We start from the raw sequence: 121,896 nt of genomic DNA, 5'->3' as shown, positions 1-121,896 counted from the left end.
TCTCAGGTGGAGATGCTCCTCTGTGTGAGAGTTTTATGACGCTGGTTCTCGCAAAGTTCTTTGACTTTCCCGGAAGTGATGCAAACAATTCTTGTGACAGTCTTACAATCCCTTTCATTCTTTTTATTTTCAAATAATTTTTAATAACCTAATACTAACCACCAGCCATAATTACACTGAAGATGGAGCGTAAAGTTTTAGTTTAGCAAATAAATTTGTGAATGTGCTTTTGCTTTGTTACAACTTTTGAGAACATTGATTCACATTGAACTTTTTGTGACATTGATTCACAAATATTACTGGTCTTGTCTACCACACATGGATGGTGTTTGTAATGCCAAAATTGCAGGAGTAAGAAGTTTTAGGTGCCTTTTCATTTCACTCAGAAACAGATAAGTAGCGAGTAAACACACACACACACACAAATCATATCAATTGTCATATTTTGATCCATTAAGCAAGTTTTCTTTAATGCATTTAAGCAACATTATGTCAAAATGGTACCAGTTTATCCTACTCAAATGCATGTGACATCAAACAAACAAGATCAGAAGTGGTGGTGGCATAGTGGGCTAAAGCACAGAACTGGTAAGCAGAAGATTGCTCGTTCAATCCTCACAGCCACCGCCATTGTGTCCTTGAGCAAGGCACTTAACTCCAGGTTGCTCCAGGGTGATTGTCCTTGTAAAAAGTGTACTGTAAGATGCTTTGGTTAAAAGTGTCTGTGAAATGCATAAATGTGATCTAATCTACCCAGCATTGATTAGACAGTACCATAAAAATCATATAAACAAACAAAACGACAAAAAATTCTGAAAGTTTTGGATAGATCCAATATTAATTTATGATGGTTTTACAGTAGCAACAATAATTCTAGTAACTATCTTATGGTATTTTGCCTGAAACTATGGTTAGCATGATACATTTAAGTAAGGGTGGGTGTAAATAACTCACTGCTCTGAGAATGAGAATGACATTGCTCAAAATTCAGCAAAGTAGTCTTAATAACAAAACAATAGCGCCTCCCTTTTTTAGTCATCTCTATTTCATTGAATTAATCATAATTATTAAATTATTTAAGTGGAGGCAGATTGGGCAACTGATTGGAATGAACATTAAATCATTGTTTTCTAAGTAGTTTGTGCTACTGTAATTCTTGTCAGTGCTGTGTGGATTACTTGTGAACTGTAATCAGGTACTGATTACAAGTTGCATGACAAAAAAATGCAATCAGTAACGTAATCTCATAGATTACATTGTTGGGGTAATCTAATCCAATTACATTTGGATTAATTTGGGATTACTTTCAACCTAATTCTATTTTATTTTGTCACATGCATTTGAGTAGGATAATCATTTTAACATAAAAGTACATAGAGAAAGAAAATGTATTCCATTCTTTATTACTAACAAAAAGAGCCTCACAAAAAAAGCTCATGACATTGTTAAAAAGTGCATTACATATTAAATGAATGAAATAAACATTAAATATAAAAAAAAAATGGGGGGCCTGGGTAGCTCAGCGAGTGTTGATGCTGACTACCACCCCTCAAGTCGCAAGTTAGAATCCAGGGAATGCTGAGTGACTCCAGCCAGGTCTTCTAAGCAAACAAATTGGCCCAGTTGCTAGGGAGGGTAGAGTCACATGGGGTAACCTCCCCGTGGCCGCGATTAGTGGTTCTCGCTCTCAATGGGGCACGTGGTAAATTGTGCGTGGACCGCGGAGAGTAGCATGAGCCTCCCGTGCTGTGAGTCTCCGCGGTGTCATGCACAACAAGCCACGTGATAAGATGCACGGATTGACGGTCTCAGAAGCGGAGGCAACTGAGACTTGTCCTCTGCCACCCGGATTGAGGTGAGTAACCGTGCCGCCACTAGGACCTACTAAGTAGTGGGAATTGGGCATTCCAAATTGGGAGAAAAGGGGATTAAAAAAAAAATAAAAAATGTATATATATATATATATATATAAGCCAAAGTTATAATAATAAAAAAAAAAACCCTGAGACGTCGTTTATTTTAAGTGCATAAAACAATAGCAGCATTACGAACATTAATGACCATAAAGTCAGCATAAAATGATCATGAAATGAATGAAATGTAATGACCATGAAATCAACAGCAACAACGTTGCCTATGTCAAAGCTTTCGTCTAAAAACACTGATAAACTTAGAGTAGAGTTCCACTGAGTCGCACAAGGAACAATCGTGTCAAGTTTTGTCAAGTTTCATGCAGTGGACTACACTGCATTATCAGCAACAGTAGCGCAATGGGCTTTGTTCCATATTACAAGTTACAAGTACTTGATTTTTGTAATCGTATTATGTAACCAAAAATTACATGTAATCCGTTACTACACAGCACTGATTATGGTTTATATTTCTGACCATTTAATCACCAAAGAATGAGTTATTTGTTTTGGGTAACTGATTACTTTTACTGTCTTCTGTTTCCCTGATACATCTCATCTCATCTAGTCCTGTAACATTGTCAGAATTCTACAGATTCTTTAAGGCACGGTTTCTTATATTTTGAATCCTGTGGTATACCCGGTTTTCATAACCTACTGAACAAATTAAAAGTTGTTTTTCCTCTCTCCCATTTATATTTATTTATGGTTGGCAAATAATTATCACGAATCAATACAAATAGCAAAGTATGTGTTAGAATGTGCTTTATTGAAGGACCACAGTTTCACAGCGCCACATCACACACTTTCATTTGCAGCAGCGCGTCTGGCACGATTTCTCCTTGTCCTTGCCCGCGCTCTCACAGCCCTGGTGTCCTTACTGCATCCAGATGCAGTACTGCAGCAACCTACAGGGACGAAAAAGGGAAATTTATGCAATTCGGCAGAACCTTGAGTGAAGGGATGTTTAATAACCCGACATATCTGACCCACTTTTCTTGCATTGTGAGCTTGTACAATTGGTGCATTTGCAGTTTTGCCCGCAGTTACAAGATCCAGCTGCAACACAGAGAGGTCTCACATTTACCAGAGATGCGCGCCACTGTCATCGCATTTTCTTGTTAAACTGCTACATTTCTATGCTAGAGTTACTTCGACTACACCTGGTTTTAAATTTAGATAATATACTTACTTTTAGAACAGTCACACTTCTCCATTATTTCCCACCTCAATTCCAACGAGTTTATTATGCTTCGTGAATGAATCTGGTCTGTGGAAATAAATGGAATCGCTCGTATGTGCGTCACACTCTACAATCACGTGCAAACGTCATATGAACTGTGTGAGCTGATGGATAAAATGGTAACCAGAGAGCTTGTACACATGGTGTAGAACAACCTCCGCGTTTTTAACAGAGAGAACTAGCAACTAGCGTGTTACGACAGTAAGTCACCGTTTGCGGATTCCATTTAAATGAATCGGGAGAGCCGTAAACGCACACCTACTTGTCGCAATATTCTCTGCGTCTTCTCTTATAAAACAGCAATTTTATCGTTGTAAACTCCACACATAGTTCATTACAAAAGAACGGTTTAGTGTAAAACATCTTGAAGATTAGCAGACAGGCGGTCAATTCATTAAGTGATGAGCTGTTTCCTCACAAAAGCAGTTTATTCAGCGTACTGAAGCATTTCCGCCATAGACATCCATTAAAAATACGGCCTCTTGTCTCCTCGACAGGGTACCGCCCATAGAATGCTACAACTACGTTTCCATCCAAGGATGTTTTTTTGCGAAAAATGTTTTAGCGCATCAAAATAAAGCTGATGGAAACGCAAATTATCGCTAAAATTTCACAAGTGTCGACATAATATTTTTCCGTTTAACTCTAGCGCATAAACTCTGTCGATACTTCAAATGTCGTGAAAAACTGGTTTGGAAACACTTTTTGTGTTAACGGCATTAACGCAAAAATGTAGTCTCACATGACAGAATTTGCCCCAATCATTAGCCTGTGTTAATCATGACGACGGTATACAGCCTTGAAAGCCAATTTATTGTACGTGATTATGGATTGATCTTAACGGCATAAAGATCCGATGCTGCAAACACGTCATGACACTTCCAGGAGTCCCAACACAAATATCTCGTATCATGCACATCGACAAGTGCACGGAGAACAAATGAATGGCCACTGTTTGTGATTAATTTAATCGCGGTAGACATCCGTTTATTTATTAAAGTTGCTTTTCCACACCATTCAAAATAATAGACCACACAAAAAAAAAAAAAAAAAAAAAAAAAAAAACATCATTTCTATGCACAAATACGTTTTAAATTAAAAATAAATACACAATACTATGAGAAAAGCTTCAGTGTGCTTTTTTGGAACACTAACATATAGCCCAATTCTATTTAATTATTGTTTAGCTTACTTTTGAAAAAATGCCGGAAAAATTTCCTGTATTAAATCAGATAATTAATTACCAAACGAAAAATATAATATTTTAGACATATAATATATATATATATATATATATATATATATATATATATAATATATATATATATATATATATATATATATATATATATATATATATATATATATATATATATATATATAATATGCCTTTTCTTTACACGAACTTAAATTAGCCTTATCCTGTTCTGTAGGCGAAATAAGTCGGCTGAATGACATTCTCAGAATGTTCTACACTTTTTTCAAGACTATAAACTATCAGAACTATTTGTCCAATGAGTTCACTTTCAGAAAACCAGCTTTTGAACATTTTAAAACATTTAAATATTTTAAATATAACCCTCTTTACCTCGGATCGCATTTGCTGAGCTTCTTCAGAAAATGTCAATTGAATTATGATGCTAAAATTAATTATAGATGACAATCAAGTTCAGTTGGTCGTTAAAAGTTGCGGGACATAATGCAGTTGTGATAGCAATGCTTTAGATTAGATGACTGTTTAAAATAGCCTACTGAATATCAGGAATGTATCATATGTAAACCCTGAAATTACACAGCATCAGTTTTTCTTTTATAGCTGTGCACACAGCATATACACATCGATGGATGGTCCTTATACTAAGACCGAAAGTTCCCTCACTAGTTGGTGCAGGTTGCCAGCTTGAACAGGGCCATGATGACTCGCTTTCGGGTCGGAACCGGTAGGCGCAACATCAGGACCAATATTATCATCACCATCAGAAGGGCAACTGTTCGCTTTTGATTGCAATTCATCCTCTTCTGATTGCTTTTATTTGTGAAATTAAAATGACAAGCTGGTTAATTTCATGAATTGTCTCAATACTCTCCCCATTTTACCAAAATTTAGGAAGAAAAAAAATAGGGACATCTGGGAGGTGAATTAGCGATAAACACACATTTCTGTATGGAAACGGCTTAAGGGTAGATTTATTTTGCGATGAACCAAAACTTATGCGACAAAGTGTTTTTTTTTTAGGCATGACGTCATCACGCAAACCATTTTTATCGCACTTTTTTTTTTTTTTTACACATTTTCACTTTGTCGGTAACAAAACAGCGCGAAAAGTGGATGGAAACTATGACTAGGCTATGAGACCGCTGCGTTATAATTTCAGGCAAAGATCATTTGCAACATTTATAGAAGGGTTCTACTGGTAACCCTTCGTTTGCCTAGTCTCGCGAGAGTCGCATGCGATGTTTACACGCTGTCAATCGGTCTTTGTAAAGTCACGTGTTTTTACTATGTGTGACGTCATAGAGGCGCCATTTTGAAGGTTTCGGCTCTGTCTGCAGAGAATTGAAGAAAAGAGATTGCATGCACCTGCCAGAGAAGACAGTTAGATCTGTTCTCGTTGTTCCACCTAAGCCTAAGCAGCTGCCTAGCATGTTAGATGTTTCAATTCTAGTAAAAACGATTCTTATTTTTACTTGTTGATGCTGCGCATGTTACACAAACATGTATCAGTTTATCTTTGGCCTTATGTGCCCACACAGCCTGAGGGCAAGAATTGCACATTGTTTACTTTTGCCCAAGTTGTACATTGGTAATGTTTACTTTTGCCCAAGTTGTACATTGGTAATGTTTACTTTTGCCCAAGTTGTACATTTGTAATCTTTACTTTTGTCCAAGTTGTACATTGGTAATGTTTACTTTTGTCCAAGTTGTACATTTCAAAAACATGTTTGTTCTAAAACATGGGATGTTACAAAGGGATGTGATGTTATTGTCTCTACTTAATTCTTTGTCAGTATTTACTTGTAAGTAAAATTTTCAAGTAGTTGTACGTGTATTTAATTATAGTACTTGATTACATGTTGTTTTTGTCTACCACTGATTATTATTATTAAATGTATTATTACACATATTAATATGATAAATATTACAAATATTGTATTAAAATATGATTATTATTGCAGTTATTATTATTACGACTATTGTAAGTAGTTGTCAACATGACTTCTATGCCTCTAACATTAAACCTTTACCCTGTGTGTACAACATTTGTTTTCCATACTTCATTTGGCTGTCAAAGTGTTGATAACAAGGAGACAATCAAGAACACCAAATTTTTTTTAAATGCCATAGTACATACTTTATTGTGTATGTAAGACTGGGTGAAAAAGTAGTTTTAAAATGCATAATAAGAGATGTGGCAAGCAGGATAAAGCATCAGCACAAAATGTATTCTTAAACTGTAGGTGGACACAGTGGAAGTAGTAGAAACAAAGTTGCATAAATTGAAAAACATATTTATGCATCAGATAGATCAAAATACATCAGCACAGAATGCATTTCTACAATACAGTTGGACATAGGTTTGTCAGCGCACAACACAGTGACAATCTTATTCAAAAATGTGACATCCTCACCTTCACATGGAAGTATCATGTTGATGGGTATGGTTCCTGTTAAGATTTTATACTTCTGACAAACATTTCCGATGACCCTCTCAAGTGGATTCTTAGGTGTGCTATTTTTCTAGTCTCCTCTACATATTTTGCAGCTAGCTGACAACTGCCTTTTGTAAAGGCTGGGAGTTTGACCTCTGCACACAACATGCCAACACTTTCCTGTATGTCAAAACCTCTATCAGCCAAGACAATGTCACCTGGCAACAAATTGTCAAGAAAACCGCTGTTCTGTGTTATATGTTTCTCACTTGTATGGCCTCCCCACCTTTTTGATTTGAAACAAATAGATCCCTTGGGTGTAATACCTATCAAATACTTCATAGTGTGATTGTGCTTGTAGCTGGAAACCATTTGGGCACGTGCTTTCAGACTGGATGGTTTCTCTGTGAAAATCTCAAAACAATCAAAAATCAATGTACACTGTCTTTGAGGAAACATGAAAGAGATGGGCCAGGTGTTGTGCAGGCAGATCCAATCTGAGGCGCAAAAAGGTTAACAGTAGCATTTGAAATGGAATGAGAATTTTCTTTTGGTCTGACATGAGAGGCACCAAAAAATGTAATAAGGCCATAAAGGTTCCCAGGTTTGGCAGACTCGTATAGTACTTTACTTTTTCATCTCCAAAAAAAAATCAGACATCCTGTACTCATCGAGTTCACGCCGCAGCTGTCTGTTTTCTTCCAACAGGCGGTTTACTTCTGCACATCTGCGCACACACAAGTTACATTCAGTCTGTGCCACTGCCACCTCCTGAGTGGTATCATGTGTCCCCTCCTCAGTGTGTAGCTGACCATCTCCTACAGCTTCCTGCTCTCCCTCCTCAGTGTGAAGCTAATAACTTTCTCCAGCTTCCTGTTATCCCTCCTCAGTGTGTAGCTGACCATCTCCTCTAGCCTGGTGGGCCATCGTATCAGCTGGCTGTAGTGTGTGTTTCCTTAATTGTTCCCGCTTACTTCATCTTGCAGAGCATGCAGTGTCCATTTGTGTAATGTCTGTGTGGCCCAGATGTAGGGATGGTGCCCAGTCTGGGTCAGTCTCATCATCTTGTATGCAGGTTGACCTGCAATAACATCAAAATTTTTTTTTTTTTTTTTTAACTAGCTACATAACATAGGACTATAGGTATAAAAAGTACTCAGAAATTATACTTAAGTTAAAGTATGGATACTGAGTGAAAATTATAATCAACTATAAGTCAAAGTAAACTCAGCAAAAAAATAAACGTCCTCTCACTTTCAACTGCTTTTATTTTCAGCAAACTTAACATGTTTAAATATTTGTATGAATATAAAAAGATTCAACAACTAAGACATAAACTGAACAAGTTTCACAGACATGTGACTAACAGAAATGGAATAATGTGTCCCTGAACAAAGGGGGGGGGGGTCAAATACAAAAGTAACAGTCAGTATCTGGTGTGGCCATCAGCTGCATTAAGTACTTCAGTGCATCTCCTCCTCATGGACTGCACCAGATTTGCCAGTTCTTGCTGTGAGATGTTACCCCACTCTTCCACCAAGGCACTTGCAAGTTCCCGGTTATTTCTGGGGGGAATGGCCCTAGCCCTCACCCTCCGATCCAACAGGTCCCAGACGTGCTCAATGGGATTGAGATCTGGGCTCTTCACTGGCCATGGCAGAACACTGACATTCCTGTCTTGCAGGAAATCACATACAGAACGAGCAGTATGGCTGGTGGTATTGTCATGCTGGAGGGTCATGTCAGGATAAGCCTGCATGAAGGGTAGCACATGAGGGAGGAGGATGTCTTACCTGTAACGCACAGTGTTGAGATTGCCTGCAATGACAACAAGCTCAGTCCGATGACGCTGTGACACACCGCCCCAGACCATGACGGACCCTCCAACTCCAAATTGATCCCGCTCCAGAGTACAGGCCTCAGTGTAACGCTCATTCCTTCGACAATAAACCATCACCCCTGGTGAGACAAAACCGCGACTCGTCAGTGAAGTGCATTTTTTGCCAGTCCTGTCTGGTCCAGCGAAGGTGGGTTTGTGCCCATAGGCGACGTTGTTGCCGGTGATGTCTGGTAAGGACCTGCCTTACAACAGGTCTACAAGCCCTCAGTCCAGCCTCTCTCAGCCTATTGCGGACAGTCTGAGCACTGATGGAGGGATTGTGCTTTCCTGGTGTAACTCAGGCAGTTGTTGTTGCCATCCTGTACCTGTCCCGCGGGTGTGATATTCGGATGTACTGATCCTGTGCAGGTGTTGTTACACGTGGTCTGCCACTGCGAGGACAATCAGCTGTCCTTCCTGTCTCCCTGTAGTGCTGTCTTAGGCGTCTCACAGTACGGACATTGCAATTTATTACCCTGGCCACATCTGCAGTCCTCATGCCTCCATGCAGCATGCCTAAGGCACGTTCACGCAGATGAGCAGGGACACTGGGCATCTTTTGGTGATTTTCAGAGTCAGTAGAAAGGTCTCTTTAGTGTCCTAAGTTTTTATAACTGTGACCTTTAATTGCCTACCGTCTGTAAGCTGTTAGTGTCTTAACGACCGTTCCACAGGTGCATGTTCATTAATTGTTTATGGTTCATTGAACAAGCATGGAATACATTGTTTAAACACTTTACAATAAAGATCTGTAAAGTTATTTGGATTTTTACAAAATTATCTTTAAAATACAATGTCCTGAAAAAAGGACATTTCTTTTTTTGCTGAGTTTATTTACACCCCTGCATTGGATGATTGCATAACATTTTACAGTATTAACAAGACTAGATTAACCCGTTTCTGCTCTCCCGCTCCCTGGTTGTCTGTTGTTATAATAGCATGGATAATCCAAGACAACGCATGTATATAACGTTAGCTACTCTAGAAAATAGAAAGAAAGCACATCTGTAAACATTACTTAAAAAAATCTTTTACTTACCTTTATGAAAATGTAGAGAGCAAACATACATAAACTGAGATATCTTGACGAAAGTGATGTTTTTGCGTCTCACCACTGCAACCCATGCCATCCGATGCCTCTTTGTTATCTCTGCTACCTGCTGTCCATAGCCCTTTTTCCAGGTCAAAGGTCAAGTTTTTGACCTTTTCTATCATGACTTATTAGTGCAGCTTTTCACACAACGCGAGCGTACCATTTCAGCAATGAAAGAAAGCGAACGAAAAGACAATGCTCCAACCACAGAATACCTCCAAAATGGCGGTTACACCCATAATGCACTTCAGTTATCGTAAGTTTGACATCATCTGTCAAAGACCGATTTTTTATTTGGATTCCCACAGAAACCCTAAACCTACCCATACCCCTAACCTTAACCCTACCACTAAATCTAACCCTTAAACTAAACTTAGTTACAGCCAATGAGACTTTCGCGAGACTTTAGCTGCAGGAGGGTTACCTTCTAGACACAGCCATGAACTTAGGTCCCCCGGAGATAAAATGCACGAGAAAGCATAATATTAAAGCATAATATTGTCTTAATCTTTCTCACTAACAATTGTATCTATTTATTAAACTTATTTTTCCACTATTCATATTCATGTTGCTGCAATCATAACATGTCGTATAATTATAATTATTAGCCAAGCTAATTGTACTATACACTATTTAATACACTATTAACCATGTTAAATGTTGGGACAAACCATTACACAAACAGTAGTTGGTGCTAAAGTGTTTTCTTTTTTAATGTAAACATTTCATTGGTCATCATAAAATTAAAACCAGCAGTACAGTGCAGTATACCCCAAGGGAGTAAAGAGAACATTCAGTGCACCAAACAAAAAATCCATCCAGAGTGGAGAAAAAGAAGAGAGGGATGGGAAAATAAATCTGGGTTAAATAACAGATCATGGATGAATAGAAAGTGTGCATGCATCACACATGCACACATCTGTACACACTCTCACACATTACATCATCAGATAAAGAGAGTGAGATAAAAAGAAATGACAGCTCATTCATTCAGTAATTCAGTTATGTATGAATCCAAATTACTTTCTTGATATTAATGCTGTTCTCCATCCAAAGTCTGTTAGCTAGTTTGTTTGTATTCATAGCTCGACATTGATAGGATGCACAAAGTGTGGAGCGATACAAAATATGTAAATACATGCGCTTATAATTATATAAATAAATAAACTACAGAATCATTTGTACAGAAATGAACAGATTTTGATCTACTTGTGCTCATGTAGAGTGAGAATGTTGTCAACATTACACTTTGTAAGAGGCTTCATTAGCTGAAAGGCATTTTATGTCACAGCCTGAAGCCAGTGGGCAGAAACCCAATAAGGAGCGATGCTCAGTTCACAAACAACTTTGGCTTTAGAGCTGCCCCTGGACAACATTCAGTTTCTGCAATGACATTCAGCTCTGCCAAATGATTAGTCAACCAATGACAATAACTCTCAGTCATTTAATATTTCACACATATTACTCGATGAAAAAAGCCTGCAAGAGACACTGATCCTTCTGGGTTTTTCAGATCATTTTATTTTAGGATTGTGTCAGCACTTCAAAGTCTCTGCCATGCGGACTTGTGTGTTATCACCTGACAAACACTCTCACTCATTGTGACTAACACTCACACACATGCACTCATGCTTAAAGCATCTATGCCCGGCCACACACATTTTACACTATACATGCACACCCGTACATTATTAGCTCCAGCAATGTGTTGACAAACTACAAAAGAAAAACAAGGGATAAATATTATGAACAAAAGACAAAATTGACAGTGAAATGAAATAAGGGAGTGCCTTGGCCAAAGTCATAGGGGTGTCAGTTCGGTCACTTGTTACCATATTGAGGTGCAACAAGTGGATTTGGAGCTCAGTAGAGGCCACACCCACGCAGGTTATTGGCGATGATGATGTCAGTGACAGCATCAAAAACCACTTGGATGTTTCCTGTGTCGGTAGCGCAGGTTAGATGACAGTAGATCTCTTTATTAGGAGAGCGATTCTTACTCTCAAACTGAGCCTGGATATATGCAGCTGCGGCATCAAATGTATTTGGGCCTGTGGGAAAGATTTAAGAGTCAAACACTGTTGTGTGGCAGTATTTTTTCATATCTCTACATTTCTTTGTACAGTTTATGTACCTGTATATTCTGGGAAGCAGATAGACAGTGGAGATTTCGTGATCTTTACTCCAAAAAGGTCCTTCTTGTTGAGGAAAAGGATGATTGAAGTGTCAACAAAGAACTTGTTATTACATATAGAGTCGAAAAGCATAAGAGACTCGTGCATACGGTTCTGCAGAGGAGAAAGAAATAAGATAATGAGTAAAACATGCTGTACTGGATGCGCTTTTAAGTTCACTAATGAGAAGCTTGTGGTGGGTGAATAAAGTAGTATTTTTCTGTAACCGGTGATAGCAATTTCAGATGTACCTTAAAGTTAATAATTTACCACTCGATGTAGTTTATATATGAGACTATAGTGTGAGTATACAAGCTGTCTGAGAGAAGTAGTTCACCGTGGTCTCATCTTCGTGGAGCATTTGGTCGTATCCACTCATCGCCACACAGAAGATAATGGCTGTCACATCCTCAAAGCAGTGAATCCATTTTTTTCTCTCTGATCTCTGTCCCCCCACATCAAAAAGCCTGGGGCAACACATCACACACTTTTAGAACACATATAAAGCCATGTGTGCATACACACACAAGACACTTGATCAGATCATACAAGTCAAACTCACAATGTACATTAAGAGACAAAATAGGTTGTCCAAAGCTTCAGCATTTCATTTCATTTTTTATTTTTATTTTTGCAAGTCTAAATACTCAAGGAAATAAATATTTTCCTACTCCTCATGCTATTTAAAGACAAACATATTGAGGAACTTTTGACAGTTTTCTGTTGATTCCTGCTATTTAATAGCATGTGTGAACTATTTTATTTAAAGGGATAGTTCACCCAAAAATGAAAATTCATCCTCATGCCATCCCAGATGTGTATGACTTTCTTTCTTCTGCTGAACACAAATTAGGATTTTTAGAAAAATATTTCAGCTCTGTAGGTCCATACAATGCAAGTGATACCGCACCAAAATTTTAAAGCTCAAAAAAGGACATAAAGGCAGCACAAAACTAACCCATATGACTCCAATGGTTTAATCCATGTCTTCAGAAGCGATATGATTGTTGTGTTCTTTTTTTACTATAAATTCTTCTTCTTGCCCAGTAGGTGGCGATATGCACAAAAAAAGAAGAATGTGGAAGTGAAAGTGGGCATTTACAGTAAAAAGGACTGAAATATTGATTGTTTCTCACCCACACCTATCATATCGCTTCTGAAGACATGGATTTAACTACTGGAATCTTATTGATTACTTTTATGCTGCCTTTATGTGCTTTTTGGAGCTTCAAAGTTCTGGCCACCATTCACTTGCATTGTATGGACCTACAGAGCTGAGATATTCTTCTAAAAATCTTTGTTTGTGTTTTGCAGAAGAAAGAAAGTCATACACATCTGGGATGGCATGAGGGTGAGTAAATGATGAGAGAATTTTCACTTTTGAACTATCCCTTTAACAAAAGATGCCCTGCAATATGCTACAAGTAAAGATCAAACTTAAAACAGTAGCACAGGTATCAAACTTCACATACAACCTAATTCTTTTCTGGCTTTTATAACTCCAGCTTGTATGAAGCTCTGAGATTTCCCTTCATTTATTTATTTTTGTTAAAAGATCGGATAATCAGGTCAGGTTTGATTGTGTGCTAAAACATGCCTTTAGGAGGCAAAGAAAAATCCTTATTTGGATTTTATTTTGAAATTCAACACATGAGTGGGGGAAAAAAGTCTATACCTAAAGTTGAGGTTCTTGAAGCAAAAATTTGTTTCAACAATGCCAGTAGTTTTGACTCGGGTTCTGAGGATATCTTGTTCAGTGGGAAGGTAATCTGGAGATCCAATGCGCTGCAAACTGTCTAGGTAACTGAAACACAAAAAGCATAAACTAATTTTTAAAGGTTCATAAGTATAACACCATATGTGCATGAGAGAGAGCATGAGATTTGTGTTCTCCAGCACATGACCTGACTGTGACATACTCATTGCATCATCTCATTGCATGCAGGTGGACATAACAGAGAAACTCACTATTGGGCAGAGTCGTTGAGCTGGTACTCTCTTGAGCGGCTGAAGCAAACTTGAGTTCCAGCATCAGTCCACACACGCATCATGGCAGCCAGCAGCTCTGTTGAGAATGACTCAGTGTCCTCCATACGAGTGACCACATCAAATACCAACTTACCGTCTGCCTATAAACGTGCAAATATCATAAATATACATTATATATAAGGTTATAAACGTATCTTTTTCAATGCATACTGTAGGATATGCAAAGGGGGGCCAAAGTATATTACACTCACAATTACAATGATGTTTTATCATTTCATTCACTAGATGTCACTGTAGCTCTGTGCATCCTCTAAAAAGTCTCTTGAGTAGGCTTAGGTTATGCAAGGTATAGTAAATCATCAGAAAAATACAATGTGAATAATAATGTGAGATAATCTAATGTGAGCATCTCTCACACCACTTATACATGACTAACTCTTTGTAGTGGATTGCCTTTTGACTTCAGTATTTTCAGTTCTCTTGATTGATACTCATTGCATGCATGCATGAGTGTGTGCATGTGTTTATACATACAGCTCTGTCCTTGTCTGCGTAGTCTATACCAAGAGTCTCCATGGCTCGCAAGATGGTAGCAAGGCTCTGAATAGTGTTGCTATAGACCACAGGTTTAAACTGCTTTACATCATCTCCAGAGAACCCATCTTCATGGATAATCCTGACGCAGAGACAACATATAACGGCCATTATGCGCGCGCGCTCACACACACACACACACACACACACACACACACACACAGTAGCATAATTAGGGAGGTAACACTTCACAATAATGTTCTGATTATTAACATAAGTAAATGCATTAGGTATCATGAGCTAACAATGAACAAAATATTTTTACAGCATTTATTAATCTTGGGTAGGGTTCATCTATTAAAATAAAATTGTTTATTGTTAGTACATGTTAACTTATGCAACTTTTCATGTATTAGAATATGCTGAAATTAACATTAACCAAGTTTAATCCATGCTCGTTAGTTCATATTAACGAATGTAGTCAACAAATGTTAACAAATACAACGTTATTGTAAAGTGTTACCACTGGGGATTAGGTTGAGGTTGCATAGCTCAAGATGTTGGACATGTGTACTATTTTAAGTGATAAGTTCAACTGTAACTATGTAATAACTGTTTTACTGAAATAAAAGGTTAAACTTTAATCTAGTAAGAGTGTAGGCATTTACAAACTCAGAATGTATTTTAGCTGTTGTGTCTGATCCTTTATAAATATTAATCGAGTGTTTAATAGTACAACGAATTGGTAAAACTGTAGTGTTTGGGGGGTTTCGTGTAGTTATGCGTGTTTCCGTAGTTATGAAAATGTAAGGTTGGGTGGCATAGTCCCGGTAAATCCCTTTAAAGGGCGGATAACGCTGAACGAGACTGTAGGGATCAGGCATTAAAAGCCACCCATTAAGATTAATACAGAGTCTAACGCACACACACACACAGATGAGCCATCATGCAGAACAAGACATAACACACAAGTAGCTATTAAATGCGCATGCCAAAAACGTGAAACATTAAGGAACCTTGGAAGATAGTCCAGCAGAAACAACAACAACAAGGTAGACGCACACACTCAAGACTAACATACACAGTTATTCACAGCGGGACAGACAAACGTAAGCGCTGTCTCTTGGGATAGCTTGTTCAGCACTACCACACTGAACAGCGCATGCTAAACACCTCTCTGCAGCGTTTACTGCTCCGTCCAGTGGAACATGGCGGAACCGACATGAAACGACCCTGGATAACGGCACACAGAATCAATGAATGTCTTAAAAACGCACTTACTTCATCTGTTTGACAATGGTGCTCTTCCCCGACTCCCCTCCGCCTGTGAAGACAGAGGCTGTCAGTGCGGTCTCTCTCTCTCTCACATACACACACACACACCTGGCCCTTTACAAGCACTCACGCGCACCTGCACAATCTGAGCTATTAGGGATCATATTTTAAGTCTTTTTCTGCGTGACCTACCGAGCAGCAGTAATTTGACTTCTCTGGCTGCGCTTAATCCGTCTTCTTTGAGGTTTTTCTCGATCGCTCTGCTCCGGTCCAGAGCCGCGCGCTCTTCTGCGCTTAACGTGCATCCCATTGCAAGACAGAGAGTCGGGACGCGCGAGAGCTGTTTCCCAAATATCCGTCGCTGTCCCACACTCTCCTCTCTTTCTCACTCAGCCGTCGCTAAAGCATCCGAACCGAATTGAGGTCAGGGACAGGCTCGCACTCCGGCCTCTTGATCGGGAGGTGGTCGTCCTGCTCGCGCTCCGGATCGCGGGTGTCTATTGGGCGGCGGCAGTGACAGCCGGCACCAGCTCTCATCTGAGGCTGTAGTTCCCACCTAATGCGCGAGGGGCAAACCCCTCTCATCGCGCTGACGTCACAGACAGAGCAGCGCTACGAGAACATCTGTTCGGCATTGATTTTTGTTATGTATCTGTGTCGATAACGAAACAATAATTTGGATCAATAATTTGCTTTAATACGAGTTAAACTAAAGCAACAGCAACTGTGGCATAATATTGATTACCACAAAAAATAATTTGGACTTGCCTATCCTTTTCATAAAAAACAAAACAAAAAAACAATTGGGTTACAATTAGGCACTTACAATGGAAGCTAATGGGGACAAATCGTAAACGTTAAAATACTCACTGTTTCACAAGTAAAGCCACAATACGTAAACAATATGCGTGTTGACATGATTTTAGTGTGATAAAATCACTTACAAACCTTTTCTGTGTAGTTATAGCCAATTTTACAACTTTGTTGCCATGACGATGTCAACAAACCCAAAACGACTGCAAAAATGACGATTTAAACAACTTTACATCTCAAATAATACATGAGTTTGAATAAAATAATTAATGTAAGTGCTTTAATAAAATTATAAGCTTCACATTTTTGCCTTTAAACCCTCCAAAAAGTGGCCCCATTCACTTCCATTGTAAGTGCCTCACATGTAACCTCGGTTTTTACTTTTTTCAAGAAAAGGACAGACAAGTCGAAATTATTTTTTGTGGTAATCAACATTATGCCCCAAATTCTGTCGATTGAGTTCAACTTATTTTGAACCCGGAACATTCAATTAAAGAAATGATGCATTCACACAACGAGGGAGCACAAATACACTAATATGCAATACAAATACTTTCTCAATGTATCTACTGTATATAATAGATACAATTACCCCTCCCCACACACACAATCTTACAGCTCAAAGATTTCTGTGGATTTCTCTAATGCTTAACCCCTGGCATATGAGCCAGATGTTCTGCTGCTGGATTTTAGATAGCAACATAGAGTATAATAACGCTTTAAGTGTTTGTGCTTTAGCAACTACTCAGAGCTCAGTGCATTTTAAAGTCTGCTGGTGCAAATCTCTGAAGATGCTGATCTTGGGATATCCCCATTCATTCTAATGCCTTAAAATGTATTCATACACATGCATCATTTCACACTAATATAAAAAGACTCTTAGAAACTTCTGTTTGTTGAGCTTACCAAGGAAACAGATATTTGCACAGCAGAATAAACTTCAATAAATAATTGTGCATTTTAACAGTGTGCACAAAGGTTAAAACACAAATATACAAACAGAAAGATGCACAAGCTGCTGTATGAAGATGAATATCTGATAGAAATGTGACCGGGGGAGGGGAGAATATATATAATACATAACTTTTTGATTTCATGCCAAGACTGGCCCTCACTACAAAGAACTCTTCTCTTTCCGAACACACCAGTGTCACACACACACACACACACACACAGGTCACTGATGGATTACTTTCCTAAGATAAGAGCAATATCGCACCACACAGCCTGCTTAACATGCTTTTAGCTTTATTACCAGGGTGGGGAAATATCATGGAACCACCTCCATAAGCTGTAACATCACAAGTATGTTGAATATCATTACATAATAATAATAATATGCAAGTAGCACATAATGTATATATTGAATTAACTATAATGAGGAAACATCAATATTTACGATATCATTTAAAAAAATAAGTAGTTAACAAAACATTTCTCTGGCCAGGTGGTAACGGAACTGTTGATTAACATTTTCTCTGGTATTTTAATCACCAGGTTTTCATAAATGAAAATGTTAGATTTCACTCTAGAAATCAACTAGGAGCTTCTAAATCCCCATAACTAAAATTAATGATTACCCCATAACTCTTAACCATCTAATACTTTAATGGAGAAAGGCCTCATCCATTTCATTAATCTGACCGCCCTCAATAGATACCATTAAGCTAAAATTAATTTCTAAGAATGGCATCTCATACCGTATTAGAACACAATCAGATCCAGATGTTGACTTGTTTCATCCCCCCCCCCCCGATTATTTGACTACTGACACAACTTTATAAACACCTACACCCTTTTCTCAAAAACTGCATTTTTTTTATCTAAATATGGAAAAATGTAATATTTGTGTTTATTTATTAAACCTCAAAATACGTTATACTGATTTAGGATCAAAGTTTATGTTTTTCCTAAAGCATCATCTATTCCAGGAGGGTTCTTTAATAATGCCTCATGTCATTTTATCTTGTCTAATCTCTTAAAAAAAGTGATCAATATAGGTGACCTATACTCATAATAATCATATCAAGCATGGTTTTGGTCTGGAAAGCAGCTTATCTTGAGATATTATGAAAGTAATCTATAGTTTAGTAGTATCCTTAATATGCATTAGAGAAATTTGCTCTTAACAATTTAAGTTTTGAAATGGTATCAAGCACTGTATTTCCAGTTGTCTTTGAGTGAATTCATGGCCTATTAAAAGTAAATCCACATTAGTTGTAGCTGCAGCAGTGGTCCTGCTACACTAAATGCCTTCTTGCAATAACACTGCACTCATAAATGTTGAAGGTAATTTAATGTTCAAAAACAAATTCTCACAAGTTCTGAAATTCCAAGTGAAGTGCTTTTATAAACATCCTAAGTAAGATTCACTATACCTATCCCTGGCATCTTTCCCATCTGTGATGATAAGACGCATGCAGCAACATAAGAATCTGAAGTTCTACAAAATATGTAAGGAAAAATGTGATTATTTAAAATGTATTTAATTTTGGGCTATGACTGGTGGTTGCGAAACAATTTCAAAGAGAACACAGAGATAGAAATAATAAGGTCATGATGAAAACAAAGATATCACAAAAATGAGAGTTCACACAATTGAAATTTGGCTGTATATCTTGGTAACACTCACTCACTCACTCACTCACTCACTCACTCACTCACTCACTCACTCACAAGCAGAAACATATCATTCATTCCGTAAATGTCTCAATCCCTTGGCTGAATGCCCAACATGATCTCTGCCATGCTGGTCAGTTTAGTCTCCTCCAGTGCGCTGATAAGACAGCCCAGCTTGGCACTCCTGCCCTCTGATTGGATGAAACGTCCAAGCAGTTGATAGGCCTGTTCATAAAGCCCTTCTCTTTCATACTCATAAGCAAGATTGTCGATAGCAGGGCCTTTCAGGGCACGGCAGTTCTTCTGTAAAACCCTTCCCACTCGTTTCCAATCCCGTCCCACATGAGCAGCAAATCGTTGCTGGTCTGCAGATGTCAATGGTCTATCGTCTAGGAGCATTGTATAAGAAAGAAGAAATATTTTCAAAAGTCAGCTTGTTGATAATGCAAATACATGTTAAAACTAGTGCTGTCAGTCGATTACATTTTTTAATCGAGATTAATCGAATAATATTTTTGTAGTTAATTGTGATTAATCACAGATTTTGAAAGTGCTGAAATTTGACACTATAATATTTTCTCCCCCTATCAAAATGCATTTAATTCCATTTTAGGAAAAAAACAAAACAGGCCGCGGGCCCGGGAATCGATTTGGTCAGAGAGATGCGGGAAATGCGGCAAGAGATGTTGAACATGTCGGCAATGCTGACGAAGATCGTTGCAAACTTGGAGGATCTTGCTGTGATACATCGATCGATCACTGCCATGGAGGCGAAATTCACTGATATGGTTACAAGAGTGGGGGATGTCGAGAAACGGACTGATTATCTGGAGTCATCGGAGAGGGAATGATCTGTTAATCCGCTAGCAACCAAGGTGGATTTGGAGCGTGTCTGGGAGAAGTTGGAGGACATGGAAAACTGTAGCAGGCGGAATAACGTCCGTACTGTTGGAATTCCTGAGGGCGAAGAAGGACAGGATATGGTGAAATTCCTAGACGGGCTCTTTCCGAGTCTGCTCGACATAGTAGGCCATAAGCTGGAAATCGAGCGAACTCACAGGGTTCCGGCTCGGCGATCAGTGGAAGGACACAGGCCCCGATCAATTCTGGCCAAATTTCTGAGATCAACTGATAAAGATCTTGTGTTACGCGAGGCGAGGAGTAAAGGAAGGCTTTCTTGGAAGAACCACAGCATTTTCTTATTCCCAAACTTTGTGAACTCGACAAGAGAGAAACGTGATCAATTCAAGGAATGCTAGAAACTTTTACATCGACTGAAGTTTGCACTGATTTTGCACTGATATTCCTGGCCAAACTGAGAATAGATGCCAAGGATGGCCGTAAAACATTCACATGCCTACAACAAGCAATGTCCTTCATAGAGTCAATGGAGTGAGTAAGTAATTTGCTTGCACTCATGTTGCAGCCGAATGGACTGGCTCACTGAACATAAATTTGACTGTCTGAAGAATCTGCGTGCTCTTTTTGTGCTGGTTCCGCCTAGCGGCTGGAGTTTATTTTGTAGAATAAAACACCTTTAGGACAGTTTTATGGATGAAGCTACACGTTCTTTGCGTTTATTCTGCCTATTGGCTGGAGTTTGTTTTATAGATTATCTTTTGCTGTGTAATTCTCTCACAAAAATTTTATAGAAACACCGGACTTGAGCAATCCAATGGCAAAGTTGTCGCAGGGGTTCTCGTAGGCATGCATGGACTGTTTGAGTTTGGAGGGATGGATGCCAGTTGGCGCTGTCATGCGTGGGGTTAATGCGCACGTTTTTCTTTTTTCTGTTTGTTTGGTTCTGGGGAATGTTTGGGGTTTGACCGTTGCACTAATGTTAGAATGTGGTCTTTATAATTCTATTTTTGACACACAATCTATTTTTTCTTATGTGTCAAAATGTCAAATGTTAATATGAGTGGATTGTCTTTCTCCACGTGGAATGTGAATGGGCTGGGGCACCCCATAAAAAGAAGGTTATTTCTCTTCTTAAGCATAAGAAATATGATATAGTGTTTCTTCAAGTAACGCACCTTTCCCCGCAGGAAGCTAAAAAATTTGGAAAGATATGGGGTGGACATGTTTTCTTTAGTGCTGGCTCAAGTAAGAGCAGGGGAGTCATTACACTGATAAGTAAACATCTACAATTCAAATGTCTCAAACAGAGTAAAGATAAATTAGGAAGAGTCATTATTGTTTTAGCTGAAATTCAGGGACAAAGTCTTATTTTGGTGAATATTTATGCACCTAACATTGATGATCAGGGCTTTTTTATAGATCTTGAAGGGATGTTGCAAGTCGCTGGCACCCCTCATGATATAATATTGGGAGGAGATTTTAATCTTTTGATGGACTCAGTGCTTGATCATAGTGAAGCATAAGTGTGCAAGCCCCCTAAAGCAACAGTGACGCTTCACAGGATGTGTAAAAATCTTGGTCTTACAGATATTTGGAGACTTTTGAACCCATCTGGTAGGGACTATAAATTTTTTTCTTCAGTCCATAAGATTTACTGTAGAATAGATTTTTTTTATATATATATCCAAATCCCTCATTTCATCTGTTGTTGAATGCTCAATTGGAAACATTGTTGTCTCAGATCACGCCTTGGTGTGTTTAGAGGTGTTGCCACATATGGAGAAAAAGAAACCATATAGTTGGCGCTTTAATGTATAATGTATCTTACTATATAAGATGACTGAGCAAAAAAATTCTCTTGATTCTGAGGTAATCTTGGAGGAGCTTGGCAAGGTAATTAAGGCCCTGCCTACAGGCAAGCTGAATTTTTTAGATCTTATGCTACAGAACTGGCTCCACTTTTGCAAGAAGTTTATACGGAATCATTAAAGAATGGAAAGCATGCGGCATCAGTGTATTACTCCCTGCTAATTCAGAGTCTGGAGGATGGAGCTTTAACTTCTATCAAGAGATTATGGGAGAAAGATTTAAACTTGGTATTGGACAAGGGAGTGTGGGCTAGGATTCTAAAAAACATCAAGTCTACATCTAGAGATGCAAGGGTGCGCCTTATGTTATTTAAGATTTTACATAGATTCTATTGGACCCCCTCTACATTGTACAGGCTTGGTCTTAAAGACAAACCCACCTGCTGGCAATGCCAATCAGAATCAAGATCCAAGATTTTTGGTTGAGGATTCAGAGTTTTATGTGTGACGTATTAGATAGTAAAATTTCATTTTGCCCCAGACTCTGTATTTTAGGCGATGGGGCGGTCATTAATATATGGGATAAAAACATAAAAAAATTGGGTCCTAGCCAGTGTTATGATCGGCAGACAGGTCATCCTTAGGGGATGGAAGTCGGCTGGAGTGCCCTCATTTCAGGAGTGGTGCATAGAAATGGGCAGGGTGGCGGCATTTGAAGTAATGCCATATAGATGGCTGGGAAACTTGGGAGTTATTTAATAAAAAATAGGGCAGTTTTTTTTTTTTTTTTTTGTGTGTATTCTCAAGTTGGACCACAGGGATATTTGTTGAGGGTCAGGGTGGGGTTGGGGATTGGGAGGGCGCAAGGTATTAATGGGAGTTAAAAGTTGATTTGGTGTATATATGTTTGCTTTTCTATTTTATGTGTCTGAATCAGTAAAAAGTGTTAATCAGAAAAAAAATTTTTTTATAAGACGTTGTGTGTGTATGTGTCTTGAGACTCACCAAACACTCTTTTCTGAAACAGGAAGCAGTTCTTAGGCAGTTCCTGTGGTGGCTGACTGGGAGTACCATAGCTGTTCTGCAGCTGCTGCTCCAAACGTGTGACCTCGTCATCTCGCAAACGCACAGGCTACAAAACAGCCATACCTCAATTTAACAAACAGCACCATATTCAAAACAGCTGTACATTAAAATTATATTATAACCATATTTGTACATTCATAGAAGGTAAGTCTTGCCCAGAGCTGAGGTTTTGTTCAAAGAAAACAAATTTTAAAGATTTAATTCCTCCCAGATCTCAGTTCTTTAGGTATTTACACTGGGCTCCAGACAAAAAAAAAAAAAAAAAAAAAAAAATGACTTAGGAGCCATTGGCTCCTAAACTGAAACATTAAGGAGCCAAATGGCTGTTTTAAGTTGCCAAATCACAGAATTGCTCGATTTAGATTGCTATTCAGAATCAAGATAGAAAGGGTGCCTGGGTAGCTCAGCAAGTAAAGACGCTGACTACCACACCTGGAGTCGCAAGTTCGAATCCAGGGCTTGCTGAGTGAGTCCAGTCAGGCTTCCTAAGCAACCGTTTGGCCCAGTTGCTAGGGTGGGTAGAGTCACGTTGGGTTAACCTCCTCGTGGTCGCTATAATGTGGTTCGCTCTTGGTGGGTCACGTGGCGAGTTGTGTGTGGATGCCGCGGAGAATAGTGTGAGCCTCCACATGCGCTAGGTCTCAACAAGCCACGTGATAAGATGCGTGGGTTGACGGTCTCAGAAACGGAGGCAACTTATATTCTTCCTCCACCACCCGGATTGAGGCGAGTCACTACACCACCACGAGGACTTAGAGTGCATTGGGAACTGGGCATGCCAAATTCGGGAGAAAAGAGAAAAAAAAAAAAAAAAGGAAAAGACAGCTGATAACCCATTAATCGGGGGTTTAATAAACAATATATATAGTTGAGAAGATAAGTTTGCATCCCCTTGCATTTGTTTTACAGTATTGCCTTAGTCCTTCTTTGCTGTGACTAGATGGCCCAGACACAGAGACAACATGAGTGCAAATTGAATGAAATCCCAGATGCAGTTTATTGTGCTACTCCAATCCCAATCAATAATTACCAGAAGAAAAAAAAACTGGTATACAATATGTGACTTTTAATTATAAAGAAGCCCGAAATACACATGGGACTCTTATTTTGAAATGTCTGCACTCCCAGTTGTGAGTTCACTGACGGCTGATTCGCTGAGAAAGTAAATCTGATTCAAACTGCTAACCTGAGCACCTAAATTCAAACCCTCAATTCTTTTCGGATGATTCATGAAAAAGACCCGGTTCAAAAGAGTCATTTGTTCGACTCTCTCGCGCTGGGTTTTTTGTTGCGTGTGGTGCAGCAAGCTTGTCAGAAACAGAACCGGTGAAAAGAGGCGAGAGACACACTGGTTGTGCGCATTCTAAAAATTTATTTAATAACTCACAAGATAATATCTGACGAAACCGCATATTAACGCCCACAACCCGACTGTCACCAGTCGCAACTAGATTTTAAATTATTGTCGCAATCAATTATTTTTGGTTGCATTTGCGACCATTTTAGTCACAGTCTGGAGCCGTTACTGCTGCGCCATCTGCTCTGTACTATTTTTGAGAGTAGCATACACCCCCCTAAAGCGGCAGATACTCTGGGAGTGGGGATTACTGCTTTTGGAAAGGGTCATGAGGCATCAGTGCATTACTCTCTGCTAATTCAGAGTCTGGGGGATAGAGCTTTAACTTCTATCAAGAGATTATGGGAGAAAGATTTAAATTTGGTATTGGAGGCTGGAGTGTGGGCTAGGATTCTAAAAAACGTCAAGTCTACATCTAGAGATGCAAGGGTGCGCCTTATGTAATTTAAGATTTTACATAGATTCTATTGGACCCCCTCTAGATTGTATAGGCTTGGTCTTAAAGACACACCCACCTGCTAGTGATGCCAATCATAGGATGGAGACACAGCCCATGTTTTTTGGTGGTGTGTTGAGATCCAGGAATTTTGGTTGAAGGTTCAGAGTTTTGTGTGTGACGTGTTGGGCACTCGGGTTTCGTTTTGCCCCAGACTCTGTTTTTTGGGCGATGGGGCAGTCATCGATATAGGGGATAAACACAAAAAATTGGGTCCTGATCAGTGTTATGACAGGCAGACAGACTGTTTTAAGGGGATGGAAGTCGGCTGGAGCGCCCTAATTTCAGGAGTGGCGTGCGGAGATGGGGAGGGTGGCAGCTTTCGAGGAGGTGTCATGTAGAAGGCTGGGGATCTGGGATTCATTTGATGGGAAATGGGGCAGTTATTTGGCATTTTTGGGGGACTCTAGGAGGGGCTGTGGAGAGAGGTGTAGTTTTAGATGTGTATGATTATTATATATATATATATATATATATATATATATATATATATATAATTTATTTTTTTATTTTTTTTGTGTGTGTGTATACTTATGTGTGACCACGCGGATGTTCGTTGGGGATCGGGTGGGGTTGGTGATTGGGGAGGGGTGGTAGTGGGAGTTAAAGGTTGATTCAGTGTATATATGTTTTGTTTCTCTTTGTCATCTATATGAATCAATAAAAAATGTTAATCAGAAAGATTTAATTCCTCTCCAAAAGATAATAAATAATAAGTTTTATTTATATAGCGCCTTTCTAAAAACCAAGGTCGCTGTGCAGAATCAATCACAACAAGAAATGAATCACAATCAATCTCAACAATACAACAGACCACAACAAGGAAGGGAAAAAAAATTCATGGACCAAATGCAGGGGAGTAACAGAGGAAAAGGTGTGTTTTCAGCAGTTTATTGAAGATAAAGATGTCAGAGATGTAAAGCTGTAATGGCTATAAGAGGATGTGACACCTAACACCGAAGGATAGCAAGATGACTACAGTTATTTGGTGAATTAACAACAACAACAACAAATGGGTTCAGAGGATACAAAAAAAATTACAAACCTGAATTAGTTCAATACCTAAAAATTACACATGGATTCACATCCACAACTCTGAAAATTCAAACACTAAAATGATTTTCAGGTGTTTTCACCATTATCAAGACCGTATACTACAATTGTGAACTGCAGTAATGTACAATTTTTAATATCTGAATTTAAGGTGAAAAAACTCTCCTTTCATTTTTAGAAGCTGCAGAAAGCACATCTAATTCACCTACACAACTTGAGTTATTAATAAGAAACAGTGTGTGATTTGATCTAGCATTTAAGAAGGGGAGTGAAATGATTAAACATGACGAACATGGTGATTTTTACCTTTCCCATTTCTTATCCTTACTTAAGCTTTGATTTTCCATCAATATCAGGGCCTTTTGAATTAAATCTGTCTGATCTACACACACAACTTACAAGGGTGCCATTTGAACGAGTCCTGTGTAAAAATGCTAAAAGTATGCCTGCAAGCAAGCAAGTCCATATATATATATATATATATATATATATATATATATATATATATACAGGTGCATCTCAATAAATTAGAATGTCGTGGAAAAGTTCATTTATTTCAGTAATTCAACTCAAATTGTGAAACTCGTGTATTAAATAAATTCAACGCACACAGACTGAAGTAGTTTAAGTCTTTGGTTCTTTTAATTGTGATGATTTTGGCTCACATTTAACAAAAACCCACCAATTCACTATCTCAAAAAATTAGAATATGGTGACATGCCAATCAGCTAATCAACTCAAAACACCTGCAAAGGTTTCCTGAGCCTTCAAAATGGTCTCTCAGTTTGGTTCACTAGGCTACACAATCATGGGGAAGACTGCTGATCTGACAGTTGTCCAGAAGACAATCATTGACACCCTTCACAAGGAGGGTAAGCCACAAACATTCATTGCCAAAGAAGCTGGCTGTTCACAGAGTGCTGTATCCAAGCATGTTAACAGAAAGTTGAGTGGAAGGAAAAAGTGTGGAAGAAAAAGATGCACAACCAACCGAGAGAACCGCAGCCTTATGAGGATTGTCAAGCAAAATCGATTCAAGAATTTGGGTGAACTTCACAAGGAATGGACTGAGGCTGGGGTCAAGGCATCAAGAGCCACCACACACAGACATGTCAAGGAATTTGGCTACAGTTGTCGTATTCCTCTTGTTAAGCCACTCCTGAACCACAGACAACGTCAGAGGCGTCTTACCTGGGCTAAGGAGAAGAAGAACTGGACTGTTGCCCAGTGGTCCAAAGTCCTCTTTTCAGATGAGAGTAAGTTTTGTATTTCATTTGGAAACCAAGGTCCTAGAGTCTGGAGGAAGGGTGGAGAAGCTCATAGCCCAAGTTGCTTGAAGTCCAGTGTTAAGTTTCCACAGTCTGTGATGATTTGGGGTGCAATGTCATCTGCTGGTGTTGGTCCATTGTGTTTTTTGAAAAGCAAAGTCACTGCACCCGTTTACCGAGAAATTTTGGAGCACTTCATGCTTCCTTCTGCTGACCAGCTTTTTAAAGATGCTGATTTCATTTTCCAGCAGGATTTGGCACCTGCCCACACTGCCAAAAGCACCAAAAGTTGGTTAAATGACCATGGTGTTGGTGTGCTTGACTGGCCAGCAAACTCACCAGACCTGAACCCCATAGAGAATCTATGGGGTATTGTCAAGAGGAAACTGAGAAACAAGAGACCAAAAAATGCAGATGAGCTGAAGGCCACTGTCAAAGAAACCTGGGCTTCCATACCACCTCAGCAGTGCCACAAACTGATCACCTCCATGCCACGCCGAATTGAGGCAGTAATTAAAGCAAAAGGAGCCCCTACCAAGTATTGAGTACATATACAGTAAATGAACATACTTTCCAGAAGGCCAACAATTCACTAAAAATGTTTTTTTATTGGTCTTATGATGTATTCTAATTTTTTGAGATAGTGAATTGGTGGGTTTTTGTTAAATGTGAGCCAAAATCATCACAATTAAAAGAACCAAAGACTTAAACTACTTCAGTCTGTGTGCATTGAATTTATTTAATACACGAGTTTCACAATTTGAGTTGAATTACTGAAATAAATGAACTTTTCCACGACATTCTAATTTATTGAGATGCACCTGTATATATATATATATATATATATTACAAATATGGAATGGACTCTTTGTGCTACCCATTAAATAAACAAACAAACATATAAATAACTGAGTACTAATAACTGATTGGTAATTGTGACAATGTTTACATTTTTATCACAATATCTACCAGGCCACTCTGAACTTTACACTTTCTTAAAAACAATAAAAAAAATAAAAAGTATATTTTTTTTTTAGCAGCAGTAAAATGTCATTTATTTCTGCCCATTTAATGTTTTGTGCAATTCGCTGCTCAATACTTTAAGGACTGTGTAATTAGCTTTAATGGCAGTCATAATATATACAGCATCGCCTAGACCTAGGATACATTCACACTGCAGCTGTATGTGACCCAAATCTGATTTTCACATGACATTTTAAATGCAGCCCATATCAGATACTGGTCTGAACAGCCAACTCTCCTAAACTGACATGTGACATGTTTGGCACGTGAAACAAAACTCCCTGAGCATGCGTATAACAAAATCTGGCATGTGCATGAGACCCGAGCGTGACTGCTGTGTGCATTTTTTCATTTCCCTTTTTGATTTGTAACTAGTAGCACCTTATATACATGCAAAAAAAAAAAAAAAATAGTTAAAAAAAAAAAAATAGAGCAAATAGTTTTCCTATAAATTGATGGCAACATACAGTATGTGGACAGCGGAACTAAGTTGTACATTTTTTAATAATAACAGCCTATAGAAAGGAGTGTTGGTTCAAACATTACAGCAGATTTTCTGTAAAGCTGTTTTGGAGCAACATGTATTGGGAAAAGCACACACAAACAAAAAAAACTATACAAATAAAATTATTTGACTTGATAATGTTTTTTTCTACTTTGGCAAAAAAATCATATCGCAATAATGTTCTCTCTTTGCACTGTCAAACAAACAAGTGATAGCCAAGTGAAGCGTTTTACCAATCAGAAATTAGCATAAATAATTAAAAAAATTTAAATGGCAAATCGGAAAGTAGAGACTCTAATCTTTTGAATCAAATTAGGTTTCTTACCAGAAGTAGTCTTGTTAGCATTTCTTCCAAAGACAAAATCCGCTGTGATCAGCGCCATGTTGTTTTCACATGACTCCGTGTTGAAAGTTTAACCCTATACTGACAGCACAGAGTCTCCTGAACTGAGATCATGTGTACGCGGGGTCGCACAAGGTTAAAATATGAATAATGAATTAAATTTAATTAGTTAGCTGTTTTTTTAAGCGGATAGGACACTTAATGCCAATATGTATAATTATATGTTTGCAAGTGATGAAGAAAGTCTTAATGGATAAACTATTTTTAAATGAAGTAATTTGCCTTAGTATTGCGCAATGTAATTATAATTGAAGCTCAAGAGTGGAATATTACTTCAGAGCAAATCACACCATAAAATTGAAGGACAGCAGGAAAAGCAGCATTACATATATGTAAGTTAAGTAGAGTTGTTATATATAATTATTTGAGATTTCCACTGACTTGCATTCACATTTTGATACAGTTTGAGAAATACAGAAACTGTTTTCTGTGCGAGTGACACGAGCAGTTACATAAATCTATCTCTGCATCTTTTCATGCACCGAATTTACTTTGTGTGTCTAGGGCTGGGTATTGATACAGATTTCATGATTCGATTCCGATTCACAAGCTCTTGATTCGGTTCAATTCCGATTTCAATTCGATATTGATTCATATGGGTATATTTCATTAATAACTAAGTACATTATTAAAATATTAATTTTAATAATTATATTATTATTATTTTAACTAATTTTATTAGTTTTTCATCATATGTCACAAATGAACAAATCAATGAATTCAAGCACTGAATATATTATATTGCATATGTTATATTTTGTAACATGTTTTTGTTTAATTGCATAATTTGTACTAACATGTGCTAAAAACTGGTACTGTCTCTTTAAGAAAATCTGCATTTCTGTAAAGAGTGTCTGTAAATGAGCGCATATTAACGAGAGTGGACTCGATTGACTTTCTCATCTGTGCTATGCATGATTATTAATTTTAACATCTACTGACTGTAGAGAACAGAAAGAGTATTAAAAGAGACATTATTTAATGACAGATTGGTTCCGTGGATCTCGTCTTTGGACATGGCACAACTTTTACTCTCAACACGCAGTAAATGATATCGCTGCTGAATACTCCACTACTATACAACACAATTACTGTTAAGTGAAATCTAAACACTTACCAGCTAGTTGCCAATATACATTTTAGTCGCATTGCACGAAATTTTGTTGCAAATGCAAGTGATTTCCTCTCACTGTAGTGGAGGGTTGCGCATAAAGTAAAAGACTGATCTTGGGATTGAAGGATCGATATCGAGATTGTTTATGAAGATGGCGATACATCGGGAAATCAATATTTTTACCAACCCCTAGTGAAGTCCAAACAAATCGCTGAACCCAACTAGGGCAGTAACTAACGATTATTTTGATAATTGACTAATCTAAAGATTATTAGAATGATTATTCGACTATTTGGGCGATTATTGCAACGATTAATCATTATACTCTAAACCGACTATTCAGCTTGTGCCCTGACTTAAAAGGTTGTATTAAACGTGCTTGCTAACAATACAGAGGACAAAATCATCTTTTAAAAATACCTCTAAATGACATTCACTAAATTAAAGGGAAACAATACTTTTAAGTTTAATTCAGTAAAAAATTCACTGCAAAAAATCCTATTATCATCAAGTGTTTTTGTCTTGCTTTCCATTTTAAAATGGTCTAAAAATCCTTAAAACAAGATACATTTACTTGAGAAGTAACATATAAGATATTTAGACTTGCTTTAAGAGAATCTTAAATAAGTGTATTTTGTATATAAGTGTATTTTTTCACTTGGTTATACTTCTGTGAGTACAGTAAAGACAAAATACACTTATATTCAAGATCTATTCTCTAAATGCAAGTCTAAATATCTTATATGCTGCTTCTCAGGTGAATGCATCTTTTTTTTTTTTTAAAGGATTTTTAGATATTTTAAAATATTTGTATTTTTAATATTATATTCAACATTCTCAGATGAAAAAATACAAAAACAAAAACAAATAAAAAATGTATTTTTTTGCAGTGCATAATGGGGCGAAGACTACCCTCTCTCACCTTTTTTCCACTTCAATCCATCTTTAACTCACAAAATAATTTTTTTTTTAATCTTATTAATAAAGCTGCAGTTTGCCAATTTTCTTCATGATAAGAAATGCTCAGTGACACATACAGTATATTACGATTCAATAACTTGCCATCGCGTTATAATCTAGCTGCATTAGCGCGTGCACTCGAGGGATGAGGGTCCCCGCAACAGAGTGTGCATCAGCCGGGTGCAGTTTCAATCTCTCCCCCTTAGATCGGGACACTTTGCGCAACTCATAGAACAGGCGCTTACCGCACAGAGAAATGCCAGTTTCCTTATTATTTTAACTTTAATAAAGCTATAACGCATTAAATAGAACTGCATTAAAGATGTAACGCCGGGGTGTTTCCTTTAAAGACGCTCGACACGCAAGTTTTGCTTCAGCGGAGCGGCAGCTCCTGCTCCACTTATTCCACAATGAGAGTGTTTCTGTTTTTACTTATTTGGTATTTGTGCATTATAATTCCCTCATACTTTGCGATCTACATCACCTGAAGCTGTTTGGAAAGTTTAGAGTGCATCTGGACTGTGAGCGGTGTAATTCTTCCTCTCCTCAGTCAGGAGGGAACTGCAGTGCTGCTCTCGTGCATCAACGTTAGAGTTTAATGTGATCTCATGTTACGTTAAATGAGATCAAACGACTATTCAACAATGAAAATTTTTGTTTACAATTTTTTTATTGTCGACGTTGTCGATAACGTCGACTAATCGTTTCAGCCCTAAAGACAACTGTTGAGCCTATAGTATTGTTTACTTAACTGAATGCATTAACTAGAAAAGATATGACTCGCATTTAAAATATTTAAACAATAACACGTGCTCAAAAGTTCGCATACCCTTGGAGAATTGGTAATATATGTACCATTTTTAAAGAAAACATGAGTGAGCAGGCAAAACACATTTCATTTATTTCTTATGGGATTCATATTCAGCTGTAGGTTATAACAGAATGGCACAATCATAAAACAAAACATGGCAACAAAGAAAAAAATGAAATGACCCTGTTCAAAAATCTGCATACCCTTAGTTCTTAATACTGTGTATTGCCCCCTTTAGCATCAATGAGAGCGTGCAGTCTTTTGTAATAGTTGTCTATGAGTCCCCAAGTTCTTGCAGGTGGTATAGCTGCCCATTCGTTTTGGCAAAATGCCTCCAGGTCATGCAAAGTCTTTGGTCATCTTGCATGAACCGCACGTTTGAGATCTCCCCAGAGTGGCTCGATGATATTAAGGTCAGGAGACTGTGATGGCCACTCCAGAACCTTCACCTTTTTCTGCTGTAACCACTGGAGGGTCAACTTGGCCTTGTGCTTAGGGTCATTGTCGTGCTGCAAAGTCCAAGAGCATCCCATGCGCAGCTTTCGTGCAGAAGAATGCAAATTGTCTGCCAGTATTTTCTGATAACATGCTGCATTCATCTTGCCATCAATTTTCACAAGATTCCCCGTGCCTTTAGAGTCACACACCCCCAAAACATCAGTGAGCCACCACCATGCTTCACAGTGGGGATGGTATTCTTTTCACTACAGGCCTTGTTGACCCCTCTCCAAACATAGCGCTTATGTTTGTGACCATAAAGCTCTATTTTGGTCTCGTCACTCCAAATTACAGTGTGCCAGAATCTGTGAGGTGTGTCAAGGTGTTGTCGGCATATTGTAACCGGGCTTTTTTGTGGCATTGGCGTAGTAAAGGCTTCTTTTTGGCAACTCGACCATGCAGCTCATTTTTGTTCAAGTATCGTCGTATTGTGCTCCTTGAAACAACCACACCGTCTTTTTCCAGAGCAGCCTGTATTTCTCCTGAGGTTACCTGTGGGTTTTTCTTTGTATCCCGAACAATTCTTCTGGCAGTTGTGGCTGAAATCTTTCTTGGTCTACCTGACCTTGGCTTGGTATCAAGAGATCCCTGAATTTTCCACTTCTTAATAAGTGATTGAACAGTACTGACTGGCATTTTCAAGGCTTTGGATATCTTTTTATATCCTTTTCCATCTTTATAAAGTTCCATTACCTTCTTACGCAGGTCTTTTGACAGTTCTTTTCTGCTCCCCATGGCTCAGTATCTAGAATGCTCAGTGCATCAAGTGAGAGCTAACAAACTCATTGACTATTTATACACAGACACTAATTGCAATTTAAAAAGCCACAGGTGTGGGAAATTAACCTTAAATTGCCATTTAAACCTGTGTGTGTCACCTTGTGTGTCTGTAACAAGGCCAAACATTCAAGGGTATGTAAACTTTTGACCAGGGCCATTTGGGTGATTTCTGTTATCATTATGATTTAAATAGGAGCCAAACAACTATGTGATAATAAATGGCTTCATATGATTACTATCCTTAAATAAAATACATTTTTTTTTCATGATCAGTCATATTTTCAAAATCAATGCCAAAATTTCACAATTTCTGCCAGGGTATGCAAACTTTTGAGCACAACTGTATATGCCGGAAATCAAGTGCGCAAATGTTGAGTTAGTTTGATGTAAAAATCACATTAAATCTGACCTGGCTGTTTATGACATTGGAAAAAAATCTGTTACATATCAGATTTATTTTCACATATAAAAGTGGCTTATGGCTGTTCACATGGTCATCCAATTAACCGATCTTTATCATATTTGTGTAAAAAAAATCAGATTTGGGCCACATTCAGCTGCGATGTGACTGTAGCCCTAGACTAACCCTTTTACCTCAGACATCATGTCTGTAAGTACATATTTAAAAGACAACAACTATGAAAGAACTGCTGGAACTAACAATATTATAATTACAGTAAACATACTATAAATAAGTGGACTGCATAAGGACCAGAATTAGAACATAAAATATAAAAAGCTGTCCACTTGATTTTGAGTGGACAAAACATTCAACTTACACTAAAAAAAAAAAAACAGACACACGTACCTGTGATTGGTGTATATGCTTTAGGCACATTTCTAGGTCTGGTAAGCTTTGGTCCAGTGTGTGTATTCCCGCTTTCAGCTGTGTTATCATGACAACCTCATCGGGAAGTGCAAGAAGACGTGAGGCATGATGGGACAGAAACTGTGCGAGCAAACCACAGGCATAGCTCTCCAGGAATCGCAGACAGGGAGGCATGGCCATGAATTTCAGTTCCACCCCAAGAAAGGGATCAGCATCATGCAGTTTTAGGATTTCATACCCTTCCAGTCCGCCAGCTGAATCTGATTCAAAGGGCAATTAGAAGCATATCAAACGCACCTTAAGAACAACCAAAGAACTGACTCAACCTGTCCTAAAGTATGAGGAAACAACTCAACTCAACCCAATATCTATCTCAAAACACATCATACACTATTCTATTCTCAATGTCTTTGTAATTCCAGTAAACCAATAAGCACTTAGTGGTGACAACACTTACCTGTAAGGGTGAGTTTAATAACCTTGAACACACTGAATTTCCCTTGCTCGTCTTTGTAAACCGACAGAAGGTTGTGTGCTGGACTGTTACACCCCAAGAAGAGCACAAAGCACCCTGACCAAGCACCATCATTGGAGTTGGTTTCGTTTAATCTCTGGAACACAGAAGAAAAATCACACACAAATAATGTTAACCCACATGCACCAACACAGACACAAATGTAAACACAAGGCAAACGTGTAGTACCTTTGTGTCTATACTGTCCATCTCTGTTCAAACTCGAACTGTCTCAAGTCCTGTGAGTGTGAACAACAAAATTACTTCATGCAGAAACACACAGACAAACAACTCAAACAAAACATGCTTTATTTTGTCTCCAGCATGTAACTATGGTAATCAGTACTGTTGGCTGTTCTGTCCGCATATATAATTAGGTCAGATGTTGTCTCACAGGATATTGTTACAGATTTGAGACGCACATGTTTACAGGTAGTGCAAGGCTGACAAAAACGTTAAAGTTTTGATTCAACGCGTTTGAGTAGTTAAAAAAAATTTAAAAGGTCTGATGTATCAAACATCAACGAAAGTTCACACAAGACTCTTTTGTTTGTGTTTTCATAGATTTTACTTGAACACTAGACATATTTCCCGTCTTAAATTTTCGCAATATTACAATTTATATAATAGCGAACATAAAATCTGCACTTTGTCTGATATATTGACCTACTTACACAGCGATTTGATGGACTTTGTCTGAATGACACGGAAGACTTAACAGGCCTGAAAATTTCATGCGAAGAAAACTTTCGAGATGTCGATGCAGAGTCTGCTATTAAGACACACCCACAACAATTCTCAATGGTTGCTCTGATTGGCTTAAACGATGGCGCGTTTTATGGCGATTGGTCGAAGACTCTGCGTCTTTTTTAATCGATGCGTTTAACAACGGAACTCGTGACGCAAGAGGATGTACAGAACTGCAAAGTTCCAGAGAGCCTATTTCCTCAATGAAGTCTGAGAGGGGAACAGATAAAAAGTCCATGTACTGGATTAAAAGGTTTTTGGTTATCAAATTCATATCCGATCTGTTTTAAAGCGTTTAGATATATTTTAAGTGACTGCGGCTGCCAGGAGATATAAACGATTGTTTTGGAATGTAAAATGGATCTGCCAGAGGAGATCCTTGCACATATTTTTTCTTTCCTGCCTTTACAGGACAAATGCAATGCATTTACTGTTTGTAAGGCGTGGTCTAATATCTGTACACATCCAAGCTCATGGAAAGACACAGAAGTCAGGTAAGAACTGTGGGTTTCTATTGTGTCAATGAGATGAATATAAATTATTTTCCATGGTCTCAAACTTAATCAAATGTTCTGTTCATACACTCCTAAAAAAAGAAAAGAAAAAAAGGGCCAATCCTAAAATGGCAAAACATTAAGCATTTAGTGGTCTTAACCACAAATCATTGGTAAGAAAATTAGCATGAATTAAACAAATGCACTCTTGGTGCACTTCTGTGCCACCATTTGCTCATTAACTTTTGCAGCAGTGAACTGTTTGGGGAAAAGCTGGAAACAGGGAAATTCACTTATATAGTCTTCTTATATGCAAAGGTAAAATCATAATAATATTTAAAATAACACGTCTGGGTGTACAAAATATATTCCAAAAATATCTTCTGGGATGTTTCTTTTTTTTTTTAAAAAAAGATTAGTCATTAGTTGATGATCTGCCACACCTGATTCAGCCCATTAAATGCCTGATAACAAGCTCATAAATGGAACCAGGTGTAATAGAGCAGGTAGAGATCTACAATATGCAGTGTTGTGAGTCCTGAGTTAGAGTGAGAAAATCTGTAAAAAAAAAAAAAAAAAAAAAAAAGTCTAAATATTATGCAGCGGTTGCTGTCAGAAACCGCGCAGCTAATCTGCGCCAGGTCAATTGTACCTGTACTGCTTACAAGACCCTAAAGGCAGAGATCCCTATTTCTCTATCAGCTATTAAGAGAGTAGGTCAACACTTTGAAACAACAGGTGATGTAGCCAGAAAGAAAGTATCTGGAAGGCCCAATGAAATTTACAGTTCTTAAAGACAGGAAAAAAAGTCTACAAAAACTGTCAGCAGAATTCAAGACCTCAGAAAACAAGACTCTTTCGAGAAGAACAATAACCAGAAGGTTATGTAATGCAGGTTTTGTCTCTAGAAGATGAGTTAAAAAGTAATTGCTGTCTCAGAAAAACATCAAAGACAGCATGAAGTTGGAAAGTTTGATTCAGAAGAGTTGTGTGGCATGATGAATCACGATTTGAGTTGCATGGTGATGCTCCAGAGAGGTCTCTTCGAAGATCTGGTGAGACATACAATAGTGAATGCATCTCTACCAGAGTAAAGCATGGAGGAAGAGGTGTCATGGTGCGGGGAGCCTTTTCAGCGGCTGGTACTGGTGAGCTCCTTCACTGTGAAAAGTCAATTAATGCTTTGGAGTACAGTAGAACATTACAGAATGGCTAGCTTCCCACAGTTGAAAAGTTGTTTTCCTCTCTGAGGTCTGAGAGGTGTTTTCTAAAGAGTAATGATCAGATGTTATTTTTCAACAAAATAATGCTCTTGCCCGCACTGCAAAGACCACCAAGAAGTGGCTTGAGAACAAGTCCATCAGACTCAGGCTTGGTCAGAGTCCAGATTTGAATTGGAAACGTTTTTCAAATACTCAACTGTTTGAGGCCATCAACACTAAGTGGAACAACATTGACTCTTCTTTCTGTAAAAAAGCTGTCTGGAAGTTTACCCACAAGGCTTAAACATTTAAAGAATAATCAAAATGGAAAAACTATCTCATAAGTTACTTTATCTATTTGTTCAATTCTTGCTAATTTCCTGACCAATGATTTGTGGTTAAGACCATTAAAAGCTTGATGTTTTGCCATTTTGGGCTTGGCCCAATTTTTTTTTTTTTTTTTTTTGCCCAGGAGTGTAGATCATAGTTTATTGATAAAACCAATAAATTGAGTCATTGTCCACTTTTCTTTTTTTTTTGGTCATTAAATGTCACATGACTTAAATCAGAATAAACTGCATTGAAATTATTATTGCTTTGTTTCTCACATGTTATATCTATTTTAGGTGTGAGTCAGGGACGAGTGTCCCTGAAAGATTTACTGCTCTTCTGCCACTGGTCAGAAATTTGAAGCTGAGTATGAGTCTGACTGATCCCGCCAATCGTAGAACAGGACTGTGGGTGCTGCGACAGGCAGTTGCCAAGGGTAATGGGCGGCTGGAGGGACTTTCAATCTGCTGTGTGGGGAATACACCCCTCTTTTACGCCGGTCAGGACCTGCAACAAGGCTTAGTGGACATACTGACGAATGGGTCATCACTTACTGTGCTTGACTTAAAGGGTGTTCCCTTCACCCTCAGTGACTCCTTCGTCAGGAGTGTAGCCATGCTTTGTCCTGCTCTGCGAAGTCTGTACATTAACAATCATTCTCTGGTGTGTGGCGTCAATGGCGAGACACTAAGGCAAGTGCTGAAATACTGCCGGTCACTCAATGTTCTTGGAGTTTTTCAGGCCAGTCTATCACAAGATGTTCTGAAAGATCTTCTGTTGCCTGAGCGACCAGCGCTAAAGACACTAAAGCTTCGTTGTGAACGCTCACTCAAATACACACCGCCTCTCTGTGACCAAATATGGTCAGAGTTAAAACTGAGACACCCACATCTTTGGGTGGAGCTCGAGCTGGACCACACCCTCCCCGAGTTGCATGTTCCAGGGGTTCTTCAACCCAGCATCCCAGTCCGATGTCTACGCTTGCTCACTTGGACGTTGCTGTTGGATGAGGTTCATCTAGTAGGGCAGAGTTATGCAAACACACTGGAGGTTCTGGAGCTGCAGACACCTGCCTCTTCTGAACTAAACTCTGCTTTGATATCCTTAGCTAAGCAGTGTGTCAAACTTCGGGAGGTTCACTGTTATTGTGTGGTATCACAAGAAGTGATAACAGCGTTTATCACGCACTGTCCAAACCTCTGCAAATACACACTCAAAATACATAAAGAACCTCACCCTTGGGCCTGCATAAAACTAAAGTAACTCTTGGGATACAAGCTCTCAAGCACTGTTTGTGCATGCTTGGATGATAATAATACAGTCTTGCATATTTGCACTATTTTTAAAGGCTTTGTACATTTCTGTGGTTGGGATCGAATAAAAACAAATGACATTACTCAGGTGTTTACTGAAAATAGAGCACAAAATGCTCGCTCTTATTGTGATTTACAATCCAATTATGTAAAGCATTACATTTAGCACATTCTTCAATCCAAAGTGAAAATGCTTCTTGAATTTCACAGTCAATGGTTCTGTTTTTCGCATCGTTCATAGTCGTTAAAACAGAAGTCGTAGAGTGCTGTGATATTTGGGGCAGAAAGATGGGCAGAGGTGCTGTTATTGATATGTTTGATGAACTTGAGTGTCTTTGTCTCTGTAGACCAAAGCGAGGGAGTTATCCTCTTGATACACTGTCAAGAGCTACAGAACACAAGACACATGATGACACACAACATGTGCACTAGTCTGCTGATTGCATGTATAATAATAATAATAGAATAAAATATTTAAATAAAACTAAACTGACAATTTGTGATATCACTTAACACCTCGTCTTCATGTGCAATATAGAACATAAAGCCCCTGAACTCCGCCTTCCACCCTGAGAGAGAAATGGGAATGGTCTTCTGACTCTGATAAGGTCTAGTTTTTTTTTGGTTTTTTTGCCTCTTTTACATGATTAAAAAAAAAAAAAAAATTTATAATTCTAATCTGCTCAATCACATTTGGGTCATACTGAACACACTCATCAACTAATAGTAAAGGCATTTTGAATGAATGGAAATGTTTTCACTTTCTCATTCACGCTGGATGTTGCAGAGGACACATACCTGCACAGCCCATGTGAAGTTGAAGATCCAAACCATACTCTCATTTCACAGAGTCATGTAATAATGTGTAGTCACCATGAACCCAGTGACGCTGTTCTCCTTCACAAGACATCCTGCAAAAAATATACCCATGTAATTCACAATATATTGTACAAATCAATGTACAAAACAATCTTTCCAAAAACTATACATGCACACTTTAAGGGTTGGGAACCGAGAACTGGTTCTTCTTCAGGACCAGTTCCATTTAAAGAACAGACCAAAATCTTATTTCTTTTTCACTGTACATCTTGCCATTGCAGTCTCTAGGCAAGATCATGATATCAACTTGGATTACACTTCCTAGAGCTTGACACATCTGCAGAGTGCTAGATGGTGCTAGGAAGTGTTATTGAGCTTGACATCATGATCGAAAAGGTTGCTGCTGTCAAGATTTATAATGAAAAAGGAGTTATATTTTGGTAGGTTCTCACCCAAAACCGATTGGATCACTTCAGAAGACATTGATTAAACCACTGGAGTCATATGGATTACTATTATGCTGACTTTATGTTTTTTGGAGCTTCAGAATTTTGGTCACCATTCACTTGCATTTTAAGGACCTATAGTGATTAAATATTCTTCTAAAAATCTTTGTGTTCTGCAGAAGAAAGAAAGTCACACATCTAGGATGGGATGAGGGTGAGTAAATGATTTTCATTTTTGGGTGAACTATTCCTTTAAAGTGCATTTCATCTGGAAAGCATCGCATTCTAATTTTTGTGTAAAAACATCTGACAAACATATTAAAAAGAGCAGATTTACAAATAGCTATTCTAAATCATAAACAACTTAATGATATCTGCTAAAAATCCTTTTGACATCTGCGAGGAAGTGTCTTATATTGCAGATGAGCAAACTCTAAATAATAAATTCTCTCATCATTAAATTATTGAATGAGGGCATTAAATGCAATAAGAATGGCATTTCTTATTTCCAGATATCTCTTCCTTAAAAGTACTAAAATAATTGTTAATGGGATCATTAAGGAACAAGAATAATTAAGATGAATCGGAACCAGAATTGTTAAGTTCCTTACAATTTCCATCCCAACACACAATGATCACCTTTGGCTTCTCAGCGGATGAAGCACCAGCAGTACTACTGGAGCATTCTTCTTGTGTGTTCTCTCCATCTTCATTCTCTGTCTCACTCTTTTCATCATCGCTCTCGTACTCGTCATTACACTGAGCCAGATAGTGTAGACAGAGGCCAGTCAAGTTGGACAAGAGGATGAAGAATGGCTCAGAGGAAAGGATCTCCCAGCACTCCTTTAAACAAGATGGGACTTACTGCATATCTGCACTGCTAAAACATCTAGACATACGTGTTAAACAGTGATATTCATGAGCACCACATCAACAATCACTTGACACTCACACTATGAAGAATAATGACAAAACAAGCATACTTCAGCAAATTCTAGTCTGTGTTTGACATGTTTAGGGACAAGAACAGATTGATAGTTCCTATATCATCATCAAACAAGAGACGGGTGATTGGACCTCACCCCTTATTGGGTGGACCCCTTCTCTCCCACTGGATTTCAGAGGACCGCAGAGCAATACGCACCTGCCAACATTTTTCCTCCTGATAGAGGTCAAAAGGGCAGAATTCAGCACATCAGCATTATAGTTTCTGATAAAGGCAGACATTCATTGATACTAGTGTGTTGTCTAATCTAATGAACAAAATTGTTTTGGCATATTTATTTTGAGTGAGGTAAATTGGCTCTATTTGTATTGTTGATATGGCACAATAGAAGCATATATTCTTGCATGCAGAGACTGCAAAGTAAATCTTACATGTGCAAAATGAAAAATAAATCACTTGAATACTTAATTATTTAAAACTTACTCTGGCTACATGCCTCTAGTGTGGGCATGGGACATGCCACTAAAATTTCTCCTTTACATCAATAATATATGAGCCTCCACAACAGCACAGACAAAGAGGGCCTTATAAATGCCTCTTCAGGCAGGGTTTATTTAACAATATATATTTACAATACTATGATGCCTGAACATGTACTTACCTTACATGCTTGTATAGGACAAGAATATATATTAGTGTACACATTTGTGTATGTATATTGGATTAATTATAAGTGAACACCTTAGTGTAGTAATAATAATAATGCTAAAACTGATGACTCACCTGTAAGAAACTAGGCAAGCAGATCTCTGAACTGTCTTCAAATTCCTGCTGCACCCGAGCCTGATAGCGAGGATCCAGGTACATCTCGTTCACCCACTCAAATATCACACTCTCCTGTAACAAACCCACCCACCCACAAATACACACTATGCTTTAGAAAGCACTATCAGGAAGAACATGGTCAGTTGGTCATGTTACACCCTAAACACATACACTGAAATTGACTTAAATCTCTTGGGATGTGTGTGTGATGGGGAACCGGGGGTTCAGTGTAGTGTCGGGGTCTTGGCAGGGAGGGTCCATGAAACCAACCACTCAGAGATAAATGACATTTCCCCTCAGTAAAACATCTGCCACCTAAAAGAAGCAGGCTTACAGTTCAGTTGATGAAAACAGGCATAAATCATTAATGAAAGGACAATCTATGCTTGTCACTAGTACCTGATGGAAGGAGACCGGGGACACTGCAAAAACACCAGAGAGTTCCAGCAAGGAAGCAGAGACATTACAATGCTCACAGAATTACCGAAAAGTCAACATGAAATGGTATGCGCAACCCATTTTATATCCATAATGTAATAATGTTCAAATGGATATTGAATGAGAAAAAAATATAGGGCAGCACTTGACTGTATCCTTTAGGAATTGATTGTTTATATGTTGGTGTTCCATACCAAAATGGAGCCAAACTTAAAAGTGAAATTACAGACGATTGTGGCCTGGCACCCATGGCATTTTGAGCAGGACATAGCGGCTGAAGGTCGAGTTTTCCCTAGGGAGCTGACGTATCCCAATGGAAACTTTTTTTTTTTTTTTTTAAATCTATCATAATTTTCCATTATTACCATAACCTTTTAAATTTCCATTATAGCATTAACCGTCATTAAAGGGATAGTTCACCCAGATGTGTATGACTTTCTTTCTTCTGCTGAACTCAAACAAAGATATTCAGAAGTATATTTCAGCTCTATAGATCAATTCAATGCAAGTGAATGGTGACCAGAAATTTGAAGGTCCAAAAAGCGCATAAATACAGCATAAACGTAATCCATAAGACTCCAGTGGTTAAATCCATATCTTCAGAAGCGACGTGATGGGTGTGGGTGAGAAACAGATAAATGTTTAAGTCTTTTTTTACTATAAATCTCCACTTTCGCTTCCACATTCTTCTTTTATTTTTCACGATTCGACTTCTTGAAAGGCTGCATTACCAACAAAAGCTATTGGTTAACGTTAGCCAGTTTACTACCATTAGCCAACAGCCTGCACGCCCAAGGTGACATCAGCCAACTCATTTCAGAAGCAGAACAAGTTATTACATTTTAAAGAAAGATTACAAAGACAAAAGGACAGTGTATTAAAGTAGTGTAGTAAATAGGGTCAGTCTTGATTTCATGTTGAGTTTATCAACATTATAACATCCACAAAACTATATATATATTTTTTTTATCAAAAGCAAAGTGCAATGGTCTATTAACTATGTTCTTCTATCACACACCATCAATGCTGAACAGATCCAGTGTTCCTCCATCTGTCAGCTCCCAAGGAGGCACCAAGTAGAGAATGAATGAAAATCTTCACCCCTCCAGCTCATCCTCATGACACAGCAAAACCTCTGCACAGGGAGAAATAAAAGAAGGGAGGGAATGAGACGTCCAGAAATCCTTTGAGATCACACCAGCTACACATCTTCACCCCACCTACACTGTAGTGACCCTCTGATTGGTCAAAAGATGGCTTACCTGTATGCTCATATTTAGCACAGGATATATCGACAGTTGCCTCCAAATCCACCTGCAACACTTCCGTTAACCACAGACGAAACTCCCCAAAAATCACTGACCTGATGTCAAACAAAGAAACACGTCTATCAGCAAATCAATTACAGAAAGTTGTGGGGACAACTTGAACTTTAACACACCTTATTGGGAGTCACGTGATGCCATGCAAGGATCGGACGTGTGAACGGCGAGCTCTGCGCACTTTGCTAGTTTTAACACTTTTAATGATATTAACCGGTAAGATTCGATACACTCTGTTTCATAAGTGTTCTTAAAAGACACTTACGTGCTCAAGCTGATACCCCCGAGAGGGCTGCAAGCCATGGAGTTGATTTGGTCAGAGAGATGCGGGAAATGTGGCAAGAGATGCTGGGCATGTCGGCAATGCTGACGAAGGTCGTTGCTGACTTGGAGGATCTTGCTGTGATACGTTGATCGTTCACTGCCATGGAGGCAGTGGAAAAACCACAGCATTTTCTTGTTCCCAGATTTTGCGAATTTGATGAGAGAAATGAAATCAATTCAAGGAATGCAAGAAACTTTTACATCAATGGAAGGTCGCTTTTGCATTGATATTCCTGGCCAAATTGAGAATAGATGCTAGGGAGGGCCGTAGAACATTCACATGCCCACAGCAAGCGATGTCCTTCATAAAGTCAATGGAGTAAGTCATTTTGTGGTACTCGCATTGCAGCTGAGTGGACCGGCTCACTGATCATTCACTTGAATGTTTGTGGAAACTGAGTGTTTTTTTGTTTGTTTTTTGCGCTGGTTCTGCCTAGCGACTGGAGTTTATTTTGCAGAGTGGCACACCTTCGGGACAGTTTTGTGGATAAATCTACACGCTCTTTGAGTTTGTTCCACCTATTGGCTGGAGTTTGTTTTATAGATTATCTTTTGCTGTGTAATTCTGTTTCACAGAATTTGTATTGAAACACCGGACTTGAGGAATCCGACGGCATTGCTGTGTAATGCTGGGTCCTCGTAGGCATACATGGACTGTTTGAGTTTGGAGGGATGGACGCCAGTTTGCACTGTCGTGCGCGGGGTTAATGCACATGTTTTTATTTTTTCTGTTTATTTTGTTCCGGGGGATGTTTGGGTTTCAATGGTCGCACCAATGTTGGAATGTGGTTTTTATAATCTTGTTTTTGACACACGATCTATTTTCTCTTATATGTCAAAATGTCAAATGTTAATATGAATGGATTGTCTCTCTCCACGTGGAATGTGAATGGGTTGGGGCACCCCATAAAAAGAAGAAAGGTTATTTATCTTCTTAAGTGTAAGAAATATATGACTTTAATCTTTTGATGGACTCGGTTCTTGATCATAGTGAAGCAAAACTGTGTAAGCCCCCTAGAGCAACATTGACGCTTCACAGGATGTGTAAAAACCTTGGTCTTACAGATATTTGGAGACTTTTGAACCCATCTGGTAGGGACTATACATTTTTTTTCATCAGTCCATAAGATTTATTCTAGAATAGATTTTTTTATATATCTAAGTCTCTCATTTCATCTGTTGTGGATTGCTCAATTGGAAACATTTTAGTCTCAGATCACGCCCTGGTGTGTTTAAAGGTGTTGCCACAAACGGAGAAAAAGAAATCATATAGTTGCCACTTTAATGTATCCCTTTTGCAAAATCCTGAATTCCAACAAATGCTAAAGACTGAAATCAGTGTCTATATGGATACCAACTGGTCCTCAGTATCCTCCGTGGGGTGGCTTCGGAGACACTTAATGCAGTTCTTAGGGGCTGGATCATACAGTATGCCTCATTCACCAGAAAATCCAAAGCACAAGAAGAGAATAGTAAAAGGGCAGAGGCAGAGCCGAAGCGCAGAATGTTGTCTAATGGTCTCAGAGAATTGACCCAATTGAAATACAGATATAATACTATTTTGTAGCGGAAGGTGGAGTTTTGGCTATTCAGGGCAAGACAGTCAAACTTTTAGTCTGGGGACAAAGCGGGCAAGCTTCTAGATATACAGTACTGTGCAAAAGTTTTAGGCACTTATGAACAATTTTGCATAGTGAGGATGTCTTAAAAAATAATGCCATAAATAGTTTTCATTTATCACTTAATGTCATACAAAGTCCAGTAAACATAAAAAAGCTAAATCAATATTTGGTGTGGCCACCTTTGCCTTTAAAACAGCACCAATTCTCCTAGGTACACCTGGACACAGTTTTTCTTGGTTGTTGGCAGATAGGATGTTCCAAGTTTCTTGGAGAATTCGCCACAGTTCTTCAATCTGTTTAGGCTGTCTCAATTGCTTCTGTCTCTTTATGTAATCTCAGACTGAAACGATGTTCAGTGGGGGGCTCTGTGGGGGCCATGACATCTGTTGCAGGGCTCCCTGTTCTTCTATTCTAATCTTTTCTTTTTGCAAAATTAATGTTTGGGAGTCTCACATTTATATTTCCTAGTGACCCTAAAGCTGAAGATATAAATAACCATCTTAAGACAAATGCTTTTGTGAAACATCTTATGTGCCTAAGACTTGCACAGTACTGTATAAAACAGAGAGAGTCTTTTTCTACCATTCTTTCAGTGAAATCTGCTGCTAGTGAAATATTTACCTCAGCCATTGATATTAATAATGCTTTTAAAGAATTCTATATTGATCTTTATAGTTCCACGTCTTCGTCTACTGATGAGGATATTAGAAACTTTGTGGAACCATTAGATCTCCCTAAACTGACGACTGAGCAAAATAATTATTTTGATACTGAGATAAACTTGGAGGAGCTTGGCGAGGTAATTAATCCGGGGCCAGATGGCTTTCCCACTGAGTTTTTTTTTTTTTAGATCTTATGCTACAGAATTGGCTCCACTTTTGTTAGAAATGTATATGGAATCATTAAAGAATGGAAAACTTCCGCCAACCATGACACAAGCCCGGATCAGTCTCATTCTTGAAAAGGACAAAGATCCAAGCGAGTGTAAGAGTTACCGTCCAATTTCCCTGATCCAGTTAAATGTAAAAATATTGTCAAAAATTCTGGCTAACTGATTAAGTTATGACACCTCTTATACATAAAGATCAGGTGGGGTTTAGCGATAAGAAAGGAGGAGGATTTTCCAGGGGTGGTGGCGGGTGACGTGGCGCATAAGCTTTTGCTTTACGCAGATGATATTTTATTATTTTATTCCGACCCCACTAGATCTGTGCCTTGCTAAATTCTCAGGACACAGTCAGTTGGTCTAAATCCGAAGCTTTGGCTCTGACAGCGCCTTTCAGTGGCCCAAACAGGGCATTCAGTATAGTCTGCACATGACATCCCCGTTCAGTCGCGAGGATTTAATATAAAAAAAAAAAACATTTTGAAGAGAGAGAAAAAAAAACAATATTTTTTTTTTTTGAAGAGAGGAAAAAAAGATTTTTTTGAACAGAGAAAAAAAAAAAATGTGAAGATAATTTTTTTTTTTTAAGGCTTAGGCTCAGGAAGGAACCGAGAAACAGTTTTTTTTTTTCACTCTTATTTTTTATTTCCACCGTGCTTCCGTACTTCTTTCTCTCAGATCATCCGACTGCAGAAGAAACAGAATTCAGGACTCATTTAAACTCAGTATCCAATCCCTGACTGATACCTGTTGAAACTTGTACAAGTCATTTGACTTGCTGTTGAAATTAAGCTGAAATAGTTCTGCTTGTAGGCTCTCCACAAAGCTCTCACTCTGCTTCCCTCACTGTGATCTGACAGTGAGGAAAGGGCTCACAGTCCAGCAAGACATTGCCTGAACAGAGAGAGGTTCACAGACAAGGCAATAAATGCACCTCTTAAAACCAGCTTGCTTCATCTCTCACAAGCAACTGGACCATACCCTTCTCTGTTCTCTTGTTCATTATTACTGTATAAAAGACTGTCCAGGTTATGTTAGATCATTCTGTATACACACTATTAGAATAACTCTCTTTCCTCTGTCATACGTCTCTCATGCCATTCTGTATTGATTCATCCCTCAGATTCGAATTAATCACGGCGAGTTCACCTCGTTTCTCTTTCTTATTCTTTACCCGTTTTAGAATCATTCTCGCTTTTCTTGGGTGACATGTCGAAGAGCATTGCTGCTCCTGCAGTAGCTCTAAAAGGTGATTGGCTCTTTTACCTGTAAGGCGGGACTTCTTTTTCTACATCCATTGACCGTTCCAGTTTCTCCCATTCATTTCAATAGAAGTTGCCGGTCTCTGCTAAATAATAGTATCGAAATAAATTCGTTGGGTGATAAAATTGAAATATCATTCTACCGTTTACTGATTTAGTCAAACATAAAATAGTGATATTACTGGAAATTCGAATTCTGTTTCCTCTTATCAGTCGCCTTATTAAAATCAGTGGTGGGTTTAAAAAAAGAAAAAGAAAAAAAAAACATGAAATTCCAAACCTATTTTTACTGTTTAATATATAATATTCATAACTATATAATAAGTATTATAAATATTGAGTAATTATTGCTTTATGTGCCATGGCAATTATAGTAGAAAATATTACTATGGTCATAGACACTTTTTTCTTCTTCACATCTTCTGTGTGGATTTTGATTCAAATGTCTCCAAGGTATGGAAAAGCACAAAAATGTCATTAAAACAATCAAAGAGGCAGCGACATATGTTTGAAAGTCCAGTTACAGTGATTCAGTTCATTCAGAATTTTTTTATTATAATATTTCTTTATAAACACAAACAGGATGAACAGATTATCTAAACATTTTGAGCTTTACAGACAGTGGGGAAAAAACAAGCCAGCTGGAAGTGAAAGTAAATTGAATCTTTGCATCCTGCATAGCCTTGAATTAGAAATAACCATCATTGTGCCCAGCTACAGTGACATGTAATGTTTTTTTCCTTCAAATATTGTTTTAAAACAACAATAAACAAAGTTATGCCAAACTGCTTAATTAGGTTTTTCCCCCCAAGAATTTCAGCCTTTTAATGAGCCGTCCTCTTCATTACGAGCTCAGAGCGGTTACACCCGTTTCTTTTTTCTTTTACCACAAAATGATCAATAATTCACTTTTACTTCAGGAATGTAAAACGTGTCCAGCATAGAAGATGCATTAGGTCCGAACAAAGAAATGAGTGTCACCTCACTGACCTGATTATGACAGTTTCACCATTATGTGACTTCTAAAATTATCACAAGTTTTTGCTTCGTACAAACCATTAAGACTATGGCTTAAGAGGTAAACATGCTTACATAAGTCATATTGTGATTAAATACTACAAATTGTGACACAGGTCATAGTATTTGAAATATTAACATTAATTACAAATGACCAACCTGAATTTACTTACAGTTAGTTAAAACAACAGCAGCCACTAACAATAAAGTATGTTTAACAATTTTACAATTACTTTTGGATTATATCCAAAGTTTTAAATACAAAAAACAAAAAGAGGTTTGTACCAAAAAAAAAAACCCAAAAAACAAACAAACATGTCATTTGAGGTAACACCTCAAGAACCAGCTCCAGCGTTGACATCTGCACAGTCAGAGGTCCCCAGATAATGCACCGCCCACTGTGTAAGCTGCTCTGGGATTCTACACACACACACACACACACACACACACACACACACACACACGCACACGCACACACACACACACACACACACACACACACACACACACACACGCACACGCACACACACGCAGAAACAGACCTTCAATGTAAGGTTGTGGCAGTAACGGTAGTTAAAAATTTGAGCTTGTATTAAAAGGCGATGACTTGATTACAAAGTGGTTTGATTTCAACTCTGAATAATCTACTTCTAATATTTCACACACAAAATACTGATTATGTGCCTGTACTTATATTTTGGTTATGGACACTGTATCTGAGCACACTGCACATGTACACACTGTCCAAAAGAAAAACAAATACATTCTTCTTCGATATAAGTACTTGAGTATGGGACCAAATTCTTTATAAAGGTACTACAGGACTGATAATTTTACAGCAATACCTCAGGTTCTTAAAGAACAGATCTTGAAGAAATATATTTTACTATTTGAATTACGCATTGTAAACTACAGGCTGAATGCTGAGAGATACGTCCATCACTTAATATTGTATTATATTTAGCATGACTCAATAGGGAACAGATTACACTCACTGGAATTGGCTGAGGGCTACAGCAACCTGAGGGCAGGATGATACAAATAGGAAAAAGACTTTCCATCTGAATGCACCTGGAAGAGGGAAGTTGGGAAATTAAGCATATTTTAATGAAATACACTAGTAGAATATGATGTTTTGAAATTGATTTTATCACAAAGAATATCTAAAGGCAAAGTGTGTAATTTCATTGCAAAAATAATGACCGTTTTTAAACAGGTTTTCTGAGAAATCCCCCAGGCTGCCATTTGACAAGCAGATAGTCTGCCCAAAACGCCATTGGTTGAGATAATGTTGCTCTGTCGGAATGGTCTGGATGCTCAAACAAACAGAACAATGTTTTGATAGCACCATAGAGTCACAGTGTTTACACTGAGGAAATCAACCAACAACTGGCTTTTGAATACTTGTTTCTGAATATTTAGCTAGGAAAGGAAGTATTGTAACATTGGTAAAATTACACACTCGTGACCTGCTCCATCATTTTGAGTCACTTTGACCCAGAAACACATTGAGTTCAACACTCAAAAAAAGATTTTTTTGCTGCTTGTTTAGTTTACTTAATTCAAATGAACTAAAGCAACACAACTGTAGAACATTTTGTCACAACTTGATTTTATTGTATTCTTTCCATTTAAATTTGTAAAATTAAGGTTTAATTAATCCATCTGAGTTGGGGAAACATGAATACTTTTTGTGGTGTTAATGTAGCACTGATAAAATGGGGCAGGGGATTCCATTTCCCAGCATGCTGCGTGGGACTGGATAGTGAGAACAAATAATGAAATTAAAATGTTATTTTATGCATTTGAGCAAGATGAGAATATTACGAGATTTGTTAATGTTTAATGTTCTGTTATATTGGTATTCATAAAGAGAGTCTTATGTATTCTGAGAGTCTGAGTCTGGTATTCATAAGGAGAGTTTTTTGGGTTCCCATTGTGGTGAAGAATGTGCTACGGTTGAGGATGGACTTTCACATTCAAGTAATACTTGATCTGAGTGCTGCTTAGCTCTATAAGCAGTTGCAATTTAATTGACAGTGCATCAGTTTCACTGTCCTTACACTTGCTCAAGGAATATACTAATGATTACTAATATAAATTAAGTTGGGCCAACATAATTAATTTAATTGAATAAAACCTTTGTAAATTTAGTTTGACAAACCTAATGAAGTCGAGTTAAAACTACTATAGTACATTGATTTGACCTAATCCAATTACAGTTTATGTTGGCTCAATTAAACTGACTTAATCTGTATGAAAGCCATTAAATTGCTTCTAAAAACTCTCAAATTTAATCAAATAAGGGTAATGACGTCATTTTTGAGTGTATGCACTAAAGTAAAAAGGAAAGTTTCAGCTTTCTTATGATATAATTATGTTTATACTCAAACTGTTGCAGAGGTAGAAGCTGTGCCTGAATTTGCATATTATCAAAGTATGTACTGAATTTGATGAAGAACGTAATTCTCTGCCACTTAAATAAGTCTGTTCTATTGCTGTGCAGCTAAGTAGCATGAATACATTCCAAAACACACTTTATATGGGAACGTTAGCATTGTCCCGACCCAAACATATGATGAAATAACAACTACAGCTAAAATAATTCACTATTAAATTATTTTATTCATAGCAATTACAGTTGAAACGAGCCGCCTGACTTGCAGTCCTCCAACGTTTTGTTAAATTCAGCATTTTGAATGTGACGTCTCCTCAGCTCCCGTGGTATTATGAGAGAGTAAAGTGTTGGATGCGCACTTCAGAATCTTGGTGGATGTAGTAGGTCATCTGGGTATTTTTCACCAACTGTTTACTGAGGATTCAAACATACTACTCATTTGGCACCTTTAGCATACTATATAGAACTATACATATTCAGACGTGGGAAAGATAATTTAATTGTTGGCTGATATAATCTATTTAAATTGCTTTCCTTTTACTTTAGTGCAACTCAGAAGGTGTTTCTAGGACAAGTGACTCAAACTTATGGAGCAGGTCACATCAAATATTGTGTAAGTGAGCAGCATCACTGCCTTGCTAGGACACTGCAAAATATACACCATTCACACTCACTTTGCTGGGTTTGGTGGGTGGAGACACTATGGACCTCTGTTTAGAGGGTGGGGCTGTATTCTGGACGATCCATGAAGGAGGACTTAACATATATTCTTTGTCTTCCTCTTGACTAGTCTCTCTGCTGGACTTGCCACTCGAGTGGGATGGACTGATCTGGGATGGCTGCGTTCTCTGACCAAGTGTAATGCCTTCCACCGACACCACTTCTTGGGTGCTTGCTGCTATAGACAACAGATCAACTTCTTTTAAAAGTGATTGGCTTTCCGTCTGAGAACAGGGCTCTTGGCCTGTATCAGGGCAAAGAATTGATTGAAAGTCAAATTAGAAACATTGTTCTCTTAATGTCCTGTGCAACGGTTTAAGTGCATTAAACATTTGTGCAAAAAAGGAAATTACCACTTGAGTCAGAAGTGGAATGTGTACCTAATAGATCTGGTGCTGGAGTGAACATATCCCATGGGCTTTCTACATCCCCAGACAACTCTCCTGTTCCACACAAAACCGCTGGGAGACAAAAGGGATGGGTTAAATAACAAATGACCATCCTAGAGCAGCACTGACTCTTTCCTTTGGAAAATCACCTTGTCTTGTGTGTTCCAGGGTAGGCTGTCCTTCATCTGGACATGAGCCACTATTTCTGTCCTGGGCAGCCACTGTTTGGTTTGGTCTTGATGTGCTGGTGGGATATGAATCTTCGTGGGGCGGAGCCAAGCCATTTGGAGTTTCACTCTCACAATCTGCACCTGCACACATCCACATATACGAGATGAAAACACATACACAGTGTGCCACATGCACAGTAAAATCTGGCTGAATTCCCAAAGGATTGGCATGAAAAGCAATTAATCAGACAGCAGACAGTACTGGGATCAGCTGTCATCAGCTCCCTCTGCTCCTCTGGGATGAAAAGGAAAGGCATAGAGACAATGAACTGCTCCTGTCCCTGAAAAAAAAACAAAAAAAACACTCATACACAATGATAATTTATCTGGTCAACAGCTGGTGCCTTTACGTTGTCAAGGAAGCAGCATTACCCTCCAGTGAACCCTCTCTCGGTGCCAGTGAGTAGGTGTTGCCACACTCGGACAATATGTCGCACGCATTGTTATTTTCTCCACTGCATCATTTAGAATATTTATTATAATGTCACTGTGCCACGCCCCCAATAGAGAAGAGAGAGAGACCCCTGGGAAATTAGGTACATGATGCATGTCTTTATCATTTCTGTGAAGCAGCACATGTATTCATAGCATAGATTACTTACAACAATTTGAACCCAACAAAAGGGTATTTACAGAGCAGTGCAAGAAGGTTTGTGTGTAAATGCGAGTTAGTCTGAGCAAGCAAGAAAAGAAAGAGAAAGAGTGTGTGTGTGTGTAATAGAAGCTACACGTACCAGACACTGAACTCACAGAGTTGACTGAACTCTCCCTGAGGGATCTGACAGAAAATAATATAATTACCACTAACTGTCTTAAAGTTCTGTGTGAGCTGTTGGTAAGTGTTCAGTTCAAACATACAGTTATGCTCAAAAGTTTGCATACCCTGGCAGAAATTGTGAAATTTTGGCATTGATTTTGAAAATATGACTGATCATGCAAAAAAACTGTCTTTTATTTAAGGCTAGTGATCATATGAAGCCATTTATTATCACATAGTTGTTTGGCTCCTTTTTAAATCATAATGATAACAGAAATCACCCAAATGGCCCTGATCAAAAGTTTACATACCCTTGAATGTTTGGCCTTGTTACAGACACACAAGGTGACACACACAGGTTTAAATGGCAATTAAAGGTTAATTTCCCACACCTGTGGCTTTTTAAATTGCTGTGTCTGTGTATAAATAGTCAATGAGTTTGTTAGCTCTCACGTGGATGCACTGAGCAGGCTAGATACTGAGCCATGGGGAGCAGAAAAGAACTGTCAAAAGACCTGCGTAACAAGGTAATGGAACTTTATAAAGATGGAAAAGGATATAAAAAGATATCCAGAGCCTTGAAAATGCCAGTCAGTACTGTTCAATCACTTATTAAGAAGTGGAACATTCGGGGATCTCTTGATACCAAGCCAAGGTCAGGTAGACCAAGAAAGATTTCAGCCATAACTGCCAGAAGAATTGTTCGGGATACAAAGAAAAACCCACAGGTAACATCAGGAGAAATACAGGCTGCTCTGGAAAAAGACGGCGTGGTTGTTTCAAGGAGCACAATACGACGATACTTGAACAAAAATGAGCTGCATGGTCGAGTTGCCGGAAAGAAGCCTTTACTGCACCAATGCCACAAAAAAGCCCGGTTACAATATGCCCAACAACACCTTGACACGCCTCACAGATTCTGGCACACTGTAATTTGGAGTGACGAGACCAAAATAGAGCTTTATGGTCACAACCATAAGCGCTATGTTTGGAGAGGGGTCAACAAGGCCTATAGTGAAAAGAATACCATCCCCACTGTGAAGCATGGTGGTGGCTCACTGATGTTTAGGGGGTGTGTGAGCTCTAAAGGCACGGGGAATCTTGTGAAAACTGATGGCAAGATGAATGCAGCATGTTATCAGAAAATACTGGCAGACAATTTGCATTCTTCTGCACGAAAGCAGCGCATGGGATGCTCTTGGACTTTCCAGCACGACAATGACCCTAAGCACAAGGCCAAGTTGACCCTCCAGTGGTTACAGCAGAAAAAGGTGAAGGTTCTGGAGTGGCCATCACAGTCTCCTGACCTTAATATCATCGAGCCACTCTGGGGAGATCTCAAACGTGTGGTTCATGCAACACGACTTTGCATGATCTGGAGGCATTTTGCCAAGACGAATGGGCAGCTATACCACCTGCAAGAATTTAGGGCCTCATAGACAACTATTACAAAAGACCGCACGCTGTCATTGATGCTAAAGGGGGCAATACACAGTATTAATAACTAAGGGTATGCAGACTTTTGAACAGGGGTCATTTCATTTTTTTCTTTGTTGCCATGTTTTGTTTTATGATTGTGCCATTTTGTTATAACCTACAGTTGAATATGAATCCCTTAAGAAATAAATGAAATGTGTTTTGTCTGCTCACTCATGTTTTCTTTAAAAATGGTACATATATTACCAATTCTCCAAGGGTATGCAAACTTTTGCTCAAAACTGTACTATAAATAGTCAATAACTACACACCTCCATGACTTTACTATTTGTTCTCTGACTGATGGGAGTGTTGTGCTGAAATATAACGAGGGACATTTTTTGATTAAGAAAGATTCAGTGTGATTAGGACACATCTTTGTGCATGTGTATAGAGAACAATGTCTTGCCAGCTGGGTGGATGGTCGCGTTTGGAGACGATGCATATGGTGCTTAATTGATCGACTTTCAAGTAAAACTGGCAAGAGGCCTGAAATAAAAGGACAAGGAAAAAAAGAAGAATACATTAAAAAGGAATATTCCAGGTTCATTACAAATGAAGCTAAATCAACAGCCTCTGTGGCATAATATTGATTACAACAAAATTATTTTGACTTGCCCCTCCTTTTCTCTCTCTCAAAAAAAAAAAAAAAAAAAAAAAGTCTGAGTGTTAGTGAGGCACCTATAATGGAAGTAAATGGGGCCAATCTGTAAATGTTAAAATACTTACAATTTTACAACTTTGCTGCCATGACGATCTAATGTCAATAAACCCTAAAATGACTGTAAAAAATATGAATTAAACAACTTTCCAGCTCAAATAACACGTGTTTTAAGAGAATAATTAATGTAAGTGCTTTTAAAAAAATCAGAAGCTTCACATTTCTGCCTTTAAACCCTCCACAAATTGGCCCCATTCACTTCCATTGTAAATGCCTCACTGCATCTTAATTTTTTTTTAAATTTTTTTTTAAGTAGGAACAAGTTGAAATAATTTTTTGTGGTAATCAACATTATGCTACAAATGCTGTCGATTGAGCTTAACTTGTATTGAACCCGGAATATTCCTTTAAAGGCGGGCATACATGCTGCGATTTTCAGCTGCCGTGCGAGCTCCCGTCCGATTTTTTCCAGTCGGAAGAGATCGTGTGGAAATCGTTGGTGCTCGTGTGGTGGCGGCTCGCATCATGTGATAAGAATTATGAGTGGAGCTGGGCAGCTTACGAGCAACTCACAATCTCCCGATAATTTTAAAACTGTTTACAAAATTTGGGCGATGTCGGCTTGAATTCGTGAGGCGTGTGCGTTTGAAAGAGCAGATCTGGCAATCTACCTTAAGTTGATCAATCAGTAGAAGATGTTTCAACTCACACGATCAATGAAAACTGAGTGTTCATGAAGCTTTTACACCTTTGGAGAAAATGGTTGTTAAAACTGTGTTTTTCCCCATATTATTCACGACCACATCACTGGGAAGGATTCTACAGAAATGCCATGCTGTTATCTGCTCTTCAAACAAATCATTTGGAATACGGGTTGCACTAGAAAACAATCTTTATCACTCTGACGGAAAAAGTTGTAAAATTTCCTAAAAAAAAAAAAAACAAAAAAAAAAGTTCTAGGATGACATTTAGGGGGGTATAGCATCTGTTATAATTGTATATACATGATAATGGATATGTGACTGTGAGAGATATTTTTCAACTCCCCAACCACAAGTCTGGTAAAACCAAGGATGAAAGTTCTACCTGTCAATCAATTGCAGCGTTAAAACAAGATTTTTAAACATTGCTATGCGTGGTTTTAAAGCGCATTTACATGGACAAGACTTGTTCAGCATGTCTATCAACATGCAGGCAGTGACAGTGTGACACAGTTGAGAAGGACATAGCCTACATCTAAAGCTGAATAATACAGGTAGCCTATCCACTAAACTCTGAATTCTGCACTAAACGTCATGTTTGTGCTTAGATTACATATAACCGTCAGAAACGGTGCGAGAATTTTGCGCACTTTCCTTTTAATCTTGTTCATTTTGTGCACTTTATCATGCAGTACTGGCAGCAACACACTGTTGTTATGACTGATGTATGCAGTCATGAAATGACACAGCCTCCCTTTGAAATCTGAATCTGTCAAATGTAGGACAGCATTTGTAATAATTATATATATATATATACACACACACATACACACACACACACACACACAGGCGGCCAAATGTTTGGAATAATGGACAGATTTTGGTATTTTTATTCACCAAAGTGGCATTCAACTGATCACAATATATAGTCAGGACATTAATAACATGAAAAATTACTATTACAATATGAAATAAACTTCAGAACTTCTTAAACTACTTCAAAGTGTTCTCATTAAAAAAATCCTCCACGTGCAACAATGACAGCTTTGCAGATCCTTGGCATTCTAGCTGTACGTTTTTTCAGATACTCAGGTGACATTTCACCCCACGCTTCCTGTAGCTCTTGCCATAGATGTGGCTGTCTTGTCAGGCACTTCTCACGCACCTTAAAGTCTAGCTGATCCCACAAAAGCTCAATGGGGTTAAAATCCATAACAATCTTTTCCAATTATCTGTTGTCCAATGTCTGTGTTTCTTTGCCCACTCTAACCTTTTCTTTTTGTTTTTCTGTTTCAAAAGTGTCTTTTTCTTTGCAATTCTTCCCAAAAGGCCTGCACCCCTGAGCCTTCTCTTTACTGTTGTACATGAAACTGGTGTTGAGCAGGTAGAATTCAATGAAGCTGTCAGCTGAGGACATGTGAGGTGTCTGTTTCTCAAACTAGAGACTCTGATGTAATTATCCTCTTGTTTAGTTGTACATCTGGTCTTCCACATCTCTTTCTGTCCTTGTTAGAGTCAGTTGTCCTTTGTCTTTGAAGACTGTAGTCTACACCTTTGAATGAAATCTTAAGTTTTTTGGCAATTTCAAGCATTGTATATCCTTTATTCCTCAAAACAATGATTGACTGATGAGTTTATAGAGAAAGCTGTTTCTTTTTTTGCCATTTTTGACCTAATATTGACCTTAAGACATGCCAGTCTATTGCATACTGTGACAACTCAAAAACAAACACAAACACAATGTTAAGCTTCATTGAACAAACCGAATAGCTTTCAACTGTGTTTGATATAATGGCAAGTGATTTTCTAGTACCAAATTAGCAATTTGGCTTGATTACTCAAGGATAAGGTCTTGGAGTGATGGCTGCTGGAAATGGGGCTTGTCTAGATTTGATCAAAAATGACTTTTTTCAAATAGTGATGGTGCCGTTTTTTTACATCAGTAATGTCCTGACTATAGTTTGTGATCAGCTATATGCCACTTTGGTGAATTAAAGTACCAACTTCCTTCCGAAACGGCAAAATCTGTACATTATTCCAAACTTTTGGCCAACAGTGTGTGTGTGTGTATATATATATATATATAAACTGGCAGATGAGTTTTCAGCTAATGCAGCTCCTAGCCAACAGTTTTCTTTTTTATTTCTAAATCATAAGCTACAAGGAACGAACGCAATGTCCTCCTCTGGCTTTATGTCTTATAATGATAAATAGCGCAAACATCTGTGCTATTACTTCGGAATTCGCCAGGTCGTAAAGTCGTGTACCACTGCATCTATACGATTATCAGATAAACTGACTCGTAACGACCTCCCGAGTGTCAGAACTCACACCGTGTACGCCCGTCTTAAGTATATAAACAAAGCATATTTGATCATTTCATTTGGAATCAGCAAGACAACCAGCATTAGGTAGTAATACACTGCATGTAATATGGATTATGTAATCTGATTCCAAAACCTAAATACTTGTAATTAGATTAAAAATGCATAATCAGATTACAAAACCCAAGTGCTTGTTATTAGATTAGGTGTGCATAATTAGATTAGTTACTCTTCTTTTTTTAACTGTGATTTAATACTTACCAATGTTTAATAAACAATGTAAATTGTTACTTTACTAGATTTTTTTAAATACACTTAATTAGATTTTCATCAAATATGCAACAAGTAATGTAAAAATGAATCCAAAAGTAACCAAATTAGATTACCTTAGAAGTCTAATCTATATAATTATGTTACTGGTTATCATTTTAGTTGTGTAATTTGTAATCAGTACCAGATTACATTTTAGAACTAATCTACCTGAAGACAACAACATACAAACCATATTTTATCTTGGTAACTTCAGTCAAATGAAAAAGTGATCAATGATATAACTAATCATTTTTAAGGACGAAAATCAAAACTGGACATAAAACATACCAGGTCAGAGTTCATGTGGAAATCCAGTTTGAAGTTGCGTACATACACAATGGCATTGACCAGGCCTGAGAAGGACTCTCTTTCCTCCAAACTAAAGAGAGAACAGAGCTCTATCATAACTGGGTGAAGCAGATGACTTGATTGAATTACTTTCACTGCACTGAAACTAGTGCCTGCTGCTTTTAACGGTTCTTGACCCATATAACTATAAAATCCAAGTCAAACGATAAAAGGTTACATTGCTAAAAGGCAGAGGACCCCCAAATTAATGCTTTAAACAGCTAGATTACGCTTATTTCTGCATGTCTTTCATTGTTCCAGACAGGGCATGATTATCCAGATGAGTAAGATAAAAACGTGCTCAGGTGTGTAGTGAGTGGTGTCATAACAGAGGTTTAATAGGTCCCTGACTCCTGCAGACGCTCCCATGCGGCTCCGCTGAGCGCCGCGGGAATGACAGCACTCCCGTCGGACAGAAACATCATACAGGCATCGGTGTGCTCCGTCTGCTGCGAGTCTGCTAAATCACACACCTAAAACACAGAACACCCACACTTCAGTACTGAATCGGCCCTTTTACCCTGAAAACTACTTAAAAAAAAAAAAAACTACTTACGCCGATAACATGATCTTTTATAGTCGTTTCACTCCGGCTTTGGCCGTAGTTCTGGACGAGTCTCTCGATCCACGGCTCCAGCGCTGCCATTCGGCGGCGTTTCATCTTTGGTGGACTTCTTGATAAAACACTGTATATCAGATATTATTTAGCATAAGCGAGTTAATCAACCTGCAATACTCTTCGCGCCTCTCTTGTTGAAAATTGATGCAATGTTTTTGTTCCGTGTAGAAAAAGGACCAGATGGTTTCAGTTCCGCTAGAATTCATTTTCATTCAAATTCACGTCACGTTCGTGCCGGCTTGTGGTTGTTGTACGTAATGACATAAGATCAGATTTGGGTGTAGCCGTTTATTAGAAAGGTACAATGCATTTTATGGAGACATGAGAAAGGATATTCATAACTCCTTTTCTAACATAAACATTTTCTTTCAAAAAAAAAAAAAAAAAAAAAAAAGCAAAATATACACTCACTGAGCACTTTATTAGGAACACCTGTACATTTACTTATTCACGCGATTACCTAATCAGCCAATCATGTAGCAGCAGTGAAATGCATAAAATCATGCAGATACAGGGGCTTCAGTTAATGTTCACATCAACCATCAGAATGGGGGAAAAAATGTGATCTCAGTTATTTCAACCAAGGCATGATTGTTGGTGCCAGACGGGCTGGTTTGAGTATTTCTGTTACTGCTGATCTCCTGGAATCTTCACGCACAACAGTCTCTAGAATTTACTCAGAATGGTGCCAAAAACAAAAAACATCCAGTGAGCGGCAGTTCTGCGGACAGAAATGCCTTGTTGATGAGAGAGGTCAACAGAAAATGGCCAGACAGTTCGAGTTGACAGAAAGGCTACGGTAACTCAGATAACCACTCTGTACAATTGTATAGAGCAGAATAGCATCTCAGAATGTCAAACCCTGAGGCAGATGGGCTAATAAAGTGCTAAGTGAGTATACAACAAGATAGTTCTATTTTTTTTAAAAATGATAAAATAGCAAAAATAGCAACATTCACACTTGCAACTTAAAATAGCTTTATCACAATTACACAGCACTGAGTGAAAGAAAACCGGCAAAGTTTGTTAAAAATTATAAAAACGGCAATAAAAGTTGCTTTTAAAAACATAAACGCTCTCTTAAACATCCTATAAAAGCAATTACATTCAAATTCCATGTCTGTTTACTCTTCCCATTATGGTTTCACCTGTGAATGAAACAAACCAAGCCAGACTGAGATTAATATGCAGACAATTTGTGGGTGATTCTCATGAAACCTGTCAAGAAAAAGTCCTGGTCATATTTAACCCCATATCAATACAAAAAAAGTGAAATTATTATTTACATTAAAAAAAAAGCCAACATTTAAATTTTTTGCAATATGACATTATTCCAGGACCCTCAAGCACATTTTACCCCTGATATTCTCACTATCAACACATCCGGACATTATTATTTTGTTTTACAGTAAAACACAAAAAAAACAAATGCAGTTTTTTATTTATTTATTTATTTTATTAAAATCAGCAAAAAATGAAAAGGCTGTACCAAGAGAGTACAACTATGAGGTATAAATACGTAATTTAAATAACTTCTTTTTTTTTTTTTATGTCACAATGTAAAAAAAAATCTTACTGGCCCTAAAAATAGGCTTTATTTTCTACAGTGCATCCGGAAAGTATTCACAGCGCTTCACTTTTTCAATATTTTGTTTTGTTACAGCCTTGTTCCAAAATGGATTAAATTCATTATTTTCCTCAAAATTCCACAAACAATTCCCCATAATGTCAATGTGAAAGGAGTTTGTTTGAAATCTTTGCAAATTTATTAAAAATAAAAAACGAAAAAATATTACGTACATAAGTATTCACAGCCTTTGCTCAATACTTTGTTAAAGCACCTTTGGCACCAATTACAGCCTCAATCTTTTTGAGTATGATGCTACAAGCTTGCCACACCTATTTTTGGGCAGTTTCTCCCATTCTTCTTTGCAGGACCTCTCAAGCTCCATCAGGTTGGATGGGGAGCGTCGGTGCACAGCCATTTTCAGATCTCTCCAGAGATGTTCAATCGGGTTCAAGTCTGGGCTCTGGCTGGGCCACTCAAGGACATTCACAGAGTTGTCCCGGAGCCACTCCTTTGATATCTTGGCTGTGTGCTTAGGGTCGTTGTCCTGTTGGAAGATGAACCTTCGCCCCAGTCTGAGGTCCAGAGTGCTCTAGAGCCGGTTTTCATCAAGGATGTCACTGTACATTGCTGCATTCATCTTTCCCTCGATCCTGACTAGTCTTCCAGTTCCTGCCGCTGAAAAACATCCCCACAGCATGATGCTGCCACCACCATGCTTCACTGTAGGGATGGTATTGGCCAGGTGATGAGCGGTGCCTGGTTTCCTCCAGACATGACACTTGCCATTCAGGCCAAAGAGTTCAATATTTATTTCTGATGGTCAGAGTCCTTCAGGTGCCTTTTGGCAAACTCCAGGCGGGCTGTCATGTGCCTTTTGCTGAGGAGTGGCTTCCGTCTGGCCACTCTACCATACAGGCCTGATTGGTGGAGTGCTGCAGAGATGGTTGTTCTTCTGGAAGGTTCTCCTCTCTCCACAGAGAAATGCTGGAGCTCTGTCAGAGTGACCATCGGGTTCTTGGTCACCTCCCTGACTAAGGCCCTTCTCCCCCGATCACTCAGTTTGGCCGGGCGGCCAGCTCTAGGAAGAGTCCTGGTAGTTCCAAACTTATTCCATTTACGGATGATGGAGGCCACTGTGCTCATTGGGACCTTCAATGCTGCAGAAATGTTTCTGTACCCTTCCCCAGATCTGTGCCTCGATACAATCCTGTCTCGGAGGTCTACAGACAATTCCTTGGACTTCATGGCTTGGTTTGTGCTCTGACATGCACTGTTAACTGTGGGACCTTATACAGACAGGTGTGTGCCTTTCCAAATCATGTCCAATCAACTGAATTTACCACAGGTGGACTCCAGTCAAGTTGTAGAAACATCTCAAGGATGATCAGTGGAAACAGGATGCACCTGAGCTCAATTTTGAGTGTCATGGCAAAGGCTGTGAATACTTATGTACATGTGATTTTTTTAAATTTTTTTTTAATTTTTAATACATTTGCAAAGATTTCAAACAAACTTTTCTCGTTGTCATTATGGGGAATTGTTTGTAGAATTTTGAGGAAAATAATGAATTTAATCAATTTTGGAATAAGGCTGTAACATAACAAAATGTGGAAAAAGTGAAGCGCTGTGAATACTTTCCGGATGCACTGTATATGCAAAATCTAATTTATTATTTGTCTCTTGATTTTGAAGTAAAATAGGACCAGGACATTTTCTTGACAGGTATACTTTTATGTATATTGGAATAAGTGTTACCTGCAGATCCAGCGGTTCCTTTAGACTCCCACCCATCTTCTGCAAGCTCTCATGAAGCCTAGCTTTCAGAAGTGAGTAGTCTGGCTTCTCAGTGTACTGCAGGGTCATCACATTGGACAAGTATTCTAGTAATGCACCTACATTTCACAAAATACCAATGTCTCCTTTACCACACATACACACCATCAATAATAAATACATAAAGGTACATTTAGTCCAGCTGTAAATCTTTGTTAATATACACAGCATAAATATATGAATGCTCACTGGAAACTTTCTTCTTTTTGTAACAGAAACTCACAAGTCCAGCGAAATCAGAAATATACCTGTAGAACAACACATTCAAAACACAAATGCAGTCTTTCCTGTTTGTTAATTCTTTGAAAACTTACAAACACACATTTAATGTCTCTGTGCAGCATTTTCATCCATTAAAAATTCTACATTTAATAAAGGCATGTAGAGCATATTATGTCAAGTAGGCCTTTAGCAGATGCTTTTATCCAAAGCATCCTACAGTACACTTATTACAAGGACAGTCCAGTCCACCAGGAGAAACCTGAGGTTGAGAGCTTTACTCTATGGCATAGTGTTGATAGCTTATGCCTCATTCTTTAAGGGAATCGAATCAGAAACTTTCATGTTACCAGCCTGGAGCTTTAACCACTACATCAATTCATCCCACGCAAATATAAGCCTGAATAACTGTGTTTGAGGTTTTGTTACCTCTCCTTTTCTGTAGCAATAGTGGAGCTTGCGTGAGTGAGGTGACTCCAGGGTAGTGTGCCTGTCATCCAAGACAACATGCAGTAACCTAAAGACTGAAGGTCACTGCGACGAGAGGGACCTACAAAATAAATACATGCATGCACACAAACACAAATTAAACTTGCTCTCTTAAATAATGTAAATAATGCAATGACTGACATTTGTAAGGGACACTTACCAACCCCCTTGTGAGAATCCAAGCTGATGAAGTTGAGGTTACCCTGGTCAGCAATGCGGCTACCCTGCCGGTATTCCACATGCTTTCCACCTGGGCAAAACCTAAATGCATGCCCAAAGCCAGATAAGAAAACCTGAAAGACACAAACACACAATTGAATCCTAATAGTTGAACAGCCTTGCGTTCAGTTCGTAAGGGGCATGTTTACTGACCTCTGTGTGACTGTCAGTGTTGATGTAAATATTTCCTGCATGGATGTCTGCATGAGCATACTCCTTCTCGTGGATGAATTCAAGTGAATCCAACTACAACACAACACATACACGCACTTAAACAAGAAGCACAATATACAGCCTTCTCACTGAGAAAGGTATCTCTAGGGAAATTACAGCACATCTAAAAGTAAAGTCTTTAAATTACAAACTCACTAGTCGTAGTGCCAGCTGGAGAGCAGCTTTCTCAGATAGAGAACCAGTCCCTTCATCAATGACCGACTGTAGAGTTTGGCCCATGCTTGGAAAAACTAAAAACCTATATGGAAGTGTAAATTGTCAGACTCAATGTACAATGAGGACCTGATCTTCTTTTAGACACCAATCTTAAAGGTGCTGTAAACATGGTTCTCAACCTTTTTGACTCCAAGGCCCCCCCATTGTCGGAGAAAATATTCGAAGGCCCCTCATGTAGGCTATTAGATATTTATAAGATATTTCCTTAAAACTTGTGATTCCAGAAATGTCTAGAACTGTATATTCTTCATAAAAAGCAAGTTGTTGAAGGGAGTTTTAAAATTTTTAGCATTTTCACTAAGTTGAATTTCTGAAAAGTTCTCTCGGTATAGAAGGTCTCTGGTGTCAGTCTCAACGCTATCCAAGTCAACAGCTCAGTCTCGTGGAAGTTCCAGAATGGCTAAAATCACTTGCAGCACCTTAAAGTTTTCACATTTTTACCCAAGGTTATATCTTGAGTAGGGATGGGTGGTGTCTTTAAGTATTGATACTTTCAATACTGATTGTGTATCAAGAGGATCAATCCATGCATAAAAGTATTAATAAGTGTTTTGTTTTTTCAACTAATTTATTTAGCATGAAAATGTATGTGTATCATAAGCTTCAAAGTGAACGAAATGTACTGTGTCAGCAAATAGTTGTGAATGACATGAACCTAATAATCATTGAGCTCATAAGCACTGCACCAGGGTTAATGTCCTTGTAATAAATGCACTGTAGGTCACTATGGATAATATTGTTTCTATCTAAATGTTTGGGAAGAGATGGATACAAATCCACAAACCTGTATGATTCGTAAAGGCCAAATCCCTCACAGGATGGGATCCCAAGGAAGTCCATTTTGTGCAATTTCAACCATTTATCCACTATTGACACAGACACAGAAAAACATGCGTTTTGGTAATGAGCTATGTTTCCTTTTTTTGTTCTTGCTGAGCAAAGTATGTTTTGGACATACCCTTCGGTTACCTGAGAAAATCACCCCTTGTGCCAACCTGTGCAGTGTTCACAGTTCCATTATTTACAAAGAAATTCTACAAAAATGAAAAACTACCTAAAGCAAAACAATTTGTTTCTATATTAGGCTATTTACCAAATTATGGTAAAGCATTCTCTTTGAGAGAGTTTTGGTTTTTTAAAGTACATTATATACAGTTTATAATTTTATACATTACTATAAATTTGAGTTCGTTCTCATAAAAAACAAGACAGAAACATAATAATACATAGCCACTGTGGGCTTCTGTATGTTTTGAATTTCCATTTGTTGTTGTTATGAACTTAATCTCTGCACTGTTCCAGTATGATTCCATGTCTTATCTTCAAATGATTCATTTCCATGCTGTATTCTCACAGCTTCAGGTCCTTACTGAAAATCAATGTACTGTAACTGAGGACTGCAGCTGAAACACTATCCATTCATCTAACTCTCATTCAAGAAATCTTTTTTTTTTTTTTTTTTTTTTTTTGCTCCACACATTTTTGAGTCTGCAATCTGACTGACTGGGAGCAATCAGACGTGCATAACTAAGAGGAAACTCTGATAATGAGCACAAATCCAAACTGGGCTTAACTGGGTTAACTATTATATATTCAGTGTAAAAAGTTAAATGACTTACCTGCATCAGGTTTGGCTGCTCTCAGATGGAAATTCTGCTCATTGAACAGGTGTCCTTCTTTAGCACCCTGAGGAAGAAGAGCCATAAACATCAGAAACATGCATGCATAAACACACTACATTATGTGAAAACGATACATACCAGTCTCAAGATGTGTTTGCATCCATTTGAGTCCAAGTGCTGATTTGCCAGGCACACTAAGTTAGAATTTTGAGACAAAAAAAAATGTACGGATTCATAAGGCACTGGGAGTTAATATACACTGCCTGGCCCCCAAAAAAGTTGCCATTTGGATTTAAATAAGCAGATACTTAAAAGCCTGTGATTGAATAATTATTGCAGTGATTAATATGTTTCAGCTGGCAACAATTCTTTTAAACCTAACTGATGCAGTGTGTAGCTTCTCGTTTCTTAAACATCCATGTCGGAAGACGTATCCTGTGGTCGTGGAAAAGATGTTAATGTGTTTCAGAAGGGGCAAATTATTGGCGTGCAACAAGCAAAGAAAACTACTAAGGAGATTTCTAAAATCACTGGAATTGGCATTATTAAAACCTGGAAGGAAAGTGGTGAACCATCAGCTTCGTGGAAGAAATGTGGTCGGAAAAAATTCTTGAATGATCGTGTCACATTGTTAAAAAAAAAAAAGACAGTAGAACTCATGGTTATGTTTAATAGTGAAAGTAAGAGCATTTCCACATGCACAATGCGACGAGAACTTACAGGATTGGGACTAAACATCTGTGTGGCCACAAGACAGCCACTTGTTAGTGAGGCTAATCGGAAAAAACTACTTCAATATGCTAGGGAGCATAAAGATTGGACTGTGGAGCAATGGAAAAAGGTCATGTGGTCTGATGAGTCCAGATTTACTCTATTCCAAAGCGATGGGTGCGTCAGGGTAAGAAGGGAAGCACATGAAGTGATGCACCCATCGTGCATTGTGCCCACTGTACAAGCCTCTGGAGGCAGTGTTATGATCTGGGGTTGCTTCAACTGGTCAGGTCTAGGCTCAGCAATTTTATGTCGCAAAAAATTAAGTCAGCTGACTACCTAAATGCTCTGAATGACCAGGTTATCCCATCAATGGATTTTTTTTCTTCCCTGAGTCCTGACCTTGACCCCTTGAAAGTCTTTGGGATGTGCTGGAGAAGACTTTACGGAGTGGTTCGACTCTCCCATCATCAATACAAGATCTCGGCCAAAAATGTATGTAACTCTGGACGGAAATAAATGTTGTGACATTGCATAAGGTTGTCAAAACAATGCCACGATGAATGCAAGCCGTAATCAAAGCTAAAGGTGGTCCAACGAAATATTAGGGTATGCAGCTTTTTTTTTTTTTTGGCCAGGCAGTGCATTACATTATTGTTATCTTTGTTTTCACAATCTCAGGAGAAATCCTTAAAGCATTTGACATGGCTTTCCCAGAAAAAACATTCATGATTGTATTTACCCACATCCCCATCCATTAATCCATGAATTAGTTGCATGCAAATGGTTAGATATTAAAAAAGATTACCTGCATAAGTAACGTCTAATTCTGTTTGCCACAAAAGTTCAACCAGCTTCCACTTTTTGCTTGACTGGTCACAAACCACCGTGCCTTCCTGAATAGGCTCAACAGCACACACCCGCTTTCTGGATTTGCATTTAACTAAAAACCATACATAATAACATGGCACCATTTAGTACAAAATACAAGAAACAAACCTGACCTAATCACTTTAAGATTTTCAAGAGCAGTTTTTCTCTATACAGTGCATCTTACCTGGGCTTTGCAATATAACAGAAGATGTTTGCTTTGCCTCCTCGTCCTTAACCTGGGGGGAAGCCTTATGTTTTCGAGGTGACGTAAAAGACTTCTTATCTAAAATAAAGCAGCATGCAACATATCCCAATGTGTACCCATATAACTATTGATTTTGAATTTAGCAGATTTGTAATAATGCAGTTATTTTTGCAATTTACTATGTGAACCTGGAGTTGGAAGTGTGACTGAAGAAGTTTGATATGCCTCTTGTTCTTTAACCTGAGGGGATCCTCTCCTTTTTTTAGGAGATGTCAAAGACTTCTTATCTGCAATAAAACGGAAGGCTTTCACACAAATCTTCCAGTGCACACCCTTACAACACTGTTGATTTTGATTTAGAATACATATTTGTAATAAAGTCACCACTGGCTTGCTAACTGGAGGTCTAAAGACAAATAATTATATATATATATATATATATATATTTTTTTTTAAAGGCATAATCTACAATCACGTTTTTCATCAAACTGTACAATGATGACCTTAATACATTACAGACACTGCAACTTCAATTTATGTTACAGCATAATTTTCTGTAAAGCTGCTTTGAAACAATGCATGTTGTGAACATACAAATAAACATGACCTGACCGTTTTGTAATTTCTTGTGTGAAAAAGCTAGAAAATAAGCTCTGTTGCATATGGCTATAATAAAACATGCTACTGTAAATGTAAAGATAATGTCTTGTGTTGCAAAGCAATGTGTCTAACCTGGAGTTTGAGTTATAACTTAAGTTGTTTTCTCTGACTGGGGAAATGCCTTTAGCTTTTGAGAAGATGTTAAAAACTTCTTATCTGAAATAAAAAAAGTTTTTCACACAAGTTCAAAGCCATTTTCTCTACTATGAAATCACACAATGCCATCAGACCCACCTGCACATTCTACAGTTTCTGTGGGTGTGCCACTCAAGGTCTTTTGCCATGGTGAACGCAAAGGTGGGCGAATCAGTGCAGAGTGGGAGTCCTCAGCAGTGTCAACTTGAAGAAGAAAAGAAACCTATATATATATTGTTGTCTTTTGAATTCTTAAAGAAGCACTAAAGAAATGTGTAGGTCTTTTAGTTCTGTGTAGTCTCATGTAGTTCTGTGTTTGTTTTATGTTGTTTCATGTTGTTTTATGTAGCACCTTGGTCCTGGAGGAACGTTGTTTCATTTCACTGTGTACTGTACTAGCTGTATATGGTTGAAATGACAATAAAAGCCACTCGACTTGACTTGAAGAAAGGCTCAGTCTCACTTTAGATGGCATAGGCCTACATGTTTTCATAGATTTACATGTTTTATGCATGAGACACTTCATACTTATGAAACGCTTTTGCCCTTTTTACCTAATTACTTAGATCAGTGGACAGCATGGGATTTACTTTAAATAGGCTATAAAAATAAATAAGCTATCCTTTACTTTGATGTATGTGGCCTGAAGATGTACTTTCTTTTATATTTTGCTAATGCAATATTATACCTGTAATCCATTATAAGCAGCTCTGAGGCCACATTTATGTACTCATTCATATATGCATTCATATTATCCATGTACTCCTTTGTGCTCTAGATGTATGCTAGAACATTACGTCATTTTCTTTATCTAAGCTTGTATACGAGTTTGCGTGAGCTCTTCTGACCGTCGGAGACCTTGGAGTTTAAGTTAGAAACCTTGTATGGGTTTTCCTATGCTTTGATCTAAACAATGTACTGTCGATGCACATGCAACGGGAAGTCTCAACCAGTTTTGCATATCTTGCTGAGGTTTACGAAAATTTTTCTAAACACAATACACAAAGGGGCCTGTTTTCTACCTCTCACCCCAACCAAAATTTTTGCACCTCAATAGGTCATAACAACCTTGAGTTATTGCTTAACAATCATATAGAACTTTTGCAATTTACTCTGCTCTGCTCTTCTCAACTCATACTTTGACTTCTAAATATACATGCAGACAAGACAATGTACTCTTAGATTTAGACAGTGTATCAGTCTTAAGACTTAGTCTACGTGTGTTTTTTTTATTTCATTTATTTATATTCATTTATTCAATATTCATTTTTATATCATTTATTAATTCTACAAATTAAAGTTGGTTTTCCTTTTATAAATCATCTGAGTTGTATCCTTTACCCTGCACCATACCTCGAGGTCATCTTTAACCTGAATTGTCCTCCTAAAACCTCTACAGCAATATAGTGTTATCACTGTGGCAACAAAACCAACAAACACCTGGTCTGTTAAATTGTTATTATGTAATCCACTCCAACATTTAAACAATGCAGGCATGAATTAATTTAAAACAGTCAAGGTGTTACTGTATGTCAAGATCAAGGGTTTGACAGTCATATGGGTTGTTTACACATGCATAATCTTCAGTAATTTGATATCTCTTTGACCAGCTCTTTCATTGAACGTTCTGGATAAATGCAAGTTAAGTAATGTTAAACAGGAACCTACATTTACCTTCTTTACCGCACTCAGGATGAAGCACAGAGTCTGAAAGCGGATCTGATGGTTGTGAAGTTTCAGATTCTGCTGGCTCTTCTGTTGGGAGTTTATCGCCACAAGACGGACAAAATTTAAAACCAGGATACAACTTTGTACCACAGTGCGGACAGAAATTCACCATTCTGACGGCGAATTAGACCCCGTGGGCGTAGGTTTCTCCACGTATAATGTGCAGTACATCACCTGCCACAGTCAGTGACAAATGGAAAGTTCTAATGTATAAGTCTGATGACTGCAGGAACAGCCTGCTATTGCCTGACTCAAACCACGTGATCACTAGAGCCCGACGTGTTACGGCACAGGGGAAGGACAAAAACAACAAGAACAACAAAACCAAAAAACCAAAAAACAAAGGCAGTTTCTTACTTCTTCAAAAACGTACATACAATAGAGTTTTGAGACCCCTTCATTTTTTTTCACATTTTGTTATGTTGCAGCCTTATGCTAAAATGCTTTAAATTATTATTTTTTCACGTCAATCTACACTCCATACCCCATAATGACAAAGCAACAACCAGATTTTTGATAACTTTGCAAATTTATTAAAAAGAAAAAACTGAAATATCACATTGACATAAGTATTACAACCCTTTGCGGTGACACTTGAAATTTTGCTCAGGTGCATCCCATTTCTCTAGATCATCTTTGAGATGTTACAACACTTTGATTGGAGTCCACCGGTGCCATATTCAACTGATTGGATATGATTTGGAAAGGCACACACCTGTCTATATAAGGTCTCACAGCTGAAAATGCATATCAGAGCAAAAACATAAGGTCAAAGGAACTGCCTGCAGAGCTCAGAGACAGGATTGTTTTGAGGCACAGATCTGGGGAAGGCTACAAAAAAAATGACAGCTGCATTAAAGGTTCCAAAGAGCACAGTGGCCTCCATAATTCTTAAATGGAAGTTTGGAACAACCAGGACTCTTCCTAGAGCTGGCTGCCTGGCCAAACTGAGCAATTGGGGGAGAAGGGCCTTGGTAAGAGAGGTGACCAAGAAACCAGGCACCACTCATCACCTGCGCAGTACCATCCCAGCGGTGAAGCATGGAGATGGTTGCATCATGCTGTTGGGGTGTTTTTCAGCAGCAGGGACTGGGGGACTGGTCAGGGTTGAAGGAAAGCTGAACGCAGCAAAATACTGAGATATCCTTAATGAAAACCTGGTCCAGAGCGCTCAGGACTCAGACTGGGCCGACGGTTCATCTTCCAACAGGACAATGACCCTATGCACACAGCCAAGACAATGCAAGAGTGGCTTAGTGACAACTCTGTGAATGTTCTTGAGTGGCCCAGCCAGAGCCCAGACTTTAACCCAATCGAACATCTCTGGAGTGACCTGAAAATAGCTGAACACCGACAGTCCCCATCCAACCTGACAGAGCTTGAGAGGATCTGCAGAGAAGAATGGCAGAAAATCCCCAAATCCAGGTTTGCAAAGCTTGTCGCATCATAACCAAAAAGACTTGAGGCTGAAGTCGCTGCCAAAGGTGTTTCAATTAAGTACTGAGTTAAGGGTCTGAATACTTTTTAATACATTTGCAAAGTTATCAGAAATCTGGTTTTTGCTTTGTCATGATGGGGTAAGGAGTGTAGATTGATGTGGGGGGAAAAATTAGCATTTTAACATAAGGCTGCAACATAACAAAATGTGAAAAAAAAAAAAATAAAAAAAAAAAATGAAAGGGTCTGAATACTTTCTGAATGTAAATATTAGTTGTATAATATTTGCGTAATTTTTTTTTTTTTTTTTTAATAAAGCATGTACTTCCTTTTGGGGATCTGACTCAAAATCCCCCAAAAAATATTCTTAAAATGCATTGAAAATTTTATTACTTTTAATAAACATACTAATGTCTCTTCATAGTTTAGGATAATGATCAAAATAAATGGAGAACAGTTTCTTTACAATTCTGGTAAAAGGAGCATTTTGTATCAGTATGCCAGTTCTGAATTTCTCTAACAATTGTTTGACAGGGTATAAAACTTAAGGATCAGCTTAAAGGATATTTTCTTTTACTTTATTACTGAGGAAAAATCTTTTTTTATTTGTTTATTTTGTTTTTTTATTTAAATGTTTAAAAAGGGTATTCCAATAAGAAATTGTATGTAACCCACTTTATGGTTTCTCCCTTTAGTTTTAGAAAAAAAATCTTACTAAATGGGGGATCAGCTGATCCAGGAAAGGAAGCTGTAGACACTAAGGAGTGGCTTTTACACAAAGCAAACACATACCAGATGGAATAGCTGCCCTAACTGTAGCAAATGTTTTAGGAGTAACTGTATTCAACTTTCTTGATCCGAGAGCGATGATGTCATTGTAATATTAGCATACTGCATTGTGATCAATCTTTTCTCTCTGACATATACTGGCATAATGAATTATGATTGGTCTTTGTTAAATCTCTTTTTACATCTTTATGAAGCCTTGCAAGCACTTGTAAGCAAATGTAGTGGTTTTTGATCACACTTTGAAGAGTGGATTTAGTTATGGTTTTCACGACAAACTACCAGTGTTGGGTAAGTTACTCAAAGTAATCCACTAAAAATACTAATTCCATAAATTGTAATCATATTGTTAATTACATAACTAAGTTGTTTTCTCAAACACCACAAAATGAATGTTCAACGAATTCTAAATGTCTATATTTCCTCCTTGTTCATTGTCGCACGCAAGTCAAACACTGTCTGAGCACCACACCTTTCAATGACTTATTAGGGGGCGTATGGCCTTCAGCTGTCACAGAAATGCAAAGACATACTGTACATAGCATCATAATGTTTCAAATTCTACATAATACTATTTTAGAAATGTGTAACCAAATAATGTACTTAAAAGTAATTAACTTAATTGAAAGTCAGTAACAAATCTGATAACTAGAATTTAAAATGTAATACACTACACTAATTTTTGGCCCAGTAATTAAATTACAGTAACTAATTACTTTGTAATCAGATTACACCCAACCCTGCAACCTACACTTTTGTAGGTTCGCATTTTTCTCTTAAATGGGTCAAATGTACAGAGCTGGTGTGAAAGCTGAAAGATGTCATTCTATAAATACACGTCAACTAAGACTTATAAAAGGTTTCTACACGAAAAATATACATTCACTGAGCATCTTATTAGGAACACGATAATCATCCTAATAAAGTTGCCGACATGGTCTTCTTCTGTTGTAGCCCATCCGCCTTAGGATTTGACGTTGCGCATTCTGAGATGATATTTGTCTCACCACAATTGTACAGAGTGGTTATCTGAGTTACCGTAGCCTTTCTGTCAGCTCGAACCATTCTCCGCTGACCTCTCTCACCAACAAGACATTTCCGTCTGCAGAACTACCGCTCACTGGATGTTTTTTGTTTTTGGCACCATTCTGAGTAAATTCTAGGGACTGTTGTGTGTGAAAATCCCAGGAAATCAGCAGTTACAGAAATACTCAAACCAGCCCACCTCGGTCGAAATCACTGAGATCAAATTTTTTCCCCATTCTGATGGTTAATGTGAACATTAACTGAAGCTCCTGACCCATCTCTACAGTCTGCATGATTTTATGCATTGCACTGTTGACACATGATTGGCTGATTAGGTAATCGCATGAATAAGTAAATGTACAGGTGTTCCTAAAAGTGCTCAGTGAGTGTAGTACTTGTCTTTTGTTTGTAGCCAAAATGCATCAAACTTGAATCAGTGGTTCTTTTAAATTTCTCTTCCCAAATATACTCTCTGCAGCCTTGATGCTTATTACACTTGTGAATTCAAAGCTATTTGATAACAGTGACAAGGGGTGTTTGTGTAATTCGTATGTTATATTAAAGGAATATTCCAGGTTTAATACAAGTTAAGCTCAGTCAACAGCATTTGTGGTGTAATGTTGATTACCACACACACACACACAAATTAGACTCGTCCATCCTTTTCTTTAAACAGCAAAAATCGAGGTTGAAGTAAGACTCTTACAATGGAAGTGAATTGGGCCAATTTCTGGAGGGTTTAATGACAGAAATGTGAAGCTTATAGTTTTATAAAAGCACTTACATGAATTCTGTTAAAACTCATGTAGTATTTGAGCTGTAAAGTTATTTAAATCATAATTTTTAGTCATTTTAGGGTTTGTTGACATTACATCATGGCAATGAAGTTGTAAAATTAGACAACTTTTCACAGAAAATGTTAGTAAATGATTTTATCACACTAAAACCACATTAACATGCATATTGTTTATGTCTTGTGGCTATAATTTTTGAAACAGTGAGTATTTTAACATTTACAAATTAGGGGAGGCCTGGGTAGCTCAGTGGTAAAGATGCTGGCTACCACCCCTGGAGTTCGTTGGTTTGAATCCCAGAGCATGCTGAGTGACTCCACCCAGGTCTCCTAAGCAACCAAATTGGCCCAGTTGCTAGGGAGGGTAGAGTCACATGGAGTAACCTCCTCGTGGTTGCTATAATGTAGTTCAGTCTCGGTGGGACGCATGGGGAGTTGAGCATGGTTGCTGCAGTGGGTGGCATGAAGCCTCCACAAGCACTAGGTCTCCATGGCAATGTGCTCAACAAGCCATGTGATGAGATGCACAGGTTGACAGTCTCGGACGCAGAGGCAACTGGGATTCATCCTCTGCCACCTGGACTGAGGCAAATCACTACATGACCATGAGCACATTGGGAATTGGGCATTCCAAATTGGGAGAAAAGGAGGAGAAAAAAAACATTTATGAATTGGCCCCATTCACTTTCATTGTAAGTACCTCATTGTAATCCAGATTTTTGCCTCTTTTTTTATATAAGAAAAGGAGGGGCAAGTCAAAATGAATATTTTGAAGTAATCAATATTATGCCACAAATGCTGTAGACAGCTTAACTTGCATTGAACCCAGAATATTCATTTGAGGCAGGAATATGGGAGTTTATGGCCCAAAGGACTAAGGACGATGACTTGCTAAATGTTACTCTTTTTTTATTTTTATTCCCAGAGCAGAAATGTACAAAAACACGTTAATACATTCACACACTAGTCCATTTCGTAACAATGAACCTTGTTTGGGTTAACACTCATATATACAATATGGGGGTAGATTGTAAGACCATTTTCTAGTTTTGACATTAAAGGCCTTCTCATGGCAAACCTATAATTTACCTGTAGGTAATCTATTATTTGCATGCATGTATGTGCTGCAAGGAGGGTACACTTTCATTCAGCTAAACAAAATACAACTTCCCTTCCATGTCCCCCATTCCCACAACCCCATTACCCCAATCTAAATCAATCAGCTTAAAATAAAAAGGTAAGGAAAGAACTTTTTCCTTAAAAAAGGAATCTTGTTTCCTTGAGACATAGATACAGTATACTGTGGTGTCTCAACAACTGTAAAATCCAGAGGTCTGGCCTTGTCCATGGGAATTTTTCCAGGAATCCAGTTCCTGTTTCTGTTTCTCCAGCTCCTCCTTCTCCCTCTGAAACTCCTCCCTCTCCTTCTGCATTTCCTCTCTTTCCCTCTGGAGTTCATTCTTCTCCTCCGTAAGTGCTTCCCTTTCCTTCTGTAGTGTTGCATATTCAAGCTCTTGTTCACTTTTCTGATTTTGAAGTACTCGACGCTCTGTATCCATTTCACGGAACTGCTGCAGTAACTCCCGCTGCAGCTGTATGCTCCGCCCCTCCTCCTGCTGGACACGTCTTAACGCCTCTGTCAGCTCCCGTTCTCGTTCCAATAAACGCAACCCTTCAGACCACTTAGTACCTAATGGAGAAGGATTGTTTAAATTGTGAAATGAACTGAAAGCCTTTATTAAACCTTGAAATATAGGCACAGAAACATAAGCAGAGTATAACTTGCTGATGTACCATACAGACTGAAAAAGTCACGGAAAGGCTGAAAAAGTTTGTATAGGAGGTAAAAATCTCAACACTAACAATGGATGCAATATTTTTACCTTTACTATTTGAAGCAGTGAAGCAAGTAATTACTTATGGTGTCTACGCTCAAAGAAACATAATTTTAACACAAAATGTAAATATGTACGTTAAAGCAAAGTATACCTGGATATTTGTCTTGGAGGGTACTGCTGGGTGTACGGATATCACGCTTTGGTGACACAAAGTGAGACCTGGCTGGGGACCCGCTTGTTAATGTGGGAGAAGGGGGGTGGTGGACTGGATCTGCAGATTTACGTTTGCTAGGCCGCTTCTGTGGGTGAACCTCAAGTTGCGCAAACTCAGTGGGATGCCTATGCTGTAGATGTCTGATTAGGTTACTTGTACTGCTCTGGTGCTGGATCTTCTCCGTGCACAGCAAGCACATTGCTTTTGACTCTTGGTCAAGCTTCCGATAGTGCACCCACACTGAGCTCCACTTGCGAACACCAGATGCAATTTGTGAGGAATCATCCTCTTGGGCATCTTTCCCATTCCCTTCATCAACAGGACCCTCTCCTTCATCTTCAGGGCCCTCCCCTTCAGTAGTCCCCTCTCCTGCTGCAGCACGGAGTATCCCTCTGATGGCGCCATCCATGTCACCATCTTCTCCAACAGACCCCACCTCTACCTGCTGCTCGTCCATCAACACTGTAACTTGGCACAGAGAAAAGAAGAAATAGATAAGATCCTCTTAACAGAGGTATTGTTTCTACATTTTCAAATCACTTAAAGGAGTAGTTCACCCAAAAATATAAACATTCTGTAATTATTTGCTCACTTTAATGCCACTCCAAACCTGTATGACTTTCTTTGGTGGAACACAAAAGCTGAATATAAAAAGTGAATAAGGACTCCAGTCTGTCGATTAATAATAATAATTATATATATATAAAAATTACCAACAGTCGTTATTCACTCTCAAATTAAATTATATTAATGGAGTATGGCGCTTTTAATCAAATAAGGCGGCTACGTTGATAAACCTCATTGATGTTCATCACGTCTCAACACATTAGGAGCGACATTAGGGTGAGTAAATAAAGACAGAAATTGCCTTTTTGTTTGAACATTTCCTTTAATCCACTTTGAACTTGTAAACCTGTGACATCCACTTTAACTGCTTGTTCCATATTTCCTGTGGGAGATCCTTTGAATTTGAGGAGTGCAGACTTTGAGATCACACTACTATACTATAACAAAAAGCAGAAAAAAAAAAAACTATTCGAGATGGTTACAAATAAATGTACAAGTTAAAGATAAACAGAAATACTTAAACATTTTTTTTTTTTTTTTTTAAATAATTCTCCCCAATTTGGAATGCCCAATTCCCACTACTTAGAAGGTCCTGGTGGTGGTGCGGTTACTCACCTCAGTCTGGGTGGCGGAGGACAAGTCTCAGTTGCCTCCGCTTCTGAGACCATCAATCCACGCATCTTAACACGTGGCTCATTGTGCATGACACCGCGGAGACTGACAGCATGTGGAGGCTCATGCTACTCTCTGCGATCCACACACAACTTACCACGTGCCCCACTGAGAGTGAGAACCACTAATCGCGACCATGAGGAGGTTACCCCATGTGACTCTACCCTCCCTAGCAACTGGGCCAATTTGGTTGTTTAAGAGACCTGGCTGGAGTCACTCAGCACACCCTGGATTCGAACTTGCAACTCCAGGGGTGGTAGTCAGCGTCAATACTCCCTGAGCTACCCAGCCTCCCACCCCTTCCACCCCCTGACATCGCCCTTCTAAGATTTTTTTTGAACATTACATAATCTAGGTCTTCTTTTCGACTAATACTTGTGGTTTGTCTACACAATTATGAACTAGTACCTAAACTAAAATCAGTTAAGTTTATACTATACCTATTCCGTTAAAATTTGCACATTGTTTTTCCATTTAATAAGCTTTGATGCAAGCATGTGCCGCTGTAATAACGGCGACACCTGAATATAATGCAACAACAGCCGAGTTAACTCACTTCAAAACAAAAACAAATGGAAGACTTTGTGAAAGATTTTGTGTTGTTTTTTTTATCATCCTGTTTTGTTGTGCAAAACTTCACTTGGACAAGGTGTGCTCAGATTTGGAAAAGTAGGTGGAAAATAACAGGAGAGCAAGAGAAAAGGAGACAGCCTTCACACTAACTTAGCAAATTTTAGTCAACTGCATTTTTGTTGTTGTTACTCTTTCATACCTTTGCATGATTACACTTATGCTTTCAATAAACAATGCCACCTTAAAATATTGTGTTGAGTTTTCTAACACTGATTTCAACTAGCAATTAAATCAACGCTGTGATACGGAGGATAGAAAGTTTGTGAAAGGTGCAAACGAGGTAGTGCAAAAAAGTCAAATATTTAAAGCACTGAACAAGTATACTTAAACACAATGTCCAAATTATTCACAATAAGCATGGAATGTAAATTATGTTATGATCCTTTTTTTTCCCTGTACTCCCGTTTTATTTTATTTTTTCAATGTACATGGTTTAATGTTGTGGTCATCAAAGCCTAATTTGATGAGACAGTCATATAATTTTTGTACACCTCATGTCTGTTCTGGTCGATGTTTTAAACTAACGCTGAATCTCTTCTTCTCCATAAATACTCTGCAGAGCCTGCACATCAGTATTGAGGAAAAGTTCCTGCAGTGGAAAACCAAATGATAACTTTCAGTGGTTTAGATTATTCAAATACTGTCATTTATTTTGGATTATAGTAAAACTTTGGCTGTTCGTAACAATAAACAGACGTTTATCATGCTATAAATTCACAAAAATTTGCAGTTTACAGCAGATCTTACTATGTAGGGTACCTAGCCAAATAACAGAATAAACTTGACCTGCTGGATCAAAAAAAAAAAGCCTCTGTTTATTACATTTTGTAATATGGAATATTCCGGGTTCAGTTCAAGTTAAGCTTGACAGCATGTGTGGCATAATGTTTTGTTTGTCCCAAATTTGGAATGCCCAATTCCCAATGCACTCTAAGTCCTCGTGGTGGTGTAGTGACTGCTGCCTCCGTGTCCGAGACTGTCAATCCACAGATCTTATCACGTGGCTTGTTGAGCGCATTACCGCGGAGACATAACACGTGTGGAGGCTTCACGCTATTCTCCGCAGCATCCACGCACAACTCACCATGCGCCCCACCGAGAGCGAGAGCCACATTATAGCGACCACAAGGAGATTACCCCATGTGACTCTACCCTCCCTAGCAACCGGGCCAATTTGGTTGCTTAGGAGACCTGGCTGGTGTTAATCAGCACACCCTGGATTCGAACTCACGACTCGGGGTGGTAGTCAGCATCTTTACTCACCGAGCCATCCAGGCCACCTTATGTGGCATAATGTTGATTACCACCCAAAATATTGACTCATCTCTCCTTTTCCTATAAAAAAAAAAAAAAAAAAAAAAGAAAAGTTTTATTATATACCAATTTTTGTTTTATTGAATATTGTTTTACACTGCTGTACAATGTGTTTGCTTTCTATGTTTTAAATTCGGCATGAAATGAAAATTCACCCTATCTATTTTCTAAATGCATGTTATTGATCTTATTGTGAATGATTCATCTATGCATATGTTGTTGTTTTTTTACCTCAATCTTTAATAAAAATTTCATAACTCGATCTTCTGGTGAAACGACAGACTTCTCTCTGGTGACGCATGCAGGACTTCTCCAATCTTTTAGTCCACTTAAACCCCGCCCCTTTCTTATAAATACCACAACCTTGCGTAGAGTTGAACGAAGCATCAGTCCCATGTTGATGAAGATGGCAAGGTGTATTTTCATCTGTTTTCCTTCAAAACTATTGTTCCTTAACCCAAACTTCCTTGGTTACGGGTCAGCTGGCTTGAATTTACATTTCGAACGAAGAGGAATAACGGCGAATTCGTGGTGTTAATTGCTGGGGTGATCACTAATGAACACAGCGCTTGGGATGCCTCTGGAGTTTATTTATATTTTTGAATGCTGTTATCTTGGGATGCACAGCACGAGTAATTGTTTTTTTCCTTTATATTTAGTGTATTGTGATTTAAAACGTTAAAATATGGTTATCTTTTACTCCTTCATTTTTCAATGGCTACAGCCTCTTCGTAAGCAAAGACCACGATGTGCTTGTGTTTATCTTGTCATTTTGATCATAAATATGTTGAGATCGCTGCTCAATTTCACCGATAACCGGCCCTGACTCAGGCACCACGGTGGTAGGGGTGTGTGTATCTGCTGCAAACTTGCATTCACATCTGCCTTCCGTTTCATGCCGACTTTAATATACTACATTTTGTTTGAAAGACCTGTTTGAATGACCATTAGTCATTAATCTTACAGTTCATACAAAATCTTTGTTTAAACACTGGCCCTTAACACTTAGTTTACTAATTTTAAACCATGACCTGCACTGCACATAAATAACTAATATTGGCATTATATTCATGATGTTAGCCAGAGGGGAACTGGCCCCCACAGTGAGCCTGGTTTCTCCCAGGATTATTTTTCTCCATTAACCAACATCTTATGGAGTTTTGTCTTCCTTGCCACAGTCGCCTTCGGCTTGCTCACAGGGGTTATAAATACAATTATGATTTAATTACTTATTTTTATTCAAAATTACAATCATATTTAAATCAAATTACACAACGATGACTCTAAGACTTTATAGATATTACCGTTTTCATTTTCTGTTAAATGCATGATTTTCTGTAAAGCTGCTTTGAAACGATGTGTGTTACAAATAAAAATGACATGATTCATATTAAGAAATCGCGCCCATACGGGGATGTGGCAGATCGTTCATCACGTGACAAATTCGCCTCAAACACAATACACTTCAGATTTCATAGAAGTACATGCACTGCACTGCGTATAACTTACTGTATAAATGGACCGAGTTTAATACTGTTGTTATAACGGACAATTTCGTACGCTTTGGAGGGTTTTCCCCGCAGTTTATTCTCGATTGATTGAGAGGGGGCGCAGAGCACCGTGTATTACTGATCGGAGACACGATTCAAAAGATTCGTTCATTTGACTGAACAAATCCAGTCGAATCGAATTGACTCGGGTCGGTGAAAAAAGCCAAATAGTGAATAGTTCTCCCCTCAAATATGTGTAAAACAGCGTGCAAACGGTGGGCGTTGTAATTTGAAAACAACATGGCGGCTTTGCGACATCAATCTAAACCACAAGCAAAGGACGTATTGTTATCACGATTCGAAAAGGCTCTGTAAAATGAACCGTTTCTTTCTGAAGAGTCGACACTGAATCGCACAATCACAACAGCCACTGTAATGAAGAAAAACGTATCATTTTATTTGCTCCTAGACTCACATCTCGTAAGAAAAATCACGTGCAAAGTAGCTCAAAATACGGAAAATAAGCAATGCCTCAGAACAGTTAAACAAGGGCATCTATTCCAAGTTCCCCAACAGTCTTCCAATAAACACATGAGAGTCTGTTACAGTAGTGTGCACGATGCTCAACACTAGAACATGATTCTTCATACCTTCCACACAGCCGCTGTCGTTTCGCTTGGATGCCGCATCTGTCGCGGGTTTCCTTTTGTCCAACGAAGAAAAATCAGATGGGTGTTTTGTTCGTAAATGGCGAAGCATGTTCGTCGTGTGACCAAAATACAAAACCGTCTTCATACAGAGAAGACATAATACTCTCCTGTCATCCTCAGCTTGGAAAAACGACCAGACTATACTTCGCTTTCGTGCCGCCATTTTCGTACTACTAGGCTTTGAATGCTGAATGACTGATGGCCCTATATGACCGCCCCATTTAGGATGCTATTTAATCTCTGGTAATGTTTCACAGATTGTATCAGAATCAAAATCACATAAGAAAATCATTAAATTAAGTAAATATTTATTGTTAAACATAGTGAAAAATACACTTTCCACAACACACTCTTAAACAGTGCACAGACCAATTCTGCAATTAAAATATACTTCAAGAAACTTTGTGCAGCTTATCAAAACTAAAATGGGTCCAATCAATTGGACGTCAGACTGTAAGTCGTAACAGGTATATTACAGTAAATTACATCTAGTGTCAAGCATAGGAAGTAAATCAGTGCCTTAAAAGGATAATCCAAAAATGAAAATTCTCATCATTTACTCACCTTCATGTCATCCCAGATGCATATGACTCTCTTTCTTCAGTAGAACACAAACAAAGATTTTTAGAAGAATATCTCAGCTCTGTAGGTCCATACAATGCAAGTGAATGGTGGACAGCACTCAGAAGCTCCAAAAAGCACATAAAGGCAGCATATAAGTGCTCCATATGACTCCAGTGGTTAAATCCAGGTTTTCTGAAGTGATATAAGTGTGGGTGAGAAACAGATCAATGTTTAAGTCCTTTTTTCTATAAATCTCCACTTTCACATTCAGATACCTACTGGTTGGAGCTGGTCAAAGGTGGAGATTTTTTGTAAAAAAAAAAAAAAAGGACTTGAATATTCATCTGTTTCTCACCCTCACCTATCATATCACTTCTGAAGATATGAATTTAACCACTGGAGTCGTATGGATTACTTGTATGATGCCTTTATGTGCTTTCTAGAGCTTCTGAGTTCTGGCCACCATTCACTTGCATTGTATGGACTTACAGAGCTGAGATATTCTTCTAAAAATCTTTTTGCGTGTGTGTGTGTGTGTGTGTTCCAAAGAAAAATAAAGTTATACACATCTGTGATTTCATGGGGGTGAGTAAATGACTTCCTTTAAATGTAGCTCGCTCTCTCTCTTGCACACACACACACATATACAGTATTCCCCTTATTCACAGTAGCACTATCTTTAATTTTTGATGAAAATGACAACGAAGCTGTGAAGGATAGACGTAGTCTCTTCAATGACTGTTGTTCCCCTGACGAAACAGAAACATTTTTCCAAAATGTTTTTGAAAATTTGATGTGATCTTGGAGCTTTATACAGTTTTATTCAGCGCATTGAAAAGACTGTAAATGTATCCCTCACAGCCTTGTTTTCATTCACGTCAAAAATCAAAGATGGCGGTACTGTGAATAAGGTTTATATACATGAAAAAACCAGCAGAGCACAGGCTTATTATATTCAGTACTGATAACACACATAAAAACGGGAAGGGCTCAAATTTAAACTCAAAACATCAGATAAAAATAGGCAAAGCATTGAAAGAGTATTTCACAGCTAAGCTTTGTGTTACAGTAAATTAGCTACAAAACCCCTCAAACTACACTTTCTATTCGGTGATACATCTCCAGTGTTTTGCAAGTCACATGATAACTGAAAAAAACATTCAGTTAGTAAGGCCTATGAAATTAATGCATTAAGTTTCAGGCTCATTATGTTTAAAATGTGAGCACTGTTATGTTACTATAAAAGGCAGGTTAATGATGTTAGTAGGTCTTGGGTCTTTTTAGGGATTGAGAATTGTTTATGTTGAATATAACAGTATGTTGTGTTAATTTTGCAGGGTTCTGTGGTTGTGGTTTGGGTCTACATCCTGAATCTTGACCTCCACTGACTCCCACTCTCCAGTGCGATTTGACCGTTTGATGGCATCCACAACTGTCTGTACATAGAGCCCATCCTCAAAAGTGGATGCCATGGAAACAGGATGCCGTGCCCAAGAGCGCCTGTCCTCTTGTGCCTGAAAGGAAAGTCGGAGCTGAGTCACCATGGCGTTCAGCCCACTGACAGATGGTCCTACTCCTCCTCCACCACCACTACCATCATCATCATTCAGTAGAATCTCCTCTACTTGCATGCTGGTCTGTTGGCCATATAGCTCCGTTCCTCGAGCAATGAGTCGCCCTGATGACCCCACAAGCATGACCTCATGCAGATCTGTGCCAGGAAGATTAAAGTTTAATGTCACACTGCAGACCACACCTCCACTCATCAGCAGCTGAAAGCAAGCGTAGTCATCTGCAGTTACAGAACGAATTCCTCCCGCTGGGCCACCTTGATGTACAAAAGTCCGGAGCATTCCATGCACTCGCATAGCCCGACGCCCAGTGAGGTGGCTCAGGAGGTCAATGATACAAGAGCCAACTGTGTGCAGGCCACCTCCCCCCATAAGCTCCTCCCATGCCCAACCATATGATTGGCTGAGAAGTGAGCCTCCATATACACGTGCTTCACACACCTTGCCAAGAAAGAAAAAAAATAAGTGAATGAGTTTATAATTGTGGCTAGTCTGAGATAAGACACACAATAATAAATCCCTCAAGTAGCTTCAAGTATATAATAATTACAAGTAGCTTCTTCTTGGACAGAATCACTCAAGTTTTCCAATAATCAAATGTTTTTAGAGAGAATTACCTATTTTTTAAAACAAACAATATGTTTGTTGCTCAAACATTTTTGACTCTGCGAACTACAAAACAAAATAATATCTGAGATTAATTTTTAGGGTAAATTCCAAATGTAAATACCTGTAAAGTCCCACAATAACCCTCCCCCAGCAGGCGTTTCATATGGACAAAGGCGGGCAAGAAACGCAGAGAATTTCCCATGATACTCATAAGCTGTGGATAATATCTTGCCGCTGTCACCATCTTACAGGCATCTGTCAGAGTAGCAGCCTGATCGCTGATCACATTTTTACCTATACCTACAGAGAAAGAGAGAAATCAGTATACAAGGAAAAAAATAAAACAATGATCAAAACTGAAAATGTTCTTATGTCTAGAAATATTCTGCTTGAAGCAACTGCTTTATGATCACAATCTTACACTACTGGGACTTTAATGTGATCTGAGATGGCATTGGGGAAACATTTGATCAGCATGCAGGAAAAGGGTTCACTTTAGCTTGTGCCAAAAAAGTAAACAGTAGACCAGTAAACACTCTGGTTGAGTCCAGGAAGGAACCCAACCCAATCCCCTGAGTCGACATGGGTGATTAAGATTAGAAGAGCAAGAGAAAGATTGAATGGATTCATTGAAGAATGAATAAGTCTCACCTAGAGCTTTTACCGCAATCTGGCGTGTATGTGGGGGAGGTGTCAATATGCAAACGAGATGAACCTCTGGATGTAGCAGTACATCATCAGTCTGGCTGGTAGAGAAGGGAATGTCCAACTCACTAGCCAGCGACTCTGCCTCTTCTTGTGTACGACCCCAAACAGCCTGAACAGGAAAGCCTTCTTTTTGGAGTAATGGCACCAGGGCACGCACCGTCTGCCCTGTTCCAAATACACCCACGCCCGGCAGCATCATGCTAACACACACGAGCGATGAAGACACTTTCACGTGAACTGGTTTCTTTCTCCCTCACCCGAAATACTCATTCCACACTGCAAATTTCAATCTTGTGTGAAACGAACAGATGCCCAACCTGTGAAAAGAGAAATATAATAAGTACGCATTAGTATTTTTAAAGATCCTGTGAAATCAAATGAATGCTTTTAGTCCATATCTATTAGCTTTAAGGTCAACAATATGCTAGTGTACTTCTAAATGTTGACAAAATAAATTTTCAGAGGATATTAGCATTTAAAATCTGCAGACCCTTTCTCTTATGGCTAAAAAGACATCCATGACGTCACATAGAGATTGAGAAACCTTGTCCAATCAAATGCTTTTTAGAACGAGAATGCACCCTCCCGCTACAGCTGTTCAGTGTGCCTGGATGTGTTCTAACTAGGGCTGAAATGATTAGTCGACGACAACGTCGGCAATAAAAAATTGTCAACAAAAATTTTCATTGCTGAATAGTCGTTTGATCTCATTTAACGTAACATGAGATCACATTAAATTCTAATGATGACACGTGAGAGCAGCACTGCAGTTCGCTCCTGACTGAGGAGAGGAAGAATTACACCGCTCACAGTCCAGATGCACTCCAAACAGCTTCAGGTGATGTAGATCGCAAAGTATGAGGGAATTATAATGCACAAATACCAAATAAGTAAAAACAGAAACACTCTCATTGTGGAATAAATGGAGCTGGAGCTGCCGCTCCGCTGAAGCAAAACTTGCGTGTCGAGCGTCTGTTTCTTTGACAGATGAGCTGAAGGCCACTGTCAAAGAAACCTGGGCTTTCATACCACCTCAGCAGTGCCACAAACTGATCACCTCCATGCCACGCCGAATTGAGGCAGTAATTAAAGCAAAAGGAGCCCCTACCAAGTATTGAGTACATATACAGTAAATGAACATACTTTCCAGAAGGCCAACAATTCACTAAAAATGTTTTTTTTATTGGTCTTATGATGTATTCTAATTTTTTGAGATAGTGAATTGGTGGGTTTTTGTTAAATGTGAGCCAAAATCATCACAATTAAAAGAACCAAAGACTTAAACTACTTCAGTCTGTGTGCATTGAATTTATTTGATACACGAGTTTCACAATTTGAGTTGAATTACTGAAATAAATGAACTTTTCCACGACATTCTAATTTATTGAGATGCACCTGTATTTTAAAATATCTAAAAATCCTTTAAAAAAAAGATGCAATCACCTGAGAAGCAGCATATAAGGTATTTAGACTTGCTTTTAGAGACTAGATCTTGAATGGAAGTATATTTTGTCTTTACTGCACTCGCAGAAGTATTACAGTCAAAAAAATACACTTATATACAAAATACACTTATTTAAGATTCTCTTAAAGCAAGTCTAAATATCATATGTTGCTTCTCAAGTAAATGCATCTTGTTTTAAGGATTTTTAGACCATTTTAAAATGGAAAGCAAGACAAAAACATTTGATAACAATGGGATTTTTTTGCAGTGAATTTCTTTACTGAATTAAATAAGCAGTATTTTTTCTCATTAATTCAGTGAATGTCATTTAGAGGTATTTTTAAAAGATGATTTTGTCCTCTTTAATGTTAGTAAGCACGTTTAATACAACCTTTTAAGTCAGGGCACAAGCTGAATAATCGGTTAAGAGCTAATGATTAATCGTTGCAATAATCGCCGAATAGTCGAATAATCAACTAAAATAAAAATCGTTAGATTAATCTATTATCAAAATAATCATTAGTTGCAGCCCTAGTTCTAACTTGCGCTAATCATGCCTTCGCAGGGCATTTCGAAGGGAGCACAATCCATGCTGTAGGGTGGTTCCAAACAGAATTTCCAATAAGAATCACTTAAAAAGTGAGTTTTGACTGACGACCTTTAAACCATCTGAAGCTCTCACAGTGGAGGGTAATTGTCTTTAAAGGGAATAGGACATAGGGATGATCACTTCTGAATGGGACGTGCCAACATCCAAGGAAAGTTGCTAGATTTTTTTGTGCAGCTGGAGGTTTCTTGGGATGTACAGCTTGGGTAAGTGTTCTTTATTCTTTATGCTTAGTACATTATGATTCAAAACATGAACATATGATCTTTTACTCGCTTGCTTCTCATTCACCCGCATACATTTGACTTTCACAACGGCTCCAGCCTCGTGGTAAGCAAAGACCGCGATGTGCTGTGTGTGTTTGTTAGCTGATTATGGATTAATGTTGACGGTTAGATCATTGTTCGGTTCTCAAGTCTTTGGAGAAGCTAGCCAGTTTTGAGATCGCTTCTCAAGTTTCCCCGGTAAGCGGCTCTGACATGAACAGCTTGGTGGAAAGGGGTATGTATGTGTGGCTGTAAATTAAAGCCTATTGGCTATTTCTAAATGACTCATTCGACATGTCCCACCCCCACTTCCTGTTTCAGTAGGAAATACGTCAAAACACCATATAGAACTGTGCTTGTCAAGGCACTTCACAGGGACTTTAAATAATCTGCAAACAATTGAGTGCCTGACTGGGTGTCTGTCTAACCAGGTTATATGTTGACAAATAAAATGTAAACCCTATAATGGAGCTAAGCTATCTAAACTGTCCGAACAGTGTAGCAAACGTGCCAACATTTGAGCACAAAGTTAAAATTAACCTCAGGGCCATTTCAGCCTATCATGATCAAAACACAATGGAGATAAGAAGCTGTATCACCCCACTGTTATCAGTGTCTCGAGTGACAGCTGTCAGATACAAGCCTGCCCTTTGCTGACTTACCAGCTGGCATGCAAATTAACTTACATCCCAAAAGCTGTGCACCTGCCCAACATAGGCAAATGAGAAGCTTGATTGTATTTCTTCTCTTGACTAAGCACAAGGTAGTTCCTTTTAGTTCGACAAGGCTCAAAGAAACATCTGATTTGCAAACATAGTAAATAGACTACACCAAGAAAGTGAAGTTTTCAAAACGGCCTTTAGGTTTGAGCGTAAAGGTAAAGGGCACTGCCCTCTTGAACATCCCAAATGAACCGATATGAAAGGATACGTTTGTCAAATTACGTCATTTCCAACAAGAGATTTTAACGCTAACAATTTTGTGCCCCATCTAAGAGGCAGACTATAATTAGAATCACTTCCTTGAGCTAAACCTACCATAGAAACGCCAGAGACCCTCAGAGATTAAAGAGATATTTTATTTTATATATATATATATATATATATATATATATATATATATATATATATATATATATAAGAAACACTGGAAACCAGCAAGCTTGACAGCTGAAGAGTAAACACCGATTTACAGAGTCCCTGAAAGCGTAACTGTGACTGGAGCTCAGCCATACACAACCAAAGATAAACGGAATCATTCTTCACATATTTTGTGCTCGTGCCAGTTCAATGCCTCGTTATTAACTTGTTAATGGATGTAACTTACTGTACACGAAGCCTTCTGATGCGATGGCGCCTGTGCTGTTGAGACTGATGATGGCCAGAGGATGATGATGATGATGATGATGATGATGATGACCACCTCCCTCCCTCCCTCTCTGATCAGCACTAGGTAATGCTCTGAGCTCTCATGCCGAGACTACTGGTCACGCCATCTCAACAGCCCGAGAAACAGGGGAAAACACAGGACAAACCCGTCACACTTCCCACCCTCACGACGTTTTGGGCATTCTTCGTCTGTCTTGAAACCAAAGTAAGCTGTTTCGTGTGTGATTCATTCGTGACTCTGCTGCTGTGCTGCTTACTACTTGCTGTGTGGAATTACGCGCTAGTAAAGCTAAACACTCGAGGTGATATGCGCATGCGCGCCGCCTCTTTCCGCCGTGTTTTCTGCCACGCCCATATTTGAAAAAGGAAGACAGCGCATAAGAGGCTGTTCATTTTTCATAAGGCTTCAATTTAACTCCTAAAACCTCCACATGTGTTGACTTGCCATTGAATGCCCCCTTTTCAAATTATCTTTCTCAGACATTAATACGAAAAAAATAAATAAAAATAAAATGCATCTCTCTTGGACATTGCTAACAATAAATGTAAAAGCAACGTTTAAAAACGATACCTCTTTATCTTAGGTACAAACTGCAAATGCATATTTACGTAGTGCTTGGGGCTTATCATGAAGATAAGCCCCCTAGATTGACCTTTGAGCAGACTAATGTTTTTTTATGTATTTATCTATGATGTAAGCATGTGCTACATACAAACATGTGTGATAGACGCATAATTTTAGATAACGCTGAAGGTCTAATAATAAAATGTATCAAAACTTGTATCCATTTACTGTATAATGTGAGATGATACCATGTCATGCATTAAAGGGAAGTTTTGATTTATTTAGAATTCAATAAATACTTTTCTCAGTTCAAGATAACACTAGGCAGTCTCATTGTCAAGGTATTTTAGTTAGTGTTGTAATAGGTTACACTATCTGTGTTTTAATCATACAACCTCAGATGCTGGATAAGAGCATCTGCTATAAATGCCTTAAAAGTGCACTCATTAATTTTTTCCCCCTCATTTAATATGTTTTATTTCTAAAGAAATAAATTGTAATTTTTAAGTATAAAAATCCCTACCGCTTACATAAGGACTCCAATCATATTGGTAACCTTAATTGGTAAAAATCTGTTTTAATACATGGAAAGGTTCCCCTCATGGGGGCTGCCATGTTAGGATCATATTACTACTCAATCTCAGCAAAAGCCCTGACTATTAAAAGACTATTAACTACTGTCCTCTTACTAGTTCTTCTTTTGCACATATCGTAATGTGCACCACGTCGGTACAAACAAGATTTCTATTTATATATCCTTATTCTACATATTATTTGTCTGTCTTAGTGTTACGTATCTCTAGATAGTTAAGTATCTATATTGCCATTTTCCTGTATTTGCCAGTATGGGTTGCCATATACATTGACATTTGCACACTTACCGTTCTGTCAGTTCTATACAATGTCTTATGGTCAATGCTTACTTGCACTGTGCTGAAACATATACCTCACTGCCAATTTGCACTTTACCATATCTATTTATGAACTAATTTTTGCAATTCTGGTTGGATGCTAACTGCATTTCATTGGCTTTGTACCTGCATTCTGCACAATGACAAGAAAGTTTAATCTATTGTAATATAATCGAATCTAATTTAAACTAACTTAATAAATAAACAGGCTTAATACATCTGTGAAACTATTCTAGTTTTGTGTATTAGAGATTATTAACTGTTTAAATATATGTAAAAATAATATTTGTGTAAAAATAATATTTGTTACACATGCCACAAAACTGAATAGAGAAAAATTAAAGAAGGATATTGCAAAAAGCTTTTCTGGGGTAATTGCAAACCTTGATGTGGTAAGATTTAGAATACAGAAAATTGTGACCTCAGGTGTTAATGCATTATTGTTACATACTGTATTATACATACAGTATTATGAAACTATGTATTTAAGGAATGTTCTGGGTTAAATGCTAGTTAAGCTCAATCAGCAGCATTTTCTGGCATAATATTGATTACCACAGAAATAATTTTGACTCATTCCACATCTATGTAACAAAAAGCAAAAATCACAGTTACAGTAAGGTACTTAAAATGGAAGGGGCCACTCCATAAACATAAATACACACAGTAAAAAAAAAAATAATAATAATAATATATATATATATATATATATATATATATATATATATATATATATATATATATATATATATATATATAGAATGTTAAAATACTGTTTCAAAAGTATAGCCACAAGATATAAACATTATGCGTGTTAACGTGATTTTAGTGTGATAAAATCACTTAACCTTTCCTGTTTAAAGTTATAGTCAATTTTACAACTTCTTTGCCATGACGAAATAATGTAAACAAATCCTAAAATTACTGAAATCACAATTTAAACAACTTAACAGAATAATGAATGCAAGTGCTTTTTTTATTATTATAAACTTCACATTTCAGCCTTTAAACCCTCCGAAATTGGTCCCATTCACTTCCATTGTAAGTGCCTCACTGTTACCTCGATGTTTTTTTTATTATTTTTTTTTTTTTTTAAGAAAAAGAGGGACGATTCAAGATATTTATTTATAACTTTTTTTTTTAGGTAATCAACATTAATGCCACAAATGCTGTTGATTGACTTTAACTTGTATTGAACCCGGAATATTCCTTTAATCTGTCTATTAATGTGTGCAAGAATATTCAAATGTTTATTCATATGTTAACATGAATGTAAAAACAGCTAGGCATTATATGGGGGCTAAAGTATTATGTACTGTACACTCCAAGTAGGGTATGGTCCGGCTAGCACACTTAAGGTGAGAAGGATTCCCTTGCTGTGCATAAATGATTACATATGTGATGAGATTAATATTAAGGCCATCTCTAATCTACATCACCATAATTAAAAGAAAATATAAAGCAAAATTAATACGTATCTGTCAATTGTATGTTTGCAGGGTTTATAAAAAAAAAAAAAAAAAAAATTGCGCACAGTCTGTTTTATATTGAAGTAGGCCAATCATGAAATGCGTATTTGTGCGCAGACACGAGTCTATCAACTTGCATTTGAAAACAAAACAGGAAGTCTTAAGTATTGTGGGACGTGTAGTTCCGCTTGTAGGCCGCTGGTCTGGATAACAGCAGACGAAGGAACCAAACACAACACAAATTAGGGAAACCTCTTAAGGATTGCGGTAATACCGGTGGGTCTTCTACACAATCATGCCAGGCTTTACTTGTTGCGTGCCTGGATGCTACAACAACACACACCGGGACCGCGAGCTGCGATTCTACACCTTTCCCAAGGACCCTTCTCAGCGCGGGATATGGCTGAATAACATTTCACGGGCCGGAGTGAGCGGCTGCTTCAGCACTTTCCAGCCCACCATCGGGCACCGCGTATGCAGCGTACACTTCCCCGGGGGCAGGAAAACCTACACCATCCGCGTCCCGACCCTTTTCCCTCTGCGTGGAGTGAACGAGAGGAAGAGTAGACGGAGCAGAACCAGGAAAGTGTCCGCGGTTGTGCCCATCATTACCAGCGAGGCTGCACCAGTGGAAGATGAGGGGTACACCGAAAACACGACCTTGTTGCAGATAGGCCAAAATGGCGAGTACTTGGCACCCGTGGATCTCACAGACTCCTGCCTCACGGCGGTGGTGTCTGGTGAGGGTGGAGATCTGCCCGCGGGCAGCGCGATCCCCGTGGCCGATCTCGCGCTGTGTGGAGCGGAACACTCGTACTCGCTTACCACCGGCACGACGTCAGGAGAACTGCTGCGCAAACTGAACGAGCAGCGGGATATAATTGCGCTGATGGAGATCAAAATGAATGAGATGAAGAACACCATCCAACAGCTGCGCGTCTCCGAAGCGCGTCTGCAGGAGGAGCTGCGGGAAAGGGACCGTCTGATCTCCACCGGAGCCGTCATTAGTTAGAAAATCTGATGGAAAACGATGGACTAAAAACGCATAGGACAGTATGTGTGGAAGATCACCGCAGCAAGGCGACAGCATTTGAGTTTCTTCGTAGTTCTCATTTAACTCCTCTCGTCTTTCTCCAGGACAAAGAGATGGCTAGATGTGTTTGTATCAGTATTTTAGGGCGCGGGCTGTCCGGTACAGCGCAACACGGGACTGAGAAGTCGTCAGCGGACTGGTCCTTCTTATTTTATATGTCACGATATACATTTGTGTTGATTTCTGAGATGAAGGGGCTCTCCGCTGCAGCAGTTTTGCCCAAGATCTGCCCACTGCCACATGTCAAACTGTTACACGCACACAGAGACTTCATACAAGTGTGTGAACAATCGCGTATCATTTGTTTTTTCTAACATTGTTTTTAATATCCGAGCGTTAAGATGAGAGCTTCAGGTCCAAGTGAACTGATTGCTTACACGCAGGTGACTGCAGATAGTAAAGATGAATGAAGTAAACCGCTTTTGAATATTATTACGAAAAAGAAAAAAAAAGAGCCTCACAACATAATGTCATGACATTTATAACCTTTAGACAAACAATTCATGCATTCAGTTCTGAGTCTCTGCTTTGGAAGATTATCACACCAGTCATTTATAGGTCATAAAGGATAATAATAAACAAATAATCTCAGTAATTTACTCACCCTTATGCTCTTCCAAATCCATATGACTTTTTCCCATGGAACACAAAAGGAGATGTTTGGCAGACTGTTAGCCTCAGTCACCATTCACTATTAAAGGGATAGTTCACCCAAAACTGAAAATTCTCATCATTTACTCACACTCATGCCATTTAAGATGTGTATGACTTTCTTTTTCTGCAGAACAAAAAGATTTTTAGAAGATTATCTCAGCTCTGTAGGTCCTGACAATGCAAGTGAATGGTGACAAAAACTTTGAAGCTCCAAAAAGCACAAAGGCAGCATAAACAATCCATAAAACTTGAAAAAAAGTCTACTGAAGCGATCCAAATGGTTTTGGATGAGAACAAACCAAGGTGTGCTTCCTTTTTCACTATAAACCTTGACATCAGCAGTCTTTTTAGGATCAAGATTTCAACATCAATTACACTTCCTAGTGCTCTATGCATGCATCAAGCACTAGGAAGTGTAATCTAGCTTGAAATCATGATCGTGCCCAGACACTGCAATGGCAAGATGTACAGTGAAAAAGGAGTTATATTTTAGTCTGTTCTCACCCAAACCCAACTGGATCGCTTCAGAAGACATTGATTAAATCACTGGAGTCATATGGATTACTTTTATGCTGCCTTTATGTGCTTTTTGGCACTTCAAAGTTTTTGTCACCATTCACTTGCATTGTCAGGACCTACAGAGCAGAGATAATCTTCCAAAAATCGTCATTTGTGTTCTGCAGAAGAAAGAAAGTCATACACATCTGGGATGGCATGAGGGTGAGTAAATGATGAGAGAATTTAAATTTTTTGGGTGAACTATCCCTTTAATTGTATGAAAAAAGCATGCAATCAAAAACATCTTTTGTGTTTCATGGGCAAGTGAATGATAACATCATTTTCATTTTTGGGTCAGCTATGTCTTTAAAAAAGCTTTACATCATGTAACAAAAAATACATTCTTGGGCACAGGATATTGACCTTGAACTGCAAGGTGAGTGCGAGCATCAGACCAGATGAAAGACAGACAATTTGATACATAATTTGACTGGTAATACATTTATTATATATATAAAAATAAACCACACAGGGCTAATCTTAGTGTATACAAATGCTGGAAGACAACATGCCTTGATTTGAGTTACCCAAAAGCCATTTCTAAAGCATAAAAACTCAGTTTAAAGCATGTTTATTAGAGTCGTAATCTCTTTATGTCCTCGCTGCGGAAATCTACCCTGAGTGCCAAGACCTGTCGAACCTCCGCAGGGGTCAGACGCCAAGTCAAAGGCCCAGAGTTGGGCCCCCAATAATCCAGGATCTCTGATACCTAAAAGAGGAACAACATCAATAAATACAAAAACAAACATTCAAACTATCTTTGACACTGTCCTTATAGTTATATATATAACTATATGTCAACTGCCTTTCAGATATGTCAGTCAAAAAGCCACATACCCTTTCTAGGTTGAGAATAGTTGCCATCTGTGTAAGTCGGGCAAACTTATCCCTGATGGTCCATGAGGTGACTGAGGAGAGGTATGCAACCAAAGAGCGCAGCTCCTTATCAAACTGCAATCCACCAAGCTAAAACCCAGAATGGACAAGACAGTCTGTGACTTTAAAAATGATGAGTGTCATTTCTGTAGACCCAAACAGAACTTTTGTTTGTTTGGGCAACCTGACTGCTATTACAAAACTGGCACAACTAATGGCATGAGTTTGGGGCTGGAGGAGGTCCTCGAGCAATGGAGGATGGGTGTTTGAGAACAGTCATTATTTTTGCAATTCTTGCAAGTTGCTACTTGCTTTCAAACAGATTCCACTCCTCTTCCATTGGTTGTACAAACAACCAATGGTCATTGGTCAAGCTAATGTTGCTGTAATGAATTAGATGTGCACTTTAACAGATGTTTTGATAGAGGCTACAAATATCTTTCTTATAATTGACTTTGTATATTAAGCTAGGATGCATTAAAGAGTTTTAACAAAGAAAAAATTACACGTCCAATTTAAAGTATGGTGTTGCTGTGTTAGAATGGGGTGGGGGTTCATCTCACCCTGCTGAAGGTACATTTGAAGACAGTCTTTTCCATCTCCATGGCAATAAGGCTAGTCATCAGGCTAGTCAGAGTATCATAGATGACTGATGACAGACACACCTACAGAGAGAAATATTTACAATGTGTTTGTATGTGTATTGTAGGTTAAACTTAAAATACCTTGAAATCGGCCATGAGTTGCTCCAATTGGACAATGAGTTGTTGAACCCAAGGATCATTGGCCTCATACTCACTGAACTCCTCCTAAAAAGAAAATCAGTAACCACACATAGCATTATCAAACTCTCAAATCTTTAGCAAAAGTCATCAGTCTTTCCTCAATTTTCCTCTTCATTCATTCGTTCGTTTCTATCATCATCATCATCATCATCATCATAAATCAATTACACTTTGTTATTCCTAAACCGCAAAGGCTCAACACCAAGTAGTTAGCAATGCATTGTCAAACCTCTTCAATATTGTGAGAGACTGACAGATAGCTGCTGATCCAGGGTTTTACTTGTGGCCTGATGGCTGTGTTATTTAGCTCCTGAAGGCCCTCCTGTACAAACACATGCCCACAAAACTGTTCAGAAAAACTACAAATATTCCCATGAGAAAAGATATTATTACACATTTAAACTGATTCTCACTGACCTGGAGCAGGTCCTTGAACTTGCTGGAAGTATTCACCAAATCAGATAGGCAGCTGTCTATCTTAGCCTTTGCATGCTCAGAGCCTGCTCCCTGGCTGAACAACTTGGCACAATCACTCTGAGATAAAGAGGAGGAGGGGAAGGACATGTTCACACAGTCAAATGTCAACATAAGGTAGATAGAGGTGGGAGGTTCAAACTAGGGTATTACAATTTCATAAAGTACAGTACTGTGCAAAAGTCTTAGGCACATAAGATGTTTCACAAAAAAATGTCTTTAGATGGTTATTTGTATCCTCAGCTTTAGTGTGTCAATAGGAAATGTATATTTTGGACTTCCAAACATTCCTTTTGCAAATAAAATAGAATAGAAGGAGCCCTGCATCAGACGGAATGACCCCCACAAAGCCCCCCACTGAACATCGAGTCATTCTGGGATTACATGAAGAGACAGAAGCAATTGAGACAGTCTAAACAGATAGAAGAACTGTGGTGAATTCTCCAAGAAGCTTGGAACATCCTATCTGCCAACAACCAAGAAAAACTGTCCAGGTGTACCTAGGAGAATTGTTGCTGTTGTGAATGCAAATGTGGTTACACCAAATATTGATGTATTTTTATTTTTTTTATGTTTACTGGACTTTGTATGATGTTAATTTTTAAATGAAAACTATTTATGGCATTATTTTTGAAGACATCCTCACATTTTTCACAAGTGCCTAAAACCTTTGCACAGTACTGTATATTATAATGCACTCACATGATTACAAAAACTCAAGCTAGTAAAAAATTATGTACCATTATCCTGTTGTACAGGTGAATACAAGAAAGTGTATGGAGTGTTTCTTTATTTTCAATTAACAGCACATAACACAATGTTGGGAAAGTGCTTCCCTAACTCCCTCTGAATGGACAACTGCTACTCTTACACAAAAAATACAAATAATAAATAGGAAATATTTCAGCCAACTGCACAAACATGAACATGTCTTATGTAATATTACTATGGAGACTATTTCAGTCACCTACAGACAGAGCATGTAATAAAAAGTAATCTTTGATGGTGTAGAGAGTTGCAGAATACTCACCTCCAAATTCTTTTTCAAAGTGCTTATATTCTCACTGCAGACTTCCACATTATTGAGAACCACCTGAGAATATATTATAATTGAACTTTAACACAGAGTGAGTATGTGACAAAACTAGCTACAAGGGGTAAAAAGGGTGATGCATTACAGTTATATAATGGGACAAGGTGGTACAACAGTGTGTGTGTGTTTGACTAACCAAGTAGGCACTCTTTGCTTGCTCCTGGCTCTCTATGCCGAGAGTTTGTGTGAGGTTTGTTATCTTGCCGTGTTGCAAGCTGCTCTGCATCATACTGACAGCACTGCTGACTCCGCGCTGCAGGTCCTGCAGTGCACTGACTGGATAACCAGCTCGCAGCTTACACACTAACACCTCTCTTTACAGAAAGAATGAAATATTAAAGATGCAATTCAAAGAATTTGGGGTTTGGTTGAGCAAATTATTAGCTGTTTGCTTTACAAACAATTCTTTGTTGCTGTAAATAGGTCTTGATTTGCATTCTCTTTAAGCACAACTAATATAATTCTTTCAGTACATCCAGTCTGAGAAAAAAAATGAACATACTAATAATCGTATACTAATTCAAATGACAAATTTGTCTGTGCGTGTACCGGAAGTCTGTCTCCAGGACACTGGTTGCATGATTGATCATAGCACACACACAGTCAGAGCTACTGCTGGTGAGGGCTCGACTGATGCATTTCTTCACAATGTAAAACACATCGTCCACCATGCTGGAACTCAGCTGACCGGCCTCAGCTGAGTCAATGGAAACTGCCTTAAAGGTCACAACATTTGGAAAATCAGTACAATTTGATAAATAAGTTTTGCTCCAGTAAGAACTAATGGCAAAACAAAAACAAATAATATAGAAACAATAGATAAATGTAAAAGGAGGTACAGACAAAACACATCACAAAAAGGTACACGTGACTGACAAAAGCTCTGCCATCTCGGACTCAAGTATAATGTACATCTACACCATAACAGCACAAAGTAACAACCTATATGTGTTTCACCTTGTTGACAGACTCTCTCATGTAATACTCCTCCATTGGAATATAAAAGCCAATAAGCTCCTGCATTGTCCGACTCAGTTGGCAATCCTTTAGTAACCGCTCTAAACTCTGTTGATGCTCTGTAAAACAACCGAAACAAACGTTAACCACATAAGCAATATTTTTTTTTTTCAAACAATAATTACAAGTTTTCATTTGCCTAAATATTCAACATGAAATTTGCAGACTTGCACATAAATTATTTCCTAGGAGTTACATTCATTACTTAACACATTTTTTATTAACACATTTTAACTAGGGCGGTCACTATTGATTATTTTGGTAATTGAGAAATATTGTGATTATTCTGACAATTAATCGAGTAATCTGAAAAATTATTTAACTCAGATTGTATAAAGTTGTCGAGGTGAAGTCACGTTTGCCTAACATGCATTCATTAGCCTACATGCACCTAGGACGGAATAACAACAACAAAACAATTGTGAAAAAAAGATCTAAAACAGATCTGTAAAATAAAAAGTTATATAATTCAAGCTGACAGAGACTGGCTACTCCAGGTGTGCCCTTTTTTTTTTTTCAAATGCAAGATCTACAAATGCAAGATCTACTAGTTCAAAATGATCTAGACATTTCAGTTTAGAACTCAAATATGGGAAAACATGCCATGAAAATAAAATATTTTATCTTTTCAGAAGCAATGTCTGTTTACCAATCTTGTTTATTGAGGATGAGTTACACTGCCTGGCCAAAAAAAATGTCGCACAATAATATTTCGTTGGACCGCCTTTAGCTTTGATTATGGCGCACATTTGTCATGGCATTGTTTCGACAACCTTATGCAAGTTCACAACATTTATTTCTGTCCAGATGTTTGGCCGAGATCTTGTATTGATGATGGGAAAGTCGAACCACTCAGTAAAGTCTTCTCCAGCACATCCCAAAGACTTTCAATGGGGTTAAGGTCAGGACTCTGTTGTGGACAATTCATGTGTGAAAATTATTCTTCATGCTTCCAGAACCACTCTTTCACAATCTGAGCCTGATGAATCTTGGCATTGTTGTCCTGGAATATGCCTGTGCCGTCAGGGAAGAAAAAAATCCATTGATGGGTGTAACAGGGTTAAAATGGGCAAGGAGGAGACGGGAACCGGCTGAACAGTCAAAGTAATATTTAATGAAACAAAAAGACACAAATGCACACACGGCAGCTGCATGTGGCTCTCTCTCTCCCGAACTGCAGCATTCGGCTGTTGGGCTCCTCCTCATCACAATGGGATAACCTGGTCATTCAGTACATTCAGATAGTCAGCTGACTTCATTTTAGATGAATTTAGCCAAGACCTGACCAGTTGAAGCAACCTCAGATCATAACAATTGCACGACGGGTGCATCTTTTCATGCGCTTCTCTTCTTACTCTGATGTGCCTATCTCTTTGGAATAGACCTGACCAATTGAAGCAACCCCAGATCATAACACTGCCTCCAGAGGCTTCTACAGTGGGCACTATGCATGATGGGTACATCGCTTTGGAATAGGGTAAATCTGGACTCATCAGACCACATGACCTTTTTCCAAGGCTCTACAGTCCAATCTTTATGCTCCCTAGCAAACTGAAGCCGTTTTTTCCGATTAGCCTCACTAACAAGTGGCTTTCTTGTGGCCACACAGCTGTTTAGTCCCAATCCTGTAAGTTCTCGTCACACTGTGCATGTGGAAATGCTCTTACTTTCACTATTAAACATAGCCGTGAGTTCTACTGTCGATTTTTTACAATGTGACTTCAACAAGCGTTTTAGTGATCTCCGATCATGATCATTCAAGATTTTTTTCTGACCACATTTCTTCTGAGAAGCTGACAGTTCACCACTATCCTTCCAGGTTTTAATAATGCGTTGGACAGTTCTTAACCCAATTCCAGTGATTTCAGAAATCTCCTTAGTTGTTTTCTTTTCTTGATGCAGGCCAATAATTTGCCTCTTCTGAAACAGAGTAACATCTTTTCCACGACCACGGGATTCGTCTTCCGACATGGATGTTTAAGAAATGAGAAGCTACACACTGCATCAGTTAGGGTTAAAAGAATTGTTGCCAGCTGAAACATATTAATCACTGCAATAATGATCCAATCATAGGCTCTTTAGTATCTGCTTATTTAAATCCAAATGGCAACTTTTTTGGGGGGGCCAGGCAGTGTATATACATGTTTTAAAATTTAATGGAGATAAAAAGCCATTTTATTTGTATGTTGTTGTTTTAACTATCACTTACTGTACATGCAACACAGAATACAATATTAACAGTAATCATGTCATTGAGAGATACATGTTTCCACTAATTTCTCCTTCAGGTAAGCCAAAGTTTTATATTGTGTCTGTGGGGCGAGACACACAGCTGTGTAGCTTTAACGGCTCACGTTGATATTTGACTGACAGCAAACAGAGCTGCTGCTTTATTCAATAAATAACATTCTCTGGGTTCCCATACTGAGTTTTATCTGTGATAATGGCCATAAACTATAAAATATTTATCAGAAGTGGGGCATTGCGAACTATTACAAACTTAATCATCATGAAATCTAATTTACATGAGGAGGAAGATCGCATTTGCATTTAAATGATAATTAATGTACACAGAACGGAACATAAATTAAAATCTGCAGAAAATAACCTTTTCAGATTCTCTGGATTCAGTCAGATTTACTGAGTAGAAAGTGTTTTGTGCATCCGTCACTGCTTGTGTAACTTTATGCAAGTCCGACGGGCCTTTGTCATTACATTATTTTATATTGCTTCATACAAGCCTATATTGCAAACGATTGTGTAGATAAATAGGTTTAGTGGGCATTACAATGTGTTTCACCGTGTCCCGCACAGAAACTAATGGCTCATCTTCTCTCGCACATTTGGATGTGTAGCACGGTAAAACGCATGCAGATGAGCTTATTGCGTGTGTCCATCAGGTCTGTGAAAACTGGATATCATCTTTTTTAGTTCTGTTGCATTTCTGAAGTAATGTTATGGTTTTTTAATCGAGTAATCGAATTAAATTGAGTAATCGTGACAGCCCTAAGGACAACAGAGATAAGACAGGAAATAATGGGGAGAATTGGGATCTGAAAATGCTGCAAGTCAGATTCAACCTTGTGTTGCCCTGCACAAGCACCACGTTCACAGTTCAATGTGCTGGAGCATGTTCGCAAACCCCTAAGCCACGTGCCAACAGTTACGTACAAGTGCTGCAAAATGAATTTCGTAAGAAACTGATTTCTGCACACACTACCAGAAAACCAGGTAGTTGTTACCTTGTATAACTGCTTCATCTGCCATTGCATCTGCAACTTCAAAATCAGCCACGATACGCCGCCTCAGGAATCGAAAGTACAGCTCTGCTCTTGAGTTCATTAATGTAACCTCACATAACACAGGATCCAGGTCTCTAGTTAAACACATCCAATGACAAATATAAAATCATACAATTCAAAAAATATCCAAACAATCATCATGTTATATGATTATAATATGGATCCTACCTGGGTTCAATCTTTTCTGTTGGCATGCCCCTCATCATGCTGCTCTGGATAACCTGAAACTATAGCAAAATAATTCATTTACTGCACAGAAAAAACACATGTAAAAGCATCCTTAATGAATGTACTTTACTGTACATAAACACACTTATAAAGCATGTAGACAAAAATACACACACCTTATTGTGGTAATCTCTCTGTTGTATGAATTTGTCTACAATTTTCTGTGCCTGTGTGTCACACTCTTTTTGAAGGTGTGACAGGAGTGTGTGCAACCTGCCTGGCCCGTAGTATGTTTCCACTATGGGCTGATGGGTTTCAACAATCCGTGCAATACCTGATGCATACAGATAATATTTAGTTGATCTTTATTGATCTCTTTAACATTATGGATGTTGCTAAATAGTAATATACCTAGAGATCTGTTTGTTCTAACCTTCAAGCAATAGTGTGAGGGTGTCTGCAAATACGACTGGTGCTCTGCGGTCACCAAGATCAGAGCCAAGAGCCAGGAATAAGTTTTCCTCTGCCTTCCTTGCCAACTGAACGGGAAGTGAGCAAAAGACAGTCATCTTAACACTAGAACCCCAAAAGCCGAACCAATGAATTGTTAACAGATTCCACCAGCAATACAGGGTGGACAAACATACGCTCTCACCTGACAGCAAAGATATTGAGCAAAGCGTGCAAGTCCCTGTTCATGGAGTCCCAATAAAGGAAGGATCTTGAAAAAGCGCTCCACTTGAGGCAAGTCACCTGTAGAAACTGCTTCCTCCAATCGCTTAGTAACCAGCGCCTTCAGACTGTGCTCCGCTTCCTGAAGCAATGCAAGGCTGGCTTCAACTGCACTGCCTGCACAATGTAAAATATACAAATAAAGTTATATAACGTTATAATTGTCTTGAGAGTTTCTGTGTATATCGGTTTGAACACTACAATGGCAAGAAAAAGTATGTGAACCTTTTGGAATTACCTGCATTTATGTATAAATTTGTCTTAAAATCTTGTTTGATCTTCATCTAAGTTACAATAATGAACAAACACAATCGGTTTTAACTACTATTGTACTACTATTGTATTGTTCTTGTACATATTGAATACATCATTCAAACATTCACAATGTAGGTTGGAAAAAGTATAAGGCTAATTACGTCTACAAAAGCTAATTAGAGTCAGGAGTTGGCAAACCTGGCATCCAATTAATGAAATGACATGTTTGTGGATAAGAGCTACTTTGACTTATAAAAAGCACTCAAACATTTTTAGTTTGATATTCACAAGAAGCATCTGCTGACGTGGACCATGCCTCGCAAAAAAGAGATCTCCAAAGACCTACAATCAAGAATTGTTGCTTTGCATAATGCTGGAAAGGGTTACAAAGTTATCTCGAAGGGCTTAGATATTCATCAGTCCACAGTTAGAGAAATTGCCAATATGGAGTCGATTTAATACTGTGGCTACTCTCCCTAGAAGTGACCGTCCAGCCAAGTTGACACAAAGCGCACACCACAGAATGCTCAATGAGGTAAAAAAGAACCCTAAAGTGACAGCTAAAGACTTGAAGGAATCATTGGAACCGGTTAACATTAGTGCCCAACCGATATATTGGTCGGCCAATATTATCGGACGATATTAGCCTTTCACCGATATATCGGTATCAGCGAATATTTTACCGATATGAAAACAATGCTTTAGAATTGGTGTCATAGCGTAGTTTGTCCAGCAGAGTGTGCTCTGACTCCATTGTTTACAGAGCTGAACTGATGGTGGCTCTGCAGACAGGGCGGAGTTAAACGGTGCGGATTTGAACAGTTTCTTCTCGTTAAATTGCTAACTAGTTAGTGAAATACATACTGGAAAGTTAATAAAAAATGACCCCATCTTTTTATATAACTAATATAATGTTAACCTTGTCCCTGACAACCATGTCACTCATGTTTATCACATCTGTTTGCTGTTACCCAGCTATATTTTGTCAGTGAAAAATTAATTCCCAAGTTTATCAAGATATCCTACAGGATAATGTCAGGGTGGCTGTGCACCAGCTGAAGCTCAGTAGAAGGTTGGAGATGCAGCAGGACAATGACCCTAAACATCTAAGTAGATTCTTGTACACTGGTTGCAAGAACACCCAAACTCACCCTCTCCGCCTTGCCTACTGAGCTCAATCACTGATTGGTCAAGAGAAAGATAGCGATGAATGTGGGCGGCAGCCTGCTCGTAGTCCTGTTTACTCAGGGCAGTCTGAACTCCATCTGTGCAGAACTTCAGGTCAAGAATGTCATCTGCTCGCTGGATGGCTTGGTACAACCTTTTCTAAAACACAACCACATAAACAAGGTGTAAAGCTAGACTGGAAGCTGTCATTCGCAGGCTGTTCATCTGGTAGACTGAAAGTAAGTACGTTTGTTGACCACCTTGGTGAGATCCAGCTGTCTGACTTTGCTGCTGACATTCTCTGCAAGGCTGCAGGTGAAGCTGATCATGCCAGACAGCTGCACAGCATCCCCCTCGATCAGCTGCAAGTTGGGTCTGAGGAACACAAATACACTCACAAAGCTGAACAGGACAGGAAGCCTGTCAGCCTCAGCAGTGTAAAACGCACGCACACTCACCCCATCCTTTGCAGGGCAAGCATCTTTGTTTCTATGTTGCTTTGTTGTCCCATCAGGGCGTCCAAATCCACCTGCACTTCCGCCTGTTGGAGGTGAATTAATAAATCAATTGTGCTAACTACGCGCGCGCACACACACACACACACACACACACACACACACACACACACACACACACACACACACACACACACACAAAAATCTCACAGATACACTGACTCTTGGGTTTATCAACAATAAACTAGCTGACAGTCTATCTAATCTTTATGTTCGTATACTGCCTGTGCTGTACTGCCAGGGGCTGACTAACAGCGTATCCACATATAAATATTCACCTCTTCGGCACATAGCTGTGCGTACACTCGCTCCAGATCCTCTAGCTCTATCAGCCCCTCTGTAGTGTCAGTCCGCACGGTAGAGAGAGCCTCCGACGAGCCAATTTCATCCATGACAGCCCCACATCCACACAAACTGCGTCACTTCCGCACAAGCTCGGAACACCATCGGGCTGGGGGAAGTACATGGTTGAAAGCAACTCTCGCGAGACCTTACCAGCCCGAAGGTTTCCTTTTTTTCCCTTCTTTTCTTTCTCCAGGAATTTTGATTCCATCTGAATGTCAGACATCCAGTGTATACATCACATTGAATAGTAAATAGTGAAAATGTGGACGAGTGCACTACTCATTCTGCTTTTGAGCAGCTCGCACTCCTTTCCAGTTAAATAGCAAAGCAAAATGCAGACAGATGTGTCCCCGCCATAGGCAGAGTGTGTGTAAGCTTCCCTTGGACATGGGGCACAGGCATAGAGCTGCTAGGATCACCGTGACGACTGCCTTACTGTGGTCGTGGAGTGCCACCGGTGTTGATGTGCACATAAATGTATAAACTATTTCAACCCTACGAAAACCTGAAATAAATTAATGAAAGAATAGTATACAATAAGAATAGTGAAGTATTAGATCTTTAAATCTGAAAAAATAAATAAAAATATAGCTGCAAGCAGTGATTGAACCCAAGCACCATGGGTTCATTTCCAGCCGGTGGCTTTTGGAAAACAATGCAAGGTGAACACATGCATTTGGCATTTGACATTATTCGAAACAATTTTGAAGAAATTTGGGTAAATATAAGAGGACTATTTTAAATCTGTTGTAAGTGCCACACTTCCTGCTGCCAGGTGGTGATGTTATGACCATGTTCCAAAATAGTCAAATCCATGTGATTAGCCCCCAAGGCTAAACATACATCTCAATTTTAATCTAAATCACACAATGCACACAGAAGATATGAGACACTTCATGTTTCCCATTTTTCGCCATTAATTTAATGCCTCGCCATGGCAACACCGTTCGATATTTCAAAAATCTGTTCACAATTTAGCATCTTCAATGTCTTGGCATAATTTTATCTAAATGTGGTGACAGTCTCTTGAATCCCCTAGGAGGAGTATTTAAAAGTTCAGAGACTGCAATATTTAAAAAAATCCAAATTCCTGTTGGGTGGAGCTAATAACTATAATTTTGAAAGTTGTCCGGCTTGATGAGAACTATATATGTACCAATTTTGGTGACTGTAGGTGAAAATGGGTGTTCTACAGAGGCCGTCTTACACACCCATTTTAAAGGGGTGCTACAGAGCCCCCCACATGCCCATGTGTGAACTTTTGCCCAGCCCTAATGTCCAACGACTCTGATGTGTGTGCAAAATTTCATGAAATTTTAAGTATGCCAAGAGCCTCAAAAACATCCAAATATAGGAAGAAATAATAACAATTAATGTGTTGCCATGGCAACACTATTTAAGATATCAAATATTCCTTTACAATTTTACATCAGCAGTGTCTTGACATTATTCTAAAGAATTTTTAACCAATTCATGTAAACATAAGAGGGCTATTTCATAGTCTGTTAAAAGTGCCATACTTCCTGCTGCCAGTTAGTGGCGCTATGACCGTGACCCATAATAGCCGCATCAATGTGATCAGCCCCCATTACCAAACATACAGCTGAATTTTCATCAACATCACACAATGCACACAGAAGATATAAGGCACTTCCTGTTTCCCATTTTTTGCCATAAATGTATTGCTTCACCATGGCAACACTGTTCAAAATATCAAAAATTTGCTCGCAATTTAGCATCTACAATGTCTCTACATGGACATGTGTATATTAATACAATAATACAATTCTGATTGACACTGCTCATAACTGCTGGTATACGATCAATTTCATGTCTTCAAAATAGTACGAAAATTAATTTAAAATTATATAGATAAACAATTTAGGATTTACTTTATTTCATGACATATATTTATTTACTTTACAGTTCAACATACTTAATGCCACTTAAGTAAAGAAAGAAAGGGTTAATATATCAGAATGCCAAAATAGACGTGTCCAAAACATTACATGTTCAAAATTACCATGTTAAACTTCCCGTACTTTATTGGTAATAAGACACAGCTCATACACACTTTTAAAATGCGACATTACTCCCACCTACTGGTTAATTTGAAAAAGGCAAATTAATAGAGCAAATGCAGTTCTCTTCAATAGTGTCTGCAATAACACAAATCCAACAATAACAAACCCTTCTAATGTAAACACTGCAATGTAAACACCAACACATAACACTATTTTTAATACCCACTATTATTAATAACTTTACAAAAAAGGTACTGTGGTGGTGCCATGGTGCAGTGATGGCACCAGAAGAAAATATGGAAGGCTATACTTTTCTATACATTCCTTGGTGGTGAATGATTATTGTATTTATGTACCAGAATACCATGGTACTACTATCATACCATGCCCCAAAAAAGGATAATAACATGGTACCATGAATATGGTACAATGGATCATTTTGGTAATTTTTTCCTATGCAACTATTTATTGAGAGAAAGAGTGACAGGTGCAGTAACAGAGAAAATAAGAGAGTGGGGTTGATAGTAATGGGTTTATATAAGAGGACCATAATCCTTCTTTATTCTCCTCTCCCTTTAGATTTACCCAATGACATAATCCAAGCCTGTCAATCAAACAGATGGTTGCCCACTGTGTGTGTATTAGAGAGTACCATGTTGGAATTACATTCCCAGTCTGTATTTCTTCCATCTGTTTGGAAGGTGTGTGTGCGTGTGTGTGGGTGAGAGAGAGAGAGAGAGAACCAGTATTTTAAGCCATATAGATACATTATCATGGGAAGTTTATTCTTCTCCTCTGTTATGATGCACTGTGTAGCCGGAAATTATCTTTAATCCCACAATTTTTTTAATAATCAGATTTCACAACCACCCTCATCCATTTGATTCAACAGTGGAGTCCAAAGTTGCAGCTGTTTTCTGGAACAGAAATGTGGATGGGACACCTCAAGGAGGTTTGGATGATTTGTGCATGACTGTGTGATAAAGATTAAAAATATTCAGTTACTCTGGTGTGTGTGTGTGTGTGTGTGTGGTCTTCACTTGAAAAATTTGGCTGTTCAACGGAATGCATCTGCTGCTGTTCATTTCATTCTGCCTCAGTGAGTAAAAGTCTTATCTTCAAGCATGTGTGTCTTTGTAAGTGTTTGCATGTCTTTTTGTGTAATGCCATAATTTGTCTCATTATACATTATGTCCATGTTACCACAACGTGAGGACATTGGTTTGAACAACTGTGGGGAAATATGTTAACTACTACTGTGTATGCAAAAATGTCCAAAATGATTAAACAGATTTAATATTTCTCTGATACTAATGGAAAACGGATTATTGCAACCCTCACCTAAGCAGTCTGACACATGTGAAATGTTACAAAGACAAGTGAACAACTATTTGCAGACATCATACAGACCTTATTTTTATTGGAAAACAATAGTTTACTTAATAGTTCTATAAACTCTATGCGACATAGGTAGTATTACATAAACATTGCATTAAAAAATATATGAATTTAAAGTTTTATTAAAGTTTGGGAGTTTCCAGCTAATGTCCCTGAATGTATACTGAATTTATGTTCAATAATCTTTATACTTTCTCTATTACAGTATCATAAACAAACCAAGTGGTTAGAGGAGAGAAATGTGAAAAATGGAGGAGAATTGTGTTTTCACGAGCTGCTGTGCAGCAAGATTAAATTGTGGTTTTGCCTCTGGCTCTAATCCTCAGATTGATTCATGTGACGTCCGGCAACATGAAACAGCATAGAGAAACAGAAACACATAAACAACACCTGTCGCCATGTTGCTGAAATGCTGTTGGGGTCTATTGTGAATTGAGTCTCCTGAAGCATCTGAGATACACAGCCATTCTGAAGTGAAAGCAATGAAGTGAAACACTGATAGAGCTAAACAGGACTTTTGTGTTAAGAAGGGATAAAAACATATTGACATATGCTGTTATATTAATTCCCTTGAAATTCTAGTAGACTTACCATTTACATTCATTTAGCAGGCAATTTTATTCAAAGCGACTTACAGAAAAGAATAATACTAGCAGAACCAAATAATCCAAAGGAGAAGACACAATACAAGTAATGCTACCTTACTAAATGTTAACTTGCCAGTTATCATAACTGTCAACATAGGCCAAACCTTTCAGCCCTAGCATACTCATGTCATTAGAATTGGTGTTTTTTTATTTTTTTTTATTTCCTTTTCCTACTTCCTTTTCAGGTCTTTGTTCCTCTGTACTGAGTGCAGCAGTAACACCTCCATGTAGTGTTGTATACAGGGGCTTTGCTGAATGTCTGGTTACTCTGGGTGACAGTGTGAGCTCCAAGACTGATAACACACAAGACATCAACTCCATTTGCAAGTGAGACACTCTCTCTCTCTCTCTCATACACACAAATACACACACACAAAAACATACAAACACACCTACCTCTGCCAAATTCAATTATATATTATTTTAACTCATTACATATTGTGCTTTTCACACTGCAGGTCATGGGATGCCTTCCAGGTGTGTGTGAGTAGTGTGTTGTCAGGTTGCCGTGGTGATGCAGCAGAGATCTGGGAATCTTTGAGAGCGGAGTCCCGGAAAACAACATTTGCTGGGAATCTCTATGACATGTGTGCAGGACGTACTGAAGCTGTCACTGCAGCTACCACTCCTCAGAGTCTTCCCAGTACTGACCAAACAAACCAGGAAACCCTCAAAGGACTTGCTCATTCTGTCAGCCACTCAGTCAGCATAGAGCTGCTCCTGATATGCATCTCTCTTCTCCTGCTACTTCGGATGTAGAACATCCCTTTTATAAGCGGGACTGATGCCATTGGCCAATGACAGCATTACAGGCAAATATCAGCATAGAATCTTTATGCTGGTATGTTTCATGTTATGCTATTTTATCTGATTTAAGGTGTAAGATTTTGGGTAAGAGATTCTGAATGTGTTTGTTAATTTTAAAACCATGTCAATGTTTTAGCTTTTTGTCTATACAATTCTGTAATGTTCTGGGGCTGGTTGCGACAAACCTCTTAATTATAATTGCAAGGGTACTGTAACTAAGGGGGTTTGTTGCAACTGATTACTCTACTCAAATCTAATAATTTTGAACACATCATTACGTTTGATGTTTCTGTCAAAAGATCATAAAACAGGACAAATACTGTATGTCATTTAAAGGAATAGTTCACCCCAACCTGAAAATTCTCTCATTTATTCACACTCATGCCATCCCAGATGTGTATGACTTTCTTTCTTCTGTTGAACACAAATGAATATTTTTAGAAGAATAGGTCCTGACAATGCAAGTACATGGTGGCCAGAACTTTGAAGCTCCAAAAAGGACATAAAAGCAGCTTAAAAGTAATCCATAAGACTCCAGTAGTTAAATCCATGTCTTCTGAAGTGGTATGATAGGTCATTTCTCACCCACATCTATCATATCACTTCTGAATATATGGATACAACAACTGGAGTTGTATGGATTACTTTTATGTTGCCTTTATGTGTTTTTTGGAGCTTCAAAGTTTTGGTCACCATTCACTTTAATTGTATGGATCTACAGAACTGAGATATTCTTCTAAAAATCAGTTTGTGTTCTGCAGAAGGAAGTCATACACATCTGACATGGCATGAGGGTGAGTAAATGATGGAAGAATGATTTTTGGGTGAACTATTGCTTTAAGAAATCTGTTTTTATACTAGAGAGTGTGTGTGCAACCTAGAAGCCTAGTTTGTTTTTGATGTGTGGAATATTTAACAAAATAAGTGTATACAATACATTTATAATATCTACAATAAAATACAAAGCAAAATATTTATTTTCCATTTAATGTAAATTATTAATATGATTTTGCCATTTCAAGGTACACAGCTGACAGTTTGGGTCAGCTCCTAAACAAAGTATACATCCTATTAAATATCAGAAAAACATCCAATTTAAACAAGTGTTAGGGGCCTTCAGTAACAGGCAGCAATTGAATTACAATACTGCACATTTCTGCACTCTAAAAACTATAAAGATTCAATCTAATTCCTCGATCAGAACAGTCTTTTTGTTTTTTGCTGTCTTTTGGAAAACATCTCCTGTTTCTGGTTCCATGGCATTTTTTTGACTGGTGAAGACAGCATTCTGCTGCTTGACTGATGTTCTATTAGTGGAGACTCTAAAAAGCAGCTGAGATTGGTCAGGGGCCACTGCTTCTGTCTGAGGCCAGTGATACAAACTTGCAACTGCTTCTGTGTCATCATCACCAGAGATGACCTCAATCTTTGGACGGACCATACTCTGAAAAATGTTCCATTACAAATCTTAGAAAAACAGTAGTTAAAATATCTATCTATCCATCCATCCATCCACCAATCTTATGTCAAATGTTTGACATGATGAATAAATATTAAACTGTTCTGTTTGCTTTAAATTTATAGTCTTATGTTTATCTTTTGTAAATATATGCTCTCTTACCAGTGGGGTTGTTTGGAGCATTAAGCTATTTTCTACATCCTCCAGGTCTGGAAGATCCTATGGAGAGGCAATTTGTATTTGTGAAATTTGTCTGGTATTTTTACTATACAAAACACTATAGCATATAATTAATCGCTATATGTAAAGTGAAATTCTATACAAAATTTCTGTATAAGTTAAACCTACAATTTAGTGGGGTTATATGTCTTGTAAGGTAAATTAAAGAATGGACGTAATTACATAAATACTGTAGAAGTAATCATTTATGTTATAATGATGTAAGCACTCACATCGATAGTTAATGATGGTACATTTGACAGGGGGATAGCCTCTATTTCATCATCAGAGATCAGTTCAGTGACAAAAGCACCCGGACCAGTGATTGAAACAGAACCACTAGACTCTGATGATTTTGTGTGAGAACAGCTTGTTTTCTGATTCCTCTCTTGTTCTGAATAAAGAGTTGGATTCCTCTCCTCTTTGGTCATAAATTCACATGTTGCAGACTTGCCAGTCTGGTCCTGGTCAAATGATTGTTGGAGAGCCTGTTCTGAAGCTGACATGGTAGTCTGTTTCTCTGGTTTTGACTGACCAGAATGATTTTGATCAACTGTGGGCTGAGTAAACTGCTTCTCATCAAATGCTGATTGTAAAATGTGGTCCGTCTCTGATGCTGATAAATCATTTTGTTCTTGCAAAGAATTTGATGTGTCACTCTCTGCAGGTGCAATTTCTGGCAGAGATGGAGATTTCAAAATGTCCTCTTGAGGGCTCGGATCATCAGTAGCAGTATTTGGAGGCTCTATGATTCCTGAGGGTAAACCATAATCTTTTAAAAGCTGTGAATGTCAGCAAGGATGAGAGAGAAATAATATGAGTATACAAGTGAACACAACATGTGCTTGCCTTCCTCCAGGAGCTCTCGAGCTTGCCACCTTTTCAGTGCATTCTCTTTGATTTCAGTCATTGCATCCAAACTTTCCTGGATCTTTCTTCTCTCTCTAGATTGCCATAATTCCCTCTCTTTTTGCTCACCTTCCAAACCACCTGTTGCCCATGCTTCTGCACATGCTCTGTGAACAATATATGCCTGGACTGAAATCAGAGTCTAATGCAAATCTTTAATAAAAAATAAAAGATTCAAAAGGCAGCCTCTTGATGGACTAGCAACAAAACTAGTTTCATCCAGCCAATTAGTCTGCAAACTGACAATGCTAGTTTTGCTCCAAACAGATAAAGCTTCAGCATAAAAAGCACAGAGGCAAATTAGCACAGAAAAACTGCACTGCTCACCTGTCCTTTGGGAACACAGGCCGGTCATCCAAATAGGTCAGCTGCTTTAGACGCACAATCAGAGTTTTCCTGTAGTTTGGGATCTTTTTGATGATCTCATTACCCATTAAATTTAGCACCCGCTGACAAAATCAAACATACATGAATTATAATCTGGGCATTTCAGTACACATCTAAAAGCAAGTATAACAGATCATATGCCTGAGGGCAAGAGATGCTGGGTCTCATTCACTGATAAATGCATTTCTGTAGCAGGAAACGTTCTCATGCAAAATGTTCGCCGGATTTACAACAGGTGTGTAAGCAAATACATTTGTTCTTACCTTCGTTCTAATGTTAATGAATCCAGAGAATTCTAAAAGAAGGTGTTTTGGAGTCTGTGATTTTTGTGTACGTGTGGTTTGAATTGGTCCTAAACTTAATCACAAATTTATAATAAATTTAAGTGCAAACTTATTAAAGAATCATGATGTCTGCGTGGAAAAATAATCGCACGCAGGTTTTACACACGGTTAGTGAATGAGGCCCACTTTTTGTACCAAGTCAGGCATCTTCTCTAGAATGCTGATGAGTGCTGGATCTCTGATGTGGTTGTGAGACAGGTCAAGAACACAGATGGAGGAACAACGTGACAGCTCCTCCATGTCACAAACATTCTCCAGTGTGTTATGTGAGATCTGCAATGTGGACAGCTCACTCAAGCATGCTTAAAAAAAGAGCAGATGGTTGAAGAAAACAAGTTACTCAGATGTTTAAAACATCCCAAAATGTGTTTGCAATACTTACAAAACTTACAAATGTTCTCAATGACCTTAATATAATTGTGGGAGACATTGAGTGTGCAAAGCTTGCTGAGTGGCTCCAGGTTTTCCAGTGTATTAATGAGGTTCTGATGGAGGAACAGGCAGCGGAGCTCTGTCAGATGCTCCAGATTCTCAATCTTCCGAATGCCATTACACTCCAGCCACAGGCAGCGAAGGCCAGTATATTCCTCCAAACCCTCAATACAAGAAAAACCTACAATCCAGAATAACTTGTATAACTTTGTATAAAGAGTCAAAAATAAAATAAAAAGAACACAAAGTTGCAACATTAAAGGAATAGTTCACCCCAAAATGAAAATTCTCTCATCATTTACTCACCCTCGTGCCGTCCCAGATGTATATCACCTTCTTTCTTCTGTTGAACACAAATGAAGATTTTTAGAAGAATATTTGAGCTCTGTTGGTCCATACAATGCAAGTGAATGGGTACCAAAATTGTGAAGGTCCAAAAAGCACATAAAGTCTACATAAGAGTAATCAATAAGTCTCCAGTGGTTAAATCCAGATCTTCAGAAGAGATATGATAGGTGTGGGTGAGAAACAGATCAATATTCAAGTTGGAGTCATATGGATTACTTTGATGCTGCTTTTATGTGATTTTTGGACCTTCAGAATTTTGGTACCCATTCCTTTGCATTGTATGGACCTACAGAGCGGAGATATTCTTCTAAAAATCTTTGTTTGTGTTCAGCAGAAGAAAGTCATACACATCTGGGATGGTGTGAGGGTAAGTAAATGATGTGAGAATTTTCATTTTTGGCTGATCTATCCCTTTAAGATTGACTCTTCTGCATACAAAATGTCAAACCTTTATAGTGAAGATAAAGTGTGTCATTTAACCGTGGTGTCAGGTATTGTTTGTTTTTCTTGCAGAGGTTCCTTAAATACTCCTTAGTCATTCTTAAAAGATACAAGAAAAACATTCAGTTTAAAATGTTCTCAGGTGTGCCGTTAATCTTTCTCAGTGACAAACTGATAATTTGCCCCAATGGATCTCACATAGAGGTAGGCCTAAAACATGAATGTGTAGCTCATCACCTGGGACCTGAACACATTTTCCCACTCTCTACCGCGTTGGTTTCCTTTATATCTACTGTAGTTGCACTCGGAGGTTCTTGACCTTGGAGAGAGCTTATATTAGTATTATAATTTTGAACGTGCAAAAGTAACATGAGACAACAACCTAAGCAGCATTTCCGTATTCAGAAATGATTGGAGTTTGTTTTGATGATGGCGGTTGCATGCAGTCTACCTGGAGTGAAAGACACAACTCCTCCACTCGCATCGTTTTCTGCAGAATCAGCTTCTGCTCCGTCCTCCGCGTGCACTGTTGTAGGTACGTGAACTTTCGTCTGCATTTCGCAATTATTATTTCTTGGAAATCAATTTAAATCGATATTGAAGAAAGATCAGAATGTGCACACCGTCGGACCAACTGTAAACTTAGGTTAGCCTTCGAGCTTGAAACAGTGCGTTAAGTTTGTCTTGTTGCCATAGAGACCGAGTGCGACGCCCACTATGTGCGCGCGTCTCACTAGAGGCAGTTGGGTCTTTCGTTGTCAAGGAACAAGTTGTCAAAGAAATGTTATTCAAACATGAAAACAGAACAGAAAACATTTTATTATTATTATTATTTTTTTTTTTTACTGTATAGTGTCAGACCTACCCTGTCAAGTTGCTCAAAGATGGGTGTATACTGTAGCTAGAGAAAGAAAATGACCAAAGATATCGTTACAATAAGAAAGAGATTAAAGAGATAGTTCACCCTGATGTCATCCCAGTTGTTTATGACACTGAAAAAAATTATTCCTTGCTTCAGCAAATATTGCTTATTAAAATAAACAGATTTTTGCTGAAAACGTAATGCTGTCAACTTTCCTTAATTATATGTTATATGTGTGACACAAGATATTGAGATTATGCTGTACTCATAATAATAAAGAAACGTTGCTAATTATTTTGAGTGAAGCGACAATAATCTGAAGTTTAGTAAACCCAGACTAATTTCTCAAGAGTCCGTGGGAAACCACGTGATGCAGAATGTGATTGAATTTTAAGCAAGCATATTTGGGGCTGGCTGCCATTTTGGATGAGGAGAGCTCGTGGTGGACAACACAACGTTTTAGCCAAAAAGTTCAAAAGTAAAATACTTTAAACATAGTGTGAAATCAGTAGAGGTTTTTTTTTTTTTTTTTTTGCTATCAATTTTATGTGTATTCAAGTTTCTATTCGCTTAGAGAAGTTGTTAACTTACGTTACGTTTGCAAATCTACAGTATATTAAACGTTTGTCTGCATGAGGCTAATTAGATGTGTACATCTTCACAGTTGAACAAACACAAACTGCGCATTTTTGCACCAGGTAGACTCTTCATCTTCAACTGCTGCTCAGGGCCTTCACCTACAACTCAAACTCAGCAAACAACGGGTAATTTCAATAAGTTGATCTACACCAATTTAAAATGTTTAATGCAAACTTCAAATTGTACATCTTGAAACCAGCGAACATTTCTTAGTGTTGGTTTATATTCTTTTTCATCAGTTGCATCTACAGTTTTAGCGTTCAGTTTGTGTTTGAGACGACATGAATAAATACATCAATATCATGTGAAGCATAACGAGTTTCACTGTTGTGGTTGCCGCTTGCCTTAAACGACATTGAGGTTGTCAATGACAATAATTAATATCCTGTATGTAGCGCTTACACCATACTTTTCTCATGGGAAAATACTGTGCTTTCTCATTGTCGGGCAGTGGCGGAGAATACCCGCGGATTCTTCACCGCAGAGACAGTTCATCTTCAACCGCTGCTCAGGTGTCACTCACACGGCAGAAAATCAAGTAAAACTATAACTGAAAGAAGAGTCATCAGAGGTTTTCAAGGCAAAAAAAAAAAAAAAAAAAAAAAAAAGGTAGGAAACACATTTGGATGATATTATTCATATTTATATAGCACCATTTTAACATCCGCTGACATTCATATAAATGTATGCATTTGGTACAGTGGTTGAATAGCTGTGTGCTTCAAATGAAAATTCTCTCATCATTTACTCACCCTCATGCCATCCCAGAAGTGTATGACTTTCTTCTGCTGAACACAAACTAAGATTTTTTGAAGAATATTTGAGCTATTATTATTATTAGTTAATATTAGTCACTCTGAAAGTGAATGGTGACCAGAACTTTGAAAGTACAGAAAGCACATAAAGGTAGCATTAAAGATATGAATACAACTCCAGTGGTTTAATCCATGTCTTAAGAAGTGAAATTATAGGTGTGGGTGAGAAACAGATCAATATTTAAGTCATTTTTAATATGAATTTTCCTCCCTGACCAGTAGGTGGTGAAATGCACAAATAATGTGAATCCCCAAAGACAAGAGAAGACAAATATGAAAGTGAAAGTGGAGATTGATAGTAAAAAAAAGTACTTAAATATTGATCTGTTTCTCAACCACACTTATAAGACTTCTGAAGACATTGATTCAACCACTGGAGTCATATAGATTACTTTATGCCAACTTAATGCGCTTTTTGACCACCATTCACTTGCATTGAATATACCAACAGAGCTGAGATATTCTTCTAAAAATCTTTGTGTTCAACAGAAGAAAGTCATACACATCTGGGATGGCATGGTGGTGAGTAAAGGAGAATTTTTATTTTTGGGTGAACTATCCCTTTAAGCATCACTTTTCTTTTTACTTTTCTCCCTAATTCTGTAATTATTGATTTTGAGGATATTTAATTGTGCAAATAAATATTTTTAAGCAAATCCAGCACATCATTTTTTTCAGTGTGACTTTCTTCTGCTGAACACAAACGAAGAATTTGTAGAATATTTCAGCTCTATAGGTCCGTACAATGCAAGTGAATGGTGACCAAAAGTTTGAAGCATAAAGGCAGCATAAAAGTGGTTAACTCCATTGCTGCATCCAAAAACGTTTACTGTCACAGTTTGTACTGTATTTAAGGATGCAATTATCTGTCGGCAAAACAGTATGTTCTTTTAGGTATGCATGCGAGTAGTATTAATAGATTTCGGACATTTCATTATGGGACGGGGGCATTGTCTCGTGACTTGAATATATGACGTATTAACAACAACCATTGGATTTTGATTTTCTCCCCTTTTCTCCCTAATTTTGGAATTCCCAATGCGCTCTAAATTCTCATGATGGCGTAGTGGCTTGCCTCAATCCTGGTGGTGGAGGACGAATCTCAGTTGCCTCCGCGTCTGAGACAGTCAATCCGTGCATTTTATCACGTGGCTTGTTGAGCACATTACCGCGGAGACGTAAACACTTTGATTTTGTTAAACAAGCACCATTCAAGCAGAAGGAACAATTATCTTGTTAAATATAGCACTTACAGTTGAGAAGAGGCGTCCGCCTCGTGGTTCACAAATGTTCTTTTAAATCCAGTGTTTTGACCATGACATCACTTCAGCTTGCAAGGCATTATGGGATCATTAAGTGCCCAGTTGATCCGCCTTCAAAATCTGACCAGAAATAGTATTTCTCACTTACTGCTTCATGAATACTGTGGATTCGGACATACTGCTCCACTGGCATACCGTTTTTGGCATACTGTATAGTAGAGAAGTATGGATATTTGGACGCAGGGAATGTTTTCAGAAAGCGTGGGTGAGAAACAGATCAATATTTAAGTCCTTTTTTTACTATAAATTCTCCCCCTCCCCAGTAAGGGGCGATCTACACGAAGAATGTGAATCACCAAAAACAAAAGAAGAAGAATGTGAAAGTAGAAATTTATAGTAAAAAAGGACATAAATGTTGATGTGTTTCTCACTCATCAGGGGCGGGGCAAGAAGTTTTTCACAGGGGTGGCTGGGCGGGGCGAGCGATCAGTCTGTGGTGGCACAGAAATTTCCTGGCAGCATTTTCATATCATGGGAAGCGGGGGCACATGGATACGGAGAGTTGCGGCAACCATGGTGTGCGCAAGTCTCCGGTGTGTTACGGTTGTACAGAGATGGTTCCACCTCTAAAAAACTAAATTGTGGCCAAGACAGCAATTACGAGTGGTGTGGCCAATGGGGTGTCCAGGCTTCGGACCATGGTGGCCACGGCCACCCATGGCCTACCTCTAGCATCGTCCCCCTCACCCACCCCTATCATATCGCCTCTGAAGACATGGATTTAACCACTGGAGTAATATTGATTACTTTTATGCTGCCTTTATGTGCTTTGTGTTTAAAGTGTTGTTACCTATTCACTTGCATTGTATGACCAATCAATGTGGTCTACAGAAGAAAGAAAGTCATACACATCTGGGATGGCATGAGGGTGAGTAAATGATGAAAGAATTTTCATTTGTGGGTGAACTATCCCTTTAATAGTTCAGTGACACTAATGATGATAATAAAATTATCAATTACAAAAATCTTTTGTAGTGGGGAAAAAGCACACAGAAAACCTTATTCACTGAGGAATTATAACAGCCTATTTTCAAATTTATCAAAATACCCAGAGTATCATGTGTCCAGAATATGTTTTTACTCCCTGGTTAAAGGCAAAGTCTTTATAGCAAGTCAGCATTTCACCATTTCAACTGAAGACACACACAACTTTTTTTCCAGGAATTTCCACTTTAAATCATTCATTACCCATGGAAAGTGGCTTACATTTATTTGAAATGTACTATTTGTTGAGGTTTCAGTTGAACCCATTTCCTGTGTCTTGATCTGGATGGTACACAAAAGTAGCCTTTTCTGACGTATACAAACAGGTGATTTTTCAATGGTTCATTAGACAAAATGATTAATGATGAAAAAGTACAGTCCATAAATGTGTAAACATCATGTGTCGTCTACAGTTTGAGCTAGCATTAAAAGTAAAATATTTGCTGAACACATCAAAGTGTCCTATTATATGTTAAACACAACATTAGTATAAGGATAAAGTGTAGTCTAAAATGCTTTTATTCTATGTACAGGTTTGCCATGACTGTGGGGAACCCTGATTAATACATTAGTAGAACATCATTCCTTTAAAAAAAAAAAAAAAAAATAATAATAATAAAAATAATAATAAATAAAAGGCATGTAAAAATCTAGAGTTTATCATTGCCCTTAATATTACAAACATGACCAAACATACCCACGATGATGTAGCCTGCCTTAAAAAAAATTAAAAAATTACCTTGCATGTGATGATGAAAAGACACACATTCAATAAATTTACATAAAATGAATCATCTGGCAAAAATCCCCAAGACAGCAAAAATGTTTACAGGCACAAAGAGCAAAGAAAGGAATGGTTGTGCTAATACTCTGCTGCTCTTGGTTGGTAATAGTTGGTCATAACTGATGAAGAAACAACATTACAGAGAGAGGAAGAAACCACCACAGCTTCACTGGATTCATTCTACAAGAGTTCTGCATTTTGTCATATAATGACCATACAATGATCATATTTGGCTAATATTTCCTGAAATTCAATTATGCTCACTGGAATTGACAGAAATGTTGTTGGATTTCAAAAGTGAGTAATGGTGAGTAGTCAGTACAAAGGTTAAAGTGGTTAAATGTGCTAAATTGTTTCCTGTGTTGTCCTTTTCCAAGATGGTTTGAGACAAGAGAGATCAAACCTTACCCACACTTTGATCAAGTGAATCACAACTGTCATAGTGTACTGTGGTGTACATGGTGTAATGGTTAAAGCTGGTTTGATCTACACAAAGAGTAAACTATGAACTAGGGCACTTAAACTCAGGTTGTTCAAGGGTGATTGTTCCAGTAATAAGTGTACACACTGTAAAATCAAATTAGTTGACCTTAGATTTTAATGTACTTTTAGATTTTAGAGGTTAATGTACTTATTTGGCTCAAGTAAACTAAACTTAATTTTTTTAAGATATGTTGACTAATTACAAGTAAACTTAATTTATCTGTGATTAAAGTATCATCGTTTTGATTTATTTAAATTGGGTTTTAACATGTCTTATACAGTGTAAAGGAAGTTATGACTGGACTCTATGTTCGCCACATGGCACACAGGATTCTACTCGGTACTTCTTAGTGCACATAAATCTGCACTTTTGTAAAGTACAATTGAATAAAGAAAAATGGCTTAAATTTAACAGGCTCCAAATTCACCACAGGCATCACCCTCATGGTGACTTCACAAAAATCTCAATTATCAACCAGCTACAACAATACAACAACAATAGTGATAAGAAATATAACTATATACATTTTAAAATAAAAAAATCATTATTTTTCTACATAAGTTCCTTTGTTTTGACCAAATATACATATATTATTCAAGAGCAAGGGCTTATGGGTATTCCACACAGCTGTAATTTTGTACTTGATAATTTTGAGTTTGTAGTACTCGAAGCCAAAGCACCAATGATTTAAACAAAGACAGCACATTCTTAAGAAGTTGGCAGTGTAAATGGACTGTATGCAATGAATTAAAAGAATAGAAATATGGACTTACGTTATTTTGTGCATTAACTGTGTCCATGATCAATGGCACGCATATTTCTATGACAGTGACTAGCTTCTTTTAAACGCATGGAAAATGTGGTTCTCGTCAGGATTTGGATGTATGCTTCTTTAAATTATAGAGAATGTAAGTATTATTAATCATTTTCATCTACTGACACACAAATCATGGCTAGTATTAACAGTGATTGAATCGGAACGCACTTCTTCTACCGGTCGATTTTGATATTGAAAAAATACATTCATTTATTGAAACATGAAAAAATTAAACCAAATATATTTCTAAATTCAAATTACACTTCAAATGAAATGAAAATAAAAATAACAAAGTGGTAAAAAAAATCATACTATATCAAAATATTTTACTCTGTCCAACTTCTTCCACTGGCCCCTTTTGCAGTGACATAAAAAAATAATCACTCTACAACAACGGGAGGAAAGATTAGACCATAAATACAATTGTAAATATAAACATAATGATAATAATTGAAAAATAAGACATGACATTTAATAATTTTTTTATAAATATATATTTTTTCTCAAAACGGCTATGACATTGATTGTCAGGGACTTAATGTTCCACTATATTTTAAGAGTTTGGACATGAACTATTACCACCTGCTGGTGGAATCTCCAAACTTCAAATGCACTAACTGAATTTAGACTTTGCACTGAGATAAGAAGTGGTATTGAAACATCTTAGCGCAATGACCAAATTCTTAGGAAAATAGCAAATTGTGCTTTGCTCCACTTTGTTTACATACAATACACCCACAGTAGCACAAACACTCCCACCCACGGCCACTTGTGCTTTGCACTGGCATGAAAAGTGCCCTTAGAATTAGCGCTCTCACGAAAATTGGATAAGACATTGCGCACGGTCGTAGCATGTAGCACTGTGCTTTGCACGCTCACAAAAATAGAGCCCTGAGTCTTTCATGTCTTTCATTTGTATAATGTTTGCCAATGACTTGCGCAGTGCCTCACGTGAAGGTGCAAATGTGCA

At 38.2% G+C, this 121,896-nt stretch overlaps 11 protein-coding genes, 1 long non-coding RNA gene and 1 pseudogene across 20 annotated transcripts; 3 read left to right on the top strand and 10 right to left on the bottom strand.

Annotated features, from left to right (window-relative positions):
* Nucleotides 1-2,658: 2,658 nt before the first annotated feature.
* LOC127413938 (uncharacterized) lies at nucleotides 2,659-4,113 on the bottom strand. The gene is made up of 3 exons (XR_007892713.1): nucleotides 3,103-4,113; nucleotides 2,904-2,969; nucleotides 2,659-2,818 (listed from the first exon to the last, which is right to left on the bottom strand). It is a non-coding gene; the product is annotated as an uncharacterized LOC127413938 (long non-coding RNA).
* Nucleotides 4,114-10,471: 6,358 nt separating this feature from the next.
* Nucleotides 10,472-17,655, bottom strand: LOC127413880 (guanine nucleotide-binding protein G(o) subunit alpha-like). Its single transcript, XM_051651425.1, has 8 exons — nucleotides 15,941-17,655; nucleotides 15,755-15,797; nucleotides 14,474-14,615; nucleotides 13,919-14,079; nucleotides 13,626-13,754; nucleotides 12,288-12,417; nucleotides 11,911-12,064; nucleotides 10,472-11,827 (listed from the first exon to the last, which is right to left on the bottom strand). The coding sequence occupies exons 1-8, from the start codon at nucleotides 16,056-16,058 to the stop codon at nucleotides 11,640-11,642; spliced, it is 1,065 nt and encodes a 354-aa protein (XP_051507385.1). The 5' UTR covers nucleotides 16,059-17,655; the 3' UTR covers nucleotides 10,472-11,639.
* Nucleotides 17,656-18,840: 1,185 nt separating this feature from the next.
* On the bottom strand, nucleotides 18,841-35,329 carry LOC127413897 (tumor necrosis factor receptor type 1-associated DEATH domain protein-like). Its single transcript, XM_051651465.1, has 6 exons — nucleotides 35,221-35,329; nucleotides 34,736-34,785; nucleotides 34,490-34,643; nucleotides 34,012-34,292; nucleotides 22,855-22,981; nucleotides 18,841-19,569 (listed from the first exon to the last, which is right to left on the bottom strand). Exons 2-6 carry the CDS (start codon nucleotides 34,754-34,756, stop codon nucleotides 19,271-19,273), a joined length of 882 nt encoding a protein of 293 aa, XP_051507425.1. The 5' UTR covers nucleotides 34,757-34,785; nucleotides 35,221-35,329; the 3' UTR covers nucleotides 18,841-19,270.
* Nucleotides 35,330-35,452: 123 nt separating this feature from the next.
* LOC127413873 (F-box/LRR-repeat protein 8-like) lies at nucleotides 35,453-39,240 on the top strand. Of its 2 annotated transcripts, XR_007892707.1 has the most exons (3): nucleotides 35,453-35,787; nucleotides 37,616-39,078; nucleotides 39,171-39,240. XR_007892707.1 is itself a non-coding variant. In XM_051651407.1 (2 exons), exons 1-2 carry the CDS (start codon nucleotides 35,651-35,653, stop codon nucleotides 38,580-38,582), a joined length of 1,104 nt encoding a protein of 367 aa, XP_051507367.1. In that variant the 5' UTR covers nucleotides 35,453-35,650; the 3' UTR covers nucleotides 38,583-39,240. The 2 variants fall into 2 exon arrangements, 1 of the variants encoding a protein (XP_051507367.1); XM_051651407.1 differs by having other exon boundaries at nucleotides 37,616-39,240.
* On the bottom strand, nucleotides 38,843-47,471 carry LOC127413864 (prolyl 3-hydroxylase OGFOD1-like; annotated as a pseudogene).
* A 428-nt stretch (nucleotides 47,472-47,899) lies between these two features.
* Nucleotides 47,900-59,712, bottom strand: LOC127414074 (uncharacterized). Of its 2 annotated transcripts, XM_051651799.1 has the most exons (13): nucleotides 59,412-59,712; nucleotides 58,796-59,328; nucleotides 54,919-54,998; nucleotides 54,782-54,826; nucleotides 53,011-53,054; nucleotides 52,649-52,800; nucleotides 52,479-52,557; nucleotides 52,196-52,357; nucleotides 52,038-52,118; nucleotides 51,612-51,901; nucleotides 49,743-49,848; nucleotides 49,535-49,610; nucleotides 47,900-48,959 (listed from the first exon to the last, which is right to left on the bottom strand). In XM_051651799.1, exons 2-13 carry the CDS (start codon nucleotides 58,994-58,996, stop codon nucleotides 48,875-48,877), a joined length of 1,401 nt encoding a protein of 466 aa, XP_051507759.1. In that variant the 5' UTR covers nucleotides 58,997-59,328; nucleotides 59,412-59,712; the 3' UTR covers nucleotides 47,900-48,874. The 2 variants fall into 2 exon arrangements, with proteins under 2 accessions (XP_051507759.1, XP_051507770.1); XM_051651810.1 differs by lacking the exon at nucleotides 49,743-49,848.
* Nucleotides 59,713-59,846: 134 nt separating this feature from the next.
* On the bottom strand, nucleotides 59,847-70,433 carry LOC127414059 (inactive serine/threonine-protein kinase VRK3-like). 4 transcript variants are annotated; one of them, XM_051651761.1, is made up of 15 exons: nucleotides 70,129-70,433; nucleotides 68,560-68,664; nucleotides 67,845-67,952; nucleotides 67,645-67,743; nucleotides 67,396-67,530; nucleotides 66,015-66,070; nucleotides 65,874-65,940; nucleotides 65,039-65,120; nucleotides 64,174-64,276; nucleotides 63,958-64,050; nucleotides 63,746-63,878; nucleotides 63,526-63,646; nucleotides 63,067-63,125; nucleotides 62,800-62,936; nucleotides 59,847-60,622 (listed from the first exon to the last, which is right to left on the bottom strand). In XM_051651761.1, exons 1-15 carry the CDS (start codon nucleotides 70,298-70,300, stop codon nucleotides 60,611-60,613), a joined length of 1,482 nt encoding a protein of 493 aa, XP_051507721.1. In that variant the 5' UTR covers nucleotides 70,301-70,433; the 3' UTR covers nucleotides 59,847-60,610. The 4 variants fall into 4 exon arrangements, with proteins under 4 accessions (XP_051507721.1, XP_051507739.1, XP_051507730.1 ...); XM_051651779.1 differs by having other exon boundaries at nucleotides 67,854-67,952; XM_051651770.1 differs by having other exon boundaries at nucleotides 70,135-70,433.
* Nucleotides 70,434-75,122: 4,689 nt separating this feature from the next.
* On the bottom strand, nucleotides 75,123-81,847 carry LOC127414082 (putative uncharacterized protein DDB_G0271982). Of its 2 annotated transcripts, none has more exons than XM_051651818.1 (3): nucleotides 81,609-81,847; nucleotides 76,220-76,744; nucleotides 75,123-75,920 (listed from the first exon to the last, which is right to left on the bottom strand). In XM_051651818.1, the coding sequence occupies exons 1-3, from the start codon at nucleotides 81,829-81,831 to the stop codon at nucleotides 75,541-75,543; spliced, it is 1,128 nt and encodes a 375-aa protein (XP_051507778.1). In that variant the 5' UTR covers nucleotides 81,832-81,847; the 3' UTR covers nucleotides 75,123-75,540. The 2 variants fall into 2 exon arrangements, with proteins under 2 accessions (XP_051507778.1, XP_051507788.1); XM_051651828.1 differs by lacking the exon at nucleotides 81,609-81,847 and adding an exon at nucleotides 77,196-78,628.
* Nucleotides 81,848-82,676: 829 nt separating this feature from the next.
* Nucleotides 82,677-89,508, bottom strand: gfod2 (glucose-fructose oxidoreductase domain containing 2). Its single transcript, XM_051651840.1, has 4 exons — nucleotides 88,764-89,508; nucleotides 85,064-85,437; nucleotides 84,534-84,712; nucleotides 82,677-84,244 (listed from the first exon to the last, which is right to left on the bottom strand). The coding sequence occupies exons 2-4, from the start codon at nucleotides 85,317-85,319 to the stop codon at nucleotides 83,558-83,560; spliced, it is 1,122 nt and encodes a 373-aa protein (XP_051507800.1). The 5' UTR covers nucleotides 85,320-85,437; nucleotides 88,764-89,508; the 3' UTR covers nucleotides 82,677-83,557.
* Nucleotides 89,509-91,152: 1,644 nt separating this feature from the next.
* On the top strand, nucleotides 91,153-93,458 carry LOC127414119 (THAP domain-containing protein 11-like). The gene has a single exon (XM_051651897.1). It carries the CDS (start codon nucleotides 92,066-92,068, stop codon nucleotides 92,780-92,782), a length of 717 nt encoding a protein of 238 aa, XP_051507857.1. The 5' UTR covers nucleotides 91,153-92,065; the 3' UTR covers nucleotides 92,783-93,458.
* Nucleotides 93,459-94,497: 1,039 nt separating this feature from the next.
* Nucleotides 94,498-104,905, bottom strand: LOC127413992 (conserved oligomeric Golgi complex subunit 4-like). Of its 2 annotated transcripts, XM_051651629.1 has the most exons (19): nucleotides 104,738-104,905; nucleotides 104,403-104,485; nucleotides 104,205-104,319; nucleotides 103,929-104,103; nucleotides 102,446-102,639; nucleotides 102,224-102,329; nucleotides 101,967-102,124; nucleotides 101,791-101,849; nucleotides 101,563-101,696; nucleotides 98,261-98,379; nucleotides 97,853-98,019; nucleotides 97,440-97,617; nucleotides 97,241-97,303; nucleotides 96,154-96,270; nucleotides 95,966-96,058; nucleotides 95,677-95,760; nucleotides 95,515-95,616; nucleotides 94,913-95,041; nucleotides 94,498-94,784 (listed from the first exon to the last, which is right to left on the bottom strand). In XM_051651629.1, the coding sequence occupies exons 1-19, from the start codon at nucleotides 104,849-104,851 to the stop codon at nucleotides 94,650-94,652; spliced, it is 2,325 nt and encodes a 774-aa protein (XP_051507589.1). In that variant the 5' UTR covers nucleotides 104,852-104,905; the 3' UTR covers nucleotides 94,498-94,649. The 2 variants fall into 2 exon arrangements, with proteins under 2 accessions (XP_051507589.1, XP_051507597.1); XM_051651637.1 differs by lacking the exon at nucleotides 104,738-104,905 and having other exon boundaries at nucleotides 103,929-104,098.
* Nucleotides 104,906-107,656: 2,751 nt separating this feature from the next.
* Nucleotides 107,657-110,173, top strand: nrn1lb (neuritin 1-like b). 2 transcript variants are annotated; one of them, XR_007892750.1, is made up of 3 exons: nucleotides 107,657-107,927; nucleotides 108,553-108,916; nucleotides 109,059-109,190. XR_007892750.1 is itself a non-coding variant. In XM_051651960.1 (3 exons), the coding sequence occupies exons 1-3, from the start codon at nucleotides 107,894-107,896 to the stop codon at nucleotides 109,630-109,632; spliced, it is 477 nt and encodes a 158-aa protein (XP_051507920.1). In that variant the 5' UTR covers nucleotides 107,657-107,893; the 3' UTR covers nucleotides 109,633-110,173. The 2 variants fall into 2 exon arrangements, 1 of the variants encoding a protein (XP_051507920.1); XM_051651960.1 differs by lacking the exon at nucleotides 108,553-108,916 and adding an exon at nucleotides 109,332-110,173 and having other exon boundaries at nucleotides 109,059-109,200.
* A 486-nt stretch (nucleotides 110,174-110,659) lies between these two features.
* Nucleotides 110,660-114,866, bottom strand: dnaaf1 (dynein axonemal assembly factor 1). The gene is made up of 10 exons (XM_051651665.1): nucleotides 114,671-114,866; nucleotides 114,457-114,538; nucleotides 114,227-114,318; nucleotides 113,390-113,611; nucleotides 113,134-113,300; nucleotides 112,595-112,716; nucleotides 112,208-112,374; nucleotides 111,592-112,112; nucleotides 111,302-111,358; nucleotides 110,660-111,124 (listed from the first exon to the last, which is right to left on the bottom strand). Exons 1-10 carry the CDS (start codon nucleotides 114,774-114,776, stop codon nucleotides 110,861-110,863), a joined length of 1,800 nt encoding a protein of 599 aa, XP_051507625.1. The 5' UTR covers nucleotides 114,777-114,866; the 3' UTR covers nucleotides 110,660-110,860.
* Nucleotides 114,867-121,896: the final 7,030 nt, after the last annotated feature.

The sequence above is a fragment of the Myxocyprinus asiaticus genome, chromosome 2 (genome assembly GCF_019703515.2).
Source record: "Myxocyprinus asiaticus isolate MX2 ecotype Aquarium Trade chromosome 2, UBuf_Myxa_2, whole genome shotgun sequence".
Classification (NCBI taxonomy): Eukaryota; Metazoa; Chordata; class Actinopteri; order Cypriniformes; family Catostomidae; genus Myxocyprinus; species Myxocyprinus asiaticus.
Note: the sequence above shows the minus strand (reverse complement) of the source record. Positions and strands in the feature narration are given on the sequence as shown.

Coding starts and splice junctions, on each gene's coding strand:
- gfod2 (XM_051651840.1), bottom strand. CDS start 85,319: ATGATGCTGCCGGGCGTGGGTGTATTTGGAACAGGGCAGACGGTGCGT. Junction 84,713..85,063: donor GATTGCGGTAAAAGCTCTAG/GTGAGACTTATT, acceptor CTTTCTCTGTAG/GTATAGGTAAAAATGTGATC. Junction 84,245..84,533: donor GTTATTGTGGGACTTTACAG/GTATTTACATTT, acceptor TTTCTTGGCAAG/GTGTGTGAAGCACGTGTATA.
- LOC127414074 (XM_051651799.1), bottom strand. CDS start 58,996: ATGGGTCAAGAACCGTTAAAAGCAGCAGGCACTAGTTTCAGTGCAGTG. Junction 54,999..58,795: donor TCCACATGAACTCTGACCTG/GTATGTTTTATG, acceptor CTTTTATTTCAG/GCCTCTTGCCAGTTTTACTT. Junction 49,849..51,611: donor CACCCACCAAACCCAGCAAA/GTGAGTGTGAAT, acceptor TTGAGCATCCAG/ACCATTCCGACAGAGCAACA.
- nrn1lb (XM_051651960.1), top strand. CDS start 107,894: ATGCATCTGCTGCTGTTCATTTCATTCTGCCTCA. Junction 107,928..109,058: donor GTTCATTTCATTCTGCCTCA/GTGAGTAAAAGT, acceptor CTTCCTTTTCAG/GTCTTTGTTCCTCTGTACTG. Junction 109,201..109,331: donor GACATCAACTCCATTTGCAA/GTGAGACACTCT, acceptor TTCACACTGCAG/GTCATGGGATGCCTTCCAGG.
- LOC127414119 (XM_051651897.1), top strand. CDS start 92,066: ATGCCAGGCTTTACTTGTTGCGTGCCTGGATGCTACAACAACACACAC.
- LOC127413992 (XM_051651629.1), bottom strand. CDS start 104,851: ATGGATGAAATTGGCTCGTCGGAGGCTCTCTCTACCGTGCGGACTGAC. Junction 97,304..97,439: donor AAGCAAAGAGTGCCTACTTG/GTTAGTCAAACA, acceptor ATATATTCTCAG/GTGGTTCTCAATAATGTGGA. Junction 95,761..95,965: donor TCTCTCACAATATTGAAGAG/GTTTGACAATGC, acceptor TTTTCTTTTTAG/GAGGAGTTCAGTGAGTATGA.
- LOC127414059 (XM_051651761.1), bottom strand. CDS start 70,300: ATGGTGAATTTCTGTCCGCACTGTGGTACAAAGTTGTATCCTGGTTTT. Junction 67,953..68,559: donor AGAAACTGTAGAATGTGCAG/GTGGGTCTGATG, acceptor GTTTTATTGCAG/ATAAGAAGTCTTTGACATCT. Junction 65,121..65,873: donor AGCAGCCAAACCTGATGCAG/GTAAGTCATTTA, acceptor CTGTGTCAATAG/TGGATAAATGGTTGAAATTG.
- LOC127413873 (XM_051651407.1), top strand. CDS start 35,651: ATGGATCTGCCAGAGGAGATCCTTGCACATATTTTTTCTTTCCTGCCT. Junction 35,788..37,615: donor TGGAAAGACACAGAAGTCAG/GTAAGAACTGTG, acceptor TATCTATTTTAG/GTGTGAGTCAGGGACGAGTG.
- LOC127413897 (XM_051651465.1), bottom strand. CDS start 34,756: ATGGACAGTATAGACACAAAG. Junction 22,982..34,011: donor AGCATATACACCAATCACAG/GTACGTGTGTCT, acceptor GCTGTTTTGTAG/CCTGTGCGTTTGCGAGATGA. Junction 19,570..22,854: donor GTTTCAGAAAAGAGTGTTTG/GTGAGTCTCAAG, acceptor CAATGCTCCTAG/ACGATAGACCATTGACATCT.
- LOC127414082 (XM_051651818.1), bottom strand. CDS start 81,831: ATGGCGGCACGAAAGCGAAGTATAGTCTGGTCGTTTTTCCAAGCTGAG. Junction 76,745..81,608: donor CGACAGCGGCTGTGTGGAAG/GTATGAAGAATC, acceptor GCCAAGTTACAG/TGTTGATGGACGAGCAGCAG. Junction 75,921..76,219: donor CCTCCAAGACAAATATCCAG/GTATACTTTGCT, acceptor CTTCTCCATTAG/GTACTAAGTGGTCTGAAGGG.
- dnaaf1 (XM_051651665.1), bottom strand. CDS start 114,776: ATGCAGACGAAAGTTCACGTACCTACAACAGTGCACGCGGAGGACGGA. Junction 111,359..111,591: donor TACCATCATTAACTATCGAT/GTGAGTGCTTAC, acceptor GCCTCTCCATAG/GATCTTCCAGACCTGGAGGA. Junction 111,125..111,301: donor TGCTCCAAACAACCCCACTG/GTAAGAGAGCAT, acceptor AACATTTTTCAG/AGTATGGTCCGTCCAAAGAT.
- LOC127413880 (XM_051651425.1), bottom strand. CDS start 16,058: ATGGGATGCACGTTAAGCGCAGAAGAGCGCGCGGCTCTGGACCGGAGC. Junction 13,755..13,918: donor CTCAACGACTCTGCCCAATA/GTGAGTTTCTCT, acceptor TTTGTGTTTCAG/TTACCTAGACAGTTTGCAGC. Junction 11,828..11,910: donor CTGCTTCCCAGAATATACAG/GTACATAAACTG, acceptor TCTTTCCCACAG/GCCCAAATACATTTGATGCC.